This window comes from Aplidium turbinatum, chromosome 1, assembly GCF_918807975.1.
Source record: "Aplidium turbinatum chromosome 1, kaAplTurb1.1, whole genome shotgun sequence".
In the NCBI taxonomy this organism is placed as follows: domain Eukaryota; kingdom Metazoa; phylum Chordata; class Ascidiacea; order Aplousobranchia; family Polyclinidae; genus Aplidium; species Aplidium turbinatum.
Window position 1 is genome coordinate 32,548,807 of NC_137472.1, and position 133,607 is coordinate 32,682,413.

General features: G+C 38.0%; 2 protein-coding genes across 2 annotated transcripts; both read right to left on the bottom strand.

The window, feature by feature from the left end:
- Window positions 1–19,574: 19,574 nt before the first annotated feature.
- Window positions 19,575–102,257, bottom strand: LOC145775112 (ryanodine receptor 2-like). Its single transcript, XM_082586321.1, has 114 exons — window positions 102,213–102,257; window positions 100,471–100,584; window positions 96,843–96,932; window positions 96,400–96,462; window positions 95,686–95,763; window positions 94,910–94,988; window positions 93,119–93,231; window positions 92,659–92,855; window positions 87,426–87,559; window positions 87,119–87,216; window positions 85,983–86,102; window positions 85,628–85,672; window positions 85,426–85,547; window positions 84,742–84,942; window positions 84,144–84,397; window positions 83,174–83,292; window positions 82,701–82,834; window positions 81,724–81,965; window positions 81,155–81,347; window positions 80,833–81,043; window positions 80,540–80,644; window positions 79,927–80,114; window positions 78,908–79,067; window positions 77,939–78,012; window positions 77,466–77,554; window positions 77,042–77,136; window positions 76,434–76,538; window positions 76,082–76,178; window positions 75,644–75,780; window positions 75,292–75,356; window positions 74,929–75,033; window positions 72,965–73,096; window positions 72,188–72,240; window positions 71,717–71,830; window positions 70,758–70,906; window positions 70,327–70,505; window positions 69,595–69,775; window positions 69,271–69,357; window positions 68,811–69,021; window positions 68,540–68,699; window positions 68,135–68,254; window positions 67,698–67,859; window positions 67,240–67,392; window positions 66,377–66,507; window positions 65,944–66,107; window positions 65,665–65,783; window positions 65,033–65,171; window positions 64,487–64,696; window positions 64,076–64,224; window positions 63,738–63,862; window positions 63,381–63,518; window positions 62,829–62,932; window positions 62,518–62,653; window positions 62,069–62,252; window positions 61,638–61,758; window positions 60,953–61,061; window positions 60,531–60,706; window positions 59,824–60,044; window positions 59,605–59,695; window positions 59,379–59,519; window positions 58,691–58,857; window positions 58,223–58,391; window positions 57,863–58,003; window positions 57,263–57,559; window positions 56,828–56,941; window positions 55,959–56,093; window positions 55,691–55,812; window positions 55,053–55,102; window positions 54,699–54,759; window positions 51,776–51,877; window positions 51,125–51,258; window positions 50,811–50,892; window positions 50,488–50,547; window positions 49,677–49,807; window positions 49,211–49,361; window positions 48,546–48,775; window positions 47,980–48,095; window positions 47,356–47,397; window positions 46,685–46,812; window positions 46,283–46,370; window positions 45,761–45,865; window positions 44,887–45,109; window positions 44,430–44,512; window positions 44,003–44,115; window positions 43,311–43,404; window positions 36,199–36,308; window positions 35,516–35,636; window positions 35,167–35,346; window positions 34,619–34,695; window positions 34,121–34,197; window positions 33,831–33,911; window positions 33,501–33,646; window positions 33,219–33,290; window positions 32,693–32,882; window positions 31,881–32,097; window positions 31,605–31,766; window positions 29,981–30,106; window positions 29,391–29,520; window positions 29,221–29,309; window positions 28,573–28,633; window positions 28,390–28,496; window positions 27,764–27,914; window positions 27,502–27,590; window positions 26,856–27,042; window positions 26,362–26,589; window positions 25,835–25,921; window positions 25,308–25,511; window positions 24,932–25,105; window positions 24,433–24,557; window positions 23,851–24,058; window positions 23,178–23,309; window positions 22,225–22,381; window positions 21,342–21,507; window positions 19,575–21,029 (listed from the first exon to the last, which is right to left on the bottom strand). Exons 1-114 carry the CDS (start codon window positions 102,255–102,257, stop codon window positions 20,879–20,881), a joined length of 15,174 nt encoding a protein of 5,057 aa, XP_082442447.1. The 3' UTR covers window positions 19,575–20,878.
- Window positions 102,258–109,634: 7,377 nt separating this feature from the next.
- Window positions 109,635–122,346, bottom strand: LOC145777942 (uncharacterized). The gene is made up of 8 exons (XM_082589309.1): window positions 122,172–122,346; window positions 121,021–121,212; window positions 119,238–119,414; window positions 118,727–118,810; window positions 116,942–117,082; window positions 115,993–116,171; window positions 110,573–111,278; window positions 109,635–110,139 (listed from the first exon to the last, which is right to left on the bottom strand). Exons 1-8 carry the CDS (start codon window positions 122,242–122,244, stop codon window positions 110,039–110,041), a joined length of 1,653 nt encoding a protein of 550 aa, XP_082445435.1. The 5' UTR covers window positions 122,245–122,346; the 3' UTR covers window positions 109,635–110,038.
- Window positions 122,347–133,607: the final 11,261 nt, after the last annotated feature.

The following is a 133,607-nucleotide window of genomic DNA, read 5'->3' on the forward strand; positions in this document are numbered from 1 at the left end:
GTTTGGTAAACTGTGTCCTTGGCTGGGTGATATGTTATTCTCGTAACCTCCTCAAAGAATGCTTTATGAATAAGATTGACTGTCATTTTGATAAAAATGGTTTTCCTATAGCGATGTACATAAACAAAACGACCATCAGTTCACTCAGCTATAGTGAGACTTTTGTGCAACTGAAGAAAATTTACACTTTGTTGAAGGTCTTTTATTCTTAATTTACAAATATATGAAATTTAGCTCGGAATGTTGTAGCTTCAATAAAGTGCAAAGTGATTTTTTTCCGTTGCCTTTACCCAGGCAGCAAAATTCGTCATATCCGTCGTGTAAAAATGACGGATTTTGCTGTCTGGATAGTTTGTCGTTGAGCAAACTAGTTTCGCATTTGTGCTGTTCTCTCAACTGATTTTAAACCAAGTCACCTTTTATAATGTTGTAATCAAGTCGTGCTCTTGTAAGCACGCATTGCTGTGTTTGAAAAAACACGGCAGCAACTACCTGTTGATTATCTTGGTTAAAATTTATTGAAGTCGACAAAGGATGAAGTTTAAAGTGTTTCCAAAATTATTACACCGGAATGCGATTGATTTATGAAGCGGGATTTTAGTGTTTGGATAGCCTTTGAAAATTCATTGATGTGTGTTTTGTTATATTTTGGAACTTTTAACCATGTTAACCTTGTCGTCTACTGGTGACTTGTTTAAACACTGGCTTTTGAAGTGGACGGTTCGAGTCGTCAACTGATAAACCGAAATCTATTGATATCTTGGCGTGTTAACGAATCACTGAACACTGTATGAAACTTGCGCCATATGCCAAAGGTCTTTGATCTTTTAATTTTAATTTGTGTTTGTGTAAGAGCATGGAACAAGTGCAAATCCGCATGCATACATAATATATCACCTAATTATAATTTCGTTACCACGTTTAGGCACTTTCTAAGTGTTTCCTTCAACCCAACAAGCAAATCAATCTATTTTTTGCATTGATCCTACGTATGTAGACCTTGAATTTCTAAGAACCGTCCACTCAAAGCTTGTGTTGTGGAAGTCAGTTGAACAGCACATTCTGTGACATTTCCAGCTTAACAAAGTGGCTTGTTTAGGTTTGATTTATCGTCATGCCACGAAATCAAACTTAAAATTAGTTTTTTTGTTTGTTGCTGGTACTGATGTTGGTTTGGCCATGGCCACCTGGAGATGCGGCCTGATTTGTCACATTTTGCAGATTTGATTGCAGCTTCTGCTAGTGCTTGACTGACATTTTTTGAGATGTTTTTACTTTTTGCGGTTTCCTTATGACTTAAATCTATTTTGTTGCCTTGGGAAAGCAGTAGCAAATGAGAAAAAGTAAGTTGAAAAACGCAAAATCAGACTGTTATTGAAAATTAACAATCTGACTAAAATCTTCGAAATCAAAATTTCTTTGTTTTTTAATATGTGAGAATGTTAGAACCTATTGTGTCATCTGGGGAAAAGAATAAAGAAAGCGTAAAAATCTAATTTTTAGAAAAATTTATTTAAACGTTCGCCCAAAGTTAGAAAAATCCTGGAAATTTCTGCAAAATGTGACAAATCAGGCCGTATCTTTAGGTGGCCATGGTTTGGCTTATGCGATGACATTTCACAATGTTTTGTATATTGCAAAATCAACATCACTTATCGAGCGAAACCGAAAAGAGCAATTATCTGGCTTGCAGTGTTTCACAAACTGTTTCATAATGAGTCTTATATTTAATAGGCTATATCACTTTTTAAGTATTTGCGTTTAGAGGCTAAATCAAAAAATTTTTATATCGCCTATAATATTTTGTAAAAATTTGATTGACTTTGATTCTCCAAACCACATACTTAAAATTATTAAACGGGGTTAAGTAATAAAATATAACCTCCTCAAAAGATTGCACATCCCTTTGGGGTTTGTAATTAACAGTTTGGGAAATAACTGCAGTCCAGAAAATTAACCTTTTCATGTTTGTAACTTTGCATTGCTTTTCACCAGTGGCTAGTTGTATCTCATCCAGCAAACCAATCATTTTGCATTGATTCAACGTCTGCAGACATTGAATCAACATTTCACATGTCTGATTTGCTGGCTGGGAAGTGAGGTAACCTGTCCATGCTTTCTCATGTAGTAAGGTCTATTTTTTTGACATTGATTCGTCCTTGCTAGTTGCGTTGTGATAAATTCTGCGTCAGAGTGTCATATCATGGCTGAAGTATTCGCGCAATCATCTTCAACAACAGTTGTTTTTGCTCTAGTCTTAAACAAAAGATTTCACATGACAGATAAGAGAATGTGTAATTGTCGAACCTTATGTGACGTAATATAATGATGATGAGTCACGGTATCAAATTTCAGCTTTTGTTGAATAACTTTTATAACAATAATTATTTCTTACGATAACTGAAGTTTTAACACCTATAAGCATTTTGCCATTTTCAGCAAAAAAGTCAGAGTTCAATCCAATCTTACAATCGTAGTACCTTCTTAGTTGGATTCTCAATGCAAACGAGGCTTCAAGACGCCATGGTTCCTATATCTCCCCTTTCTTGATTGCGCAATACTGCAGCCGTTTGTTTGATGTTGTTACGATTTTACATCTTCATCTCTGACCTATATTATCTTTTGTGTGAACCTGGTTACCTCCAACAGCTCGTGCGAAGACAACGACATATCCGCTTTGAAATTTGTGGTTTACCTTTCATCAAACGAACTTTGTATTGAACCGAAAAAGACAATGGTTTAGCATCAGTTGATCAGTTTCATGTGTTCATGCAAAATTTACATTACTGTAAAACCGCAAAGCATATAAAAGATTACGGAGAGTTGGGGGCTAAACATTTTTTGCGCAGTGGTTATAAAATTATTTTTGGTAAACAAACTTAAATGACTTAATTCAATGTTCGGTGCTGTTAGTATGAAAATGTTTGAAAATAGAACTTCTCAGTTTACAGCACAAACATTTGCTTCAAAAGTATATTCATTTTATGCGGCATCAGTGGGTCCAGCACTTCCATATTTCAAATTTTGCATGATGCTTAAGATACTGTCAATTTTATTACTTTTTTGTGAAATTGCAATTCAAAAAAAACCTTGACTTTCTGTTAAACGGTTGTCTTATTTGTTGTAATACAAAGTTCCTTTTGTCTATACAAGCACGCAAATAAACTCCAACAAGTCATTGCTGACAGTTACTCTTTCTATTAACTCGCCCTGTATAGGCTTGTTATAACGTTGACATTATATTTCGGAAAGATAATGCAACAGTTGCTAATGAAAGTGACACAAAAGTCACGTTACTAAATGTAGAAATTTGTTAATAAGTATCAAGACTATATAGAAAGTGAGAGTTGTCAGAATTCAGCTGGAGATATTTTCGTACTTGCGCGTTGATTATTTTGCTGCCTAAATAGATGTTTATGCTTTTGTGCTTGGGTGTGCTGTGCTTTTGCAACCTTTTTATCATGTGCTTTGCTTTTTTTCGATTGTAACCTTGGCACCAAAAGATGATGTTCACGTATTCTATTCCTTGTGTTCGTTTGCTTGACATTTCCAATGATATTTTTAATCAGTCATCGAACGCAATTGTTAGATATTGTTGAAATGTTGAGACTGCATCACTTGCGTTTAATATTGTGAGGAGACCTAACTGTTGAAGGCGCTTTGAGATGCAGCTTCTTTGCCATGAGGCGTAACAATGGTAACCTATAACACGGATCTGATCAGAGAAAACAGGAAATGTTTTGTTAAGTAAAATGTGAGAACATGACCGATTGACCGTGGGTAAATTTTGAAGGCGCTTTGAGATGCAGCTTCTTTGCCATGAGGCGTAACAATGGTAACCTATAACACGGATCTGATCAGAGAAAACAGGAAATGTTTTGTTAAGTAAAATGTGAGAACATGACCGATTGACCGTGGGTAAATTTCCATACATTGCAAATTTGATATATGGATACTTTAGCTAATTCTTTGAAATTGGTACCGCATTGTTTTGAACTTTGTCTCTGTGGTTTTGAGGAGCCAATATACTGTATATATTCGCTTGCAATGGTTTGTTATTTTCTTGTTCTTATTTACGAGTTTTACACACAAAAACATTAAGCAGCTTGAAGATTTAGGTCAGTTGCTGTCAAACAAGCAATTGGTATTTCGCTTTTCACAAAGTTTGTTACATTTCTTTTAGTGTAATTGTTAATATACAATTTACTACTTGTCGGCACAGCAGAAACAGAAAATGTGTGCGCAGTTCCGCTTGACTGCTTGTGATGCTTCTGGAACATTCGCAATGGAAAACTGAAAAAAAATTCTCTGCTGGTGATTCCCCAGGTGCTACTGTTGAACGATTTTTGCTTTTTAAACTTGAAAACTTTCTCAAAATTGCAGATTGTCGTTCAGGGATATCTAAACAAGGGGATACAAAGGCTTTTAATACGTCTGACAATAGAAGGGCTTCTGTTTATCGTAATTGACCTCTGTTTACCGTAAAATGATAATTGGCACTGGTAGTAGTTTAATAACTGTTGTTATGATAACCTGCATTGCGCTTTTAGCATCAGGTCTGGATACTCACTGCATGATCATGGTTACTTGTTAACTGTAGCGCACCCAGCATGAGGTTAAGGGGGATCAAGCCCCTTCTCCCCAAACCCGCCACAAAAAATGAAGTTTTTGTATGTTCCCCATTTACATTTATACCCTTTGCTTACAGGTTAGATTTAAATAAGACACAATACAACAGGGCTGAGCATTATAACAATATACTGTATTTTACATATTTACAAATCGTTTTAACAGTCAAACGTTTTCGGCTTAACTTAAGCCCTCATCAGGAATCTGAAAATAAGTAAAAAAAATGCAATAAATTTCAACTCCTTGAAGGTAAATTTACATTAGGAAAAGGCAACTACATAAATAACTACAGAAAAATTTGCACCACAGGGAACGTGATACATCACGTAAATGTTGAGAATGGACGCGCCTTTGCAAATAATTGCTTGTTTAAATTTGGGTTGTAACGTTTGATTAACAGTGCTTCCTGAATTTTGGTGTCAAACTGGGATTTTCCTTTGCGTAAAATTTTAAATGAGTTAGCAGAGAATTTTCGATCTGTACAAAAAGAACACTCCATGATATGGTCTTTGATAGCACTTTTCTTTAACTCCCTACAGTTCAGATGCTCGCATGGTCAAATGTCTGGTGGACATACCGATGTGGGCTACCGTACATCAATGCCGAATCACACGGACATGTAAAACTTTATACGACATTTGAGCAGAGAGACAGATGCGTCTGGGACATTACTTGAAAATAAGAACTAATTTTGAATGTTTTGTAAGTAGGAAAAATGTCCACATAAGCCTATTTACTGTTTACAATATTAGTGTTTTGTTTCAAACTGTTTTCGTGCTAGTTCACCTAGTTGTTGTTTTCGCACTTATTTGTGTTGGCTAACGGAAAGCTAATTATATTTTGTCATATATCACGAAAAAGTCGAGATCTATAGAAGATTGCGAGAGTTGGACGTAGGGGTGTGGATTCTGATGGCGCTATAGTAGCATGGGGTTCACTAGGCCAACTTTAAATCTGATTGAGAGAACGAATCCTGATGTATCGGCAACGGTGGGTTGTGGGCTATGAGCATAGCCGTACGAGGCAGGGAGGGCAGCTGCCCAGGGGTGCATTCCTAAAATCTTTTTTGGGGGGGCTCTAACACTTAGCTGTGTTGTTATTGACAAAGTATGTATAAGTAATCGGTGTAGGTTAGCCAACAATGTTTACCTTTTTTAAAAGGAAACACTGTTCAGTATGTTTTTACTTCTGAACATCATGTCGAAAAACAACCCATGCTAAAACATAGCTTGAAGTACAGAAAAAGATAGAAGCAACAAAACGTGAAAACGTGGTTGAATCCGATATAAAATTATAAGTTTGAAATTTGGCTTGGTTGCTACACTGCAATCTCCTTTGCTTTTTTTTACTGCGTAGGCGTACACTTGAAACTCGATTTGCATGAGCTAATTCCAATCTCTTAACTCAATTGTAAACTTATTTGTATGAGCCAATTCTAAGCACACTTGCAAAAACATTGACTGCAATAGGAAAGTAAGAAAATGCAATTCTTGAAATGAGCGCTTGTGGATGCAGATTTGCTATATAAGAACCAATAAGCTGCCAATGTGACAGTTACACTAAAATCTCATTTAGTTATTAACGAACAGTTTAAAAAACTCCAATTACAGCAAAAGCATATTCCAAGTTGGTGCAAACGAGATTACACAAAATAAATAGCCTGTCTGCCAGGTCTTTGGTTTTATGGGCTAAGTTAAAAGCACCACGACAGTCTTTGATTTTATAGCCAGCAAACAGTTTTTGCAGAGATCTGAGTTCATTCAATGTGGGCAGCTTAGAATGCTTAACTTGAATATCCACAGCCGACCGATGAGTCTGCAACCACTTCTGAGTTGCCGCAGTGCCATTCCATAAATGAGGAGGTGGTCCATTGATGCTGATGAACAACAATGCTGAAACAAGTGATATGGTCAGCCGTGATCGTAGCGGTGTGATGACCAAGTTCATTTGTGAAAATCCACGTTCGGCTTCAGCAGAACTTATAGCAATCGTGTTTAGTACTACGTTCTTGAGCAACTTTATCGTATCTGGTATATGACAAGGATTGTCAACATACAATCGAAAATCGGATATAGGAGTGATGACATGAAATCTCTCCTCTATTTTTCGTAATCTCTGCTCCCCTTCTTGCCATGGAACTTCGACTGCAGCAGGCCATAACTCTGGTACAATAATTTCCAAGCTCTTCACAGAATTTTCATTGTTGGTGTCCACCATCCTGCTTCCAATGTTGTCAACCAAAGCTTGAATAAACCGATTACGATCAAAAGAAGGGTAGTCTCTACGTCGAGCTTTGAACTGGTCCAATGTTGTGCCTTTAAAGGAGTAGTTTTTTGTACTTCCGGGACTCAAGCTAACAACTTCATCAAACGAATACTTTCCTTCTTGAATAGCTTTTTTTATTTGAAGTAGAGAATTAACAGTCCATTTGACATGACGATTAGCTACTACGAAGTTGATATTCCCAGTCTGGAGAGTTTCTAACAAAAGTGATAATTGGCGATTGCTATCAACTTATGTTCGTGTTTTTTTGCAGTTCTGTTGTGAGAAAGCTGTTAAAGTGTTACTTGTTCAGTCGAGAAGTTGTTGTTCAGCCAGAAAAGCTGAAAAATGGAAGCTTGAACGAGCCCCCCCTACATCAAGCTTTTTTGTATTTCGGGGGGCTGAGCCCCCCCAGGAATGCAACCCTGCAGCTGCCCCCCTGTTGTTTCAAAACGTCGCAAATTCGGGCAAAATCTTGCAACTATTAGGGCAAAAATTGCTATATGAAAAGCTTCAAAATTGCATGAATTAAGAAAAACTACAAATTAATATCTTTTACCTATCAAACTAAGTACGGTACAGCCTCTTATTTGCACAAGAAATATGCCGCAAAATTTTCATTTTGCTCGCCCGTATTGATGTATTGTATTGCACGGTGATCAAACTGCAGTACGAAATGCATTTAACCAACTGCATCATGCCAATTTGGGCAGCCATCAAAATATGTCTCTAATGCTTTTATGAATCTGCCCAAATCAAAACACAAAATTTGCTATCCTATAGCTAATTTTATTAATTTTCAAAAATGCATCGTGTTGATTTGGGCAGTTGAAAACATGACATTATCTGATTAGTCTGTTTATGCAACTGCCCAAATTAGCGTGAGGCAGTTTCCCCAAAGTGAACAAATTCATTAATTTTTTCCATTTAGCCTACATACCGTAACTGTATCTTTTAGATTTGGGCAACAAAAAATATGAAATTATCTGATCATAGTCTATTTATAAAACTGTCCAAATTGGCATGATGCAGTTGCCTCGGCATCAAAATTTACAAAGTCTTTAATTTTTTTCATAGGCCAAATATCCATAAATGCATCATCTTGATTTGGGCAACTACAAAATATGAATTTATATAAATCTGGTGAATAGGCTACTTTAATAAAACAATTCGGGTGGAGAGGTTACAGTACTTTTTCAACCATAAACGGACATAGCTAAGCAACACCACAACATTTAACGAAAAAATGTTATACTGTACTTGTTAAATGTAATGTTAATGTTGTGGTGTTGCTTAGCTTTGTTTGGTTACTTTAATAAAACTACCCAAATTAAAATGATGCAGTTGCGCCCCAAAATAAAAAATAAATATTTAGTTTGTATATGCAACTGTGTCATGTTAATTTCACCAACATTTAAAATGCTACTTGCTGAAGTATATAATTCTCCTAAATGTTACTCCTACCTACCATGCCAAAGTGCAGAAGCATCGAGCAATGCACAAACAAGGTATATTCAAAGATGAATTCAGTTCTTCTATCTTGATTACTTGGGTAAGAAATTCTAGCTAGCTGGTGATCTTGTTATGTTAGTTTTTCACTGTTATCATGCACCGCATACATTATATTTGGGCAATTTCTACAAAAGCGTGCAGATTTGGGCAAATTTACCTTCTGCCCCCCCCCCCAAAATGGTTTGGTCTCATACGGCTATGGCTATGAGTACCTTTAAATATTAATCAAAGGGATGGGTGTTGGCCTATTGTCGCAAATCACTCGGCGGACATTTCTGAATTAGCCCTCCCCCCTAATTTTTTTGTCTGGGTGCGCTACTGCTTGTCAATTCAACTACCCGTATAGTTGCTTTACATCTAGCCTACTGGAAAGGCTTTGTTAAGAAAAACAGCTTAGCCTACTGGTAACTTTGCAACTGTCTTTCCAAACAAGTAGGCTATTCTTTAAATATGCTTTATAGGCTATAAGTACCATTTAGTAACTGTCTTCTGTAGCTGACTGTACCAGCTGCACCACAAAACTTTCTGCAATTTTGAAAAGAACCGCATGTTTAACGAGCCACAATCTATCGCCCTGGTAGTGTCATGAGAATAAGGCAATCGCTGTGACTTGTGAGCCTTCGCATCCCCTTTAGATATCCATGTTGTCGTTGTACGATCATTTTTTTTACTTGCCTTGTAAGTTCAACAAGAAAATGTTATGCTTAATTTTGCAGGCTAATGCACTTCAAAATTACCCACTAGCCTACTAGCCTCATGCTTGAATAAGAACGTGTTACAACCAAGGATGCCAGCGACAAATTTCCAATAAACTTAGATTGTGTGCTAAAAAAAACCCAGATGAGGCAAAAAAAACCCAGGTCCAGAAAATATGTAGTAAAGCGGTTAAAAAAACCTGCGTGCGCTTTCAGCACCATTTTTAAATCATTACACAGAAGCCTCAGAAAGCTACAAATAGTAACACGTAGCCTATATATACCGTAATTATACAATATATATACATGCTTATGTTGGTATGGTAGTTAATATATATGTAATATACCGTAACTATATACAAAAACAAGAGCTTGGTAGGCCTATATGGGCTCACAGCAAAGATTTTGGTTCAAAATTACCTTTATGGTAAAGCGTCTAGCTAGCAAGGTTCAGTGCGTGTTTAACCAAAATTTCTAAAACTGACTAGACAAAACCAATAAGGTTAGTTTTGACTTTTGAACTAAACTTTTTGCTGTGTGAGTTGTAGACTGCGGCTGAGGAGAATCATCATGCCTGCTTACTGCTTGGTGTACAACTACGATAACTTGGTTCTTAGCAATAAACCCTGCTTAGCCTTTTTCATTTGAACATAATGTTGAAAAGAATAACTCAAATTCACAATAAGTAAATGTTCAGTAACACAAATAGTTGTACTACTCCAATTTTTAGTCATCCACATTTTCATAAAGTTGGATCATTTCTTTAGCATCCTGTACCTCACTGACTGCAGTAGCTGATGCAAAAAAACATTACCAGTAGGCTACCTTATCATTTTAGTGTTGCAGTGTGGACCATTTATCGAAGATCCCAGTGCCTTAATACCGTGCAAGCTCTGTACAAAGTTAAAAACCAAAAAAACCTAGATTTAACTAAATTTGAAATAAAAAAACTTAAAACCCAGATGTGGTCAAAAAAACCCAGATCTAGGTGGAAAAACCAAGGTCTGGCATCTCTGGTTACAACTAAGTGAAAAGCTATAGGCTTACCGTTTCTCTTAGTTATGTGAAATTTGAAACGGTAGCCACTTTAACAAGTCGAAATTCTGCCACTGAAATTGACTAGAATGCAACCGCCAACCAATCATAAGCTACAGTTTAAGTGACGTAAAAAATGGCGAAAAGAAGATCATAGAAAGCAAATTAAGTAATGGATTCTTTGTCAGCTGGTTGGCTTAGGGCAGGGGCGTGCAACTGTTTATCGCAATGGGCCACAACGTACAATTATAATGATGCTGAGGGCCAGTCTATCGAATAACACATGAATTTATATGAACAATTTATTTAATGGAAAAGTACACACAATCAAGTTACACATTGAGTTTCAGATATCTTGAAGCTCAGTTTTGTAACAAGCTCAACGTCTTTCTTGTCACCGTGAAATACCTCTTGCTGTTTGCTCAAAGACTTTTTCAACCGCTGCATTTTGTCAACCTGTAATTGACCCACAATGCTATCATATTAGCAGAGTGTTTTGCACAGTAGTGTCGCTTGATATTGTACTCTTTCATTACTGCTATAGTGTTTTGACAAATCAGGCAAACAACATCTTGATTGTGTTGAACAACGAAGTAATTTATACACCACTCATTGTTGAACTTCCGCCTTTCATAACCAACCTTCCTTTTCTTACTTGTAGACATTTTTACTATGCTAAGCTTTTTGTAGAATAAATATTAATATATTCACCACACTGCACCCATAAAGTAAGATTTATGTTACTGAATCATTGGTTCATTGCCAGAAGAACAAGGCGGTTTTCTACAACGCTTACTAATGACGCAACAATAATGCTAATGATGTAATAATGCTAAAAGTCAATAATGCTAATGATGACGTTACAAATAACAACATCCTCCGATCTAACAGTGAAAAGTATTTAAAAACAATGGGCTACTTAATGAAAAATGTGCGGGCCACGTAAATGGGTACCGCGGGCCGTGCTCTGGCCCGCGGGCCGTATGTTGCACGCCTCTGGCTTAGGGGTTAGGGTTAGGGCTAGAAAGTAGTCATTTCATTGACGCGTGTTCGATTCTCACCACTGCTATTGCTCTTTTTCTTCTGTAATTACCAAATAAAGTTCAAAACAATGTAATACTGGTTCATCTCACTTGAATCACCTAATGTTTGCAGATGACTTGTGTGTATTTAGTCCAAGTGCTAAAGGTACCCAAAAACTCATTGATGTGTGTGAATCCTATGCTTCTAGACATGACATTATTTTCAACTGTAACAAAACTGTTGGAGTGGTCCATCAATGTCGCAAATTTAAAGTTTTGACTTCTCCATGCATGCGGCTGTAGCCTACAATACACAAATTAAATTTGTTGGACAAGTGAAATATTTAGGTATAGCCTACTGATTGATGATACCATCAGTGATGACGCAGATATTAAAAGGCAAGTGCGATATCTTTATGTCGCTGCCAATCAGCTTAGGTCCAAGTTTGGAAATTGCTCTACCGAAGTTAAAAATGTAATGTACCAATCATATTGTATGCCAATGTATGGTTCGCAACTATGGCTAACTATAAAACTTCTACTTTAAATCGCATACGAGTTGCTTGCAACGACTCGTAGCCTACAGAATTATCCACAATTTGTCGAGATGCGACAGTGCTAGAGTGTATCAGGTACAGAACGACGTGTTAACATTTGATGCTCTATTAAGAAAAAATTGCTATGCATTTGTAGAACGTTGCAAAAGATCAATTAATCCACTTTTGCGCAATGTCATGTCTTCTGATTACTACTTTAATTCTACATTTTATATTCACTACAACAGTATTTTGTACGTTGTTTGATGTAGCCTGCTTGATGTTGTGTTAGTCTGATATTTTGTGTGATGACTGTTAAAAATTTGAATTCTATGGACTTTGAGTCTGATTGCAAATAAATAATAATTAACTCTCTGGATGAGTGCTAGAAGGGTCACAATTGGACGGTAGCCTCTTATAACACGTTCTGATTGGTTGACGGTTGCATTGTAGTCAATTTCAGTGGCAGAATTTGGACTTGTTAAAGTGGCTACCATTTGAAACGAAGTATTCTAAAAAAAGCATTCAGCTTGCAGAAAAGAAACGTTTGTTCAGTTTTTCTCCAAAATTCCCTTGTGCCAACTAGGCTACGGTTGCAATAGTTTCGAAGGCGTTTAGTTAAGCCCAAAGTGACTTGATCAGAATATGTGCAAACGAAAACAGTAGAGTTATGTTTTCAGCAAAACTGTAGCTGTGGGCAGCATGGTCTCATTTCAATAAGTCCACTTTAGAAGGTCTTATAAATCACAAGCGGCACCTAATGGATTATATAATTTACCTTTAACGAGTGGAAACTGCGGTTTGTCAGTCCGGCTGATTTGGCTTGGTTTAATGGCTCAAAGATTTTAAGTTACATATACAATCATACAAAACTGTCGAGATTAAGCTACCGAGAAGACTTCCTGACTTTAGTACGTAGATAAAAGTTTCTGCAATCAAATTAAAATCGGCAGGCACCACCAGATTGTGCAAAAACTAGGTCTGTTTGTTACAATTCTGGGAAGTCCAGACCAGTGGTTGTTGAACTCAATGCCTGGCAATAGGGTTATTCAACATTGAGGCACTGACCGGAGTGTTTGGTGGAGCGCAGTTGGCTTTGTGAGCAAATCGCGTCTGTGGCAAAACAACTTTAACTTTTTTGCATAACCAATTGTATGATCTAACGAACGCACAAATTCTAATCAGCTCGCCTATATGAGGCCTACAGTGGAAATAAGCCTTGAGTCTTTGCTTTATTACAAAATACAACGCATGCACACAAAAGCATTTAAGTAACTTATTGTAACCAAGCTGGAGTGCAAGGATTCTTTAAACGTCTAAGAAGTTGGTGAAATCATATTGAGTAGTTGAAACAGTTTCATATAAAGATGATCCCACACTTAATTTCCAGCGTTGGGCAGGAGCTATTCCAACCAAACACAATGATGTGCAGATACCTTAGTTCTACATTTATCTGACCTTGCAAACACACCGTAGATGCAGTTATTTTTCTGCGTTTTAAGCGAAGTGGAGATGATCTTACATTGCTGCATCACTTTAAAACGATACTTCTGAACTCTACTGGAATTGAGTTCATGATGATTTATAAATTTCTGTCGGTGAAATTAAACATTAAAAAAACATATTGACAATGTTGCATTTCATGGTGATAAAACTTCTATACTTTTATGAGGCTACATTTTTTGACGATGCATTTTATGGTGATATCAAGAGAAGTTGAACATCAACATCAGTCAGCGACAAGTTGGGTTTTGTAATACGAATTCACTCGCTTCGTGTCACTGATTATTATTCAACAGCAGTGTGGATTCTGTTGCAATACCAGCAGCTTCCTTCGAGCTTTTCTCTTCTAAGTCAAAACGATTTCGCTGTGGGTCGACAAACATGGATAGCATGAAGCAAATCAGTTGAAGAAAACTTTGGAAAACTAATGCTCCTAAAACCCCAAAACGTTTCAGCAGCAGACGAGCTACCCCTGCGATTACAATGGTCTGGCCAGTGTGAAAAAATCCCAACAAACTGGCTACAAACATAGCATCGGTTGGATGAGTGTGTTGGTGCAGCGAATCCAGAAATGTAAGCGCCCCTGCTCGGGAAAAAAGTCCAAACAGAGTCAGTAAGATGCATATTACAATAAGACTCCTTTTGTAATATGAGTTCACAAAAATTCCAGCAACACAAATGCACGAGAGAGCAGAGGCTACACGTGACTGTATTTTGTATTCTTTCAGATGATCTAGCAACCTTCCTGCTACAATATTTCCCACTGCAGTTCCAAATGCGAACAAGCCCATCAAGAAACTAACTGTAGTTTGAAATGTGATGCTATTCTCCGGTATAAAACTGACTAACTTTTGTACAACAGGGTATATTAAAGTCTCTTCTATCAATATTGTGTTATAAAGCAATCCAAACTGTATTCCAATAGAAAGGTGTGTGTAGCTTGTGAAGAAACGTTTTGTTTCTTTGATGAAATGCATAAAACTGCGCCTCTCTTCGCTGTGAATACTTTTTTTCCTTCTCATCATTTCAAAAAAAGATGCAGGATTTTTGGGAAACGAAGGAAGAATAAAATAAGCTGTGATCAAAATTATCAAAGAAAGACCGAAAAATGACAGATACGATATTTTAAAAAATTCTTCTTTACCATCCCACTGAGTAATTTTGAATCCTATCTCTGTGTCATTGAAAACTGTTCCATTCCACAAATCAGATGTGTTGGCTTGATACATTGCATTCTTCAAACAAATTGCAGGAAGTATATAGCCTAGAAAGCTGCCAACAGATACGCCGAGCATGTTTATTCCAATGCATGTCGCTATTTGAGATTCGGGATACCACAGTATAGCAGCAGCTGACGTAATCGTAAAAACTCCACTTTTTCCAATGCCACCAACTAAATGACCAGCATATATAATCGGAAGATAAGGAAGCTTTGAAAAGTAAACCAAGCTGGCGGAGTAATTCAAAAAATGATGCCACACTGTGGCAAGAAAAACTTTTCGAAAGTCGAAGTAATTTGTGAAAGTAAGCCCAGACAACAAAGGAGAACCGACAAGTTTACCAACTACGCTTGACGCAGTGACCCAACTGACGTCATCAGTGGTGATCTTGCTGCAATTATTGCTAGAGAAAGGAAGACAATCCACTTCACTAAATATAGTGGCATCAAACGAAGCCATGAAGTTCATTGCAAATGTGGTCAAAATCAAGATCCATCGCTTCAGTTTGTCAGATGTAGCTGTTTCTTCCAATGGTTTCATTGTTTTGTTTTTCTATTGGAATTTCACGAAACTCTAACTTGCGTTTATCTTTTGAAACAAAATTTGATAATGCCACTGAAAAATATAGAAACGATTAATTTTAAATTATTTAGTAGTGTTATATGACTTTTATTACACGTGGTTGCTTCTTGTTTCGAAGTCCGGCAGTTCTTGCCATTCTACGATAGAATTGCGCTGGTAGCCTATTCGTAAAGCTTTCAGAAGCAACGATCCCCATTAGCTCAAAAGTTACATCGATATCGTTACCAAATGCACGTTTTCTTTACCTGATAAAAAAAAGTCATTTTCGTGCCTGGTAAGACTTCATTGTACAACTGAACTGCGGACACAAACACTTGGCAATATGAATATGACAACCTCACTTGCCTCCTCTAAAATATTTTATGAAAATTTTGTCCCTCATTGAACAGGACTGGTGGCAAAGACCCACACTGGAGAAGTTTTGATCGATTTTTTTGTTTGTGTGGATTTGCCTATATGATATATTTTTTTATCACGGTAACTAATTTAGCCTAGCCTATGTTATATTTTGTTGATCGATGTGAGGAAAGGCCTATTTTTGTGACAGTAGGCTATGCTGCAAGCTTGATAATAATTCGTCTGCGGTGCAAAACAAAAGGATATGTAAAAGTAGTCTACGATTTTGTCGTTTAAACGTTAAAATTTAACGTAAATTGTATTCAAATAGAATCAAATAAAGAATTCAAATATCAAAATAGATTCTATTTAAATACAGGCTTAACTGAAGATGATCTAGCTTCTAGCTGATCGAAATCGATTTTTAGCTATATATGATTGAACTGATTCGTATGAAAATAAATTTCTTTGCACGTTAATAAGTTATAGCCTAATACTAGCTAATCTGCAAAAATAATTTATGAGGCTACATACTCTGTAAGGTTTCAACTCTTTGACCAAAGCTAGTTGCTTATTCGGCCAGTGTGAAACATCGAAAAAATAACTTAAACAATCTTTAAATAGCCTAATTAAAAGTACGCGCATCATATAAAAACACATCAAATAAAAACATTGCAAATTATAGTCAAGGAAGCGATGGAGGGATATGTTTTTGCAGGATATCCGAAATTGCGCTTGTGCAATAGGTCTACAGTATATAGCACGCGAGCACAGTAGATGGCCCACAACAAAAATAAACGCTGTAGTCTCAATAACCACGCATCAACTTTAGACAAATAATAAACAGAAACGCAGTGTCGTGAGCTCGATGAGTTTATTGTAAACAAAGTCTTTTATACTTGTTTGCTCTTAAAAACAATTAAGTAGCCTGTCTGGCTGTAGGCTACTGTAGAAGTACTTTAATATTTTATAGATAGGCTGTGGCGTATAACTCTACTTGATTGCTTCATGCAGAGTTGGTGATGTTTAATTTTTTTTTATCTGTGCAAAACAAGTCAAAAATATTTTCTGTTTATTAAAACTTTGTCTTCATGTCACGATACCACCACATTAAATAAAAGTCTAAATGCTTTCGGAAATATTTATTTTCAAAAGCGTTTAGGTGGAACGTAGGCTCTATTTTAAAATTTAAAGCGTCTCGAATAACATAGGCTATATACCCCTCATGCTCGGGCAAGTGTGACTGGGTGCCTTTAATAAAAGTTTGGACTTTACACACAAAGGATGCCTGTTTGTCTCCCATGATGGCGAGTGTTCCTTGAAAACCAACAAATAACGTAATATCTATTGCAAACTTCAGAAAATACACTAGCCTATAGTTCCCAAAATTGGAGTGGGGGTCACAGTTCCAAAACAAACAGTAGGTTATAAAAAAATTGAAAATGCTAAATATCAAATCAAAAAAGGCAAACAGTTCGGTAGGAAATCTGAGAGGCTTGACCACCAGTAAAATTTGACATATTCTGTTCCTTGTACCGTTCACTTTTGTGTATTTTGTGGCTCAACAGACTACACTGTGTTTTCGTTTAAGTCGTAGCCAACGATTCGCTGCATTTGATCAAATCAAAAACTGGACTTCTGCAAAAGTAAGTTGGAGTTACAATTTTTGATTTAACATTAAGTTTCAAATCATTTTTTTCATCAACACAAAAAGATTTCAATAATTTATTTTAGGACGAAATTTTGTGTGACTTAGCTTTGTATAGGCAAATGTATATTTTTTGGGTGAAATATTAAAAATCCGTTCTAGATGTCCTCACTATTTCTATAACAGGCTATGCAGACACATTTCCCCTTTTAGATAGCCTACCTATAGTATTATAACCAGAGATGTACGTATACGCCGCAAATTCTACGCCGTAGACTTTTGTTTACACTAACTCTTGCGGCCACATTTTTTTGGAGCAGTAGCGTAGCCAGGAATTTTGAAAGGGGGGGGTTTTGGCCACCCAACGGTGGGGGATCTGGGGGGCCTCCCCCAGAAAATTTTGAAAAATTACTTTGAATTTGGTGCATTCTGAGAGCATTTTCAACAAAAATGTGGGTACGAATATTCCTGTAAAATGGTGCTGTCTGGTAGCATAGCAAAAGGATAAGATCATGTTTTCTTCGGCATTTTTCGGAAAAAAAGCTAAGTCTCTGTGTTTTCTTGTTGCTAATTCCTGGCTGAGATGTTTGAATGTTTGGTATTGGCAAAACTCGCTCTTTTAATGCAATTTTGTTTAAAATTAGGCATTTTTTTTTTAGACTGAAAGCATCATTCTCAATATCGTGACGTCATACGCGTGCCAAAGGGGGGGGCTGTAACCCCCAAGACCCCCCCCCCTTGGCTACGCCACTGGGTTGACGCATACGGCGTATGGTTTTTCAAACGTTTGCGTTTACGCTGACGGCGTCAATATTTTTTGTATGCGCGTACATCACTGATTATAACTAGAAATGAGTTAATTTAATTGTGAACTTATTACTACTTAACTGCTCGACAACTTGTTTACGTCGAAATATCGCAGGCTATTATTTTTAAGATTTTAAGACATAGAAATTTCTAGCTTTTACCCTACACACACTCCTGAAAGCACGCATGTATGCAGTGCCGGTTAGATTAATCAACAGGCTATAAGTGAGAAATGTTTGCAAAAACAATGAAAATTTGTGTGTTTTTTTTGGAGGGGCGTGTAGGTGACCATATTGCCACTCTGGATCAGCGACGGCAGATTTTGAGTTTAATCAAAGAACATTGACCATTTGATCAAACTGGGAACAAAGGCAACTAACTTACCTTCTCGTCCCCGCACGTAGACCACCAACCTAGGAACTAGACATGATTCAACTGCCACTATAAAATCATTATTTGATAAGACTGGGTGGAAATGCTGGAATGTCTTCTGAGAAGTGCAAAGTAGAAGACAAACTTGAAGAAGCATCAGACAAGTAAAAAGAAGTTTCAAGGTTGTGATGTCACGATGCTTTCAACTTATTTACATTCTTGAGAATGTAAAAATACAAAGCATAGCCTACCTGGTTTGTTTTAAAGAATACTTCGGAGTGTAAAAAATTCAAGTAAAATAGCAGGCTAAATAGGCCTAAGTAAATTAAAACAGCAAACCTGGCCTAAACATCTTGGTGAAATTGCCATGCCAAAACCTAATGGTCAGGTCTCCATGGTGCTGATAATTTCACCATAGGCTTATTGCAAAACATTTCCTTGACTTAGTGCGCTGTTCCGTAACCTAGCCTACATTCCTTTAATCAACAGAGGGGTTATGTAAATGCAGAGGTGGGCATCCACTACTTTAAAAGTAGCGCGCTACCGGCCACCCAGGCTGAAGTAGCGCTCGCTGCCGTGGCGTCGAAATGACCTTAAAAACAAATGATATTCGTTCATACTTCCATTTCAATGTCGTTATAAAAAACACGTTCTTGGTCAAATTTACAGTTACTTATCTTTCAAAAACTCAAGCTTTTCAATATGGGAGTAGCTGATTCCTGTCCGCTTTGACTTCAGCACGTCTTTTTCAACAGAGAAAAGTCTCTCCACCGCAGCACTAGAAGGAATGGGGATGTTGTATTTTATAAAGAGACTTTATAAAGCGGCACTAGGAAAATTCAAGGACTTGCTTCTGTCTGAAAAAGGCCTCCACAATTGACTTTTCTTTCCGCACCGACGTTTCATGCGATGGCACCAACGCACCTAACAATTCATCATCGGAGATGTGACTGGTGTTGGTGTCACTCTTGCCGGTATCAACGCGGCTTGATGTCTCCTGCAGTAGTCCAATGATTTCTGCTTTGATTTTTTCACGCATCTTTTCCATAAAAAATCCCCAAAAATGAATCTTTTTTTTCACTTTAAATTGGCAAGTAGCGGGAGTGAGATTGAAAGAAATGTAGCGCCTTTTCGCTACCGCTACACAAAAAAATAGCGCGCTACTGCAGACGATACTCCAAGAAAAAATGTAGCGGCGCTACCTCTACCAAAAAAAGTCGCGGCGCTACAAAAGTAGCGCGCTACTACCCACCTCTGTATAAATGGTAGGGTTCTCAACAGCAACAGAATAATCCCCAAAACACGGGAATAAGAGGTAAACTAAATGTAAAACTGTAAAAAAAAATTGATTCAGCGTTGACATGACTGGTTCATGATTCTCTGGCTTATTTGAAACTGCACTCATGCAATTAATATTTTGTAACAATCCATGTTCAAAAGCAAAATGCGATCGCAAGAATACAACGATTCATTATCAAAAAGTAATTTTCCTAAACCATTTAGGCCTACTCCACCAATTGTTAGAGTGTTTTACAGCGAATATCTCATGATTAAGTCTTCTACAGAGTAGGCCACAGTAAACTAAATACATCAGTAAAGGCACTGTTTTTTCAATGGCATCTTTAAAATACATTTGTAAAGACAACAATTTGTAAATCAATCCTGTATGAAATTTACAGAACAAAACAGTTAAAGTTGCTCTATAAAGCATCGTATTTAAGCAGAAAACATTTATAGGGGAGACCGGGGATAGTTCGGACGTGGGGATACCTCGGATAAGGTAGTTGACGTCACAGTAGAGTATTGTTAAATCACGTTTACCAAAGCTTTGTGGCTCCATTACAAATCAAGATAAAGTTTGCAAGTATGTCTAGTTTTCTTAGAAAGTTGAGGCCGAAAAAGTAATTTTATCAGTGATATCAAGATTTCAAAATTGTACGTGTAAGGTCATAATTCCGTTGCAGTTAACCAAAACAAACTTTTTATTGATTTAGGTTGTAGTTAAAAAGCAATACTCAGATAAGCAAGTGATGATTTTGGCCAGCAGTCAATCAGGTAGCCATATTTTCTTCATTTACCTGTAGTCACGTGGTCGGGGATACTTCGGACACAACGGCTGAAGTATCCCCGTGGAAAAAATCAAACTTAAACAAAATCTTATTTTCAGATCTTTTGAATAATTTATTGGATTTTAAAGACATATTGGTTCGGACATATAAAAGAAAAACAAATATTCTGTATTAACTGTCAAATCAACTCAAAAGGTGTGCATAAAATTGCTGTCCGAGATGACCCCAGGCATGTCCGAAGTTACCCCGGTACTGGGGTAACTTCGGACATTTGAGGACAGTAGAAATTATGCTTTTTATAAGCATTTCCGGTTTGCTGAAACAAACGATACTCCTACCCTTTTTTGGCAAAGCTTTACGGTTTACAACAAAATAACAATTACGCACTTGCTGTGTAATTTAAAAAAAATATGGGCTGTTTTCAAAAAATCGTCCGAGCTATCCCCGGTCTCCCCTAAACTAATTCAGAATACTTTTTCATACACAATTGAATAATTTCAGTATAGTAGCCTGATTGCGTAGAGTATTTTAAATCTGTAACCTGTCGAGTTTACTGAAACAGATATCACCTAAAAGTGTCGCCTTGTCTCTCTCCACACGGCTTGAGTTACAAACAAACAACAACAAGACTCTACCAATCACCGACTATATCAGCTTGCCAGTTCATTCTCGTATTGTTTCCTGAAGCAATCCCCTGCTGGAAAAAACTCCCAACACCGTTCTTGATATTGCTGCCAAACATAAGTCTCTTGTCCCGTGTATTCGGTCTCATCCTTGTTGATGAGATGCATCAGGAAGAACCTATGGACGCATGTGGAATGTTTAGTTTAATTTCAGGTCTAGCAGCCAGCCGTGAGTCAAAGTATTCAAATAGAAAGTACCGTCCTACCAACAATATGAAACAAAATTTGAAATTAATTGGTGTTAATGTCAGCTAAGCTACACAAATACAAGCTTTTCTTGATGATGGCAGGAAACTGTTTCAGTACAAAATCCGTCCTTTTTACATTGATTCAACTATGCTGGGTCGTTTAATCAACGTATCTTAAACAACGAATTATTCAACGATGTTAAAGAGGTAAAAATAACGCATTTTACAAGCTGGCAACCCACATGTAGTTTGCAAGGTTGTGCTCTTCCATGGTGTGTGTTTCGAAACCGTGAGGAACTTGATCGAAATAATCAATGCCAATCGTGCAGATGAAGCACTTTGTGTCCATGTCCTCTTTCACCTGTTCTTGTTGATCACGAAGCTCTCCGAATGCATCGATGATCAAACCTATGATGGTAATGAAATGTCTGATGCTTTTTCAGACACTTCGTCAAAATTGTAGAGTCTAAGATTTTGTTTCACACAAACCTTTAATGTTGTTACTTTATTGAACAAAATTGTAATTTTGTTTTGTCAATTTGACCTGTAAATGTGTCATTTTCAAACAAAAATACAGTATATGCAAACATTTACAATTCCTCTAGTATCATCACACTAGCAAGGAATTGTGCTGATAAATACAATAAAAAATAAAAACACAGTAGCCCACTTATAAAACACCAAACACAATAGAACAAAATAGAGAAGTTCATAAGGGAGATTACAGTTGATCGATCTGACGAATAAGCTCGTGTAGTGTCATTGCTGGTGTAGAAATGTAATAAGCTGGTAAATAAGAAATAAGTAAATAAGCTGGTGATCGATAAGCTACTGCAGACAACTTTCAGTGCACACAAACGCTTAATCAAAATCTACAACAGCTGGCATAAGCCTCGCCTTATCTTTACCCGTAACAACGATTAAGCGAGGTTTCATCGATACAAGTATCCAAAATATAACGTAGCTCTTTTTAAGGACTGAATGGTTAACCCAGTGCGACAAATCTATAAACGTGAATGCATATCTATATTTCCGCCCAGTAATTACTTTGTGTCATCATTTGACGCAAAATATATGAAAGGATCCTTTGTTATACAAATTCCTACTAATGCAGTGGTATATTACCTTGAATAATTGCAAGCAAAATGACAACAACAAAGAAAAAGAAGGAGATGTCAAATGCGATGCGATAGAATTCGTAGTCGTCTCCAGAGGGATCGTCTAGTTCATCACCAATGCCTCCCCCGGCACGAACGCCGGCGTACAGGTGGAACTGGAAGCACTGAATAGAAAAAATTTCTCAACGCAGCCGCTCTACATTATTGTTAACATTAAAAAATGAGCTCCGAAAGGGAACAAACTCTTGAATTAAGGTTTGCGATGTTTTTGAAGAACAAAATTGCAGACAGATGTAGTTTCGACACTCTAAATCGCATTAGTGCAGTCGTCGTCGCGTATGAGCAGGCCTTTCCAGACTAGATTGGGGGGCATGAAAATAGTGCAGTGATACAGCAAATAGTAACTAAGCAGTAAGCACCGAACTCACTCAATAAAGGGGAATTCACTATACCAGGCCAATTGCAAAAGGCTGAAGCACAAAGGAAACACAGGCCTTATTGGGTGTGTTCGGTGCCTAGTCGCTATATCACTGCACTAAGTCAACTAGAAGATTTGTGACGTTTTGTCAAAACTAAATAAATTCACTTTGAATACAAAACTTCTTAAAAATTGAGAAATCTTCTTTGGAAACTCTGCTTATCACTGCTTCTTCTTCTGTTACCTTAGTAGCAACAACGAAAACACCAGCGGCATGGTCGAGTGGTAAGAGCCCTGGTAAGACAGGCGAAAGAACACTGGTTCAACACCGCTCAGAGCATGCGACAGTGTCTTTGGCAGAACACTTAAAAGCGTGTCTGGAGGACACGAAAATTGGCTTCGTTACCTTCCCGGACATCTAATCTAATTCTTCAATCACCGCCGTAAGCTGGATACAACAAAAAAGCAGATGCGATCTTCTAAAATCTAGTCTGCTCTCTTTTCAAGATGAGGCTTCACATTGGTTTTATAACTCTAATTACCGAAAACATATTGTGGCACTTCCAGTCGTCGTCGTCTCCTTCTCCTTTGTTGTAAAACTTCCTGAAGAAATTAAACGCGATCACGGTGTAGAGATAGACCACCACCGTCAGCAAGCCAATCGTGAGTAGCAGCTGCAAAGAAGAAAAAATTTTGCTTTTCAGGCCGAACCCAGTCAGCAAATCAGTGCTTTTATACATTGCTTCAATGTCTGCAGATGTTGAATCAGTGTCAAAACCACTGACTTGTCGGCCGGAGATAAAAGTGATTCTGAATGGTCGATGACGTGTTATGCTCTGAACAGTCGCAGAGTAGTGTCGAGCGCAAAGTCGTAGATTTACTTAGTTTGAACCTTTGCTCCTAACTGTGCTTCCAGCCAGTATATGTACAGTAGTACACTACACTGTATTCTGTTCATAGTCGACATTATAGATGCAATCTCATTCAAAGTTGGTTGATCACTTTTTCAAAGTTTTTAATTGCAGTACACCAAGTGGATAGGCTAGATTCGTTTTAAGCACGAGAATCAATAATTTAATAGAATGAAAAGCACGAACATATCATTGACATAGAAAGAAAACATAACAAGTCAAGTTCTTGTACGTATTCATTTTCTGGAAAACATTGAACATTGTCGTGTTTAGGTGACAATGCACAAAAAATTGACATGTGTACCTGCTTTCCATTGTGCGTCACAGAAGTGAGGATGGTTTTTAAACCTTTAGAACAAACTGCTATGTCCAGGAGATGAAGAGAAAAGAAGAATCTGTTGTACTGCCCCAAGACTGACATAAAGAAGTACCAAAGGAGGTATAAGAAAGACTGGTTGCTGAACATGACTCCCGTTTTCCACAGCATGTACTTCAAGTCAAAACTAGAACACCTGTGACAAACGCTTAAACTTTGAAAAATTGTATTTTGAGTATGTAGCCTAAGTCAGTGTATATTGTTTTTAAAAGCTCAACACACACAAAAGTCGGTTATCCATCTACAAACCATAAGGCTAATGTAACCAGCGGAAGTGGCAGGAAAAAATATTGTGAAAATATGTCTCAAAATGATATCCTGTTATACCAACTAAGAATTGATGTGAAATTGTTGTGTTACAGTATTACGAATAGCCTTTTCGCAGAAATTCTGGGACACATTTCTTCATCTGGGGTGGTAAAAGGATGGATCATGGGTCCCAGAGACCCAAGCGACGACTGCAAACAAATGATTTTTGGAAAAAGTGTTGGTTAGTATTTTGGTTTTTACATTTGAGTGAAGATGCTTTCTTCCTTTTTCTCTTCTTCAAATAGAAAGCTTGTACTCGATTTGTCGATTCCCAACAATTCCTGCATCTTCTCTTGCCCGAATTGAGAACCAAACTTGTCCACAACCTAAAACAATAATAATTATGATGTCACAGCACAAAACACTGGTAAAATCCAGTAAATACAAGTAGCGCCTCGATTGCAAGTTTGCATCACCGCTTTCAGGATGTCAGCAACTTTATATTTATGTGGTATATCACTAAAGTAAAACACAGCTTATTCAAAGCACACCAATAAGCACAGACGAACAATGCTGTTTGACGGTTATTGGATCAGAAATTCATTGATGTGTTTACTCGTTAAAGATCGTAATTTTCAAACATACATAGCATGAAAGAATTATTTAGCTTTAGTTCTTTGAATTTAGCGATATTTCCAGATGTCATGCAATGTAAGTCCCAGAGTTCTACAGTTTGTTAAGTTCTTAAAACAGAACAAACCTTTTTCTTTATAAACTTATCCCAGTAATTCGAAGGAAAAGATGGGCACGAAATGACGAGGCGATCCCATTGGCCGGCAAAGTCGTCGTCATTGGGCTCGTTGCTGACGTACAAACCATCAAATTCCAACTTTCGGGCGATTTCTTTTTCTCGTTTAAAGATCACCAGAGGTACCTGAATGAAAATAGCTTTCCTATAGCTTACCGAACTCGTTAGGAGAAAAGGCGCATATAAAAGAATTAAGCATCCAACATGTTGTGATAACTACAGTATTTTATGCTTGTCACATACATAGGCTGTAAAACATTTATCCTCCATCACCTTCTGATTAAAAAATGAGCGAATTGCAAGTTATGTTTAACGTTGTAGACATTACCTTTAATCTGTAGTAGGAAATCAGCATGGAGAGACTTAATATGCAATGAAGTATCGCCAGAGCCATGAGGATTAGTTCCAAGTATCCATCTGAGGTTTCCTTCAAAGAAATGAACTCAAGTTGCCCATCCACGTCATCAGTGGTGACTTCATCGCTCGAGCCAGTTGCATCATCAATTTTCAATTCAGAAGAAAGATAATTCCACTGAAAATGTAATTGTCGTAAGATTATTGAACACAACAGCAAAACGCGGAAAAAACACTGTTTTGTCAACAACAGTGGGTGACAAACGAAAAGATGCGTAATTTTACTTTTCATGGAGTGCAAGCATTTGACATTGTTTTGCATTAAACAAACTGAATAAGCCGCAACACAATAGGCTTTTTCACAAAAACATGACTTTAATTTTTGAAGAGGTTTAAGTTATTTCACAACACTTTCTGACGGTTGAGTGATGTGGTGGGCTACATTTCACTGCGGTAATTTCAGCAATAACATGATTGTTAATTAATTAAAGAAACACTTGCCTCATAGAAAAGCAGAATGATGTTGATAAGAAAAGTGACCCCAAGTGAGATGATTTTGAAACGGTAGAAATTCCTTGCGAACCATCCCTTTGAAACAGTAAACACAAATTTGTCGTTGTTTTACCTTGGAAATATCGAAGTAAGGAACACCATATGATCAAGCACGACTAACTTAAATATAGCAAGTGGAGAGTTTTGGGCTTCAATCGAACCTTCAACGTTGATTGATTAGCTTCCAGTTAAAAAGAAAGTGAAGGTTTGTTTGTTTCAAAATGCACATGACAATTCAAGGCGCAAGAGGAATCACGTTGAGAATAAAAAGAGATTTAGTCAATGATCAAAAAGACCAGGGTTCGATAACCCACGTGTCGATTATTTTTTTAGGGCACTGAAATACTGTTGAACAAAGTGATTCGTTTATGAACATTAAATGCCTTTCTAGCTGGATTTCGAACCTTATAGTATGAAAAACATATCACGAAATATCATAGAATCAGTTTCATGCTTTCTGAAGGTCACGCACTCACCATGATGCCGTTGTTCATGTTGCGCACTTTGTCAAGGAAGACAGCAAATTTGTCTTCGACCTTTACCTCGGTCGTGTATCGTTTTGGTCTGCCGCACAGGCGCATGCAATGTAACCATGGCGACGACATGTCAGCACCACATTCACCGGAGCTCATGTCAAAGGACATGCTTCGTATATTAGCCAGGGAGCTTGATGGAGTGATGCTTGGTGAACGGTCTGCAAGCGACTGAATAGAAAATACATAATTTAAAGCAATGAAAAATAAATGTTCTCGATATCTGCTTTAGATAAATAGAATCTTGAAAAAAGGTAAGAACTAGATGGGATTTTTTTTAAATAATAAATAAAAAGCAAAATGATTCCACTTCAAAAAAACCTTTTGATGATTCCTCAAACGGTAAAACATAGCCTACAGTTAAGGTTATTTGTAAAGTAGGTTAATGACTATATATTTGCTTTACAGTACTTCATGTAAAACTGCATTATTCTTACGGTTCCAGCCAAAGTGTGGCTTCGTTTTGTCGGGGGCTTCTTTTTTCCGGCAGGTGGCGCTGAATATCCAGTCTCGATATCCGAGGCGATCATACTGAAAGTGTTGGCGGCTTCTTCAACTGTGAAGTCACCAAATCCCGCGTCTTTCTTTTTCAGGGCAACAGCCTTGATCAAGTCTTTTCCCTTCCTGTAAAAGACATGAGCATGCAATTATTTCTTAATGTAACTGCTGATGATGATGTTTTAATTGGCTGCCCGAAATATTTTTATAGTAGGCCTATTTGACCGTATTGTGTGTGTGTACTGCAGGGATATGGTAAACTGTAAGATTATTAGTAATGCTTGTAAATTGAACATGACACAGGTTTTGCAAAAATGTGCAGCCAAGCAAAAGGAAGTGTTAATGAACTTGCACGTTACACTGACATGCTTTTTATTTGAAAATTTTCATTAGAAAATTTGCTTGGTTGCACGTTCGCATTTGTGGCCATTCTGACAAAAAAGTTCTAATATTCTGCGTGATGAAAATTTTAAATGGCATGGATTGCTGACATGTAAAATAAAAGGTTAAGAGTTGAATAAAGTTTTCACAATGAATTACAAACTTGGTTAATTTGAACGTGTCCAGTGAAAATAATTTCCTTACTTGATATCAACTCCAAACACGTTCGATATGAAGTCATCCGTATCACCTGAAACTGCGCCACCTCGTGCTCGACCTTTGACACTTTCTTGCTTCGTTGCCTAAAGGACAAAGGTTTAAAATTAAATTTATAGTACATATTCGACACAATAACCTCTTTTCACCATTTTGTATTGCATATTTGGGTGCAACCCGAGCACTGAAAAGTAGAGTAGTTTTGAGTTGTGGTAAGTATTAGCTTAAAAGTAGCCCAAAGAAGACAAGCGGAATGGCTTGCACTCACCGCTCCAGGCTCGATGGTGTCCTCCATAGAAGGATCCGGCATGGCTTCAAGTACTTGCACGAATGTTGTGTTCTTTGCAGCCAGCACAAGACGATTTGAAAAAAATAACCAAGACAATGCATTTCCAATGAGTCTGACAGGGAAAGAAATAAAACGATCAAATTTATAATTGAAGTATTTGTTTGTTGGCTACTATAGACGTGTGTCCTGTTCTGTTCATCACAGCCAGACTGGCCCCGTGTGGTAACCTCCATACGTACAATGATGTCACCAACACAAATTACAATTGATTTACTTAAAAATTGAATTTCTTTGCGGCTTTCATCTTTTGTCGGCATAATTATGTTTTGTTATTTACATGCAGCACAAATTAATGAACACTTCGAAACACATGAAGACGTCAGTTGCATTTGAGCTGCGAAAAGTTAAAGACGGCTAGGTAGGCCTATGCACTGAGTATGCATAACAAGTTCAGTCTTTAATAAAAACATATTAAATTTCACATAACCTGGCAATAGGCCAGAGTAGTAAAAACATGTTGGAATTCCACATATTTTACGAAATTTAAGTTATACTGTACAGGTCTAATTCAACCAACGAGGACTCACCTTGCAGAGGCAAGCGCGAGTTTGAATAAGTTTGACTGTATCGCAATAATGAACCAAAAGCAACTGACTATTAGCTCAAGCCATGACATTCCTCGCAGCTTCTTGCCCTGAAAATGGTGGCAAGATACGTTTCAATCAAGAAAACGGTATAATGTTAAAAATTTCAGTTGAAAAAGATTTTACCATTTTCGTGATGTTCTTGTATCGAAAATTCGAAAACAATTTTCCGACCACATCTTCATCACTGCAATAAAATCAAAAGTATGATTTAATGTTTCATTTCTCTTCAAAACCACTTATTCATATACCGGTGTCAAATCACAATTGGTTTGGAAGGCCAAGATCGTCAGCATCTGTGTCATAATCACCATCAGCATCTTTTTTTTATCTATCATGTTCCGTTATTGGAAGTACAATATGCCATTGAGGCATACCAGTCATTGATAGAGGAAAAACACCATTTTTTGTCATTGCAATACAATAGAAAATACAACATAAGTTAAAACGTTTCTCAGCAGCCGATTGTAGCAAGAATTGACAGCGATAGACAGCACCGTGTTTTGTCTTACCAACTGCCTGGGATGTGATCATTAACCATTCAAAACAGTGGTTTTCAACCAGGGGGTTGCGAGAAAATCCAGTGTATCGTTTTCAATTATTTTTTGCCAGAACATTAAAAACCGTGTTTTTTTTGCAATCCACCTGATGTTATTCTAATACTCTATTCTATTGTTTAAGCTTTCAGACGTTGCAAAGGCTTATAGGAAAGCATGCGATATTTCACCCAGGTCTTGCGCGTTGCTTGTGCGTTGCTGATTAAAAAAAACTCACTCTATTAACAATTCTTCAATCTCTTCTTCCCCAACTCCTCCCGAACTCGATCCAAATCCCGCTTCACTGATCTCAGCTGCAAGTTGCATCTATCGTAGAAAAACATGGCGGTAAAAGAGAGACGCATCACAAGAAGAAACACGGAACACATTGTGGATTCACAAGTTTACTTCAAAAATTGTGTCTTCACAGAAGTTAACAAACTCCTCCATTCTTCCTTTGTCTCCCTCCTCGTTGATGACATCGAAGAAGAATTGTCGTTTCGACTCTTGAACTTGCGGCTTTGTCCATTGCTCCAGACTGGAAGGAACATACCACCAATGCTCATCACAGCAATGTAAAGCACAACTTTAAATGAAGGAGGTTGTTTAACCACATTGTATCACTCCGAGTGAAAAGGAAAATATGGTTTTCGGCATCATGTTCAATATCGATATGGAAGTTTACATTGATCACCTTTTCCATTTACATCGTAACAATGTCTGGAATCTTGTATAAAAAAATCAAAAAAAATCAGAAGTCAGAAAAATGTCCAGATAAATTATTTTTTATAGCTATAAAAAAAAATTTCCCATAAACGTCATGGATGAAGCATAACACTGTCCTGTTGGTTGTGATTGTAATCATACTGAGGACTAGACTGAGTGACCGCCATTGCTCAAGGCAGAGCCCCTCGACTCTTGGAGTAGCGAAAAAGATAAAGGTTAATACAAAAAAGACAAACCAAACAAGTCAGCATTGGCGTAAATGTTTGGGTTACCTTGAAGGCCGAATATTGAAATAGACGCGCTCTATCCGCTTTGCCGCTCCGATGATTTCGATTCTCCCGAGATTCGGTTTAAAATATTCCAACATTGCTTCTGCCATCTCAAGGAACTGCTTTAACCTGACAAAAGTATACTCTCAAATATAATATTAACATTTCAAAGTCAAGAATGGCTGGGTGTTGGATATTCATATTATTGTAATAACGACTGAGATCGTGTGGCGGGGCTGTATTGTGTATTTTTTTTTGTCGTATCCAGGCTTGGTTGAAGATTCACCCGGTGGTTGAAGATTTAGATCAAGTGGACGGGAAGGCAAGGAAGCCAATCTTCGTGACCACCTTCAGGCATGCTTTTAAGTGTCCTGCCAAAAACACAGCCGCATGCTCTTGAGCGGTGTCGAACCGGCGCCCTTTCGATTGCCGTTCCAGGTCTCTCACCACTCGGCTATGCAGCCGACTATTGTGTATTAATAAGAGGTTAATTAAGAGCAACGAACTCACTACTCGTAAAACCGACAAACAAAAGATTCAACGTCTGCAGGCGTTGAATCATGGCTGCAATCAATGAAAAAATTTGGAATCAATAAAAAAATGGCTGATTCTGCTGTCTGGGTATAGATTCACTATCGCTTATCTGGTGCAATTGGTATAAAACATGGCGTTCGTCAGGGATGTATATTGTATATACCATCTCCATATCTCCTCAACCTGTATACTGAAATGATTTTTAGACTGGTTGACGGCATGAAGGATATCAGCGTAGGAGGTAAGTACGTATCCAACCTGCGGTATGCAGATGACATTGTCTTGTTGGCTGGATCAGCAGAAGCTCTCCAAAAATTTTTAGAAAAAGTAAACAATATTGGAAAGGAATATAACATAAAAATTAACGCAAAAAATGCGAAAACGATGATTATAACAAGAAAAGAAAATGCGCCAAGTTTAATATTACTATTGACGGAATGCTGGTCGAACAAGTCAAAAGCTTCACCTATCTGGGATACCCATTAACTGAAAATGACAGATGCGATACAGAAATATTGAGACGAGTAGAAATAGCAGGAAACAACTTTGTCAGAATGAAAAAGACATTAACAACACGCAAAATCGACACTCGAAAACGGATTATGAAATGCTATATCTGGACTATGTTACTTTGCAATGCAGAAACATGGACACTGTCATCACAAATGGTAAAACGACTAAAAGCATTTGAAATGTGGGTTTATAGAAGAATGCTTAAAATTTCATGGAAGGATAAAATCACAAACGAAGATGTACTATTTCGAATGCAAACCAACATGGAAATTCTATAAACAATAAAACAAGAAAACTGAAGTATTTTGGCCATATTATTCGCAATAATTCTATTCCACGACAACTACCTGAAGGAAAAATGAATGGAAAACGAAATAGAGATAGACCACCAAGAATTTGGACTAATGATATTGCAGACTGGTCAGGACTTGATAACAAAACTGCAAAAGAAAAACCTCACAACTGGGAAACTTGGCGCTTCATTGCCTCCAATCCTCGACGAGAAGAAGGAACATAATGATGATGATGAGCATAAATGCTTAAAATACTATCGTGCTTATAACGTTTTCGTTTGACTCACCTCTCGTCTTTTGGCATATGCTCGGCAAGGTTAGTCAGCAACACGGCCATGTTGAAACCGATGTCAGCTGCGGGTCCTTGGAATTGTTCAGTAAACTCTTTGTAATTCAACGAGTCACTGGCAGAGGACAACGCGCAGCTCACAAGAAACTCAATTTCCTCACTGAAAGTTAAATGGATCAAAATAACCTTTAACTGTGACCTCTGACTAGCATATTACGGTTGTTTTTTTATTACAGATTTGTATAAATTTAATAAAAATAACAAGGTAACTCACTTGGTATAAACTTTGGATGCTTCCATTGCTCGGATGAAATCTCTTCTCGACACTCTTCCTTTATTTTCCGGATCATATTCCGTAAACTTATCCGATGACGTGATCTCCTCCAGGCGAAGAAACATGTTGAAGAATCTTATGATCAGTCCGACATTGTGGGAAGACTCGATGAGAGTGTCGACCAGCTGTCTTCCAATCGTCCCATCAACAACGTTACCTAAACGTAACATGCTTATGAATCATTGTTGGAAAGGGTCATTTACTTTCTTACATTCCTTTGTCAACCGTGGAAGTAACAATTTCTATCAGCTTTATGCAGTATATGCAAATACAACACTAATACAGTAACGAACAATGCAAATGAGACCTAGCCCACTTGTAGCCTACTAGCATATAAATTTATAGGCTATTTCATGTCATATTTCAACAAAATAACCAGCTCCAATACGGTTTTTCGTAAGAAAACTATTTAAGCGGATGCTACAGATGAATGTATAAATAAATCTATGTAACAAACTGGTTTGAACAAGTAGTCGTATCCAGGCTTACGCCCAGTGTTTGACAATTTAGACCAAGTGGTGGGAAAGCAAAGTAACCCATCTTCAGTCCACCATTAAAAGCACGTCATTAAATTTCATAAGATAGACACCACTGCGTGCGCTGTCGATGTCCAACCGATGTCCATCCAAATATCGCGCAAGTGGCTCTCACCAGTCGGTCAAGCAGCTGACATTTAAACAAGTCATGGCGAGTTAATCACTGGTAGGGTGCAAACTAGTAGATGCGATAAATTAAAACCTATCTTTCTCTACCTTCTAACATGGAGAGTAGCATCACGACCATGTCTTGTTGAAGGTCAAGTAACTCATTGAGCAGCGACAGTTGTCTTCCGGAATCCTGAGACAGCTTCATTTGCATATTCGCAAACACATGAAGGAATCCAACAACAGCATCCCACAGTCTGCTGTGCGCCAACGCCTGTTGGTTTCCCTCGCATGGCCCCTTTGTTGACACATAAGATTAATTGGAACACGTAGAACCACGTAATAATAGGCTACTCAACACGAAAGAAAATGTGGAACTATAACTTATATTGATTTATGCCAACATAGTAAGTAAGAAAAAAACAAAACTGCAATAGAGAATAGAAAGAAATCGCAATGCATGAGATAGGCCTACACTCCAGCTTGATACAATACAACCCAGTAAAATAAGTTGCCATTTGAAACAATTAAAATGCAAATTTTGCGTAAATGCAAACCAGCAATTTTTGTTTTTGCAAATTACCAATTGTTTGCTCATTGTGGACAGTCTACAAACAATTTGCTTGCACTTTACCTGGATGTATTCAGTTAGCGAGTTGAAGACTTGCTTTGCAACTCCAATTGCTTTCGAGAAGTTGTCTTGGCCCTGATAAATGCTTACGTGTCAGATACAGCAGATTGAATGTGCAATAGTATCATTTCTTTTTAGGTAGCTACTGTGATAGTCTACGTATTCTCATTAGAAAAACAAGTTTCAGTTATGACTGAAGACTCTTTTTCTATATTGTAACAGTGTCACAGCATTCGTTTTAAATTTTGTTGATGCAATATGAAAAAACGTGATTCTAAAACTTACCGGCTTGTCAATGGTGTCTTTACCGGAGTAGTACCAGTAGAAATCGCTGATTGACTCTTGCAGGCGCAGCAAGTAATCGACAGTTGATACGATGATATTCACTGTTGTGTTGTTGCCAACTTGAGTTCTCAAATAGTTTTGAAAATCTGAATAGAAATAAACTTGAGCTAAGACAAAGTATAATTTTATATCTTTAAAAATTGAAAGTGGTTTAAAAAAAAACAACAGTAGCTTGTTACACCATTTTTAACTTCTCAAAGTGCAATCTGCGATGCTAAAACAGCTAATAAAGGTTTAAAATTTCCCAAAAACTCTAATGCTTTCACTTACCAGCGTTGTGGCCCTCGCACAGCAATTGCAGGAAACGAAATAAAGCGCACGTTAAATCAGCGTTATGCATCGTCTTTTCGCCTGAAAGAAACGTAAATATCTTACACAGCAGTTTGAAATTAAACAACAAAATTTGAACCATCTGTTAGCTTAGCCGATCAGTGAGACATAATCACATGGATATAACTGAAGAAACATTTGTCGACTAGAAAAAGCTTAATTTACCCATAAATCAGTTTAGTTTATGCTCATTTAAAAAAAGAAAATAAAAAGACTGTGTTTGTATATACCTGCTACTTCAGCGTCTGACAATGTACCAAGGGTCTCAGCTTTTATGTAGCGCTCGTAAGCGTTCAAATCCAAAACACTAAAGAACATCAATATACTTTGGAAACATGTTGAATAAAGATTCGCACCAGACAATGGCATATGTAGTGTGAATGATTAAAACAGAAAATTATTTCAATCACTAATCATGTATTTATTGATTAAATCAAATGTAGTTATTACTATCTGAAGCCTTTACAAATTGTTTCACCTAACGGATCATCAGAAGGTCTTATTCAAATAGAATCTATTTCTATTTGAATAAGACCTTCTGATGATCCGTTAGGTGAAACAATTTGTAAAGGCTTCAGATAGTAATAACTACATTTGATTTAATTCGCTCTGCTTTGCCTTTTTGCTTGGCATTGAGCACTTTTTGTAGTATTAATAGTTTTCATTGTTTTATTTATTGATTATGTGCAAATTAGGTGAAAAGTTAGCCTCGTACTTTAGATAAGTACCTGCATTTATCCATTAATCTCGACACACCAGTAAAAAAACGGACATCTTTCTTTGCTTGCAGATGTTCAAGCATTACCTGAAAGGTTCGAAAAGGTAACAAACCAGCTTCTGTATAATCAAACGAATCGGTAGAACCTTAAACGCACACTTCACATAATATAGATACAAACGGTTTGCACAACCGCGCTACTACCACAGCGAGTTCGCAGCATCCGGCTAAAACAGGTCATTTGTATCTACGTAGGCTATGAAAAGTAAGCAACAATCATGCTGCTAAAAGCGAAACTCAATCAATTGCTTAAATGTACAGTTCATCGTGTGACGACAAACATGGAATTTCATGAATCGGTTTACAGTACATCAGAGAAGAAGAATGTCAGCATTGTAAGTTAAACTATAGAGCTGATACAAAAGACAGGAAATACTAAAACAACGATGGATTTTCATCAAAAGGAAGGATCAAGTCAACCAACGAGCAGCTAAATTTTGAGTATGGAGCAGATTTTTTAACATAAGCTCATCATGGCCTGGCTATGTTTCTTCCAACCTTTTGCACCAGTTGGTTCCCACCAGTGAGGAGAGCGATACCAAGTTGCAACGTCATCATGACGGTGTCAGAAACTTCGCCATTACTTGCGCTGATCACATAAAGCACCATCTCAGCAGCACCCCGGGTTGCCAGCCGCTTCTGTTCGTACAATAGCCGCTGCTTTTCCTTTTCTTTTTCCTAAATAATATGAATACCTAAATCAACCAATCTTCACGTGCAAGGTTTTCATTGGTGATGAAGTGAGTTTGGTCGCAGACCCAATATTCTTCAAAATATCAACTTACTTCATTTACAACTCAAACAATAATGCTTATCCCTGGTGTATCATTGTCCACGTTTCCTATACCTCAAAAGACTTCCCTGCATCTCCATCCTGTTCTCCGTCATCCTCCTCATCATCTCCGGTGTGGCAACTGTTGGCCATCAGCTCCGAATATGACAAATACAGATCGTCATCTTTTAATTGGCTAAAGAAAAAAGATCTTCACGAATCTCAATAATACACGCAGCTAACAACTATAGTGCTGCAGCTAGCACGATGGTTTATCGTTTTGACCCAGATTAGAGAGAAAGGAATTAAAGAAGATAGCTGAATTAGTCAGGAAGTTGAAATAGATGTAGGCCTAAGCATAAATTACGGCTTGAGCATTTGATATTGCACGGGAGGTATAATGCAGTTTTAGGAAGCCAAATCACAAGCAAGCCAGAAAAAAATCTTCGCAATCTGGAAAAGGTGGGAAATTCATTTGAAGTAAAATTTCAGAAAAAAAATGTAAGACTTGTTAGGTTGTCCCCAATCAATGTATGCCAATTGTAAGTATTTTGAGATAATCAACAGTTACGAAAATGTTTTAGTTTAAAGATAGATTTAGCTTAGTTTCACAAAAATTTGACTTTTTAGGTTTTTCCAGGTTACACAAAAATACGCATTTGGAGCCACAGCATAGGCTATATCAGACAAGTAACCTACGCTAACTTTCCTTCATCTTGTTTGAAGAGTTAAAAAAATATACTGATGCATCAACCCACCCATCGGACGTCACAGCAGCCATGCTGAAAACTTGTACCAGCTGTTTCAGTGGGTCAGGTTTGACACAAGCCAAAGTCTTTTCAGTGTCACCGTTTTCGACTTGTTCCGGCTGGAAAATTACAAAGAGATTAAATAAAGCTTATCAATACTTACCGTCGATTTTTCTTTGACGACACACTTTAACAGTTTATACTTGTCTCAGGATTTGTAACATTTAAAGAGAAAAATGAATTAAAACTATCCTGACAGAGTTTAAAAATAACAAGTGATCTGTACAAGAACAGAAGTCTCAATAGGCAAGGCAAATGAAACCAGAATTGTTATTGGAAACTGAAATCTGCAAAGGCAGTATATGACATAAGCTAAAGTGATTAAACTCATGTCCTCATTCGAAATAACCTATTAAATAAATGAGGCTATTCAAATAGTGTCTACAGCTTGAAGAGCGCTGTACACTACTCTACCGTTCTCTAATTAAAAATACCGCTGTTTACAGAGGATACTAGACATACCAAAAATTTATTTTAAAAAACGACAAGATAACTACACAGTGTCTGGCATAATTTTCATGTTTTCTTGACATAAAGTGTTTTGAAATGATTCGCTTGAAAGTCATCCAGCAGACCAGCAGGCCCGAGCGTTGTTGTGGTTCGAACCAGCAGTCGTTCGATTGCCAGCTCAACAAGCAACAGGTTTCATTGGTTGGTAGTGCAATGACAAAGCACGTCTGTTACGTTTTACGATATAGTCAGGTTCGTTATGTAATTTCGTTCAAAATTTTTGGAGATTAGCAAACCTATACATTTTCGGAAAGCTTAGACCATGAGGAATCCGAAAAACGTTGATTACATTTGCAGAGATGTCCCCACGGCCACCATTTTGAATTTTTAAAATGGCCGCCGCAAAATATATATTTTGATATATCTCGGCTCCTAATAAACTTAGAAACTTTATCAAACATGCTAATTCCATATTTTAAGGGTGAAGAAATCCATTAGAAGCATACCTAGATACCAAGCGTTAACTACTTTGCAATTATCCGCCATATTGGTTTTCAAAATGGCCGCCGAAATTATATTTCGTTACATTACTACTTATATACAGTGTTACGCCGTATTTGTCCGTAATTAAGTATAAAAAATGAAAATAATGAAATGAAAAAGCATTTATTTGTATTTGTTGTCCGCGTACTGGAAAGGCACCACACATGGAACAATCACTGCAGTGCATCAGAAAGCAAATGTTCCAGGAGAACTAATCGCACCAAAGCTCGAACTTACTGCAGGTAAGAACTTATCAATCCTTCCATATCATGTGCACATTCAGCCATGTGCCAAGCCAAAACCAGAACTTGACAACAGAGCCAACACAACAGGTGTTTGAGGCCAACACAACAGGTGTTGCTCAGTCAAATGAACTGACCCAGTTAGGGTGGGTCACAGCATCTACTTTGTCCAGAGCAAGAGAAAATGATGAACAGACCAAGACCCCCGGATGGGCAGGATACAAGTCACTCATCTCATCTTGCCAACCACTCACTCACGTTGGTGCACTGCCTCTGCTACCTGAAGTTGCTCACGAGTGGCCTACTATGCTGACTGTGATTCTACAAGTATCCCAGCTGAAGACGTTAGTCGTTGGTCAGGGGTACCCAACTGTGATAGCCTTCGACATGGCCCTCTACGAAAAGGCAGTATAGTTGCTAGACGCACGGGTCGACCTGAAAAGAGAAATTGTTTCCAGACTGGGTGAGCTGCATGTTGTGATAGGCTGCACTAAGAGCTCTCGGAACTTCCATAGAGAACTCTGGGGTTGATGATGCCTGGATCGAAGCCGATGTGTATAGATCTGCGATCACAAGACAAATTCTCAAGTGTGCGCACTACAAGAAAACTCTTCGTGCACACATCCACACTTGCATAGATTTTTAAAACTGGCCTGGGATCAGTTTTTCACAGAGAAGCCACATCTGAAGATTATCTGCTCAAGATCAGCAGATAAGGTCCAGGAGGCATGTACAATGTACATCGTTATCTGATAACAGAAACATTACTCTTGAATCCATCTCGACTGCTCATGACCATCTGGAACAAATCCTCATAGATTAAGATGTGATGCAGCAATCGAAAGCATGGGAAACGGAAAAGTCCTCTAATGCGATGTTTAAGTCAATGATGAACTATGTTCACCGTCTGGAAACGATCTTATTCTTTGTCGATGCATCCCGAAATGCAGATCTCAATCTCCATTTGCAAGTTGGTGAGGAACTGAATAAGTCCTAGATCGGATAAAGTACAAGCGCATTTGGCCACGGTATATTGCAGATATGCATGACCTGAAGATCAACCACCCAAAGACTTGGTGAGAACTTCAAGAAGGCAATGTGTCTGTTAGCAAGGGTGAGATCCCATTTTTGTCCATTGGTGCAGATCGTGCATGAGAGCAGTTCAACAAGATGATGAAAGTCCGCTCTGGACTAATTGGCATTTCTAACAACACGAATGCCCTGCAATGGTTTTTCCTGGCTGCACCAAAAGTGTCGCGCCTCTGAGAAAAGTTCAAAGAGCAGTTTGGAGACACTTCTTCTAAAAAAAAGTCACCCTGAAGTACAACCAGCCATTGTCAGGAAAGAGCATGAAGCTGTTGACAAGATAAAAGCTACCGTACTGAGTCACGGAAATCCATTCGCAGTTGAAGGTGATGAGTTGTATAACTTCATCACACACGTATGTGTTCCACAAGAAAATGTCAAACAGATCCTGACCATCGATGAGCAGGGACAACAGCTCTACAAAGAGTATGCTGCAGAACGCATTAATGGTGATGTCAGCTTATGGGCACCAGTTAAGAAGCAGAACAGCCCCATGTAGAAGTCAAGAAACAAGTAGGAAACAGTTAAGGTTCGTGACCAGTCGGTCGATCTGAAAGAAACAAAAGATTCCTAAGGGCGCTTCATGGTCCTATCCAGATCAAGCCGGGACATTGACCAGAAGAACGCTATCAGTAACTATGAGTTCACCCTCACACCGAGAGCACTATTCGCTCCAGATGGATCAGTTCTACCATGCACTGATAAATCAAAGCTCATCCATTGCCTGCAGCATCTGGTTGAAACTGATGGAACAAAGCATGATGCGCATGAACCAGCATTGGGTGGACAGAGAGTTGACACTGCTAATGCAGAACTGTTACCATCGGCATCGCACATGAGTCAGAAAATTGCCATTGTCAATAGCATGGTGGTCGTCCAGAAGATGACAAAGAATACGGGGCCATCACGACAGTCAAAGATCTTAGCCAACACTTCAATGACAAGCTCATGACGTTGACAGCAGAGTTTGACGAGATTATTCTGGTGTTCGACACGTACAAGTCTGACTCTTTGAAACAGAAAACTAGAGCAAGACGACGAAAAGACAAAGATCCCGTCTAATACCAAATCATGGATGACACCAGAATCAAGCACATATACCACTGAGTAGGTTCCCGTCCCATGACCAAACGAAAGCAGATTTGACACAGTATCTCGCTGAAGAAGTAATCGGGTACAACAAGCATTCTTCAAAGCTGGTGATAACTTCAGCGTCAGGCCACACAAGAAGCAATCTTCAAACATCACGTTTGAAGTGCACAATCACGAAGAAGCTGACACCTTGATGATCTGCCTCGCAGCATCACAGCGGAGTCTTGGTGCGCAGTTAGTCTTCTTCAGTCTGGCCACAGACTTTCTTGTCCTTGCTGTTGCAAACTACGACCAACTCTGCAAACACTCGTCCATTTCCATGCTATCAGGCAGTGATGTACGCGCATACAAAAAATATTGACGCCGTCAGCGTAAACGCAAACGTTCGAACAAACATACGCCGTATGCGTCAACGCAACTTGTAAAAAAAGTTGGCGGCGTCAACGTCAGCGCATACACTAGCGTAAACTAATTTTGTTTGCTAGGTGCCAAACATTCACACGGTATAAACCACTCGAAACAAACAAGTTTTATTTTGAATTTCCACAAAGAAACAGAACCATCTGAAAGTGTTCATCTAACATTTTGCTGTGTTTTGGTTCCAATATGCCTTTGTCCATTGAAAAAAGTCTTTCAACTGCAGCGCTGGAAGGTATGGCGTGTTGTAGAGAAAAAAATAGGCTACATTAAAAAGTATGCGTTGACGCTATGCGCTAAAAAACCGCGAAAACTTTACGGCATAGCCTCAAGCGCAAACTATCCAAAAAAATGTGGCCGCAAGCGTTAGCGCAAACAAAAAGTCTACGTCGCAAGTATGAGGCGTAGAATTTGCGGCGTATACGTAGCCTACATCTCTGCTATCAGGTACACTGGTGATCGCACCAATATAGAGAGCTGTAGGACAAGAGAAGGCAAAAGCATTACCCGTAGGTATTCCATACTTTCAGTGGAGCTGATAATGTTGGCAGATTCTCAGGATTGGATAAAACCAAGTGATTCCAACAGTACGTGAAGGCAGGAATGGAAACAATCAGTGCACTAATACACTTACCTGAGGAGAGCACACTATCTCCGAATGTTAAAGAAATGCTGGCAGCTTTGTCTGCACGATGTACTGCCCGAAGGGTGTCCACATAAACAACAATCCAGAACTGAGATGGCACCTGTTTTGCAAGAACTTGGCGGAGAATCAAAACTTTCCTCCAACAATTGGTGCATTAGACTCTAATGCTCTAATCATTAGAGGAGCACGTTGAAAGCGTGCGAGTTCAGAGTCGTGTCTGGTGCCAAGCCACTGTCATGTGGCAACAGCTCCTTGATCCACTTCGGCATGGCTACCATCAGCATGAAAGTGGGATTTCACCTATCACCACAAAGATTCTACCTGCACCACAAGCCATTATTCAGCTAGACAGATGCCAATGCAAAACCAACTGCTCAACCCAGAGATGTTCGTGTCGAAGGAACAACTTGACCTGCACCGACTTGTGCCTGTGTGGGATAGACTGCGAAAATGACGTTGACTGTAATGCTGGAAATAAGACTCAGGACAGCAGCTGTTGCAAAATGTTTGTCCAAAATATGACAGTGGCGTGCAGGCTTGCTTCTAATGAATTTCTTAGTCAACATAACTTAGTACTAGCATGTTATTGTTGAATGAAGTCTATATCTCAACTAGTAAGTAGTAATGTAACGAAATATAATTGCGGCGGCCATTTTGAAAACCAATATGGCGGATAATTGCAAAGTGGTTAATGCTTGGTATCTAGGTATGCTTCCAATGGATTTCTTGACCCTTAAAATATGGAATTAGCATGTTTGATAAAGTTTCTAAGTTTATTAGAAGCCGAGTTATATCAAAATATATATTTTGCGGCGGCCATTTTGAAAGTTCAAAATGGCGGCCAAGCGGACATCTCTGCAAATGTAATCAACGTTTTTCGGATTCCTCATGGTCTAAGCTTTCCGAAAATGTATAGGTTTGCTAATCTCCAAAAAATTTAAACGAAACTCTTTTTTTTGACATAGTGAACCTGACTAATATTGTATGAATGCAGGATCAGCATGCAATGCAAATGCTGGTGTGGTGTCGGAAAACAGTCAAATATACAGCATATTGCCTTTACAAACACACACATGCGAAAACTTTGAGTGAAGCATGAACCTCACAACGAAGAGAATGCTTTAACAATGCGCAAACTGATTGCAAAAAGATATTGACATGCTATTACCAATCTAAACGCGTGCAAGAAGTTGGGCAGATTTCCAGTTAACAAAATCCGTCACATTTTTATTGATTTAACGTCTGCAGACGTTAAATCAATGTAAAAATGACGGATTTTGCTGTCTGGATAGTTGCAGTTGAGCATTGCTGATTGGAATCGGCCGAACATTTACAGGCGAAATAGCGAGAAGCCATATCGCAGCAGCCTAGCCTTGCAGAGACACTTATGCAATAAATGTGATATTTTGACGCTGTATCGCTTTATGCAGTGATCTTGTGCGAGCAAGCGTGACTTTGCGTACCTGCTGCGTCATGTGGTTCAGTATTTCTTCGGAATATGTTTTCTGATCTGGGGCTACCCAGTGTATACCATAGGCAACGGTAAACACTGAAATAGCTTTGTGTCTGAGTTCGACAAAATCGTTTCGTTTGTATGGTGAAGAGAAATATGAGCATGAATGAAAAAAAAAACATGAAAAAATTCTGCTCAACTGAATACACTGAAAAGTTAAGGTATGATATAATTCATACACATAGCTAATACGCAATCAAGTTAATTTGTATTAAAAGAAGAAGCAAACTATAGAAATAAATCGTTAGTTTGAATACATGGCTTGACGTGGAATCAAAATTGTGTAATATTTTAAAACTATAATTCCCCATAACCATAGTCTCTGTCTCAATCTTATTTATCTCTACAGTTTAAAGGTAATTTCTTTCATCCAAGAAGTTATATCACAATTTTCCTCGACTTACGTAACATGAAACAAGAAACTATTATGAATTTGTTTAAGTCCGCGTGCCACTTTTACTTTGTTTAGTAAACTGTGTTTGAAGGAAAGATTTCCCATATGCTGTTTGGTTAAAATATCCTACGGTATAGTTTTAAAAACTCAAACCGGATAGTCCACACGGAAAAGCATTGAACTTTAATTTTTAATTAAAAGAGAAACATATGCCACTACGTTTGTTTGTTTGTTTATTATCTTTATCCTGCATTGCGGGAAAGCGGACTTGAGCGCTATGCATCGATATACGCCTTTCGACGTACACCTGACCCACGCTGCAGCCGACGGCAATGTCTGTTTCCTGTTGTCTACTTTACTTATGACTTAAATTTGGTACTACCCATTACTCGAAATCGATCACTGGGTAGAGGCAGTTATCGTAAAGTTTCTTGCCCAGAGAAACAACAGCAAGTGCGGGTGGCTGGAGTCGAACATGCAGGCTCTCGACTGCGAGCCCAACGCGCTAACCACTCGGCCACTGCTGCCGACCTTGCCCTGACCATAGCACAGCATCAAAGAAAAAAAAACAATCAAAAACATCACAAACAAACATTGAACATATGTTCGTTTCAGAGCATTCACACAAAAGTTCAAACAAGAAACACCCAAAACGTCATGTTTCATTCTCATCTATACCGTGATCAATTGTATAAGTTGACAACGGTCCTGCTCCTCTGTTGAAAGCCACTTGTCCATGTAGTTAGTGAAAAAGGAATTTGATACACGGTGTCTGGTGCAATTAACTCAAATTGTTATTTCGAGTTGATAAAGGAAGAAATTATTTCAAATATTCCATGACACAGAAAAAAGTTCAAAGCAAAGGAATGTGCTCTCCACATCATCGCACTGTCGTTTATGTTTTTTTTTTTTCAACAAACACGGTAAAAAGGAGCTCTCGGGAATGAGCTTGAAAAGTTAAACTTATGATTGTTTCATATGCTGAGCTGAATTTTACATGTAATGCGTTAAAGATAAAGTACAAACTAAAGCAAAAGTATTTCTTTAGATTGGAGAGCTGTTGTTGGAAAATTAGTCCATCAGAATATGGGATTTAAAAAGAGATTCTCGCTTTCATGAAACAAATGCGATGTATCAAAATGGGCTTCATTGCAGAAATTGCTAAAACGAGGAATGCCGAAAGAAATTAATTTATCGGTTCAGAGCAGGAATTCTTGGCTATCATCGTCCCTTATCACTGAATGCAATTCATAAGAAACTAAGCTACAACCAAGGAGGTGACTTGAAAAGTGGTGTTTGCATGGTAATTTCAACGCTAATACTATTATCGTAAAATAACTGCAACCGCTTAACTGAGGCTTGCAACTTACATTGGGAGATTGTACAGCGGTACCATCCGGAAGCAAGACACGACAGCTCTCTTCCTCTGCTTCGACATCAGCTTCTTCCAAACTGCACGGCGAGACTTTGGTGGGTGTTCGATCTGGAGAATAAAATACAGTTTCAAAAAACGTTCTCTTAAAAGCAAAAGAAGGCGCGCAAACAATTTTCTGCGTCATTATACGAATCGTGTGAAATATTTTGCACAAACAAATAACGTGTGTTGATTTTGCAATCTGCTATTACTCGCTAGAGTAAAAGTAATGCAAAAGACAAGCAACATTGATCAAAAAAATACTGAAAATAAACGTGGCAAACTGTTAAAGAAACCTTAACTATATATTTCTAGTGATTATTTTTAAAGTGTCGTCCCTTAAACTTAAAGCGTAAGAAGAACAAAGGTTTAAACACACTCACCATGTGGAGGTGGTACTGAACACGTGAGATTTCCATCAACCAATCAGATCTCTTGTTTATATACTCCGAGGTCTCATCTTGAACTGGTGAGGGTGGTGATGTAAACGGTTTCACTGCGCCCTATATCCAAAAAGCATGAACAAAAGCTTTACTACAACCATAAGCACAAGGAGTGACGTAACTACAAGGAGTAACTACGCCTTTCACAAGTGCGGATTTTAAGCTGTTACTCAATTATTTATTCTACAGCGATGAATTTTTTCTCAACGTGATACATTTTTTCCTCAAAAATGTTACATAAAAAACTAAATTGACAAATGAAGGATATTTGAGCGAAACTCGTGCGGCAAAATTCTTTTAAATCTAAACCATTTTCATCTTCAATGGATAAATTTGGTCATGGAATTGATGACAGAATAAAGTATCTACCTGCTGAAGCACAATTTGTAAACCAAACGCACGTTTTTATTTTCATTTTGAAGAGAGACAAGCAGGAAATCTTTCACATCTTCTTCAGAATCGCGATGTATTAGTTTATTTTTTGCTTCTTGCAACAGCTTGTAGTCACCAACCATCCCCATGTTCAAGCCAACCGGTATGAGCCGCTTCAAACAGGCCACAATCAAGGATGACGTCAACGTGTAGCGGTCACCCCGTTTGCGAACCAGTCTTTGGTTTGACTGAAAAAAACAAACAAAGTTTTAAGGTTCTTTTTTATGAAACTTCAAAAAGCGAATAATTCGTGGTAAAACTGCCACCTCGATACCATGAACTTTTGTAGTTACTGTAAGGTGAAGATTTTTATGAGAACAGTTCACTGCCACCTGACTAATCAAACTGGTTTACAAGTTTAGTCAAGTAAAAAATTCTAGCCATTATCTCGCTTTTTTAGGTTTAAAATACCCTTTCTAAACATAAAGAATTTGTTGCGTGTGGATCACCACCGTAAGACTTGTTTGAAAGATATTTAAACATTGCGTTATATTTTTTGACAGTGTATTACCTCAATTGTTGTTTTGGAAGGTGCAATTTATAGCGGACACTAAATTTAAGAGCAGCTTTTTCGAATTAAATTAGCATTATTTTTTCCTACTACACTTAACAGTGCAAGTATTCGTACCAAGTCTACATATATATTATGAAACAGCAAATGCGTTAAAGCATCTTTTCTCTAGAAAATGTTTCTCTTTAAACCGTGAAGAAAGCAACAATGTTTCAGATGAATGTGACATAATCTGGATAATTGCAGCATACCCAGGCAAAAAATTCCGTCATTTTTACATTGGTTCAACGTCTGCAGACGTAGTAACGTTTGTTACGTCACAACTCACCAATATAGAAGCAGCGTTGGGCCTGGCGCTCTTGTCAGCGGTCAGCACGGCCATGTTGTTGATCTGATTTTGAACGACAAAGTTTTGTTCTTCTCGGCGAAAGTTCTAGAAAACAAACGACAGTCTCTGCTTGAAATTGCTTCAATGCAACATTTTCTAGAATTATAAATTAAAAAACAACTGGATAAGCTATAAAAAATCTGGTGGAAGACGGAAGGGGATGGATGGATTAAAGTAGAGAGAAGGGGTGATTGCTGAATAACGAAAACCGGCTACCCTCACTTGTGGGAAACAAAGGTTAGATAACAATTATTGTAATAGATAATTATCGTTATCTCAAATGACAAGAATGTAACTTCTAACCCAGCCAGTAAACTTGCTTTTCACTCATCTTTTCAACGTTCATAGACGTTAAAAATATGTAATATGGGAACCCATTGGTAGCTGCAGTATTATTTTCGTTCATCATGAAAGGAAAGTACGAAGATGCTCCACTGACACCACATTCCTCTAGCAACTTACCAACGACTTTGCCCAAATAATGAAGATATCTGCAACATCTCGGAAGAGCTCAATGGCAAATTTGTTCCTCTCTTTTATCCACTGCGATCTGTTCGGAAAGCAAAACAAAGATTCGGTGTTTGCCTTACAATTGAACAACAACGATCTTTCACATTTTGCGAGTGTTTTGTTATAAAAACATTCTAAGAAAGTTTAACCACAGCCTTAAAATCTACGAGTTAAAACTGTTACGGTCGCTGAAATTTGTGTGCGGTCACTAAAGCCATTTACAATTTTACACCCCAGAAGGCGACAAACTTAAAGCTTGTACAAAATGGAGAAATAAAATCATCAAACACATCTTTTTTTATACGCACACACATGAAAAGACTTTTTGACACATAGCTGATTACCAGAACCTACTTTGCGATGTCGATGTATCGAACAAGCAACGGGTAGTAGGCGTACACGTCACGTGACAGAACAGCGTAGTCTTCAAGCAGCAGCAATTCGAGATCGGATTCGTCGTTAGCTCTTTGTTCGTACTTGACCTAGACCAGTTGTTGCATGGTGATTAGAACAGCTTTTTTACCACCACACCGACAAGTCAACAAAACGTTTGCGAGCACAATGTTTTTTGACGTTGGAGCAATGTCTTTAGACAGCGACGTTTTGATACAATCTTTGATGATAAATTTTGGTATTGTTTTAAATACAAAGAGCTTTTAAGATATACTAAAATAAAAGCAGGGTAAGCAAATCCATCAAAAATGATTACGCTGGTAGTGAAAGAATTATATTTAATAAACAACCACCAACCATGCTACTGATGACGACAGGTGAAGATGAAACGAACAGTAGCGAAGCAAAAAGGCATGAATGGAACTTCTAATAACCCTAAAACTATACAGTGCTTTTCACAGTGTAGTACATCGTTAAAATGCAACATTTACTGTAGAGCGTTTTTTTTAAATAAATTTAAAACAACCCACTTGGATCTAGAAATATTTTTTAAAAACACAAAAGTTGTTCTTTGTACGTTGAAGCGATGTAACAAAACAATTTTAATTGGGTAAGTATTAAGGAGTACTTACGATATTAGCCAAATCAGCGGCGGTGCCTTTCCGACCTGCCAACTACAGAAAAGCAACAAATTATGATGCTACTACTTTTAGGCAATTTTGCTGTTGTTTTAAAGTTAAATAATATTGTATCAGGTTATGCTGACAGAAGCATTGATACCATCATTTTCCACAAACCGTTTCAATTGCAGAATAACCTATACAATTATGAATTGATGCAATAGGTACACTTATAATAACATGTGAAATATTTAGAAAAATGCATCACAACCTAGCTTAATTAAACGTTTTCGAGAAAAATTACAATTCACAGTTTGAGATGCAATTTTTAAATTCGTTGTTTGTCAGTGTCCAAGATCTCTCATATTTAACAGTGAAATAATTTTCCTCGCTGCTGAGTTCACAAGCATCAACACCAACGACATAGACTAACAGGATAAATTAGAACAGGCGCAACAATGCGGAATTTTTTGAAGCGTGAAACCTTTCACCTAAAACCTGAGTCATGACAACCGATTCACCATAGCAAACTTGAAACGAAATATCTTTATCTACTTTAGACAAGGTTTCCTAAACAAACTGTAGATTTTGTGTGATGCGCAAGCGCAATATTGATTCACTATCTTTGGCATTCACCTGTTCTTCCAAATCACGTGACTGGCGAAGTTTCTTGAGCGTTTTTCTGAGAATAGGCAGAAAATAAAGAGAAAGAAGATCTGGGTCGCCTCGAATCATGATTGGCTGGGAATAAACTGAAAGATATCAAAAGTATGTGTCAAATGAAAAGAGGGTAATGCCACCTGCATTATGATGAAGTTGTTGTCGGGGTTACAATTCTTGTAAGAAAAGTATAGTGTAAAGTTTTGTGCGGGAGCAGTATTAAATTGAATTAGTATCAGTAGGTAATAAGTTTAAAGTTCGATTGATAGAAATTATTCATTCTCAGACCAAGAAAATCTCCACATGCAACTTAATTGTGGGAGTTAGGCATCACTACACACGTTTTAAAAAGCCTTGAGCAACTATCGCAGGCCCCGCTGAAGAATTGAAGGCTTGTAGGCGACTATGCAGTAGTATTGGCTGTGAACTATTCAATGAACGGTGCTGCTGGGAAGCTGTCCTTGAAAGGTGACACTCAACGATTTGAAATGAGTGCAGTGGTCATATGGAACAAAAGAAAGGACAACTGGTAGAACAACCACCTGCAATCCTTTTCATCCAATCAGCTGACTCTGTACCAAGGTTATTGTGGATCAACATCAGGACATCTTTGAGCACGCTATTGAGCGTCTCATTGGACACGGATGTGCAGAACCCCCCTCCTGCTCCTCCGCTCTGATTCCCTTGATTGTTATTGACCTGGTCGAGAGTGGTCGTCTTTTCCGTTAGTTTGGCACCATCCGGACCTTGCTCGAGCCACAATGGTAGATAGCTGAAAACAATGTTGCTCGTTTTAAGTTTCTCTCAAATGAACAAAACTTCTCATTTTTGTATCGCTTCAACGTTTGCCGATGCTGAAGCAAAGTGAATACGACAACGCTTGTCGTTTGGGTAGCTCGCGTGCCTTCTGGCCGTATCTAGACAAAATTAAGGTAGAAAATTAGAAATTAGGAGCCCAATGCGTTTTACTTTTGCTAGCTAAAATGATTTCAATAATCACAAACGAAGTGTTGCAATTTACCAGAGGAATTATAAGCCTTCATGGCCAAGAAACTTAACTATGACCAACAAACTGTAGAACACTTAATCTTCTGTTGTGACATCACAATAGCAGTATCACAACAGCTAGGCCTGCAGTATTTAGTGTTTGGTTTCTGACTTGTTGACGGGACATTACAAGTAGAAATAAAACAAAAACAAATTTCACCTGCAGATCATGGGCAGAATGATGTCAATCATTTCAGGCGCATCTTCGTACTTGGCACCAGATTCAGCCAACCTTTCTATGTCAGCTAGCAGGGTATTGAGAGTAGGCAAGAGAGGGGTAAGCTGCTCAAGTCTGGCGGGTAAGCCGAGCACTGAATGAAAGGAAGATACGTAAGGACACACAGAAAAAGAAACCCACAAGCAGGTTTTGTACAAATAGAATATTGGCGATTGCCAAAAAGAGATCTCAAATCTACATAAGAATGAAGATTATTATGAATCAAAATTAGCGTTTATTATATCATATACCAGTACATTGGGATTTTACTTTTTACTTCGTCAGGTTAAAATCGACATCTACTGTAACCCCGGCTGATCAGAGACTATGCGTAGCCTGGGCGATATTTCAACGTTAAACACCGATCAATGGTATATAAAACAATTTTTGAACTTTTTCACCACTTCACCTTTTCTATCCTTGATGCTGAGAATGTTGTAAATCGAATAAGCGTTAAACTTGTTCAATCTCGGCTCTAAAAATGAAACAGGAAAAGCGCCGGCAAAGGCTGCCAGACATTCACCAACTTGACCACGGTGCCTGAACAATGCAAAACGATCAATATTTTTTTTTTTACTTTAGCCTGTTTCTCCTCGGATGCCATCAAAAGAAATGTAGAAATGCATTCAAATCTACTGTAGTCTTCAGTAAAATATTTTTTCTGAAGGCAGTAGTTTGCAAGACACACATAGGCCTACATTCGCATGTTGTCTTGACAAATTCAACGAGACATAGAATACCGAATAATGGCTTGAAATATTTTAAATTTGTTTTCACACCATTCTGAACTGATTGCTACAATTTTTTTTCATGCACATTCACTAAATATTTAATGATAGGACCTTAACCCGTCAAGTGCGTAATTAATTTTTCGCAATTCGAGTTACTGTACGTATTTAATTTAGCGACTCCCATTATTGGACTATTGTTTTCTCACGTAATCGCATTATCACTGCATTATTTCAGTCAGACTGCAATTGCCATTGGAAACAATGTTCCTCGATTTCTTCATAGCGCCTTTCAGACAAAGGAAATAGAGAAAAGCGAAATTAAAAGTGCCATAAATAGCTGGATCACGCAAACGCCAATAGTTGTCTGTCTCGGACGACAATTGTTGTTATACGCACTTAACAGGTTAACACACGCAACATCAACGTAACATTTGTTAGTCACAGCAAAGTCTGCAGGCGTTAATGTTGATTTTATAAACTGGAACCTACTCTTCGAATATCTTTTCAATGACATGAATAGAGGTTCTGCGTCGGCCGTTCTGAGTCATGCTGCCCATATGAACCATGTTCGGGTGTGAAGAATGAATGAAAAATAAACCATGAATGAATGATGACGAAGCACAAGAAGGCAATCACAATCATATGAACACAAATTAAACAAAATGAGGAAATCAGTTTGACTAAATGTAAAACAGTCAAAGATCAAACGGTTAAAAAATACTGATAAATCAAGCTCAAAATAAACCCAACGTAGCTTAGATGCTCCTGATTCTTTTGGATCAAACTAAAACTGACTAACCCAACACACTCACCTTTGGATGAAAGCTCCTTTGCCTGTACCGAGACTGTACAACCCATTGAGTACTTTGTAGCAAGCTACTTGTATCTCGTCAACTGCGTGAAATACACTTTAGATATCAAGAAGCTATACCCAGCGCAGACACAATGAATAATTACAACCGAAAGCGTTCCGAAACTTCAAAAGCCAAACTTACATTTATGTAGAAATGTCTATAACTAAAGTTAACTAGTAACTACATTTTCTAGACTTCTAGAGGTTTTACTAAAACAGCAGATCGTCTGGAGCGTATTCCACAGTAAAGCAAATTCTTTCAATGTCACTCACGCAGCAAATCTTGTCCAAATCGATGTCGTCCAAGATGACGAAACAAGGTTGTCAGGACAGGAAGCAAACAATGAGTGACGTAATTAGTGCTTTGTGTCCCAAGCATTATCTTTCGGAGCTGGCTGGACTGACCGCTGCAAATAACATTTCACAGTATCTCGTGGGCACAGAAAAAAAGCGTCTTGACTTTCGAAGTCTTGTTATTTTTGTGTATGTTAAACAACCGCACAAAGAATAAGCAGTCAACGAACCACAAGTGAGCTATAGCAGCAGCCAATTTTGTAGCGATGTTGACACTGGCCTAGTAGCCTAAATGGATTCTTAATCAGGGGTGGGCTGCGAGATCTGTTCGCAAAGGGTACGTGGGTGCTGAATCATTATGGTAAATTATAAAATGATGAGAGCAACAAAGTTTGCTTACCGGACTTTCAACCAACATTCTGAATTGTAGGTGACTATTACTGTTCAGCCATTCTTGGTGAGTGTGCGAGAACTGGTTGGTGATTTTCGAGTTGGTACCAACAGGAAAATAGGTTAAGAACCACTGGCCTAACAGCATTATCGTGTGGGTGTAACGTTCGTTTAGATTTTATCGCTCGTCTAGCCTACCTGCACGTGCTCTGTTGAGTTTCTAACTGCCAACATGCTCACCTTCGAATATGATCCAACATCTTCCTCAGGTCTTCTGCGGCGTTGTTGAAAAAAGTAATTAGGGATTGTCTCACGTGGTCTGGACAGGACTTGGTTACAGTTCTACATAGAGATGTAAAAAAACGTTTTTTTTTTGTTTTTAAAAAAACGAGCTCGTTTTTTTTGTTTTTTATAGTTTTTTTTGTTTTTTATTCGTTTTTTTTTTGTTTTTTTTACCTATTTTTTTATTAAATGTCACAATATGCAGCAATTAGGGTAAACTCATTGCAATAGCGTCTCTTTCAACAAAAAAATAGTCTCATAACTCGTATAACATCTTTCAAATGAGACAATATGTCTCTCAAGTCTCAACACACGAGCCATAAAGGTTTCTCATCGTCTCAAATAGTAACACAGTGTCCTATGGTTGGCACATCTCAAGTATTGTCTGTAATTTGGTTCAGCCAGTTGTTAAATGCAGTACCACACTCGTGTACAGTTTCGAAGCCACCTGGGATTTTGGTTAATGGGCATGTTACGTTAGGACCAGGTGGTCAGGGTCCTGTTTCTCTACTTCACAAAGGCACTTTTCACCAGCACACCATACCATTACCAGTACAACGTCAAGAGATTGTTCCAGTTGATGTGCATTTGGTGCAAACGTGATGAAAATCACACAAGCGGTTCTCGAGTTACAAGTGAAATAACCTCAGCCACTAAGTGGCTTTATAGATAAGGAGCAATAGAAAAACGGCCATATCTCAAGAACCGCTCAACATATTTACATAAGTTTTAGCTCTACCCCCATGTTTTATGGGGTGGGCTATCTGTTTATGAATATTAAAACAAGTTTTGGCTACTACTTTTTGAGCTAAAAAGAAATTAACCTCTTGTCGTTACGCACCAATAAAACCATGGTGCGTAAATTAAAAAAAAAAAAATTGGGTAGAAGAAAGATTGATGACAAGTTTGGCAAAAGCAGTGTAGTGCTAAAGTAGTCCCAACTTTTAGCCCAAATCACATTTAAATGTAGTGAAAGATGAAACGTTTTGATGTTTTTTTATTTTCCCTGAAGAGATTCAATAATCCTTTGTGACGTCATAGTCATGTTTGTTTTCCCTTAATCACACCATTGTGCTGTCATAGACATGTTTAAAAGAAGTATGGTTATTGGTTGCACTTAATCCATCCAATTTGAACTAGTTTGCAGAACTTTGAGACTTTAGCACTTTTTTTGTTTTTGCCTAACTTTTCGTCAATCTTTCCTCTGCCCAATAAAAAAAATTAAAGTTTGCATCATGGTTTTATTGGTGCGTAACGACAAGAGGTCAATTTCTTTTTATCTCAAAATACAGTAGGCCTAGTTCTCAAATAAAATAAGTTTTCATCTTTGATGTTTGTTTTGTATCTTTATCCTGCATTGTGGGAATATGGGTAAAACTTTATTCTTGTCAGGAAAAGCATTATAAAGCATTTATTCACTATGTGAACACTGAGCACTGAGCAGTGCTGAAAAACTCCACTTTAAAGGAAAAATTTCTTCATTCAAGGTTGGTAGAATGGTAGTTACTAGCAATAGTCAACATGGGTGGTGGGCATTTGAAAGGAACATTAACCTAAACCTTTTCTGACAAATGCACTAACTTTTGACAGCTAAAAATATCAGTGATAAGGTCTCTTGCATTATAGGTCCCAAATAATCTGCAAGAAGCATCAATGACGAAGTGTCCAATCCAAGATCTTACAACACACGAAAAGAATACTTCTGTTTCAACATTTATAAAGCATATACATCGTTGGCAAGCTATCAGTTACAAAACATGTTTAAACAAGCTATTGGCAATAGCTTGCATTAGTAAATTACCACGTCCACAAACAAGGTAAATGTGTGTACTGAATACTGCCACCTTGTTTTGTCAAAATTTCGTCAACCCATTGAGTGTGTACAAGAATAACCAGTACCACAGTATACTAACATCATAGGCTAACTTCCATAAAAGGAAAAAGAAATTAACTCATCTACATTATGTCATGTATCAAATTTCATTAATTCAATGTTTGTCAGGTCTACTGCCACAAACATGCCAGAGAATGAAGAAGAAAGCGAAACAACATAGGTCCTCATAGGACTATGCAAGAACATATGCTGCCAAACACAAACACTTAGGAATTTCAGCACACCAATAAAACTATTTTTAGTAATTTAATGTTTTTCAAGAGCACTATAATGAAACTAAGCTGTAAATTGCAAAAAAATTGCAACTTTTTCAGAAAAATATGAAAAAAAACAAAAAAAACAAAAAACGAGTGTTTTTTTGGCTCAAGTTTTTTTTGAAAAAAAACACGTTTTTTTTAAAAAAAAAAACGGTTCGTTTTTTTTGCATTTACATCTCTAGTTCTACATCAGTTCAACATAAAAAAAATAAAAATTAAGAAATGGAATGCATAGTTCATTCGGTTAGCCAAGAAAGGAAATGAGCAATAACGATGGCAGACTACATGGAAGCAAGCTAACCACCCTTTTTTGACATCTCGTTTTTCAGAATTCGGTTGTGAAAATGTTAGATTGGGCCATTTAACAAAGATAGCAAACCAATTCATTTTTATGCATGCTCCAATAGTCTAGTCTAGTGTTCTGTGATTCAAACTATAGTCACACAATGTACGAAGTTAGGTAGCGTGATTAATTTGGGTCCCCAGGTAGGCTACTGGAGCATGCACAATACCTGGTTTGGCGAGCCTCAAATACACAAAGTTTTACGCTATGTTGTAAGTATGTGAAGTTATAAGCAACATGTAATGTTTTCTGCTATTCTAAGTTATATTGAAAAGAATGTGGAGCTATGCTGAAATATACTTGATTTATTGATTAAACATTTGAAAATTCAAATCATGAAATTGTCTACTAAGATTTGAAGAGATGAAAAGAAGAGAAGCGACTCACGATGCGTCGATACATTCAGCAAGGACTTGCAAGCAATTGATTCCAACAACGGCGTCGACACCTGCAATCAAAGAGAGTCGGTAGTGCGTAGAATCTTCATCATTGATTCGGTGCTTTAATCAGAAAGAAGTAGGCTAACACTTACAACAATCGATAGGCCTACACTTGCGCAGTAACAAATAAAAGATTGCAGTGTTTTCTTCAAACGTGATTTTTTGGCTTCTTACGAGTAAAGTGACCAAGTTATTATACAGAGTATACTTTTGTTGATTCATTTAAATTGAAGAAAATCATCAAATTTTCGTTTGATTGTTTGCGGCAAACGACTGCGATGTAATAAAGTAATAAACTTACCAAAAAGAGTAGTTCTTTGTCGTAAAAGCAAAGCCATCTTACAGAACAACCTGAGAAACAGTTGCAGGTTTAAAAGAGACGTGAAGCATCAACTTGTAAAACTTAAACTAAAGACGTCCCAGATTGATGACAATGTGCCGTACGTCCTTTTTTTGAAGGCACAACCAGTCCCATTAACTTCACAGCAATTCTGCAGCATTTTTAGGGTCCAAAACTAAGTTAACATTTAGATATTCAAGATTGAAGTATTTGAGTTTTTTTTTATTACCAGTATGTGACCATATTTTTCAAACAATATGTATCAGAAGAATAAATGAACTAGGCCTACTGTAAAAATAAATTTCGAAAAGAAATGGACACAAAGCAGGATAGGTTTCTTCCACGATACGAGCGTAAATTTTCCAAAATGTGCGATGGCCGTTCAATGTTTTTAAAATCTCCTCTGGTATCTTTTGCAAGTTTCGAAAACTAAGTTAATAAACACAACAGAAAATGAACATTAAATATGTTAAAAACTTCTAAATATTTACAACGATATTGCGTAAAAAAACAAAACAGATTACTAGTAGGCATACATGTAAAAAAAAATTTTAACTGTTCTGTACAAATTGCTTTACAAGAATAAAATTCACACTAACGTAGTCACAGCTTCTTTTTCCTTATTTGAAGCGGTTGCCATCCCCTCGTTTAAGCTACCTGCTACAGTGACGTAATAAATTTCTTGGGTCTTGAAATATGACTCGATGAAGGGCAATGCGACCTTTAAAAGAAACAAGTAAAAAAATTAAAAAAATTGAAACTGCAAATTTCAAAATAAACTGTTGTTCCTGGATGATCCACGAATAAGGGAATTAGGTAATCTGTTCATTTAAAGACAATAAAAGATAAAATGCAACGAATGTCTACCTTAGAAAAAAATTTAGCCTCTTCTGACGACAGAAGGTCGTTGCTGAAAGGGGTGGTACCAGGGGCATGGCCTTCTTCTTTCGCTTGCTTAGCTGACTCTATAGCTTGCGACAATGCGTTCACGTATGTATTTGCCTGAAAAACAACAAAGTGAACTTGTCAGTTTACAAACAACTAAGCTCAAAACGTATTTTAGAAAGAAAATGAGTCACAATATTTTCAGCAAACAGTAAGTAATTATTAATGCTAAAAGTATATTTTGGCTGCAAGACAAAGAATCTAAGACTATTGACTTAAATAATTAACAGAGAAAGAATTTTCTGGCAACGCTTCCATTTCTGAAATGACATCGAAGCAATGCAGATTGTAAAAAAATTACTAAAATTTGTTTAGTAGGCAAATAAAATTTCCAACTAGAAACCAGCCGTAGCCTACACTGGGATATGAGCCGGAAGGAGATTAGAACATTAATGATACCTCAATTTACCATGAAGAACGTCTGAGTTTTAATAAAATTGTAAATTCATATTTAGTTTCCAGTTAAGCTTTTAAATTATGATCCATTATTTAAAAACACGTAAGAAGTTTTTCATGGGGTTGAAGATTATTATATCTTAGGCAGCTTTCTATCTGTTAATATCTAAGTAAGAAGGTCGATGAAATTCTTGTGGCAGAATCAGCGCGTTACCCCCGAAGCCAGTTGATCGCCGAAGCCTGTTTTCTATTGTTATTCTTGCTACACTGCAACTATCAGGTTGTCTGCCCATATTGGACCCACGCATATCTCATCACATTTGCTTGTCGGGTTATGGAAAAGTTACAGGTTACAAAGTTAAAAAACATCTCATTCCGAGCGAACAAGGTCGAACCTGATTGACAGAGTTGAGCAAGCGGACTAATATCATAGAGGAGAATCTCTTGTCAACTGATGACTTCATCTCGTTTTCCTCGTGCTCTTCTTTCGTCAAAACGTAATTGTTCAACTAAATAAGATAAAATTATCAATATATGGTAAGCTAACTGTCTACAGTCACCACACGAGTTAGTGATATCAGATTGGGGCATACTGGAAATTCTTCCATGACGTCGACGTTATGTAAAGTTGTAGAAGTACAGGTAAAAAATCTTGGAACGTCTAAATATTTTATTGATAGATTGATACACATTTATGTATTCGTAAAATTTTAGTTTAAAAAGTTGACATGACTAGTAAAAAGCAACAGAGTAGGCGACCCAAAGTTTCAGAAACGTTTTTGATAAAGCGAGTAAAAACGTTACATACGCAACAGCTTCTGTAAATTTACTTGAAAGAACTTGAGCATGTCGTATGCTTTTCCTCTGTGTTTCTCCTTCTCCTTGGCTGTGAGACGATCGTACGGTACAAACATCGGGTTCTGCCACATGTTCGCCACCGCTTGCAAGGCCGCCGGTCCCGTGGCGGTTGAAGCTTTGGCTTCGATCTCGGCCATTTTCTTTTTTGCCCAAACCAGGTGAAAGTTTTCTGCGAGCATCTCGGCGGTGGTCGCCATCTCTCTGCTGAGGCTAACACCGGAAAGGTCGTACGGGCGAGGCGTGTAGCCGTGAGGTGAATCGGCTAGTGTCTATTACAAAACAAATGTGAAGATAAACAAAGCTACTTGGTAAGAGAAATGAAGTGGATTAAGCCGCGTTGCGACCGTGCTAAATTTTAAACTGATTCCTATTTTCGGTTGCAAGCACATTATAACGTTCGCGTTTTGTCGCTTTTACCTTTGTCTAGACCTCTGTCGTGTTTGGCATGTATTATTTTTGTTGCAATGATGGCCAGAAACAGAATAAACTGAACTAATAGCAGTAGTTAATGCAAGAATCAACATTTTTAAAGCAATTGAATTTCGCTCTGCACTGCTACTTTTTGTGCTTACCAGATTGCTTTGAGACTGATATCTAGTTTTAGCAGATTGGTTCAAGGCATCCAGAGTGTCTTTGGTTTTCTTTACGGTCCAACCCCATGCGATTAAAGCTTTCAGACCTTCTCGAACAGTGGGACGATAAACATCCCTTTCCTGCGCGATAAAAGCAGGTAAAAGTAAAGTCTGTCTGCAAGAAGTGAAATATTAGCCAAGTTTCAATTCTGGTTTAGAAGATTTTTTTAAACAATGTGACACATTATTCGAGTTTCTTTTTTGTACACTCCGTTCTCAAACACGAATAGAACAGAATTTATTGGTACATTGCTTGTGAATAGGCTACATGAAAAATATGAAGTCAGACTGTTATCTTACTTTTTCGTTTAGTATCCTAAACGGTTTTAACATTGGATGTTGTTTAGCCTGTTCAGAGTAAGCTTGGCCATAAGCCCAACCAGAAGAAAACTTTTCCAACGCCCAAGCATCGTGCCACTGCTCAGAGTATTTGTTGACGAATATTTCTGACTTGTCAGGAAGAAGGAGCCTAAAAACAACATCAAGACAATTGTTCATTGAAACAATCGGCAGCATTGACAAAACTAGAAAAAGTTTTCGAAACTAAATCCTGCTGCTTAACATAATGCAATGATGAGTGGTATAACCAGCTTCTGAATAAAAGCACTGTAGGAAAAAAAATTAGAACTGTTGAGGTCTGTAAATCATTTAAGAACATATTCATCAGTAGCCTATCTGTTGTAGCGTCCCTTTCCTTAAAAGTTCCGCCCCATGCCCCCCCGCTTCCGGTGCCCCTGCTACCAATGATTAAAAAAATGTCCTATTTACCCTTTGGTATCAACTGGGTTTGGAATAAACTTTCCATCCGGGTCAATAGAAGGTTGCTGCTTTTGTAGTCGATCCAAGACCGGCGACAATGCATAGTCCGCCGGGAGAGCGTTGCCAATTGCGCACAAGCAAGGAAGTGCTTTCGAGAATAAATCAGCATCGTAGCTCTAAAAATACTCAGTTTTTTATATAGATAAGACGGTGTTAGTTTCCAAAAGAAACTAATTACATGGACAAACTCATTTTTGTCGTGATCATAGTTGGAAAAAAGTTGCCATTTTTACATCGTTTCGACGTCGCTACAGTGAAGGTCAAAACATGCTTTTATGAAACGGTTGATCAGTTTCTATTTTGCAGTAATTTTTCTAAATTCTTTCCTTGTTCACGGTTGCAGTAATTGTAAGATGTTTTTGAGATAATTTGCTGATATTGGCACGTTTATATTTGTTGGGATAGTAATCTTAGGGGCTATATACAGTTCCATGTTCGTTGTCAAGTTAGTTGGGTAAGGAATAACCTGGAAGTATCTTGCTTATACACACAACGGTAAAAGTCGGCCTGGGATCGAACACCAAACCTTTCGATTAAGAGTCTCATGCGATACCAGAGAACCATGTTTGCTGCTCTTTGACAAAACATTAACTTGTTGTTGAACTACGCAGAACCATGAGTGCTGCAAGCCACTCACTTTTCTTGATAAGGAATCGAAAATTCCCCAGAACAACACCATAGTGAGATGCTTTTCTTCGTCGGTTGCCCTTCCAAATTCTATGCATCCTTCTTGTAGGTAATAGTACTTCCAGCATCTGGTGTAGTGCTGAGTAAGTAACTAAACAAGTCGAAAAAAGTGTTTATTTTTTACGTCAATACAAAAGCATCATGACACAATCACATGCCATCTGGTTACAACTTACTTTGATGGGGATGAAAGTTTCCTCGGACAAAGCTGGGACGTCGAAGGTCAATCTTCTGAGAAGGCTTTGCATCAGAGATGGCCGTAGAACGCTGCAGATGAAAAAATGTTAAAAAAACAAACAGCGACATGATCCACATCACAGTTTAGACGAGAATTAACTTCAACGCAAAAGATGAAATTCCGAAACACATTGAAATAAACAACCATGCTTCATTACCTGGCCACGGCAACAAGGCAGTTACTGATCATCTCTTTCTGCGCTTTGGTGAGAGCTTTGGCGCGCGACATGCGGTATATCGTATGCAAGAGCTGGTCTAACAGCGACACCCTGTGTTGGCAACTCTCCAAGAGTTCAACGTGTTTCACCACTAGAGGCAGCACGCTGTGGCACATGTAGCGGTTGAGAGCGAGTGCCATGTCTGTGTTGCTAAGTGCAGGCTGAAACATAAATTAAAGTCATGACAATAAAGATGTTAGAAGAGTAATCAAATATTTTGTTGCTAAAGCAAACTGGCTACCGGTATTTGCAAACTGAACTCTTTTGCTAGGCTCATGGAAAGGCAACAACAGAAGTTATTATCATAGACTTTGAATGGCTAAAAAAATTGACACCACCAATTGAACCATACAGGTTATACATTAAATGTCATCAAATATATTACTTTTTTTTAACTAATTTATGAATTGGGGCTCCACAAAGCAAGTGAAGTACGAGTTTTTGAACGTTTTACAAAAAGGCACCACAAAGCATCAACCAAATCACCTTTGCAAAGATTCATAAATCTGAATAATAATACAACGTCGAAAGTGTCCCACCACCTTCGCTATCCAATTTCGGTAAAAAAAACTCTGTTTGTTAATTTTCCAATCATACCATTGGCTAATCTAACATCTAAGTTTTATTTTGAAAACAAAATTCCATACTGTGTCAAGCTCGGCGGCCGCCTTCATGTCAGGTAGAAATCCTACTTCAAGTATTCGCAGAAACAATTGAGGGGAATCGATTCCGTACACTCGTTCAAGGAATAAGATCATGGCAGATTTGTGATCCGGAATAAAACAAGCGGATAAATCCGGCTCCCGGACAATCGTTGATCCGTCTGTAATTTTTAATCCACAAGTTAAAACACACCTTTTAAAATTAAATTTTTGTTTTTATGAGTAAGCTGGTTGAAAACAAAGGAAACTTACTGGGAATAACACGACAAAAAATTCAAAATAACCGCATCTTTGTTGTATCAAAGCAGTCATAACTGCGTGCGCAATTAACAGGGATTACTTTGTAAACCGAAAATAAAATCCATGATTTAGCACCTTTTGGTACGACAACATACTGATTTATGTACCTCGTCCAAAATGAGGCAAGTCGAACGACAAGCTAATCACTCCAATGAGATCTTCAAGTGGGACCAGACTTCTAAGAATGCTTCGGATACGAATGGCCTCGCTTTTTCCCTGATTACGTAAATAGGTTTGATATCAATTTGAATATTATCAGAACAAGCAGAACTTTAAAAAACCTGATTTTCAACACCAGATGAAAACTTCTTACTAACAAACTGCTATTGTGACTGCTAGTCTACTACTGTATCTAGAGTTCGAATCACAAAGGCTCCATAGAAAGCAAAAATGTAAAATTCTTTAGCAAGTAGGTTTGAATTGAAAATAAATCTTAGCAAAGAAAGAGCACATGTAGCTGCATGAAATGTTCAACCTAAATTAGTACACAAAACTTTATTTTCAAAGACATGACGAAACAACGATAAACTCTGTTTTTCATTTGGTTTTGCGTTTGTGACATAACATAGTAAACTCTCCATCTCAGCTCTACCGTGAATTGGGAAAGAGAAACTTTTATATCGGCTGTGTGCGTTTACGTTTGGCATTGAACACATCATACTCGCTATCATTCAGTTTTCGTAAACTTTGTGCCTATCGCGCGGAAGTAGCTACTCGAAACCTACTGTAACTCTGACTTTGTTTACTTAGAATCTTATACTTTTATTTTGTTTGGAAATCAAGCAAAGATACCTGGAGGATGAGATTCTGTTCCGGAGCGCAACGTCCGAGCAAATCGATCAGAGCAGAATAGAATGCAAGGATCACGAATCCCATGTGGATGTCTTCCTCTTCATCGGAGTCGTCAAGGAAACTAATAAACACAAATGTTTCTGTTTACTTATGTCCCAACTGTATAACGTTCTACCGCAGTCAGACGTTGAATCAATGTAAAAATGACGGATTTTGCTGTTTGGGAACACTATCACCATGATAATACAAACTACAGCCATAATTTTCCAAATGAAAAACTTTTCATAACTTCAAACAAAACCACCACTAACAAGGTCGAAAAACAGCTACTTATCAGGCGTTAAATTGTTTCAGCAAAAGCTTGGAAAGGTTATGTTTCCCAATCAACTTTTAGGCTTTAAAATTATTGTTATCTACTGCTTTGAACTAACCGGTTGTGAAAAGCAGCAGCCGCATCAGGGCCGTCCCTTGATGGATCCCTGCAGATCTCCAGGGCCTCGTTGATGGCAGCTAAGAGTCCTTCCCCGCCTTCACCGCGTAAACTTGGCCCCAAACATTCGGGTCTACGTATGAGCAAACGAACCACGAGATTGGCATTCTCCTCAACACTCTCGCCTGTATTGAGGGAGGAGAAATATTTGTTTTATAAAAATATTGTATAAAGAAAGTAAAAAGATTCTTTCAAAAGTGGTAAAGCTGGTTGCTAATCAGCTGGTTGTTAATCGGATATCGGGATCAGATACTATACCTTAAATGACAATACACAGTTTCGCTAAAGCAGTATAAAAACAACATAGTCGATTTGCCTTAATCAACAAGGTCTAACCCAGCGAAGATACCCGTTAGGTTACGTCAGCTATGCTTAAATGTCATTCTTTACCGTTGACAAATACGGCGTTCTTGAGGAAGTCCAAATAACGTTCCCCTTCGAGAGGGTTCCATCCGATGTCAGGATACCCGAGCCTCAGCAAAGTGATGCAACTTTGCAACCCGCAACCAGCTAAATTTTCCACCAACTACAAACAAAATCAGATTTTTTCGAAAACGAATCAATAAACCGCAACCATTAAATGATAAGCAACAAGAAATATGACCAAAAAAGAATATGTGTCATCTCAGGCTTCTTGTCAAAGAAGCCGGGAAACCATGAGAACTACAACCTATTATACTAAAACTTGATAATCAAGTTACTTTTTCCAAATCACTTTCTTGCAGAGCCAGCGCGAGTTCGTTGTTATCCATCACCGATGCGGCGGCTACGTCGAGAGGAGTCGAACCACGCATTGATGGTGTTGCTGCGAGGAAGAAATCGTCAACCTTGTGTGACAATGTTGTAGTAAACTAGTGAAAAATCCATAACGAACCTCTGGGTTTTGATAGAAAAGCATAAGTTGTGGCATTAGACCGGTTCATACCGGTTCCGGAAAACTTAGTCTTGATACTATCAGAGATAAGCAAGCAGGTTGTCAGAGCAGATTAGGCAGATGCTTCAAGGGAAGAAAATATTTCTAAACATAATCTAATAATACTGAACTCGTTTAGGGAAAGCTTGGAATATGTCTTTAGACAGGCTAATTCTGCTGCTGGAGTGAAATCAATTCAAAGGAATAATGATGATTTTATTACTGTAAAATCGAAAGTGGCTTACCCCTTTAATTATATTGCACTAAAGTAAATTTTTGGTGACAAAATTACTTTCGTTCTTTTACACATTTCAGTTGATGAGTTGAACAAATATCTCACCTAGTCCTACGGATCCGTGTTCAAGTAGGAACTGCAAGTGTTCAAACAGCGCTCCTTGATTCATTCGGCTGATGCGGCAGAAGTAACAAAGAAAACGGCAACAAGCGGCCACCATGCGTGGGAACTGTACCTGTGGACCTGTTTGGAAAGTAGCATTTCAAACTGCTGGTAAATATAGGGTTAAAAATAAATTTTCTTGGTTGATTGTTGTTGAACAAAAGTGTCTTTCTTTAGCGAAAAAAATGCATTACTTGGAAATCATCACAATTGCCAGTTACGAAACCAAATTTTGCTACGATTTAAAACGTTGATTAAAATGTTGAAAAAGTGGGCTAAATGCAGCATGCAAAGTTTTACCATTGTTGTCTTCATCATCTTCTTCACCCAAAACACTGACCATGACCTCCATCACAGTTTCGTGCATGCAAAGGATCCGCATCAAGTTCGGGTGTTGGTAAAACACCTTGTTGTTCATTATTTTGCTGGAAAAAGGAAAAAAACTGTCAAAATTTCCAAGTGATAAACAAAGCGTTCATTTTTAAGCAAGTCATAGTAAACCGATCAATTTGGTCGCATCAAAAACCGCTGTACGAAGAAAAACACAAAAGGCTTTGAAGGCATGGCGTGATTCTTCATTAAGAGAAGTTTCAATTGTAGTATATTGATTGACGCAATGCAGTTTACTCTCAACTTACTTCAACTCTTTGATGATTAAAGACTCCTCTTCTTTTCCAAGTTTAACCGAGAGGAGAGATCGAAGCCGGGATAGAGCATCCAGCAATCCCATGGTATCCACCTCTGACTTTTCACTGATGCAGTACGACTTGACCAAAGCTTGATGCAGCTGAAGAAAGACTTCAAAAGTAAATCTAATCAATAATACTAATCTAACAATTAAACCATCAAAATTGTTGAAGCGTTTATTACTATAATTTCACGCTAGCCGTACAATGAGATCAATGAAAAGATCAATCAAACTTAAAAAAAGTTTCTCAGTCCAATGATTAAAATTCTTGCAATGCAAATGATCAAATTAAATGTATGAAAGTCGTAGTTGTCAGAACTTCCTCAACTAATTGTATGATAACCCTGATGCAAAATCATACTTCGCCGATTCCGTTATAGGATCTATAAAGAAGATGAAATATCTCCCGCACAAGATCAGGATCCCAGATGTTGCTCTCTTGCGCCCAATCCACCATCGTATTTCTGACGAGTTCCATGAAGAAGAGGCGACGAGGGGTAATGGAAGAGCAACTATCTTCTACATTTTTGGTCTTCTTTTTTCTGATCACTTTCCCAACTAAGGACGACAGCTTTTTCGTCCATGATATCTGAAGATGCAGTGGCAATAAGTTTGGCTTTTTTGCGATGACGTAAGCATCGGGTTTCGTCATGAACACAAATGACGTAACAAGCCGACGAAAACAAGTTTTCCATTAGTTATTCAGGTTGCTGACTGAACAGCTGCATTTGACCTTGAATGATTATAGTCGTAGCTTACGAATCAAACGGAAGTGTTTACAGTTACACAATGAACTTTACCAACACTTGTTTTGTAAGTACATTTGCTGATGTAAGCCACAGTTATTTTTCTAACTACTTTTAAAAATGATTCAATTAAATTACTATCAAGGAACACTGAGCCCTACTTCAGAAGTAGCATTGTTTCGTTTTTCTTCTTCAATATTTTCTCCACAGTGACGCAACATGTCCAGGTGAAAATTCCATAATATATCACGGATTTCATCCGGTAGAGGACACTCTTTATCTTCCTCTTCTGATTTGAAGCTAAAACAATAAATGAATACCACATCATAATACGTATAACTTACGTACCTCGTTATCAGCGGCTTGGGTGATAAAATGACACGTTGTGACGTTTGATAAAATGACGTTTCACATATTGAAACAAGTGATTATGTTATTGCAATAACATGAACTGGAAAATGCTGATAACAATATTATTCCACACATGATGGCTTGTCAACATAGTTAACTTATATATCACACAGTACAAAGAACAAATAGAAGATGTAGAAAAAATGTCCTGTTTCATTTATAAACTACAAATGCTAAATTATAAAACAAGAAGTTCAGTACAAGTTATTACCGTACAAAACAATTCGTTTGAGTAAAGAAACAAAGAATATAACGGTTGAATTAAAGATTCGTCTTCGTGAATATTTTCAAAAATCAAACCACAGCTTCTATGATTTTCGGTTCAGATTATCAGAATTTTGTACAAACCGAAACAATTTAAAGAAGAAACCTTCAAACCCACCTAAGAAGCAATCCCATCTGGTCACTAGGTGGCGATCGAAACTCCTTGGTCATCTTAGCGGTCATCGCTGCTGACATATCAAAAGCCTCCATGACGTTTTGGTAGCGGTGCCTTTGATCCTGAATGATGTTAAAGCAATGTCGCCAAATTGCTTGTTACAAAAAAAATAAAAAACTAGATTTATAACAGTTTTATTAAGAAATTGCAAATTACGTTTCATTATTGTCTCGTGTTTTTAATGGATACATTTAGCAAGGACATACAGTATTTTCACGTTACCTGTTGCATTTTTGTAACAATTAGGCCTGAGAATGATGCAAGTGCTTCCACGCGGTGACGTAGTTCAAAATCGACAAGTTGTTGAAGCAGCTTGCAGATTTCCAACTTGACCGATTCTACCAGTTTCACTTTCAGCAAGCCGCACCCCATCCCCTGAACCAGTTCTGTTGTAGAGAAATAAAACAACTGTTAGCTTACTTGTCATAGCTGACAAAAGTAAAATTGTCAATCAGTAGGCAACGTATTAAGAGTTTGATTTCAATTTTTAGTAAATTTAGAAAAAGCGTAAGATCACTGAACACTTTGGATACAAAAAATGCTAGGAAAGAATATGAGATTACACAATACATACAGTGAGTTATCTTTTGAAGAAATAATTTTTAGCATAAAAACATATTTTTTTATTTTCTAGGCACAATCTACTGTAGTTTACCTTTTTTTCCTGGTAGATCGTTTACGTAACTGCCAAAGAACGCGGGGTCGAACATTATCAAAAGACGCTTGATGTCGCTGTCGGCAAACGCTCCCATGATCAACAGCGTAATGGTCAAACGAAGGAGAGGGCTGTAAAGATCAAAAAAAAAACAATTTCAAAAAAAGAAACAAGAAAAGGTGTAGGTTTCCTGCATTGCAGGTTCGTTAAAAGCCGAAAAAAGTCATCTGTACAACTGTTTCGCAAGCAAGAATGCAAAGGATTTGTTTGTTGTTGTAAGTATGCATATGACCATCAAATCAATCGCTTTGTAATTGTAAGACAAAATCAATGACAGTAACACACTGATACAATTTGAAATACGTAGTTAATAGCGACAAGCTGTAAAGTAGCCTATCTTTTAAGGTCTTCAAGTCAAGCAAATCTGATTAAAGGAGAAAAAAAACAAAAAAAAACATTGATATTGGCTGTATTTGAAAGCGTTTAATAAGGGACAGAGTCCGCCCCGATAGCTCAAGCTTCAAGATCACGCGGCGCTGATTCGACTCTCGGGGTGTGCACTTGAGTAGCGCACGTTAAGGACTGCTCTCCATTCAGCGACATCTAATGGATGGAATAATTCCCGGGCAACAAGACTTCAACAATCGGAAACTTCACCCTGTCAATCTGGGTGACTGGGCCTGCGTCAGTGGTTCAAAGCCTCTACAAGTATGCGAAACTGCCAGGACTAAGCTCTCAGGGAAGCTTTCCCAATCCGAGGATAAAGATTCAATCAATCAGAGTAAAATCTATATAGTTGTTAATGCGCTACTTTATTGTATAGTACACTTAGTCTGAGAGCAAGTGTGTGAAATAAAGCTTACACCAATATGTGTTCTTGGTAGGTTCCCATTACGTCTTTGTAATTGAACGTGCAAGACTTGACTGCGTCTTCCAGCTGGCCGATCACGTGATGCCTCAGTTCATCCAATGGAAACTCGGGAACCTCCACGGTTCGCGTTTGAACCAACATGGGACTACACAAAGTAAAACATCACAAGCGAATTAACAAGAACTAAGTCTATTGTACAGTAAATCCAAAGTAAAAGCATTGATAAAGGATTTCGATAAGTCCACCGAAGGCTGAATGTGTTTTATAATGCAAGTTGGTTATTTGTTTGTGATCCACCTGACAGTTTGAGCTAAAATATTTACTGAACTTTTTCATTTGATATTTTATTTGGAGCGGCAAAGCGATGAGATTCAACTGCTGAATAATTTCAACACATATGACAGTAAACAGAACGAATCTATCAACACGTTTCTGCGTGTGGCGACTCACTGAGATATAAAATCGATAGAAGACCAATGCATGTTAGGACGAAGTGAGGAGGTTTTCCCAACTCCTGGCAGCATCGGCTCTTTTGTTTCATTGCTCGCAAACAACCGGATGGACTTTGAGTGTTCGTTCAAAGGAAATATATACTCGTTCAGTGTATTTCGCCTGCAAAGATCGTAATGTTCTCAATTGAAAAATATGAGATGGGTATTATCAAACAAAATGAGAGCCAAAATTTTTAACCAAAACCTGTAGTCAGATCAATGCAGTAATTAATTGACAGTGTTATACGTTAGCCTAATTATGCGAATAGGTAAACCAAAGGGTTAAAGGTTTTTCGTAAAGAAAAACCATACACATAACCACGTAGGTGTATTGTTCGAGAAAAGCACGATTACATGTAAAGTCATCAAGAGTAAAAGTTAAACGTATCCACAAACCGCGCATGCGCGTGAGGTGCAAGATGCATCTCGATCAGCAAATCATTGAACACAGCTCGGAGAGATCCAACAAATGCTGAGTTTTTCACAACGTACATGAACTGCCTTTGATCCACATAGCTGAAAAGAATGATCGGAGGAAAGTTAGCTGACATTCAGAAGAGCATATACACAATAAACCAAAACTGGTTTTTTTCATTCAAAAAGTCCTGCATAGTCAAGTACGGTTTTAAAGAAAAATGCATTTTTCGTACGGGTCGACGTCCGCTGAGAAAAATTGGCTGTGTCTTAACAACGCTATTGATGACACTTTTGAATGTCTGGGTACGAATATTGCCTTTCTTGTTTTAATGTCCAGTGTCCACTCTAACTTTTCAACTAATCTCTAACTCTAACTAATCAAACCTGCAAAGAACATGCGCGACTCTGTAGTTTCCCAAAGCACACATGGAAGCGTACAACTTTAAAGTTTGTTCGTGAAACTTCAGCATTTCCGGATTTTCGCTGAGCTCGAGCAAATCCATGGAACGATTTTCCTCAGGGACATACAAGACAGCCATGTTTTCTGCATTGAATACAGTTAAACTGATATTTTTATGAAAAAAAGTTGTCAAATTAAAACTACCTTAACCGATTGTGCATAGACTTTGATCATCAGCAAATTCAATCAACATACGGGCTTCTTGGAACTTGGTATTTCGTTTCATCTCAGTCGTCCATCCCCTTGACCGGTTCATATCCCTGCGGCACTCCGGATTGACCAACCGACTAGGCATCCGAGTCCAGGTGACACGGGACATCGCTTGGACGACCAGACGAGGAGGACATTGAGGAATGACGTTTTTTTGCTCACACTGGAAGATGGCTGCGGAAAGTGGCATGTACTTCTGCACGAACAAGAATATTGAAGTCAAAGTGATTGGTGCTTGGGCAACCTTTTAGTCTTGTAAACACTTGGTTACAAAGTAGTGGTTGAAACGCGTTCTGGAAATTAGAAAATCTTTCAACTACAACTTTTGATGAAAAAAAAGCAAACAAAATGCAAATTACAAGAGAATATCGTTGATTTTTCGTTGCAAAACTTCCAAGTAGGGCTAGAGGTAAATTTAAATATATTAAGATTCGCTGTATCTCACCTTCGATCTCCCGAGCTCGTATTGAAACATGTAGCGAGAAGAAGGAAGAGCAAACACAGCTGGATACAACTTTTCACCCGGTTCAACCTGCAGGAATAGGCTATAGCGTTCATTTGCAGCAGCAGCAACGAGCGTGTGAGTTGAATGGAGGTTGAAAAACTTTTTACATTAATACGCTTTATAACAAGAGACCAAAAGACATAACGTTGAAAAGCTTTGTAGACTACAGTGAGTTGTAATGTAGTCAAAACATGACTAGTTTTTAAAACAAACACAGCCTTTTGAAAGAACAAAGATTGTCGAACGACGTTGCGTAATCATTACCTGGTAGTACGTGTTAACGTCTTTTCCATTCGCGCTGAACGTCAATAACCCCGTTGCTATGTCAACGACGCATGTGACGAACACGCCAGGTGACGTTTGAGGTGGAAACTGGGCGGGAGATTGAGGTGCTTGTTGATGTAACTCGCCACACCAAAGCACAAAGCAATTGGATCTTTTGATACTGAGTTAACATAAATAATAGGTTTTCTACTACAGTTAACGATATAATTTATGTATTTTCATTGCACCTGCCATTGCAACAATATTAGTTGTGGCAGAAAAAGTTTCGACACCATAAAACCGTCGTTAAGACATCAACGCACAAGAAAAGATGTTTTAGTCATTTGTTTTAGGTTTTACTTTTTAATTCAAGAAACAAAAACACCAAAAACGAATTAAAGAATTCAAATTAAAGCTACAGCCCGAGCATAGGCTATACGTTCACAGGGTTAAACTCAGCATGACGTTTTATTCTGGGTTGAGTTGGCGTATGAACAGAAATGGTAAAGAATTGTTAAAAGCCAAAATATTTTTACAAACGCTTGATTAGAAATCATTAAAAGCTTAAAGAATCCAGATCAGAAAATTTAACTTCAAAAAGCTGTTGTGCACACTACAAGCAAATATTGTCTTGAATAAAATTCGTACTCAATCGTAAATATATCAAAATCAGCTTTAAATTAATGCATGACTTATAAAACTTTACATTTTCAAAATGCCATTCGTTTTCACCTGTCCTGCACCTTTCCCTTGTCGTCAGCTAGCGTGATGATGCTCGAACAAATATGATCAGGACGAAAATTTTCTTGATTCCAATGAAAATCCGACTTGACCCAACCAACGTAGACGCCACCTGGCTCTTGGTCAGGGAATATCCGGACAGTGAAGGAATATTGCGTTGACTGCAGCAGCTGAAATTAAGGAATGCAACAAAATTCGATAAAAAACATTTTGCTTGCAATATTTCAAACAATGCGCATGTTGAATGAGTTGCGTTCATTTTCTACAGTAAGTAAAACTTTTCTGCTTGACAGCAAAAAGGAGTCCCTGCAGACCGCTGGTCGACGTCTGATGGTGTGGGATCAAGACCAGGCTTTTTTGAAGAAAATTGGAGTGAGAGTTATATAAGTGAAGAACTAAAGTACATGCAGATCAATAAAAACCTGGTCAATGTCGTTCTTGTAAAGTACGTCGGAGTATTGCTCCGGAAGGACTTCCTCGGCGAGCCGTGCTTTCCCCACCGTGTTGTTGGGTGGTGGGGAGGACACGGGCTGCTTTGACTTACTAAACAATGATTTTCCACCTTTTAGTACTGTGAAAAATAAAATGTGAATGCTGACATGAAGATGTAGATGAAAAAGCTTTGGATACAATGTTGGCTAGAAATATATGGTGGAGTTACTTTTGTAAATGTGCTGTTTTCGGCACAAGAATATAAGGAAAAAGTCCACTACATAATGTTATCGATCATTACAGCGCACTTGCATAGGCAGTAGGCACCGGAGTTTGTAAACGAAGAAATTGCAAGATCAAGAAAAGCCGCTGATTCGACTCTCGGGGGTATTGGTTAAAGCTAGATGTCGCCGTGCAAGTCGTTTGCTGTGCAAGACAAGGCCTAAGGCGTTTGGCTTCCAGTCCAGATGCTATTATGGCGACGTCCACGGTTAAAGCAATGCTGTTCAAAAAAAGCTCTCCTTTAAGCGCTGACTGGTGTGTGGAATAATTTACAGACGACACTTCAACAAACGGTAACTACACTTTGTCAATCTCGGTTAATGGCTCTGCCTCAGTGGTTCAAAGCCTCAAACGCATACAAAAACTTCCGCAACTAACTTTCCAAAGAGGTTTTTTTAGTCGGGCATATAGACTCCCACAATCAATCAAAGATATACAACTGATTCCACATGTTACATCGTGATGCACACTAATTTAGATATGTTCCTCCTGATTAAAGAAGAACTTTAGGAGAGAAGTGATTTTGCTATGACGTAAGAAGCTGATAGAGAGTGCAGTACTGGTGTTGGTGAGACGAAAAACTGCAGCTTCGAACTTCGAGCAACCTTTTACTCGTTAACTAGATACTGTACATTGTAAAATAGAACAAAGAAAACACATCTCCCACCAGGAATGTGATAATGATGATGATGACTCTGTGGTCGTTGCTGTTCGTTTTTCTCGATGGTTGCCGTGCCTCCTCTAGCGGTCTTCAACAAGACTTCAAAGTCTCCATCCATATCTTCAAACAAAATCAGATGTCAAAGGTATTGTGCGATGAATGGTTGAGTGAAACGAGTATTCACAGGGAGTGTGGTTGTTACTATGGTTGTTCAACCGTTTACATACCAAATTTGCGGTTTTATCTTCTGCTGTCGTTCAGGCCTTGCTCCCGAGCAATCGATGCGACGTGTTGCAAAGTTTACAAATGTTTTTATAGAATCGGCTATTCCCATTAGGAGGGACAAAACCTAATTTCGTTGGTGACAACGAGGGCAGTGAAAGATTATTACTTAGCTCAACGCAGACAAACATTCTACTGATACAAGGGAAGTCTATAAAAAAATCGCAAAAAAATATGTTCCTTGAGATATCTCACCTTCGTCCACAACCGACTCTGTTTCCGGAAAAAGATTGATGACATTTCCAGAGCTACTCCATAGAAGAAAGCAAGAAACGAAAGAAAGTAAAGAAGGGAAGATTTAAAAGAATGAAAATTTTTTAGATTTAGTAGAAACTAAAAACGTTGTAGATTACAACCAAACACCAGGTGATATAACTATATGATACATTTGTGCACTAGTCTTCAAACCCAAAAAGATAAAGTTTCTTAGCAACGGGAAGTAGAAATAGCATGAGCAATCAAAACATACGCTTTATCTCGTTGACTGAACATTAATATTTTAGTCTATAAGCAACCTGCAATTGCATGCATTTGGAGGCGGATTGCACCGTGCTGCCACAAACTCAAGCATTTAAATTATATGGAAACAATTGGTTAAATACAAAACAGATTAGCAAAGTTTGGAATTTAGAAATGAAAGCGGCCTCACTTCTATCAAACCAGATCGCTTTCAAAGAAAACAAATGTTTTCATCTCTTTTAGGTGATAAAAGCTCACATAGTTCGAAGTGCAACTTATCTCTAAAAGCACCCGCCTCTTACTCAGGCGATTGGTCACCTGTCAGGACCACAAAAGCGGCCCAACCGAAAAGATTTCAAAGTTTTTATAGTTTATTCTGACACTGCATAGATAGATACATTTATGACAAAGCTGAATAATTTTATGCTATAAATTATTTTTATTTTAGTTTTGTAGCCTCTGCGCATGCGCAATGTTCTGGCACAATGGCACATAATCACTTTTGAAGCATACCTCTTTGTGAACACGGAATGCATTGCCACAGGCATATTCAACCTTGTGTAGAGCCATGATGTCGATCGTTCTCGAGACCGTGAACTGTCGATCCACTTGTGCAAGATCTTCAACCGCGGTGGACGGTGGTTGCTAGCGATGTAGACAGGTATTCATAATGGTTGCATCATTGCATGCGCACACGGACTCGATAAGTTCTTTTTTGTTTTTATTTTTTTAATAAAACAAAAAACACAAAAGTGACATAAAACAAAAATACACACAATGTTCAGGCCTCGAAATTCCGGCGGTCATGGCGGACATGACCTCCGGAATGACCTCGAATGTCTGCCGAAGCCGACTCATTGGTCGGTCATAAATGACCGCCGCAAAATTCTTGACAAAAATAGAGCTAATGCGGCAAAAATATATTTTAAATTTGAATTGTTACAATTGTTTGTTTAACGCGAACAAATACGGAGCTAAAACAATAATAGTACAGGCAATTGCTTTAAAGATCACATTAGAGTGGCGTGGTTAACGAGCTAATGGCAAAAGTAGCCATTTTTACATCATTTCAACGCCTTGCAATGTTGCCTTGAAATAAAGTTGTCTGAACTTTTCGGCAGGATATGTATTCTAATTTTAACAATGAGGATTATTGCGTTACATTGATCGTTTGTTAAAAAGAAACGTCACAAAGAAGCAAGTCTCAGCTGGGTTCCGCACGTGCTCAGGAGAATGTGGCGACCTTATTCACGCTGATACTGATAGAAATAGAATTTCTGCACAGAAGGGAGGGTGTTAGACTAACACTATTGTGTTAATTAGGTAACACTAACACTATTGAGGGCTAACACTATTGAGTCACTAATGCGCATTTGTCTGGACGGTGCTGAGCTGGAGATTTACGACCCCGCGCCGGCAGTAATCGCTTGGCACAACGATTCTATTACGCAAAAACCACGGAATAAGTGATCGTAGTTGCTTTTGTAATGAGAAAATTTGGATTGTTGTTTTTAATTGTGTTTACTGCGTCATTACACGACTGTCATTAACGCACTGATTTATTTGCAAGCAATCTGTTCCAGTATAGCCTACTTCAGGGTCGGTTAATTAAGCCATCAACCATTGCAGAGTTATTCTGTTGTAGAAAATCTTCTACAAACACGACTGCACAATACTGTAGTGTAATTTTGTGCAAAATCTACGTATGCAAAAAATATGTCCGGTTGAGATATTAAATGTCCGCTGAAAGGGCCAGTCCGGTAGGACATGCTTGACCGCCGAAAAAAAGTACAAATTTCGAGGCCTGATGTTTAAGTTTTGTTTTTGATAAGGATAAAACGAAAACGAAACAACCCTACACGGTCTACTAGAGCAAGGCAGTTACCACCCTAAAACTAATAACGATTAGAGTCATGAAACTATTCAACAATTTAACCAAATCGGTTAAAACCAAAAAGAAATGAAAATATATACAACTCCAACACTAATAAACAGATATACAACGTACAATTAGTGATCTAAGAACCTGTGACTTGTTAATCGTGATTTTTCAACCTACATTCTACATTGTAGACGGTCATTACTTTTCAGCCATTCTTGAAATGGGAGCAAGAACTGGTCGGTGGTTTAAAAGCGATGCCAACAAGGAAAAAATAAGTCAAAAACCACTGACTTAACAATCGTGATTAAATAATGATGCTGAAAGGCACCATTTCATCATACCTATCGCATTTTAAGTATAAACTTGTCATTTGTGAGCAGTTTTTTGTAGTCACGTATCATTTTGACGTAAATACAACCAACCTTGTACGTCATTTTTGTTGATGTTATTACTCAAGCATTTCACGACAGTCCGATATTTTTCGTCTCTTGAGCTATTCTTAGTCTCTTTTTACGGTTAAACAGCAAGCTGAGGTCAAACACAAAATATGTAAAAACGCTTAAAATTGAACAACGTCTGGAAAAAATGTCCTTACCTCGCTGGTATCCTTACCACCTCCACATCTTCGTGTTCTTCATCAACGGTCACAAAACTTGGAAGATTTTTAGTAAACCACATGGCAATAGGATATCTCATGCCACTGCGGAAGATATAACACAGATGAGTCACTCAGTTCCGTTTAAAACAAAAAGCTTCACTAAATATCAAACCAAACCCTTGAATTTTAACGAATATCTACTGAAATAGTAGTATTGCAATACTTTGTTGAACGGACCTTCACCGATAAAACATTTCGCGTGCTACATGACACCGACATAAAAACAATACTAGTAAAGTAATAGAATTCAATGACAGAGTTTAACAAAACTATGAAATAAGACACATAATGTTTTCTTACATTGCAAAAGGCTGAAATCCTTCTTGGAGTCCCATGACCGAATAAAATTTCAGTGTTTGAGCATCCTGAAAGAAACAATACACACGACGTCAAAATCTGTTGTTTTGGTTGAATAAAGGGTTAGCCTGTACTTTTAAAATTATTCAAACATCGAATAGCTATTTATTGCTGAAATAAATTAGTAAGTTTAAACACATGACACCATATTAAAGTAAAAAAAACTTTAAAATTGTAAACAAGAATATGGTCTCGTAAGTAGCTGCATTACAAAAATTTCCATGAAACATTAAAATACGGATTCAAAATCGTACAATAATACCAATGGGGAACTGAAATGCCAAATGATTCTCACCCTCCCAAAGTTGAGCACCCCTCTTTGATCCGCGATGAGACTAACAGCAGGCACGAGCGATATGTTGGGAGGGAGGTTGGAAAACGCACATTCCTGTCCAGTTCTGTCCAGCAAGAGTTCGCCGTTCAGTGTGAATGCTGATGATGTACATACATGTATCACAATAGAAATACTCCTTTACAATATTAGTAAACTTCAGCATAAAAGTAACATTTCAAGTAACATAAAGTTTAAAAAAGAGACGGCAATATTTGTTTGATAAATGTTCAAAGGAAGCACTCAATACGCTATATATCACAACTACTGTAGTATGAAAATATGATTGAATAAGTGAAGATCCCAAACGGGTAAGATTCTGAACTAGATTCTCTTCTTAAATGAATCCATCCATGCCCTTACGCATACTCGTTACATAAAATCTATCCAAATCATTCCAACCTATTGATCTTTCATTGAAGTCAAGTAAGCATCCAACTACATCACCGACTTTCCATCGTTGACCGAATGTCTCTGATCCGTTGTGCCACTTTAGTGCCTGGACAAGCGAATCTCAAGTAATTGGTTACCCTCAAAAGCGGAAAATAATGTACTCACCAGAAACTGCTGCATCGTACGTGTTAAGGTTTTATTTTTGTTTGCAAAGAAACTATAGAAAATAGCTGCAACTAAATGCAGCTTCCTCAAAAGATACAATCAATATTGAACTAGAATTTCTAATAAAAGTGAATTATAAAGCACAAGACATCTCTTCTGCACACAAGTACGTTACATTATTAAAACGTTAACTTACGTTTACTCCATCGAAAACGTAAGCTTTTTCATCAGCGCCAAGATCCACCAACGCAGAGCAGTTAGGAGTCACCCAGCCTACTCTCATACCATCAGTGCCATCAACCTGGTAGAATAGGACCAAGATAAAACAAGAGGTGTATTTGCGTATTATGCGTGTTCTTGGATTTCACCAGTTTCCTCTACGAGACACAATCAGACATTTTTCCATCAATTAACATCATCATAGGATCTTGTTCAGGTGGTGTCTACTCTGGGTGATTTTGCGAACATTGTTTCCACTCGTCTTTGTTGCTTTTGCTTTCGGCTCAGATGTATTCAATTTTCAGCCATCCTTGATACCTTCAATCCATTTTATACTTGGTCTTTCCTTTTTCTAAATTTCCATTTGTTTTCCTCAGCATCATAGTCTATCCTTTCTCATACCCTAAGTCTCTCACTACCCTCATAATAAGATAGGCTAGGTAACTAATTCGATCTCTTACAGAGCACAGCTCGGAAGAACTGTGACAGTTTACAGAAAATCGCCAATTATGGAGACTTTTTATTCACGTTATTTTGCACCCAACTGGTGTAAAATAAATTATTATTGGCTAACTAACGACTCACCGTAAATTCAAAGTACCACTTGTCAGTATTGACGGCATGAACTCTCTCAGCACGGAAGACCCGCATACGATTGTACTGCACCTGGTGTTTCTTACCTGTCAACAAATATTCTAAAAAGCAAGACGAAGGAACAGAATTTTAACTTAGAAAAAAACATATTAGGCCTAAACAGAATAACCAAGAAAATTAAAAATTGCAAGATGCTTTTTGAATATTTTGATTACGGTTTGTGCTGTGAGCCGAGAGATATTTCTGTTGATGTCAATTGATCTGCATAATTCAATGAAATTATTTGTTAGTACTGTATTACTGTCGAGGGTATTTGATAAAGTATAACTTACGAATATCGACAAATAAGTATAGTTTTATGCAATAATCTCGACCAAAAAGTCAGCAATAGAAGTTACAGTACAAACGCGCCTACTTTTATCGACTTCCTTCAAACGGTCATCTGGAGGCTCGATCATGTATCCATGTCCTATCAAGGTGCGCACAAGCTCACGAATTGAGTTCCTGAGGTTCAATAGTTTTAATGTTGATTACTTGAAGTTTTAATGTTGATTACTTGAAGTTTTAATGTTGATTACTTGAAGTTTTAATGTTGATTACTTGAAAAAAAAATTTTTAAATGGCTATTCCAAGAGTAACATCATCAAGAAATTGTTTTGCGTGAACAGAATCTTTGCAAGCCAAAGAGTGATGTCCCGACAACAAAATCGGTCGTTTTTACATTGATTTCACGTCTGCAGACGTGAAATCAATAAAAAAATTGCAATTTTCGTTGGCATATGATGAGCAAACGATGTAAATAACAACTTTGCAAACAAACAGCGTCATTTTACATACAAATGGCGTCTACACGAATAAAAGTCCGTAACAATTCATTTTCATAACAACCTGTTGCTTTGCTTGGCCAAGTTGTCGAGATGAGCAAATGGTACCAATCTTGGGTTGCGTTTCTTTGAGACATCCTGCATAATCAAAACATGCATTATTTTTGTAATGAAACACAAAAGAAACATTCTGAACGACAAACAAATAAAGAAGCAAACTGTTTAAGCTTTTTGGTCTATTGGAATAAATACAGTGGAGCCCTACAACCAGAAGCAGCATTTATCAGGCAGTACTTTGTTGGATTTCCAAGCTACCTTTCCCGCAAGTGAAAAATAATAACTAAAAAGTAAATTGTACCGGAAAAATGAAGATGAAAACAGCTTGAAATTGGAAACGTTTGACAAAGCGTAAAGTTGAGTGCTTACATTTCGAGTTGTGCGTTTATTTCAATTGCTCCAGCTTATGCATCATCACTTTACACACTTGTCAAGAACAATGTTGTTAATTCTGAACAACTTATTACATTTACGTAAACGCATTCAATAAAGCACAAATGTTGGCATTGTCCAATAGGGTGGCTTATTTTTGAACTTTTTTTTTTAATTCTGTCGGGGTAGTGGGGAAATGGTGCCAATGAGTGAGAAAACAATTATGACAAAATTTGAGATTCGCAACAAATTGTCTTCAGCCTCTTCATGGGGCCCAAAAATCGAAAAATGGGGTCAAAAACGCAATTTTTTTCAAAAATATTTTTAGTTTGGGTAGATACAATATTGTTTAGATATATCTAAAAAACTAAAAACGAAACGTTTAGATATATCTAAAAAACTTCAAAAACGAGCCACCCTATTGTCCAATTGACTTAACATCTGCATACGTTGTATTACGGTTCATGGGTGGAAAGGTATTCACTGTAGTTCAAGTGTTGTTTGTCCAAGCTAAATTGAAAACTATTCTATTTTCATTGATTTAACGCCCGCAGACGTTGAATCAACGTAAAAAGGATGATGATGTACTCGCAGGTCGCCTCACCAAGTTGATGCCATAGCTCCATCCTTGCTTCACACGCTCTCTCGCCCACACATTGTGAGCGTTGTCAGCCAATTTCTCTACTAGATCTTCCATTTGCTGAGTCAGCCTGATGTGTGAGAGATCCAACGGCGATGGCTTGTATCCGCTTGCCATCATGTAGCTGGAATTTGTTTTAAAACAAAAAAAATTGTTGAAAAAAAAAAGCTAGATTGAGGTGTCAATTTTGCACTAGCCCGTTACTTAACACAAAATGGTTATGATTTTCAACTCCACAGAAAATGCAGTAGTTTACTATGCTTTGCTTGTGTTAGGCTTTCTATAGAACTTAATAACTCTTAACATGCAATCACTTTATTTTTTGAGAATTAAAAAGCAATCACACATAACATGCAATCACATTAGTTTTTGAGAATTAAAAAGCTAATAAAAATGAAAGAAACTGTTTCCAGAGAATTTAATTTGAAGCAACTTCTCAATAATCAGTCGACTGCGTGGTTTAATGGTGAAAACATTGTGAAGCGCCGCGAGAACAGTCACCAGTTCCACACCGCTCCAGAGCATGCGACTGTGTCTCGGCAAAGACACTTAATGACTTGCCAAAACAATGGGAGCAATTGACACGATGACTATGTATGTCCCTTCCCAGATAGCAAATCAATCGTGTTGTACATTGACTGTACGTGTTGTACTGTACGTGACTGTACGTGTTGTACACTGTTCAGTCGTGTTGTACATTGTACGTGTACAATGTAAAATACGACTGACTGGCTGTCTGGGTTCGCTGCTTCCTGTTGTCTGTTGCGTTGCAACTGTCATCGCTGTGTACTGTATGTTGTCACAAAGGGCGGATATAAATAAAGCATAATTATTATGAAGCAAAAAAAGTAGTTTGCCTATTACTTGCGTACTGCATTGTGGGATAGTTTAGCGTAACTATGGGATAGTTTAGCTAATATAGTTTAGCTTAATTTATCCAGTACGACTTAACTAGGTCTACTCTAAACTAAAACACATTTTACTTTTGAGGGAGCTTCAATTTCCTTAATTTGTATTCAGCGTCTTCATCCGCTATCCCCACGTGATAACCGAGTGCTATTATAGTCCTCAATGTTTCGTGGGACATCGTGAGATTGAAGCTCCTCTCTTGCTCCGGGAGCCGAGCAAACTCCACCAGACAAGGATTCTGCTTCTTTGCATCATCGCGAACCTTAGAGCAAGGTTTTGTTTTTATTTTTAGGCATTTAAACTAGAGGCCTGGCTCATGATTGCAACGTTGCACATCGAGATTTCAGATAGGCTGAAGCAGCATGGTTCTTTTTAGTTTCTATTCGTTCCCTATTCCCATAATCTTAAGACACAGTATTTACTGTATGTGAAAGCTATGTAACCGTCACATTTATTTATAGTTTGCCAGTTTACCAGATTGGAATTACAAACATGAAACGCATCTAGATAAACAACGTAGGCTATTTTTGATGCAAATATAAAGTGTCAAATAATTACCGTTCATTAAGCGTTCAAGCATTCAAGGGGAGCCACAAATATGACCAATGTTTTCTTTTGAGATTGAATTTTTATTTTAAACAAGGATTCTAGATACTTGTTTATTGGTTAAGATATAAATACTCTTACAGTTCCATAGCTCCAGCCTCCTTTGATGCGAGTCATCGCCCATAATTCGTGAATACTCTCTGCCAATTTCGGTACCACACCTTGCAGGTAATGCGACAATACGACCTGAAAACCAAAGTATTCCGTTTGTGATGGCCAGTTTTCTCTTCGTTTGATAAATTACATTTGCAATCAAAGGTACCGCATGCTATAAATTGCAGAGTCAAAACAGCAGTAAAGATGCTAGACATTGATTGGGTTACAAAGTTAGACCTATACCAAATGATGTTCAAAATTTCAACTCAAAAGCTTACATTTTGAGTGTTAACTGCTTCTGGTACAAACACAGTTTGTTGCAAAGAAGATCGTGGACCCATCAAGTAACCACGCGCCAATTGACCGTAAGTCTTGCAAGGACTGAGAAAGAGGCGACGGCCGGGAAGAAGCGCTTCGTAGGCAGGCGCATACCCAACTGGCGGAAGATAGCGAAACTCTCCGTGTATTCCACCGAACAAAAACCGAACCCTAATGAATGCAGTAAACTTAAAACAGAACTGACTTAACAAAAAACAATTCGTGTCAGATTTGTATAATAATGTTACCCGGCAATTGACAAAGTAAGATACAACATCATACTTGACACCAGCTGAAAAGCTGACCACGGGAAAGAAAAGACCATCCAAGTTGAAGTGTTCAAACATTCCTTGCACTGGCTGACCGTTGATGCGAAACGATATGCTTGGAGCGTTCAAGTCCATGCAGCAACTCACGATATCCTTTGCAGCAAGCATATGACGTCCGTTCGACCCTACTGAGCATGCGCGATGACCTTTGAACGACAGTGTAAAAGCATCCTTGTCAGGTTCAATCGCTACAATTATTAATCTTCTTTCCATCAATGCTAAACCGTCTTGATTATGATCAAGTTCAAATGAGCATCACAGAAGAGATGTGCGACGTATATAGGCTACAGAAAATGAATCGTAAGCTACTGAATCTTGACAGGGAGGACACGCTGATTTCTCAGCACGTTTTGACGCAAAGCTCATATTTAATATCATTTCTACCACATCAGCATCACAACATATAATACTGCACAAGCAAAGCGTTCACCATTATAAAACGAGATGTTTTTCGTTGCTTAATTCAACGAGGTTCAGTTTTATCTAAGTCAAAAACAACAGGCTTAAAGAAAAACCACCCACCATTCCACAAATGTAATCCATCAAATCCAAACGAGTACACATCATCACCAACGCCGTTCTCGCCGTGATTGTCGCCTCCAACCGGATATGGTGAAAACCCGACAGTGTTCGCCCAACCGACTCTCAGGTGGGGGGTGCGAGAGTTTGAATCTTTTTCGACACTTTCAACGATCAACTCATAGTACCACTTTTTATACTGAGCGCAGGCGGCACTTACTCCCATGTACATGCTAGGCTGCACGCTGGAAAGGAAAAAAAGTTAAAGTTTAAGAGCCACAATATTTGCTGTCCAAGTTACTTGCATTTGTTGGTAAAAAAAGGTTCTTTGAAAACTTTGGAGTTGGTCATAACTGTGGTTCCTTAGCTCAATGATCCAGTAGGCTAATGGTCATCGAGATTGACCGTTTATTGTTCGCTTGTAGTTAAGTATAGCTGCTGGTATAGAATAAATCAATTAAATTTTTTGCATCAAAGAACCATTTTGAACAAAGAGCTCTTCAACAGCATGTGTGAAATTTCAGTCAATTTCATTTGACGTCGCTGTTTTCTGGCAAGTAAAAATTTTCTTCATGATGCTCGTTTCCAAACGAAGTTAAATATTGCCCCATTTGAAGTTAAATTTAAAGCAACACATCAAATGGACTGTTGACCGTTCGTTAGACTCCAGCTTAAAATATTCTGCGTGTGAGTGAATTTATCGCAAGAAGTTGTTGGTCATGTGAAACTCAGAGCAGGCAAGTAAAAAATATAACAATCCCAGTTTAATGTTATTACCATATAAAGGCATTGGAGAAAATAGTATGTTTCAGGTGCCAAATGCGGTATAAAATGCCCAAAGATTACCAGAAAGCAGAGTAACAACTGAAAAAAAACGTTTGATTAATTGTTAACAACAACTTACTGATTATTAACACATAAAATAACACAAAACAGATTTCATTGCCATAGAACGTTCAATCAGCAGTTCTCATATTTACTTTGAAATGTACTCGACAATGCTCGTCTGCAGCAGTATATCTCGTCCGGGAAGCAAGGTCTCGCATATGAGGTTCTGATTGGTTCGCACCCCAACACCATTGCACACACACAAAGAACATAAAACTTCCAGGACCTAAACAATTGAAATATGTTTTTATTTGAGTAATTCTTAATAATTCAGGTTTGATTTATTGTATACCAATAAGTGCAAAATGGTGGACCAAAAGCGGTCGAATTTGTTTAGGGGTTACTTTTGTCATTGTTTGAATGCTGCTGTCCAACGGTTACCACCAAGATGGTCACGATTCAACCCGATTACTTACTGGTCTTGTAATGTTTACATATAGTTAAAGCAGACGAAACATTTTGATTTAAAAAGGAAGCCGTTAGCCTATCTACGTCTTTCAGTAAACACCTTTCAGTGCTATGTAAAGGGATTTTTTTAATTTTTTCAATAAACCAGTAATCCAACCTTGGAATTCCTTCCATGTTTTTCCAAAAGAGTCACAATAGATTGGATATGTTCTGGCTTCATCATGTTCAGTGCTTCATGGCTGTCTTCAAGAACAGCTCCAAGAACTTCAAGAATTCCTTCATAATAAATAAAAAAAATTACAGTACGTCTGGCCAGGGCCGCTGAGAGGATAATTTGGGTCCGGTACCAATGAGAACCCCGAGCCTCAAATCAGACACTTCTAAGGCAAGCGCACTACATCTAAAGAATACTCGGTGTCTTTTTCAAGTTTTCGGGCCCCTTTGGAAAGAATACGGGCCCTTAAAAATCATTCCGGGTATAAAGTACCCCCTGTACCCTCATGTCAACGCTGCTGCGTCTGGTAACTCTAACAGTGATCTTTCCCTGAGCGATGCTCACTGGAACTGACTGCTTGAAATAGATCACCAAAAACAAGAAAGAAAAAAAAAAGATTCTCGAAGAAAAATTTGTTCTCGAGAGAATGTTTAGCTCAAATCCTTAGTTGGTTTGTATGCCACCTGCAATTTACAAATTCGCATGCGGTAAATGGTTAACATTCCTGGATTAGCAAGTGAAATGTTGGCAGATAAGAATTTGGCTGAGTTGAATTTTGGGTGTCGTTGTTGACAAATATTCACATAATGAAAGAAATGAATAAAATTTTGAAAAATATATCGTACAGGTTAGCACCTACGAGTTTGGTCGTACACGTTTCTTTCTAAGATCCAGTATCTTTATTGTAGACCATTTTCCGTGAAAGTAGAAAATATTCAGAAGTGTTTTTTATGGCCTTCGGTATTTGAAATGAAAGTAAAGCTCTGCGGTGTAACTTAGCTTGTTGTGTTCGTGGTGCATCAAATAAAACTGTTTACTAAATTTCTATCCACAATTCTATTTTACCAACCAATGCTTCCAAAGAGTTTGGTATTGCTTAAAGTTCACTAAACTCTCTTACAAAGTTCCTCACCTAAGGTGGCTTGCTGCCCATCCAACTGACCGACCAGCCATTCCAAGTGTCTCGCAAACTTTGCGCAATTTGATCGATTCTCACGAACAGTGGCGGCAAGTAAAACATACAAAGAATTCAGCAGAGGTTCCCAGGACGATTCGGTGTCAATCCCATAGACAGACGCAAAGTTACCAGCATCGCCATACGAGCTTAGTTTATCAATGCACTGAAGAATCAAGGCTATGGCACCTTCTTCTTGAAAGAGATCTTGCCTGTGACAACAAACACGTGTTATAGGTTAAGTGAAAACAAAAAACAATAGACCTACTATAAGACTGTTAGACCTAGCGAAACAGAATTTATTGGTAAAAATGCAAATACTTGCGTTTTAATTTTTGCAATACTTCGTAGGTTACAAAACACTAGCGTGTTTAGAAGTTTTCTGCTGACAATTGTTTTATTAGGCATACAAAATCAGATCATTTAACGGCATTGTTTTATGGTACAGAATCATAAAGCATTTTTTTTAAATATGCAACTAAACAATTCACAGTCACGACTTTGTCAATTTCATAGCAAAATTGCAGACGAGTTGCATCTTTGCATCGTTCCTTACCTGTTCTTTAGTTGCTGTGCTCTGTTCTGCTTCTCCTCGTGTTCGTCGGTTGAAGGATCATCGCTGCGTTCTCCTTGTTCGGTGGAATCTTCACTTTTTTTAAAGTATTCGATCAAGTCTTCCACGCATTGCTGCACTTCCTCAATGTTTGGAACGTTAGGCCGACGCCCCATCTTCTTGCTTTGGTTTGAGTTGATGGCGCTGAAGATGACACAATGATATTGTTCATTTCGTCATGCGAAGCATGTAGGATATACAAAGATACTGTAGATGGATAAAAATAGATGCTGACAAACTTGTACAGGATGTAAAGCATCGAAAGTCTCTTTAATTGATTCCCAGAAAAAAACTACAGTACATTTCAATCAATGCAGCCGAGTAAATGGATACGCAACATCTTGTGAAATTCACAGCATCTTGCGCCATAAAATTAATTTCCCAGGAGTGACAATAAATTTCAACAATTGTTCTGTAAAAAAGTGAATAAATAAGTTTTACTAAACCTAAAACTTTTACTGTATAAAACTTTTCTTAAATCTTTTATCATTTTCACTTGATACTAAAACCAACCCAGATAACAAAATCCGTCATATAACGTCCGTAGGATTTAAACCAATGTTAACAAGACGGATTTTGTTGGCTAAGAAAGAAGTTAAAACATAAAAACTGCAAAGCTATTCTTACGCTATAAAGTTGCAGAAAATTTGACCAGTTCTTCTAATCACAATAGCGGTCCTGGATTCGACATACTGGGCACGTGACACAGTGAGTCCGTCATCCATGTGACCTTCAGAATGTAAGATGGCCTGCAATAGATCGAGCACGTCATGGGAAAGCACTGGGTTATTATTCCGCTGAAAAGCTAGACCAACCTTCAATAACATACCTTTCGTTCTTTAGGGCCAATGCGTCCGGCTTTAGTGTCAACATTCTACATGGAAAATAAATAAATTCAAAAATACGTAAGCTAATGTGCTGTGTGTTGCTAGCTAACTATGTTATCACTATATTGACCTCATAATTTTTTTTTAATTTTCTGTTTTCCAAGCGTGCTTATTATTGTTTTGTCTTATGTCAAAATATCCCATTCACATTGTCAAAAACAGCTTTTCCTTACAAAGACCTTGTGCAAATTACATTATACCAGTTCTTCGAGACATAATGCAAACAACTAAATACACAACCGGTACTTCACTAGAAAGATTAAAGGCCTTGAGTTGACACCAATCTAATATTCTTACCAAGTAAGTAACCCAGAGTCCACTGGAAACGTGTTGCAAATAACACAAGGAATCTCCGTATTTAATTTCTGAACTGCTCATCCCTTCAACTTCCTGCTCGAGTATTGAATCAACTTTGTCCTAAACAAGACCAAGTTGAAAATTGTTCATTTGATGTACATTAACGCTACTATTTCAAATGTAAATTCAACGTAAATCTCATAATAATTTATTCATTAAATAAAAACAATCAGGTTTGGTTAAACGAAAAAAATGTAGAACTTTCGCCGCCACAAAGGATGGCTTCATCAGTACTCTTATTCAAATAGAAATATTCCTTTAAGAAATGTATGATCTGCATTCTGCAATTCTCCTAACATCGAGAAGCCATATCGGAGGTTAAAAGACTTCAGAAGCACTTTATTGCTTATGACTTAATTTAGTTAATTATGATTGATTTCAAATATCCTCACATCGGCTAATGATATTTCAGTTGCTACAAAGCATCACTTTGGCATGGTGCAAACAATAGTACCAGCAAAGTTTCTTCCATCACCCAAATATATTGCACAGGCTATCTTTTGCTTTTGAACGGATGTACCACTTTTCTATGTTAAACGTCATGTTAGAGAGAAGTGCAGTAAGCTCATATTCGTTAATTGCTAGATGTTCCATATATTTCATATTATTAACATCGTCAAATGAGCACTTACGATAAAAAGTAACTGTATTACCATTATACGCATTTCAGTGCCGAAAATTGAGAAATTCCAAAATATTGATTAAACTTGCACATGCGTTTATCATTCATTAGCCAGATTACTTACGACAAAAAAAAAATCAATAAATATAATTTACCCATAATAATACGAGGTGCTTGGTTAAAATGTCAAACAAAATGCAGTTGGGCGACATGCAGAAGAAGCGTAGCTCAAATGGTGAGACAAGGTAAAGATCATGGCGATCTTTAATGATCTAATAATCTGATCAAATGAAGTACCTCCAATCTAGTATATAGCCTACTGTAGACCGCTATGTTAATAATTAATCTGACTTTGCAGAAGCATTTGAGTTATAGCATTATAATTATTTCAGTACTTTCACATAATAAAGTTGTATATATCCTAAATAATTAAAACTTGATCACAATCAATCACCTTAGAAGGTTGCCAACAAAAGGCAGACGATGCGTAAGTGGCTGCATCTATTCCCATCAGCACCAAACTTCTGTCATCCAACATACAGAGGTAAAGCCCTGCAAAGAAACAGAGCAGTCAGTCGGTTTGAATGTTGTTATTGGCACAAAACCATTCTTGACAAGTTAATCGAGTACGAACTTACATCGCACGAACTCTTGCTCATGGTAATTATATGGTACCTGTAGTAATATGACGTAAGCGACGTAAGTAATATGACGTAAGCGAACTTACATCGCAAGAACTCTTGCTCATGGTACTTATATACCTGTAGTAATATGACGTAAGCGGAAGGGGTATCCCCAGGTCACGTGAGCGCCGAACCACTTGATGTGAAGCAACTCCAACCTCCACAGTGACTTGGCATAATTCCCGGCTGCTCCAGATTCATATATGATGGAGCTGCAAATCAAATTAAAAATGTTACCTCTGACAAAGCAGTAATTCACTCAAAGCAAAAACGATGTAAATTTTATGTTTTCTGGCACGTTTGTAGTTCAAATGCTTTAGCTTTGGCTATAACAATCACCATGGCCCCCTCTAGTGTCTGGCCTGATTTGTCACATTTTTCTTTGAAACATTAACAGTCTGAGTTGCTGGCAAAATGTGGCAGGATACTCGAAAAGATAGCGATTGCTAAAAAAAAGTTAAAAGCAGTTGATTGATAAAAAGTTCATGTGTTATTGTTATTTTAACTAGAGTTAACTAAACATGATTTATTTGCCACTCCCACATACTCAACTGGCTATTTGGTGAGACTTTTGATCAATGCAACCCAGCCAAGTCCAGCAGTTCAAACCACCGGTGATGGGTCTGTTTTCTTTTTGAAGCTGCTTAGTTGATAGTTAAAACTGAAAAGTACCTGGGCAGTTCAACAGGCATAGGTATACCAGAATAGGTTAGGCATTCACCAATTTAATCTTTGGGTATGTTTAACAGATACCGTAATACCTTGCAGCTGTTAGAGTGCCTTGTCTAGTGTCTACTGCTTGAGCTAACATAGCTCAATGATATGTCAAACAAGTATGACTGTTTTATTTTGACTATGCAAAAACTATACCTTTTAAGTTTTTCCAAGCTTTAAAGTATGCCTAATTGCCTAACTGACAGGTGCTGATTTCATCATGAAAAAACTCATCATTCATCATTGCAGTCATTTTGTGGTTGCTATTATGGCATGGTTTATTCAAAATGACAGTCTCTCAGTAGGTTTTATTAGCCATGCTTTTGTGAAAGTGATCAGAATTGAAAGAATTAAATCAAGCCCCCAGATCTTTTTATGCCCACATTTTTTAAGTGGCTGCATGACAAGTGTTTAACACTGCACTGTAATAATAAAAAATCAAGAACTTTAGTTTTGCTCCAAGTACGGCATATTTAGACACTGGATCTTTTCAAGTTATCGCAAGTCAAATACTTTGTAATATGCATGAAAAATTGTAGTAACTTGACTGTATGTGGATTAAGTTTTTGCAGTGTGCTACACTTTATAAAAAAAAAATGGAGTGGGCAATTTAACGTAGGCTACAGTATTTTCTCAAAATTGGGCAGAATTTCATGTCTGGCAACCCTTGTATGGGAATGATAGCCACAGTCATTTTTATTTAGCCTTTTTGTAAACTGAACTGCTGTAAATTTTAATGTGCTGGTTATGGAGTTGTGTGACACTGAAAATGGTTCAATACCCGAAATCGCGATATACTGGTACAACATGGTAACTTAGACTTGGACTATGGTAATTTAGACTTAGACTAAATCTACTGGAAATAAATAGGATTGAAGGAGTTAGAAATGCTTTTAAATCTACAATGGGTCAAAGACTGCTCAATCAAGTTAATCTTAACATAATATTAACATTGAAACAAATCTAACAAAATCATTAATGTTTTTACAAGCTAAAACACTTTTGAGGCAACAATAGCCAACAAAGTACCACTGTGTTATATTTACCATAAACAGCTTTTTGACATTTAGGAGCTGTGTTTTTAAAAACAAAAATACATGATGGATATGTTAAAAAAGTGAGTCTACTAGAAAAAACTTTTTTAAATGCCATTGCTTTTTTAATTAAACTCGTTTGTGAACATCCTGTAAAGCAACAAGTTTATTTTTTGCTGGTAAGTGTTAGGCTGAAACATCGTCTCAAAAGTGGGGTACTTTTAAAACTCCTCGTTATACCAAGGTGCTTAGCGAAAACTTTTATCTAGTTTTATTCGTAGTTCATAGCAATCACCATTTAGATGCAGAATTTTTGCTGTTACAGTTAATCAGGGCCATTACAAACATTTTTGAAAGTTATAATTTTGTATTTAAATGATTGTGTCCTTTCGTGGAAAGTTCATTCATCAAAAAAAGAACAGAAAAATAGAAGGGAAAGTTCAGTTGTGTAATGTTGAACAAAGGAATGAAGTTGCTTTCAAGCATATTCATGGTGATGGACCACTTTCTGGTGGTAGAAAGGCATTCCAATTTCTTAATAAAATATCAGTGGTTTGAAAATGACTCAGCATTTGACCAGGTTTTACTTCATTAATAAAGAAGCTTTGCCATATAAAAACAAGAAGCAAAAACACAAAGAGTTCAAGAACAACTTCAAAACAAGACAAAGTTGAAAGAATTAATACTTACTACAAAAGTATTTAAGTGACAAGTATGAACATAAAAGTAATTAGAAAGTTTTTGTCTACCACCTGTTCACCTCTCTCGTTATCTGTTGATGGAGTTAGAGTGACTGGTGGAGCTGGTATTGTTGGCATGTACATTGTACAGATTTCAGTAGACCTTGGTGTTAAACCTCAGTGCCATGGTGAGTATGTAGCTTACTGCATTAGGAGTGTTCTACTTTTGTTATAAAAATGCTGTAAGACTAAGAAGTGCTCTTCGTGATGAACAATGATGCATTGTATCCAAACCCTTCTACAAGATAGGAACGTGATATATACCTTTGTTGGTTTTTGTACCTTTGCGTTGTAGATATGTTCAAAACAATGTGTTAAAAAATTGGTATTAATTAATCAGCTGGGTACCACAACTGAGAGTATTAATCCATCTTATGATTTTTGTATGTTACTTTTTTCTAGTCATTTCTTCAATGTATCTTGGACATGCACCTAATTATTGCATGTATTCTGAAATTGTACATGCTGTGAAAAGCAACAAAGACAACAGTAGTTATTGTGATAGCCCATACACATTTGCCAACATGACATTCAACAATTTTCAAGGATTTTGTTTTTCATAACTAGAGTCTTTTTATGTATGACTGATAATCAGTTTGGCTTCAACTTCTGTAAGTGTATTTTTTTAAATCAATAGGTTAACTATCTTGCATTTTGCTAAACCCATTGCCTACACTTATTTACTGTACTATATGTTTAGACTGTTCAAATGAATTTGACTAAGTAAAGTTTTCAAAGCTTGTTCAATGATCCGATTTGTTCAATTCTTGTATTTTTATGCAAAATAATGTATGATTGTAAAGTAGGGATACCATAATTCTCATACCTTTGGTGTATGTGATGGTGTGAAGCAAGGTCGAGTATTAATCTTGAAATTTTACGTAGGCTATGAAATATAATATCAGGGGTGCAGCCAGCACAAAATTTCAGGGGTGGCAAATAAGTATTTTTTCATATGTGAGTGAGCCTGGAGTGGCAACGAGTTTCATCGAAGGTGGAGCACTCACTGGGGTCCTCCTCCAGAAAAATATTTTAAAATATATCTTAAAATTGCCATTGTTTCAGCCAAAATCGATAGTAAAACTTTGTCAAATGATCCTGTAATAGAGTGTGAAATGTTACTTTAAAATATTTCGAGGGGAGGCAATTGCTCTCTTTGTTCGCCCCCTGACTACACCCCTGATAAACATTTATCATTACAATTTCATGGTCTTTCTTTTGGCTGCTGCATTGGCAATTATTTTTGTAGTCATGTTGTGTGTATGCTACAGAAAGACGTATGTTATTTTGCACCAAGTATTCAGGATGTTTTCTAAAGTTTGTCATTTCTGCAGGCAAACGTATTTAAAACGGTTATTATTTTATGTATGTTATTTCTTCCACACACCGTACTTGTTGTGAGGACCTATGTGATAAATAATAGTTTGCACTAATTATGCAGAAAAAGTAAACTTGTGAAAGAGAAATTCAGGTCGTACGTATATTTATTTGTGCATTGCCAATTGAAACTTTGAGGGGACCCGGAGTTTGGCTTGGTACCGGGCCCAATTATGCACTCAATGGCCCTGCCAAGACGTATTTTTTTATAATGTGCATTGAGTAAAGATCAGAAACAATCTACTGAATTGTAGAAAATGTTTATTTTCTCCGTTTACGTTAATGTTGATGGTTTGGAGAAAACTACTTCTGATAAAGGTTTCATTTCGTATTGCAGTTGGCATTTATGAAGATTAATAAAGTATCAATCAACTCAAAGAAAGCTCACGATATCGTGCAAAGCTTTAAATACTTATTACTAATAAAGGAAATGTTTGTTACCCTCTTACAATATTTTCTGAAAGAACTTTAGTTGTAGAAACTGCAATGTTTAAGACAATTTGAGTCAGCCTGTTAATAAAATCCTTCAAAATGTGACAAATCTGGCCTTATCTGCAGTGGGCCATGCAATCACCTTCTTATTTCAGCTGCAGGTACCGATGTCATTACCGGTACACATGCCCCAATGAAATAAGAATGCCATAAACAAACCAGGTGGGGATGGTTGAATGTTAAAGGTGTAAGTTAAATAGCGCAATACAAAAACAAACCTAGATTGAGATTCAAACCAATGGAATTGACATTTTATTTTCAAATTGAAAGAAAATTTGCACGGTCAACTTCATAAGTCACTACAATGTCCGCCCCGATAGCTCAGTTGGTTAGCGCGTGACTCCGTAAAGGAGCTTCAAGATCACGCGGCGCTGGTTCGACTCTCGGGGTGTGCGCTTGAGCAGCGCATTCTAAGGACTGCTACTCCATTTAGCGGAACTTAATAGATGGAATAATTCCCCGGCAACAAGACTTCAACAATCGGAAACTTCACTCTGTCAATCTCGGTAACTGGCCCTGCGTCAAGAGCCTCGACAAGCTATGCTACAAAGTATGCGAAACTACCAGGAATAACCTACCAAGGCTTTGTCAGTCCGAGGATAAAGATTCAAAACCAACCAACGTTAGTGATTCAAGGCCTCTAAAAAACAATGTATTGCAGCTAAAACTCAACTTTAAAAGAAATTTTTGCGGGAATAGCTAAAGTCATCAGCTGCAAATTTTTTCAAGGTTTTTATAGTAATTATCTTCTGAAAATTTAATTTACTTTTAAAATTTGTGCTTTAACAATATTATATATTAAAGTAATCGAAAACTTATCTGGCAACACTGAAAATCCATTTAGCAAAGTAGGCTGCTGGTTCAAAGCTATTCTAAAGACCTTTTTTCCGAAAACATATTCGAACACTGATAAATAAATCTTCTAAAGCAACGTCGTCCATATTGAAACAATACCGCATCATTTGTTGTTTGTCTTCTGTTTGAGGAGTAGTCAAGCAATCATCCATGTGACCGTGGAAGATGCGGAGTGTGTCTCCCCCTGTTACATAACCTTGCTTTTTTATTCCTCCACAAGCCACAGGTCCCACCATCCACATGGTTTGCTGGAAGGATGCCAAGACATTGACTTCATCATTATTGCTCGAGAGATGCTGCATAAGAAATACAAAACATGTGTGTCAGGTGCTTCTTCTGATAACGGGCCTACTGCCTATGCTAAGTGTAAACTAGTAAGCGTTCCATTTAACATTAATTCCTTGTAATGCATTGATGTCAAAATTTCTAAACTTCAGTTACATTTTAAGTATGTTACTAGGATTGCAGTGCCAAAAAGTCACTAAAACAATTTGTGCTGTGCGTCGAATCAATCAAGGAGTAATTATTGTATTTCTACTTGTCAAAAAACAAAACCTACAAGATATCTTTCAGTGGAGATGTTGATGAGAATCAAATCGTCTCCGACTCGAACTTTCTCTCCTTCAGATCTTTGCTTAGACGTCGGATGAACAGTCCACCAACAATCTTCGCCTGGAATATCAACACGGTTATATAATTATAATAGTTTTTTAGACACCTGTAGCATTGCAGGTCGAGTACTGACAATTCATTTCGAATTTAGGTAAAAACCCATAAGGAAAATATCCATACAGACATATTCATACCGAAATATCCCGATTAGAAAATATTCTTATTTTTCGAGAGAGGAGATATTTTCTGTATGGATATTTACCGATTACCATTCATTTCTTGCTGGTTTGGAAACAACAAATTATTCCATCGCTTTCAAAATCATGAATTTAGCAAAATTTGATCGACTTTACATCGCCGCAACATCTGTTTCCTCTTAAGGCGGAAAGTCTGGGGGGGAGGGTGACTAGTCCCGGAATGGCCCGTTTCGGTGAGTCCGATGCGGTGAGTCCGATTCGGTGAGTCCGATTCGGTGCGTCCGATTCGGTGAGTCCGATCCCTTAACGGAGGATTTTTCAATTTTTTTTTTTAAATTATCGGGTACCGTAGCCTAATCATCATTGCCGTTTTAGGGTTAGGGGTTTGGGGTTAGGATTAGGGGTTAGAGGTTAGAAACTCACCGAATCAGACTCACCGAATCGGACTCACCGAATAGTAGTAGACCCGACTAGTCCACACACCCGTAGGTCGACGTTGCCTGATGCGAGAGTGGGAGCTTCTGAAGGAAAGTCGACCCTTGTGTTCCATCAGAAAGGTTTGTGGTAACGAAGCAAAGCAAAATCCAGAAAACAGATTTAGCTGCTTCGTGCCACAGACCCGTCTTTACTCTGGTGGAGGTTCTTTTCTCTTGTCATGTTAAACTATAAACCAGCGCATACCAGCTTTCCCATCTTGTGGACTAGTTTTACCCGCAAATGTTTTTGAAATGTATTGTGCGATGCTGGAAGAAGTTTGGATGTGGAGAACACAAGACGTTATCATCAGGCAGCCGTGGCCGAGTGGTTAGCGCGTTGGGCTCGCAGTCGAGAGCCTGCATGTTCGACTCCAGCCACCCGCACTTGCTGTTGTTTCTCTGGGCAAGAAACTTAACGATAATTGCCTCTACCTAGTGATCGATTTCGAGTAATGGGTAGTACCAAATTTAAGTCATAAGTAGAGTAGACAACCGGAAACTGACATTGCCGTCGGCTGCAGCGTGGGTCAGGTGTATGTCGGTAGGCGTACACCGATGCATAGCGCTCAAGTCCGCTTTCCCGCAATGCAGGATAAAGATAAACAAACAAACAAACAAACAATGCAATAATAGAGTAGATAGAATTAACTGAACGGGAAACTTAAGCTTGCTTATTAAGCGTTGTATTGGAAGTGTCAGTTAATACTGCTACCAGACCTTCGAATTGTTGCAGTTTGGCAGTATGCAGCAATCTGTATCGCACAGATATCGCATGTTGTAGAGTAGTAAATGACAAGGAAAATTTAACGATAACTTTTGATAATAATGTAAAGTATGATAAAGTCTGGAGATAGGAAGTTTAGTTCAACACAGGCAAATTGAAAAAAAACTTTAAAATCATTGTACCATTCGGTATGCAACCACCGATAAGGAAACACAGTTATAATCACTGTAGCCTATGCCTTGTACAAGACATCAAATCGGCAGATGAAAACACAGTTATATGAAAACTTATACAAGAACACAATCTAGATCACGTTAAACATAGTAACATAATTATCTAACCTGAATCATCATCGCTAAGACCGACGTCAAATGCTAGCTTGTCCGAAGCAGAACTTGATGTCGTCATGCAGACAAGAAACTGATGAAAAAACATGTAGATATGAAACCAAATTCAGATGAATGAATATGTTGGTAAGGTTAATTATGCACTGTTGGCTAATTATATGGCAAACCACGTTTCCACACTGCAGTTCCATGACTGATTTCCATGAAATGTTTCATGAAGAACAAGTTAATTATTACAATTCTTTGCAGGCAATATTAGAGATGCATTGTTGATTTCACAGCTTTTATCTGCGCTTTATGAAAAAAGGTTGGTCGGAAAGTAGTTGGAAACAACTACTGCACAAAAATTATCAACAGTGTCACAAAAATCGAAATCCAATTTCTCTGGATTCCGTGAAAGCACCATAAGGCAAGAAGAACAAAATCAGAAACAAGCAATCCGTAACAGGCTTTAGATTAAGATAAGAGAAACTTGAAATAGAATTCAGTCATCACGTCAAGGTCAATTGAGACTCTCGTGTTGATTGAACGAGACCGCGTGACTGATAAAGATTCCCCTTAGGAATAGATTTCCCATTCACCGCACACTAAATCTTTTAGCTGTTTCCGCTACATGTTAGCTCCACCTTTTACCAGATTACATGCAAAAGTACTAAATAAAAGTGGATTTTAATACTCGTTTTTTCAGATTACGTGCATTGAACTTATATGATTCAAATTAAAAATTACTGACGACGGGTGTAAAAATAGTTGGGAAAATATAATCTCACCATTCCGCTGAGAGCATGCTGTAACTGAATGGCATTTCCGTATAGCAAAGTACGGCTGTGTGAAGCTCCACAATTCGTCTGCAAGTATCACATATTTTAAAACGATTTCAACGTAGGCTAGGCTATAGTCAATTGTCTGCATGTCATGGCGGCTTGTATTTCCCTAAGAACTGTTTGTCGTAGAAAGAAGATATGAAAAAGCAGGTGCAATAACATCAATACCAATACCACACAGGAGTTCGCCTGCTACTTTCCGTCTCCCCAATTTGCAAAGTACCGAAACAATGCGTGTCTGCGATGGGCGCAGAGTTGTGTAAAATGCACATTATGAGCCTATGCCTATTGCCTAGTTGCTTACCCGGACAGAAAATCAACCGTTTTTTACATTGATTCAAAGTCTGTAGACGTTAAATCAATGTAAAAACGGTTAATTTGCTGTTTGGGCTATTATACTAAGAAACACACTTGTCAATATAAAACACAACATCTTGAAATCTTTGAACAAAGATCAACTTGTATCTCAAAGGTATGCAAACAAACCAATGTAATAAAATACTGTGTATAGCTTATGCAAAGTGCACGCAAAGATAAAATCAACAACAAAAAATCATTTTCTTGCTCCATACTTGTATTTTTCTAACACAACTCAAAACTAATACACAATCGCCACTCGTGCGTAACGGCATTGTCAAACATGCGTCGGAAAACTCTTGCCTGTTCTTCTGAGGTTAAAGTAGCTACTTTAGCATCTGGATCGTCCTCCCAATCATCGTAACCCTATCGAGCGGTTTGAGACGAGATGAGGACTTTTAGTAAAAGCATGGTAAAGAATGTCCGTGACAGCGAATGCCACACGAGTGTCACTAACTATCAGAAACTGTATGTTGCAAGCACAGCCTATCTTAGGCGGTTCAATATCGCGAACTGTATTTGAAAAGAGTAGCAAGCACACACAGTACGACCAAACTTTTACTGTTTGCCAACTTTAAAACTTTTTGTGCAAGCACAAGATGTAAACTTAGTAACATCAGCTCATTTCCACTGTTACTGTGAAACCTGTTAAAATATGATTGTGTGACAGTGGTACGTTGCATCTATTTTTTTTGTATCATAGCATTAGCACCAAGCAAAACCACATGAGTTGGCCATATACATACCTCTTCATTTCCAAGTAGTTCTTGCAAAGCTCTGACTGAAAGTGCTTGATGCAAAACAAACACACAACGAGAAGTATCAGTCGCAACATCCTGTCAAAATTTTGAAAAATATTATCACATCCAAGCAGCTTTCTAGAAGTTAGACCTATTTCGGCTTACGAGTTTCAGCACAAAAATGCTTTAAAACTTCGTTTTTGCATAAAATTTGATGTTTTAGTTTCGTTTCTTGGGCTACAACCCCAGCATGTACGATGAGAATGTCAGAAAAGGACGATGGATGGTTGGTTTTGAACTTTTATCATTGGACTAATAAAGCCTGGAAACACCTTGATAGATTATTCCTGGTAACTTCGCATACTTCTAGAGCAGTGGTTCTCAAAGTGGAGTCCGCGGTCCAGGTCCGCGAAGCAATATTATAGGACCGCCAAGCACTTTCAAAAAAAAGCTGTGAGTTTTTCTTAAATGAAATTTTGATGTGATTACAATATCCAAGCCAGCAAACTTTATATTTCTATATTCTTGCAGCAGAATATCGCCTTTTTTTCTTTTCATTACGACAGATTGAGCTGTAGTCACTGGACAGTAGGGTGGGGTGAACCAAAAATTTTGCTTTGTCTCTTTGATATTTCTTGTGGAACAACATAAAACGACCAGAAACCGAATTTGAGGAAATTTTGACCTTGGGAACCTACCCACTTTTTGGGTTGAAAATTCTGCCTTTTTCGAAAAATATGCAAAACATATGCTTATGAAAATAGAACTTTAAAGACACTTTTTTTGGCTATGTTCAATATACTATTTTACATTGCACTAATAATGACTTGGACTAGCTTCTAATACAAGTTTTGTTTAGGTTTTGAGATTCGATTGCTTTAATTTTTTTTGCAAAAACATGCAATTTTTTTCAAAAATCGAATACCATTGCATTTTAAAATCAGTTTTGGGAATATAAAATGACAGCAATGCAAAATCAATTGGATTCAACAGTCACTAATTCAATTGTAACACAAATATACTAGCACTTGATTTTAGTGTTAACAGTATCTACAAATGTGCTTGGCTGTAGTGCGCTTTTGTATCTGCAGCAGGAATCAGATTCCTGGAAGCTATACCAGCACGGATGAATCCATGTCTTCTATCAAACCCACACACTTTGTACGATGCATCAGTCACCATTTTCACAATTCTTTCTACTGATTGGGAGTGGTTTGGATAGCTTTTCACTTCTATTTTGCTTTCACGATATGAGATGATGTAATCAGATGTAATTGTGGTTGTGAAGATAGGTTCATAACATAAATATACGGTGATGTCGAATAATGGTTGGCCTCATAATTTATCGTTGGAACAACAAACTTCCGAACGGATCTATCACCAATATTTGCCCCATTGCGAATTTTCAATATTGCCATGACTGCATTTTCTCGAACTTTTCTGGTGTCATCCGCAAGCATTGCCATTATCACATTTTCAGAGTGTGCTGCGGTCGTAGAAGTAACTGCACTCCGTGTTAGGGATGCAGAGTGCGAGCGCCTCTACCAATCTTTTGTTAGCTCTTCAGATGGTCAAACAACACCCTCAGCCGCCAAGGCTCTTCTGGAATGACTCGATGCAAAAAAAAAGAACGCTGGACAGAGACCATCCAATCTCTCGCACTCAAGCCGTACAGCGTAGAGCACACTCAATAACCTTACGGACGACCAAGACAATCACCCCGACAATGTCCCATTCCTGCTAATAAGATCGCATCGCAGGTAATAAAAAATGGGATATATAAGCCGTGTAACCATATCTCCGATCGGTTTGTTACCAAAGAAGTGACAAAGCTTTGGAAGATCAACACACCAGACTAGGAGAGCATTTCTAGCTCCTTCTCACGGAGCGAATTCAATGCTGCCCTCAAGCACCTAAAACTAGGTAAGGCCTCTGGTCCAGGTAGGATATGTCCAGAGCTTATCATGCACGCTGGTTATGTTCTAAAGTCCTGGTTATACAATTTCCTGTCGTCCTGCCTGTGCCGCCTCAAGATTCCTAAAGTATGGAGAAGATCTCTGGTCGTCACAATCCCTAAGCCATTAAGCCAAACAAACCACTAGACGATGCAAATCGCCCCATTTCCTTGCTCTGCATCCCTTTCAAGATCCTTGAGAGACTGATCTACGCCCGTGTCGAACCAATAATTGACCCACTGTTTCCCAAAGAACAAGTTGGTTTCCGACACCGGAAGTCAACTGTAGACCAAGTCACACTACTAACTTAAGATATTGAGAAGAGCTTCTCGGCAAAAAAGAAAGCGGGGGCTGTTTTATCCACCTAACAGCAGCCTATGACACTGTTTGGCACCGTGGCCTAGTCTACAAGCTGTCTTTACGCGTCCAGTGGACAGCCTCTGCTTGTTCATGATTGTAGAGTAAATTTGCCATTACTTTCCCAACCTACAAGATCTTCAAACGCATTGTTGTAGGAGAAGGAGGTGCAGAAAAGCGGCTGCTCCCCTGTTACACAAAATAGTCGCTAATTTAGGCAAATACATCCAGTTTATTGAGAAAATAGATGTAAAATGCATTGTCATCAAATTTGGACAATGTTGCATGTTGTATTGAAATCTGGGCAGAATGTTAAGAACAGAATGTTAAGCTTCGCTTCAGTATCTGCAGGAAATTGAAAGAATGTAGCGTTTTTAAAAGTATATTTGTAAAGACACGATTTGGACAAAGTTTTTTAGCACCTCTAAAATGTTTATTCTCCCACGCCTACGGCTATGTTTAAAGTAGGCTCGGCTGTTTCCTTAACCTGTTTGGAACTAATGTTGGCAATCCGCCACCGAAAGACAACTTAGCCTACTGCAATTAATAAACAGTTCATTGATTTGGTGAATGATGAGGGGTGCAAAACGTAGTTTCTGTGAGATGTGCTGCCGTGACGTTTGAGTTGAAATGTCGCAGTCTTAACCTGATATCGCGAATATGGCACTAAAACTGCTGATTCCATTTCCAACAACTTATGAATGTGAAACAGCATTTTTAACACTACTTGCTATCAAAACAAAACCTCGAATCAGGTTGAATGTGATGTATGATATAAAAGTGGCATTATGCAAAACGTAATCTAACATAGATTGACTGATAACAGCTAAGCAGCTGCCCCAATCTCATTGACGTGTGAATTTCTAATTGCTTGTAACAAACGAATGAGTAACCGTTTTTCTGAGAATTTGACTAATTTTTTGGTGGACCGCAAGTCATTAAAAAAATTGCAAGGGGACCGTTACACAAATTTTTTTTAAAAGTTTGAGAACCACTGTTCCAGAGGCTCTTGACGCAGAGCCGGATACCGAAATTGACAGAGTCAAGTTTCCGATAGTTGAAATACTGGGAAATTGTTTCATCCGTTAGATGCCGCTGAATGGAGAGCAGATCTGAAATGCGTTGTTCAAGCGCACACTCCAGGAGCTGAACCAGCGCCGCGTAATCTTGAGTCGGGCGCTTAACCACTGAGCTAACGGGGCGGACGATCAAGATCAATCGTAGCGGACAGTGATAATCCTCACCATAGCTTAGCGGAAACAGCGCTAAAAGAAAAGATCTACAATAATTGTGCTGTCAGTAATGAAAACATTTCAACTTACCCTGTTATCAGAGGTATGTTCCACGTAACACAGCCTGTTGCCGAAGCCTTCGGCGGCCAAGCAGACTTTGCATTGTTGCTGCGGTGTGATGCACTGCAGAAAAATCTCGTCATCCTGATTATAAAAATAAAAGGAGGAAATAGTACTCAGTATCAGAACAAAAAAACAAAAAAACAATGATCAACCTTCTTTAACCTTTACCTAATAAAATTGGTTTCTAAAAATTAACAACAAGATAATCTGAGTAGTAAGAAGTTTGTCTTCTTCTTGGGTTTTATTCCCATTTCAAGTCCGTCGTGTCCGGTGCAGATTGTCTTCCTCGGCTACAACACTATGTCAGCAACCTCTTCTTTCACTTATACTGTTTCAATGTCTTTTGCCACAGTCTCCCCATTGTCTTTTCCGCCTTTTTCGCTTTCGCTTTCCAACTTCTAATAGTTTCATTTCTCTTACGAAATTAACTTCATCTCTCCGTATGTTGTCAACCATCTAAAACGTGTCTCTCTCAGCTTATTGTTCATCTCTCCGACATGCAGTCGTTTTTTGATAATTTATCTTTACCCGTTCCCCCTTTGTCAACCTTAGAGACCATCGCAATATTTTCATTTCAGCCACTTACATTTTTCCTTCCAGTGTCTTACATCAAGGCTACTGTCTGCATCCCATATAGTGTTTCCAATTTCGGACGAAATTTCAAAACCCGGGTTGCGGGTATTTGAGTAACAAAAACCCGGAGAAACCCGGAGAAACCCGGGTTTTTGGGTTTTAAATACACTGCTTCGTCCGTCGGTCGTCAACCTTCCCCCCTTTCAAAATTCCTGGCTATGCCACTGTCACAACCCCTTTTAAATTTTACCATGAATACCGGAACAATGCATCAGCTGCACCTCGCTCTTCTCATCAATTGCTTGCGAAAGCGAAGTTGCGAAAGCGAAGAACAAGCTGCTCATGATCCTTTATGCATAAGAAGGCGGCGCACTTATGTTGTATATTTGGTTGCAATTGTAACTGAAGTTTATCTTGCATTTTGAAATACCTTCCGAATGCAAAACAATATCAACAAAATATGTTGGTGTTTAGGTTCGCTATGTGTCAGCTTTCTCTGACAGTCATCCACTTCTACCCTTAAACGTCAGATGTTAACCTGAGGCAACATACCACATTTCATTCATCAACAAGCTGTAGAAACGACAACATGTATTTTGTTATTATATTGTTGCATCCAAGTAACATTCCTAACTATCCACTAGATCACATAAATTGGAAATATTCTCTTTTTTTTTAGATTTATAAACAAAAATATTTTTCGTCAATGGCGTTTCAGCCAGCTGCTCAGCTTGGCCAGAAAGAAGCCATCGAAGAAGTAACTGTTTGCTATGGTTTTTCTTTACAGCAATTTTTTATATAATTTTTGAAGGGACTAAAATTGCAGAAATGAGGCATTAATGAGGCTTTGCGGTCAAGCGCTTCTTTCACTGTAGGCTGCATTAGCGATTTGGAACATTACGTAACCTATCTAGCACTTTTTTGAGCATAGGCTACAGCCGTACACGTAAAGAATAAAAAGACATATGAATAACGAAGCAAAGAACAAAAACGTGTACATGTTGTTCTGACACGCCATCACTGAACAGTGAAAACATAGCTAGCCTACAAAATTCGCCCTTTACACATTGATTTAACGTCCTTGGACATAGTAAGAAAGCGGATTTTGCTAGAAATAAGCACATGCTGCTGTTTACCGTTCGCAGGTAGTGAATTTCATCTTCTTCAGCTCCACCCGCCATCTTGTTAGTTGTTTATCCTTCTTGTTAGTTGTATGTCTTTTCAAAACTGGATGGAAATAATATCACAGAGTAGTCTTTACATTCTGTCTACATCAGCGCTACATTACTAAAACGACAGCCTGACAAACAACCTACAATACCTTGCGCAACAACGCCCTAGAAAACTGCCTGTAAGGAAAATTGCTGGAACAGACAAAACACTCAATATCATCTTGATAGATTCTAACAGCAATTGATTGTAGTGATATAAAGCAATGTTCCAATTTCTCGCTCAGACAACGATAGATGACAGGCTAAGTCATGGAGCTTTTGTACAAGTTTCCGCCTTGGTAGAAATAACATGACGTCATAGACAGGAATCGACCAAGACACTTTAGTTGAAGTGTGTGAAGGTAAAATAAGGTTGGTCAATTCCTGTCTATGACGTCATGGTACTTTTTTTTTACCAGGGCGAAGACTTGTAGGCCACACCAGCTCCGAAATCATTTAACCTTGTACGGCTTGGGATAAAGTGGCGCACGGTGCCAAGTTAATCAATCAGACGCAGTCGTTGGAGCCTGTAGCATAAGCGTTTAATCTTTGCCAATAAATTCACAAAATCGTTTGACTTTAAGCCGCTTGCTGCTTCTTGACTTGTTTGCATCGCATGTTCCAGCAATGTATTGATCCATGGTGAACCTGACTAAATACTGTGTGGCTTGATCCCTCGTTTGTTTCTTATCAGTTTTGGCATAAAATACAGACTATGGGCTTATTGGGAAAATTTATGAAATTTTAACTGAACATCATCACGAAACCCAGATAAAGTATTTTTGTGCTATCCGGGGTTATGGATCGATTTGCATTTTACAACTTTAGTCATTTACAACCTTATTTATACAGGAAATAATATTTTCCAGCGATTCAAGTGTCTCCTGGATCTGCTGCTGAGCAAGGATACTAATCTGCATAACTACCCATACAATAATGTCAATAAAGCGTCAAATTTAACCAATTCGCACTTTCGGTATGTCTCATGATGACGTCCTTTTCTACGTCATGAACACTTCTGTTGAGCACGAATTACATTTTTTAATATCTGCTTGAACGTTTAGTTTTTCATCTACTAATTTATAATAGAAAATAGCTCCTTGGTTTGATTTCAGATCAATTCATACGAAACTGTCTAGCAAATGAATTCTTTCCACTGATCCACTCCACTGTAATCTGATGTTTAATCAATGTTAAAAAAGAGTGAGATTTTGTAGTAAAAACAACACATGGTCAGTGGGTCCTTTTCATAGCCAGCTTAGCCCCTGCACCAACCTTTATTTATGCCACTGTTAGGACTGTTAGGAGCAATTTCAAATAAGCTTCTCTTTGCAACATTAAACTATTTCAAAAAAAAAAAAACTGTTTGCTCATGTAATAACATGACGTCTTGCCAGACGTCTTGTTTGCCAGACGTCTTGTTTGTCGGCAGCAGTGGCCGAGTGGTTAGCGCGTTGGGCTCGCAGTCGAGAGCCTGCATGTTCGACTCCAGCCACCCGCACTTGCTGTTGTTTCTTTGGGCAAGAAACTTTACGATAATTGCCTCTACCCAGTGATCGATTTCGAGTAATGGGTAGTACCAAATTTAAGTCATAAATAGAGTAGACAACCGGAAACAGACATTGCAGTCGGCTGCAGCGTGGGTCAGGTGTACGTCGGAAGGCGTACACCGATGCATAGCGCTCAAGTCCGCTTTCCCGCAATGCAGGATAAAGATAATCAAACAAAAACAAAAAAAAAAAAAAAAAAAATGTGACCGGAAAAGTACCCTTCGGTGAATAAAGCTACCTTTTACATCACTACCTTTTTACTCACCGGCAAATGATTTACGCTTCCAACTATTTAGGTTTGAAAATTTTTACTATGCAGACTGCTGTGTACATCAGCTATTGTTGTTTTTGCAAACTGCTCGCTATTTCAGTAAAATAGTGCAGTGACTGTATTTTAACAGTACAACAGCTTTCTTACTCGAACTGAACACTTGCTTGCTTCTAAGATTCAGCTCTTGCCAGCCTCATCGCTTGATTGTCCGTCGGTTACGCTGACTTGAAAAGAAGGCTTGAGGTTGTCAGGATGTCTATTTTCTTTTCTTGTAGTCAAGCCAGACGATTGAAATACGTCTGTTTAAAATGCGTCATAATGACGATTTAAAAGCAATTACATCAAACATATGATAGAGGTTGGAAATCGACATTTAGTGAGACATCAACAATACCATGTCAAAAAGATTAGCCTGGCAGTCAATATACATGTGAATAATATGTTTACCTAAGAACTTTGATCATTTCTCGTTTTTAACCGTAAAGTTACAACTGACACAGTGACATTAAGAATGCGTTATTAAACATCTTTCATCCATTGAACGTTAATTTACTCTTGAACAGTGTGGTCTAACTATGGATCTGAGAGTCAAAGAATGCACCGTGAAAAACTATTTGACCCGTAAATGCAATTTGTGTGGGATAAATTTTATTATACCGTATTTCTTAATTTTACAGAAGTAAAACCATAGAGAAAATATTCAGTTTAAAAATCTTAAAAGTTTAATTTTTAAACTCCTGACTAACGTTTAGTACATATGGTATTCAATCAAGATTGATCGAAATATCAATGCGCAAAGATTGATGTTTAACTTTGGAGTTTGTGCCCCAATTGCTCACGTTATGCGTCAAAACTAAAGATTTTTTGCCAAACAATGTCAACAGTAGACGCGTAATGGCCGTGTATTTCACCCCTGGTACAATCTTTTATCCAGCTAGCAAATCAACCACTTTCACTTTGATTCAGCACTTGCAGACGTTGAATCAATGTCACAATACCTTATTTGCTGGATAAGTAGTGCCACGGCCAGTGAAGGTGGAAAGTCGCAACATGTCAAAGCACGATCTGAAAGAGAGATAACTCTGACGAAAATCAGCCATTCCAAAGTCACGTGATGGCACAGCTGTTGCCATCAATCAACGTCATAAATCGAATTTGAAACTTTGGAGCATCATTTCAGCGTTATCCAACATTAAGTTGAGAAAACATGCACACACAATATGCAGTTAGAGCTCTAAATACGAGAAAGCTTTTGGTCAATTTGCCAGACGTCTTGTTATCACCTTACTCAGCTAATTTGTTCTGTTCTGTTGTACGAACAACGTTCATTACATCAAATTTAATCTTTAAATCCAAAGAACAGTTTTTAAATAAACATGCACCAAGAAAATAGACCAACAAAAGTTTTCGAGCTTTAAGCTTGAAAAGTCATGCCAGTGACGTAGCTAGAAAAAAAATTGGAAAGACAAAAAACTGTTGAGGCAAACACTTTAATACAGTATTTGAAATGCCAGCGACTTGGCTAAAAAGAAAATTTTAGGGTAGGAAAAAAAACTGTAGAAGGGGCAAACATTTTAACATAGTATTTAAAATAAAAAGTTTGTTTAACAATATAGCTACTGCATGCAGCCAAACATTCATGAAATCCCATTTAACGTACCTTTTTTTGAGGGTGGGAAAAATTGCTCCCTAAACCCTTAGTCAAACCGTTATCGGTCTGTGATTTTACATCGGTCACCCGAAGACAGTAAAGGTGGTCGTTTTAGTATTGATTGCAGACGTTGAATCAATGAGATTTAAACTTTTTTATTTTGATGAAATTAAACACTGCAGGTAGCCTTCCGAGTAAGCGACCGCTAAAGTAATTATGTATCCTACTTTTGAAATATTTATGCTGCTAAGTACCGGTGCCAAGTTACAGTAGTTACTTTCAAAGCACCGATGCATAACGCAGTGGTTTCAAACTTTTTTTAAAAAATTGTTAAATGGTCCCCTTGCAATTTTTTTAATGACTCACGGCCCACCATAAAATCAGGCACATTCGCACAAAAAATGGTAAATAGCCTAATCATTTATTTGTTACATGCAATTAGAAATTCACTCGTCAATGAGATGGGGCAACTGCTTGGGTGTTATCAGTTCTTCTATGTTAGGTTGTGTTTCACACAACGCGACCTTTACATCATGCATAACATCTAACTAACGTGTTTCGAGCTTTTGCTTTGATAGCAAGTAAGTCTAATGTTGAAAATGCTGTTTCGCATTGGAAAGGTGTTGAAAATGGAATCAGCAGTTTTAGTGCCATCTTTGCGAGAAAATAGGTTTTGCATCTCTATCTTTCACCAAATTAAATTTCATGAGATTATTCTAATCGTAACCAACATTTAGTCCTCTGCTGAAACGAAAGTAGGCCGATGACAGGTCACTACATTTGTCATTGTGCTGATGATTAGTGCTACAAGATGGTCGATAAAGCTTGACGAACATTCAAGCCCGGATTTAGGGGGGGCAGAGGGGGCAGTTGCCCCGGGCCCCCCGACTTTTGAAGGGCCCCCCTATGTGGAAAAAATGTGATTTTGTGTTATTTTTTTCCTTTTGGCCTTTAAAGTTTCTGCAAAATGCTGTGCAGTACTGGACTGATGCTACTGTAAACGTAGAGACGGTTTTTCGCGCTGTAGGCGCAAAAAAATTTTTTGCACGGGGCCCCCCGATCTAAAAGTGCCCCGGGCCCCCCATCGGCTAAATCCGGCCCTGCGAACATTAGCGTACCGGTACTTGTTTTTTTTTTTGTTAAAAATTTGTTAGTTAATGCAAATAAGAAATTTAAATCGTGGAGTAGGCCTACGAAGACGTTTTTCATTTGAATTACGTTAAGATTACATTTTATCAGAGGTGGGTAGTAGCGAGCTACTTTTTTGGTAAAAGTAGCGGTAGCGGCGCTATTTTTTAGTTGGAGTAGCGGCTGCAGTAGCGGCGCTATTTTTCCAAAGTAACGGTAGCGGGAGAGGCGCTACTTTTTTTCAGTCGCACTCCCACTACTTTTTAATTTAAAATGAAAAAATACTCGTTTTTTAGGCAACATTGGCGTGGTCAAGCAGCTGTACAATCGGTTTGGTTGCAAAGTTTCCGTCGTTGCGTCGACTGTTGCGGGAGATCATGCCAGGTTGATACCGAGAAGAGTGACACCAACACCAGTCACGAGTCACGACTCCGATTCTCCGAAGATGAATTTTTTGGTGTGTTGGCGCCATCCCGTGAAACGTCGGTGCAGAAGGAGGCACCAATTGTGAACGCCTTTTTTCGGACAGAAGCAAGTTCTTGAGCTTTTTGAATACCGAGTTAAAACGTCTGTTCATTAAATACAACACCCCCATTCCTTCCAGTGCTGCCGTGGAGATACTTTTCTTTGTTGGAAAAGATGTTCTTAAGCCAAAGCGGGCAGGACCTAGTGACTCATATTGAAATGCTCGTGTTTTTGAAAGATGCGTAACAATAAATTTCCCTTAGAATGTGTTTTCTATAACGACGTTAAAATGACAGTGTAAACGAATGATAACATTCGTTTTCAAGGTCATTTTTGCGTCACTAGGGACTTGAAGAGTGTTTCCTAGTGACATTTTAGATAAAAGTAGCGGTAGCGCGCGCTACTTTTGTCCGATTAGCGGTAGCGCGCTATTTTTGTAAATTGATAGCGGCAGCGCGCTATTTTGGTCTAAGTAGCAGTAGCGGGTGCTCACCTCTGCATTTTCTAGAAAAAAAAACAATTAAAAATGCTCTTTGCAGTGCTTTGCTTTTACTTTGAGACAGAAAAAAGTGGGTTAAAGATGATAAAAAATCTCTACCGTTCCTGCGATTAATGAATATTATTTATTTATCAAAACAAAATTTTGAAATAGGTTGTGTCTTGTTTGAAACACCCTTGAATAAAAGCAGTCAGTTTAACTTAAAATAAACAGATTTTACGCAATCCCACACAATTTTTTCTTGACGCTTTCCACCTTGTAGCCTACGATTCCCATGCATTGGCATTTCATAGTTGTTTTCAGCGAATAACGAAACCAAATTGCTGAGATCTCGAAATCAAAAAAGATAAAAAAAAGAATTTTCCGTTAAAATGAAACAAAACTTTGTTTGAAAAATATTTTAACGTAACGTTAAAGTTGCTTATACTCGGACCTGAAACATGTCCTATCAAACGGTGGAAACTGTTGCCTACTAAAAAATAGGCTAGCCCCCAGCAAAAACAGTCCGGTTATTCAAGCTGGTGGTGAGCCTGGGTCCACAATAGCCTACAGTTTTGCTTCAAGCAGCTGTACTAAACTTATAAACAACAAAAGCAAGCTAAAAATTTAGATGCCAGCTATACTCAATTTTTCACTTCTTTTGTTTCGTCGCAGATAATTTCTTGGCTATAATTGCTGTATCACAACACAAACACGTGTTTACAAATTCTGATTAACATTAAAACTAAGAAAAATAGAGGATTCAGAACAGCAAAAAAAATCTTGTTTGAACAGACACTGCGCGAAAAAAATAGTTGGAATCGTGGCAACACTCTGAACTACTGTACAAAATAAATATATTTTTATCTACAATTTACTGAGGTGAAGGCTAACTACTGATAGTAGAAACCCTCAATCTCAATTCTTGCGGCCCTCCTAAATAAAATTGAATTTATCTCCCTCATAGTTTACACCAAGTTTTTAATTCATAGATTAGCTAGTAGCCTATCTGATCTTTTTCTTACAAACTGGATTTTGTGAAATATTACTTTCATTAACCAAAGAATCAGCAAGTTATAGTCAATGTATCGAACCAACATCGTCTGCAAGGTGGTAGGCTAACCATCGGATCCGTGAAGTTCATCCTTCCGGACCGACTCAATGCCACAAACAAAACAAATGTAATCATTTCACATATATGTATACCGTAATACCGTACATCGAGTTATCACCGAACAAATATAATAGACTTGGAGAAACCTTACAACGCAAAAGGTGACATATTTTAGGTACCGTATTCAATTTTTCGCTGGAAGTTTGTACTTTTAATTGACACTGATTTTTATTTCCCTTCAGCAGCTATAGCCTCATTGCTGCCCGTGATACCACATACTTAAACCTTTTCAAGTCACATTTTTTGCATGTCCACATCCATATGTGGCAACTTGAAATACGAGAGTTCACAGTGATCTTAATTTTGTCTTTTTGCTAATTAACCTGTTTCTACATCGTTGCAAGTGATGTCACAACTGTCGTAGCTATTGCAATCCGTCTAACAGTCGAAGGACATCCTTCGTTTGCAAAGAGGTTCCTAGAGTCTGCAATCTAAAGTTAACACTTTTGCAACATTTAAGCTACTTTTCACAAAGCTATACCTTTGTGTTGACGTGTCTCCACCGCGACACCACTGAGCAACGTGGTAGTGGCAATTCACAATCTCTAAACTTCTACTTTTGGAGCAAGCCAATGCGTGCGGTCAACAATACAAGAAAAACGCTTTTTGTTTCAAAAATATATTATTTGCCACACGAATGTAACATGCAGGAAAATAAGTTATTTTTTTTTGTACTGCAAAAAATGCGTGGGAATTTACGTGTTGAAAATAGCAAAATAGTCTGCAAAATGAGAATATGTTTTTGTAACCAAACAGAGAATGCGTTAATTCAGAAAATGACGAAAAATCAATAGCTGATTTTGAATTCACAAAAGATTGAACGATTGTAGTGAAAAAGTGCAATGATACAGTTTATGGAAAAAAGCGAAAAGCGGTTGGTAGAGATCAAAATCTTTCCAATAAAACTTTAAAAACAAAAGCTCGCAGATGCCTCAATTAAACGGAACAAGAGTGAGTTTGGAATAATTCCAAGATCGGACAAGCAGGAAAAACTAGAAAATTCACACAATTATCTTCGAAACACAACAGTGGTGTCACACGGAAGTTGATCCAGTGTGAAGTGTAGCATTTTCACACTGATTCGTGTGCTCCGTGCCGGATTCTGCATAGACCACATCTGTCGTGATTAATTGATCTGTAAATAAAAGAAAGTTCATAAAAGCTGCTAATCCATGTTTCCATATTTTTTTCAAATAATTCTCAGAGGCAAATTTTCTTTTTTTCAGATTTAAAATACTTACCACGATGATAAAAAAATGATTCTAACTTTTTTTACGGTTTTGATTTACAAATTGTAGACTTTGGTTAAATATTACGGTAAGCTACAATTTTATATATTGCGATAAGAAATCTTTTGCGACGCTTTATTATTGGAATTGCATGTAATAATTTCCAGTAGGTGACCTTGGAGAAGCTTCTCAAATCGGAATCACCTTTATTTAAAGGGTCGACAAACTGTGATTGAAAAGTGCAAAGCTTCATTGCATTCTAAGACTAAATACTGCTATCAAAATCTACATAAATATCTTGCTATTAAAGTAATATTGCTTTTAAGAATAAAAACTTACTACACGTCAATGTTGAGGTGATATCTTGAGTTAACGCGTCGTCGCTTGGAAGGGTATGTTCGGTGGGTTGGTTGTCTCCAGCTGAACTGTCAACATCTATGCCAGGCAGGGTGTCCGCTACTTGCGCAGTTGCGTTGTCTGGAACTGAGACATCCGCGTCTGTCTCAGGGTCACGCTGAGGGAACAATGCTGCACAACCGAGAGATGCGGAAACGACTTCGTCCGAATTGGGACTGTCTGATGACGTAGCTTGCTGAAGACTTTGGCCGTCCGAAACTTCAGGAACGGGAACAAAATTGTCTTCAAACCCGGTCATGACGTCACAATGGATTTGATCAATAGCCGGATTTTCGCGTAAAAACTCGGTTATTGTCACGCCGTCGCTCAGGCAGCCGTCTTGGTCTTGAGATCCCGCAATTGTGTTGTGTCCAGAATCATTTCTGAACTCAAGGTCGGCTTGGGAATTGACATTTGAACGGGCGCCATTACGTGTGAGGTCATCGACTGTAATGTTACTTTCCGGGGGCCTGGTAATGTTGTCAGTTTGAAGGGATGCAGCCTGCTCAGAAGACGATAGCGCATTGAGACGGGGGGCGGAGGGACCTTGGATCTGGTTGTAGAAGTCGAAGCATGAATATTCAGGGCATGACGTCACCTCTTCGTATGTTGGAAGAACAATACGTTGCCCATTAACGATCAATTCATTCTGAAAAGCAAGTTTAATAACTCGATGGAAAAAACAAATGATTGATTTGATAAATGTGCAAATGCTTACATTAGGACAAGGACTTTTTAGATTTAAAAGCTTAACATTCCAGCCAGCAAGCCGGTACCTTTTCACATTGATTGGTTTAAAGGTTTGCAGACGTTGAACCAATCAATGTGGAAATAAAACTCATTTTTCGGCTAGGATGAGCAGTGTGAAAAACCAGGAAAGTTCTACTTTTTGTTTGTTGGAAAGTAAAAGTTGAATTAACTTATTTTTCACTAAGCCTGCTTGGCGGACATAAAACTTCGGACATGACAAAATCCTCCCGCCTCCACAGCCCTGTTTAGGAAGGGCTGTTGCAAGATTTGACGTTGGTCACATGACAAATTTCAAATAAACGCAAGATTTCTTGGTATAGTGGTTTCTAGGGTTGAAATATCCGGATATCGGTTAACCAAGGTATTTTTACCTATCTGATATCCGGATAGTTTTATGTCGGTTAACCGTGTAATAAAAAAGTAAAACTATTACTGTGCGTTGAGTGTTTTACGCCTCTTTTGCAAGTTTGAAATCCTGCATGATCATGATGATCCCAGATTTCTGATGGATGATAAACTTGACACGTTTGGTGAATTCGGAAAAAGAAGCAAGGTATACGCTCTCGCAGCAACCCTATTGCAAAGGTTACTTGGAGAGGTTGCAAGAGATCCTGAACCTAGAGTAGAAGATGAAAGCAACTTGGTAATTGGTATCAACTACTTCTGCAAGGGTAGAAAGAAGGCCTACATCTTTGGGTACTACGACAGTTTATCGAACGACAGTTTATCGAACGACAGTTAATCGAACGACAGTTTATCGAAACGACAGTTTATCGAACGACAATTCATCGAACGACAGTTTATCGAAACGACAGTTTATCGAAACGACAGTTTATCGAACGACAGTTTATCGAACGACAATTTATCGAAAGACACAGGGCCGTAGCCAGACCGCAGAGCAAGGGGGCCAACTTTTTTTAAGGGGGGCCGAAAAAATTTAAATGGGCAAAATCATTATAAATGTAGCTGTTGCTCTTGAATGTTTGGATTTTGCCAGGGGGGCGAATTTGTTTTTAGGGGGGGCGAGGCCTCCCTGCTGGCTAGGGGCCTGGAACGACAGTTAATCGAAAACCTAACCCCTAACCTAACCCTAACCCCCAACCACTAACCACTAACCACTAACCCCTAACCGTAACCCTACCCCTAACCCTTAGCCCCCAACCCCTAACTCCTAACCTTAACCCTACCCCTTAACCCCCAACCCTTACCCTTAACCCTTAAACTCCAACTCCCAACCACTAACCCCTAATTCTAACCCTAACCCTTAACCTCTAGCCCCTAGCTCCTAACTCCTAGCCTCTAGCCCCTTCGATGAATTGTCGTTCGATGAACTGTCGTTTCGATAAACTGTCGTTCGATGAACTGTCGTTTCGATGAACTGTCGTTTCGATAAACTGTCGTTTCGATAAACTGTCGTTTCGATGAATTGTCGTTCGATAAACTGTCTTTCGATAAACTGTCGTTCGATGAACTGTCGTTCGATAAATTGTCTTTCGATAAACTGTCGGGTCACGACATCTTTGAAGGAACAACTAGAGCAAGCCATCATGTCAGCATCTGTTGCTGCTACTGCAACTCCAATACCATAGAACTTAGCAGAAGGACAATCCGAAAAGAGTGTGAACATTGTGAAGTCTATGAAGCAGCAGCGAAACGGCCGGCCAATCTTCAAACTCTTTATGAAGCGCTGCTTACCATTCAGCCTACTTCTGTAGAAGCAGAAAGAGCATTCAGTGCATGCGGCTTTTTGCTACAAAGCTCCAGTCTCGTCTAAACGATTCAACTATTGATGTGTTGTGCTTTTCGAAATGCATTACAGAAAAAATAAGCATTCGATAGTTTTCGTTTTATTGTGTAAAAATGAAACAGAGTTGAACCATTAACTTGTAACTGAGTTGCTTGTAAGATAACATGTGTATTTTAGTGGTTAAAAGACTAGATATGCTGCGACAGGGTAGCTTTCAATGTTCCTACCAATATCCGGTTAACCGGATAATAAAATTGCCAAATATCCGTATATATCCGTTTTCCGAATATCAAGCTTTTACAACTATCCGTTCAACCCTAGTGGTTTCGTTTCAAACACAAAAACATCCTTCCAAATCCGAACGCTTGTGAAGGTGACAGTTGAATCAAACATGGACTAATCTTGCTAAATTGCACAAAAATGAGTTCGTTGTTTTGGGCGGTCATTTAACAATATGTGGTCAGGATTGCAACAGGTTCTATGGTCGGATTGACACTGCTCAAAGGTTACACTTACAGCAATGGCCTGTTTGCATTTGTGAAGCATTATTGCAAACAAGACAGCCTCATAAAGCTTGACACTCAAACACTTAATGAAATTAAACTATTTGTTCTGATTTATTGTTGTAAACACGTCAACATTTCAATAGCGTCAGCTGCAGGTGGCCAAGGCCAGTTCATTTTAACAAACCTCAAGCGAGAATTAATGAAGTTTTACAGCGGTTGTTAAATTCTTGTGTTGTGTTCGGTTGTGTTACAATCGTATGCAAGCGAATGAAAAGAAATTACAGATTGATGATGACCGTTCAAAAACAGAAAATTGAACTCCATCATCAACCACGTAACCAAAGTTGTCATCGTTACATCCTTTTGACGTCGCATGATGTTAAACCGAGTTAAAATGATAACACTGTGGGTGAATTTGTTAAAACGTGATTTCTTGGAAGCAATTCCATCCGCAAACGTTGAATCAATTAAAAAAAGGTCTGGTTTTTAGCTTGGGTGAGTTGGGTGACAGTAATAGATATGGGGAAACCAATGAGTAACAAAGCGAGCAGACAACCTGATTTTTTGATTTGCGACTTCCACATTTGGTATGTTTTACCAGACAAACGAAATGTCGATTTGTTCGTTGGGGCAAGCACTTGAATTACGAATGTAACAATTTTCAATTTTTCTTAAATTGCACCGGTGTGTAATATAACTAGGAGAATTTAGTCGTCGTCGTTGTGTGAGCGTCTGGGGCCGAGGGTCTATCCTTTTACCACCCCAGATTCACGATGTTCCCGGACTACACTGGAAGGCTACTAGAGAGCAGCCAGTCTTTGGTTTCATCATCCATGACACGCAGACCTTCCACTCCGTTAGGTGGCTTGAAGATGGAGCAGTCATTGATGATGTGCTCTGCGGTCTGTTCCTCGGCACCACATTCACAGGAGAAGGAAGAAGCCATTCCCCATTGGTGCATGGTTGAGCGGAAAAGCCCGACGCCCGTACGGAGACGGTTAAGGCGCACCCATGCCTGTCTTGGTAGTGTTAGACCGATGGGGCGTGTGTCGGCGTCGGGGATGAACGAATAGAGTCTGGTGGCGGTTGACTTCCATTCAGAACTCCATTTATGGTCCGCCCAAGCAGCCGCAGAGATGTCTTGTACATCAGCTTCGTTGATAAGAAGTTGAGCGGCTGGCACGAATGGGTGTCTTGATTTCAGTCGACGGGGGTGCTCGTTTGGGAGAGCAAAGATCTTGTGGTGGAGAAGGTGGTTAGGCTCCAGTGCCCGTCGACCGAGGGACAGAGTGGCTTCTTCGCGACGAAGCTCAGCGGGTTGGATGCCAGCGAGAATGGGGAGGTTGTCCAGTGGTGTGGGACGCAGGCATCCGGTCACTGTGCGCAGGGCGCTGTTTATGGCAGTGTCGATGTTATGGCAGTGAGCACTGCGGCACCAAACAGGTGCACAGTACTCTGCTGAAGAGTAGACAAGGGCTAAGGCTGCTATACGCAAAGTGTCAGCCTTTGTCAGCTATACGCAAAGTGTCAGAATTTAGTTACAGACTGCTATTTATTAAAAGTTCCTGCCATTAATTTTCGTTGGTTTCAACATAGCCTGAAGCTGACAAAAAGAAAGTTTTCTTGATGGCTTTTCGTTAATGGTGGGTAAACTTTAAGTACCGGTACGGTACCAAATGCAAGACTGCAAATTTAACCATTTAAAGTTACCACACGGAATCTATGCAGACCGCAAACACGCTCCAACGATGTTACAACAATGGATGCTATGCGTTAACCATAACGAATACTTGCCATGCGATAAGGCTGCTTGAAACAAATGAAACAAATACTTTTCTGTTCAAAATAAAGAAAAATTTTATTCCTTAAAAGCGATTCCAAACGGAATTTTTGACAATGAAACGTTAGTCGAAATGAAACAAATAAATTTTGCACTAAAAGAAATATTTTGAAAATTCCATAGCCACACAATGCAACCGACTTACACAATGCATCATATGGTGCTTTGTAGTTCACTTGTCTGGCAGTGCTCACAATTAGTTTTAATGAACAACCAAACTGTTCGTTTTTAATAAACAGCTTACAAGCCTTATTGGCCATTTGTAAACAGTCCATAGCGTCATACGTCAGTTAATTTAAACTTTACGAGACACGAGACTTGTCGGAATGGTATCCTGACTTTTAATGTTACACTGCGTTTTTAGTAATAAAAGTAGCATTCATATGGATTAATATTGTCGGCAAATAGAAAAGAACGAAGCACAAAGAATGACCCGGTCAGCAAAGCAGCCCTTTTTGTCCGCAGACGTTGAATCAATGATAAGGACTGATTTGCTGACTGGGTGAGAACCAACGGTTACCTCATCCTCTCTTAGGTCTCTCCACCTCCTCTTGATGTCACGGAGGCGAGGCTTACAGAAGGCAAGCACCATCACAATGACCAGGAGACCAAGGATCCCTGCCGCTACCCCGATCATTGTGTGGATCATCCCGATGGACAAGAGAGGAGGATCTGTGTGAGGGGATACAGGTTCCTCATCTGTGGATGAGTCAAAAAAGCTTGGGACATAGGATGACCTTGTTGGACTTTGTTTGTGAAAAATGGAAACCTCCCGTTGCCAAATATCGTGATGAGGCCTGGGTTGGTGTTTTAAGGGTCTGTATGACTGGGGGATTGCAAGAATTAAGAGTTCTATAAAAGCTTCGCTTCAACAAATGAATGATAATACAGCGTTTTATTAAGGTGATGCATTTCTTTTTCTTGCGGATTGCAGAAACGTCGTGCGAGAAAAATAAAGATTTATTACAATTTGAGTCTGTCACATACTCACATCCAACAAAAACAAAAGATGCTATTAAAATAATACTGTAATATATAGGTAACAAACGCAAGAAAAGTTTAATTGATTTAAACTGAAGTGGTTCGTCTATAAGCTAATTTCTTTTTTAAATGTTGATACAATTGGAATTTGATTATAGAAGAATTTTGGTTTCATCTTTTCCATTCAATAAAAACAAAACTTTTAATTCTTCACAAATCCTTAGCAACGTCTCGTGACGTTGAAATGACAACTATTTCTACTTAAAAGGATATCTCCCAGGCCAGCTGCAAGTCAATTTTACATTGCCCAAACGTCACCTAAAATCGAAAGGAAAATTTCTGGTAACTATACGTCACCTTCCAAACCATCCAATAACGTGTGAGGACGTGAGGATTATCAATTTTCACAGAAAATTTATAAAACCACAAAGCTTTGCAGTTAACAATGGCATAACCCACAAAACTAGACCTGTTAATTTCGAGCATACCTGGTTCACAAGTTGGCAACCGGGAATCTAACCACATGCCATCGTCACCGCACGTCCACTCCGGCGTGCCAACCAACTTGTAGCCAAGATTGCATTCGAACTGAACGTGGTCGGTCGGTGGACAGCAGTTGGAAGAAGAATCTACGCAATAACACACGTCAAAATAATGGACAACGGCCTTCCGCAGCAAAGACTCCTTCTAAAGAAGTCTATGCTTTCACATGAAATTTTCGATAGACAATAATCTGCTCTTAAAATGCTGACTATGTTTCTTCATTTGAAAGCGGTATTACGTATCTCCCAACGACTCATGGGCGGGTAAGGTTTCGTTACCAATCTATGTTCTCCATCAAACACGACCGATCAAATATGCTCATTGATAACTTAACATTAACATACATTTTTAAACTGAAGCGACACATATAAAAAAAATTAAATATCTCGCTTCTAGCTAATAAAACATAAAGTCATGACTCATGAGTCTTTTGTTGGACTTTATTCAATTTTAACAACTCATATCTCTGCAACACCTGGTTACTGGTCATGAAGAGTTTTACTGTGGACCTTGACGTAACTTTATAACATTGCACATTGCAACTGAAAACAAAAGCGTGCATGCGTTTGACATACAGTTGCTATCGTATTCTTCAATTTGTTGACTAGAAACTACTGTTCAGTAGTTTCTAGTCTTTACATCGACGTCATCCACAATGTGAAGGTCATAGTTACAATAACAACATGCGCATTGCGCAATTGCGCATGCATTTGCGTTCGTTGTTGTTTTCCTGGTGGGGACCTTAGCGCTATTTTGAGTAGTGCAAGCCTGGTAAAAAGCATTATTCATAGATGTCAGTAACCTCTTAAACAAAGCTTAATTTGCGTTGTACTGAAGAGTTGAAGACTAGCCAACATAACACCAATATTGTCAGGTAATGGCTTTCCTGTTGGTGTAACGCTGAAGAGATAAGTGAAAAAATAGCCGTTCCCTGGTTGAGTCTCGTTGTTGCTAGGTCTGTGTGGTCAGACAAACATTATGTGACTCAAATGTTTTTGATAGACCGTTTTCAACTCTGGGTTCATTCAAAGGCACTTAAATTCTTATACTAAAAATACCGTACCTCACAAAAGTGTCTGACAAAGTTTTGCGAGATAAATTTGTCATGTGAGTTCATTTAAATCAGAGTCGCACAAACAGAAAGTGGCCGCTCTTGTGAGTTGTACTTTTTCAAAAGATTTCATTGATTGCTAAACTGCTGCCAATCCAGCAAAGTAAAATTGCCAACACATTCTCTGGGAATGTTGTTATGAATAAAACATGTGAAAAAATACAGCAAAAAATCCGGTTAGCCTACTGTACTCACAAAATGACTTAAGCCAAATCAATTAAATATTAATCTATTACTTTGTGGCAGAAACTCGAGTAATATTTACAATTGGTTCTGCAATCGTTTCCACAACATTCAGTTTACAACTTTTATTTGCCAACCAAACAATAACTTCACCATGCAGAGGTTTGTGATAAAGGGAGGAAAAGCAAATTCTAACTAAAATGAGCCCACAGTATATATTTTAATACAAACAATGTAAGATACAAACCAAAGGCTTACTTTTTGCATTTAGCAAGCAGACTCACTTTCTGACAAAACGTCGTCCTCATAGACGAACATACCCTGAGTCTGATCATTTTTAAGTAACCATTGGTTTTAACTTTAGAAAATAAACGACGACAATGATATCTATAAAATTTCGTTCACCAATCCCAAGAACACAATTTTAACTACCAACCTTCGCTATCACAACAGAAGATCACACCATTTTCAATGCTTGGAGGCCAAGTACAGTATGGATGGTCAACGGTGGGAAGAGGATCTGTAAAAAGAGTGGCGATTCACATTGTTTTGTGATATCATAAACTATTCAGAGAAATACGCTGTTGTGCATATGAACACAAAGCATACTGTCAACTTCATTGCGAAATATAATTAAAACAAATACATCATAATACAAAAAATGAGCAGCATAACGAAATGGGGAGGCTTGAACTAAATCATTATTGTCACCTGTGAGTTTAAACTTATGATTCAGGAAAGAAATGATTTGAATCTTTGTATTTGTTATCCAGCCAGTGTTCATGCTAAAACAATGCGTGGAAGCTAAAGACAACCCAATAACAGTCAAAAACCCGATGAAATTAAGTGGAAGGTCTACAACAATCCGTCAAGATGAATCATGGAAACTTGTCAAAGCAATTATTAGACCGAGCCTGAGTTGGTGCGAACTTCAAAATATAACTCACCTGGTTCGCATCGAGGTGGATTTCCAGTCCATGTTCTATCAGACAAGCACGTTCGAGTGGTCCCACCAATCAACACCCTATCATCACGACAACTGTAACTTACCACAGAACCAACTGGATACTGGTCCAATAAAGGAACATGATAACTGTACGGAACATGTTCCAGACCGTCACATACTGCAAAAAAGAGTCATATGTAATTACTGACACAAGGTTTATTTCTACTAATATAATTCTTACAAGGTGATATGCTTTCATGCACAACCATAAGAACTACACATATCATGCACAATAGGATAAGTTCTTGCTAAGTCTTGGGTATTCTATTCGTGTATTCCTTGGTTGTTGCTAAATTACTTTTTCCATTGATTATACTGCGATTTTGCATTTATCAAATGCTGGCATTTGCACTACCATCTAACACCCTAGTGTAATTTCTTAAGAATCGATTTTGCTGATAGTAATAGCATCTTCAGCTAGCACATGTAAAAAAGAAAATTTGAAAAGAACGTTAAAACGAACAAATAAAGCAAACTCCGATATTATCAACACGCATAAAAACCGCCTAACTCGACACCTGAAGGGGAATAAAAAAAAAGCCATCGAGTTAAGCATCACGTGAATTTTCCACCAAGTAAGACAAACCCTGTGTAGTTTTGCTTATTAGTAGACTATCCATCTGCGGAAAATAGAACGAGTTTGGTATGAGAATAAGTTGCAAAGTCCGTACTATAAAAAGAACAGGCAACGCAAAACATCGCGTCTGGAAAGTGGAAAATGATTGCGTGAATTTTCATTCAAGAGCGGATTATTTCTTGTTACTGAAGAGAACAGAGCTCTGTTTGGATAAGAACGACGCCAGACATGTGAGAAGCGCAGTTTAATCGAGGTCAATGGCCAAAAGCTGTTTTTTTTTACAAGCAAATTGAAACTTACAATTTTGCACAGCTTGAAACAGGAAAAGTTGAAATAAAGAGTCAAACAAACTTTGAAGCGTGGTACTTGGAAGCCGCAATTCAATTAAGTGCAAGACATTCAGTTTGACATCGAAATCGTCGACTTTCACGAAATTTATTTTTGTGGGAACCATGAAAAAGGTGTCGAATTAGAGGGAACGTCGAGATACCCGATGTCGAATCAGCCGGGTTGGCTATGTATGAAACCAATGACGTTTTGCCGGGAGCAGGAAAAACACTTTGACTTACTTGGAATACTGTTATACTCAAATTCGTAAGATTTCAAGCGCTGGCTCTAATGTACGTTTATTTTAATTCATAGGTTCTTTTTTTACACTACTGCACCACAATAAAAACCATAATTGTTTTTCTTGTAGTATAAAATATTCTCTTAAAATAAGTCCATGGTGTGATATTCAAACACAGTTACTATATTGGACACCAAGATCCAGACAGTAAATCAAATGTTGTTTACATTGATTCTGCTGACGTCTGCAGATGTTAAATCAATATAATAAAAGGTTGATTTGCTGTCTAGAGAATGTCTTAGATTGCCACCAATTAAAGTCACTCATTAGTGACTAATTAATAGGCTTTTTAGCAGAAAAATGTATTATATTCTTCGTTTGTGTTAAACTTGTGGTTGTTTCAATTAAAAACGCATTGAAACGTCATTGAGGTGTGGTAGCTAATTTTTAAAGATGATAATTGTATCTTCAGCAAAAGCAAAACACTGACTTCTGACATAGATATCATGTACACAACATTTATGTTGATGTATTGTATAATTAGTAGAGTGTGCATTTTATTGCGATTAAACGTCTTACTTTTTTGGCATTCAGGATGTTCAATAGGTATCCATATATTGGTTTTACAAATTTGCAATGATATTGGGGGTACCAACATATACGTATCATCACAAGAGTAGCGAAGAACAGCGCCATTCATATATTTAGGAAGAAACTCGGAAGGTTTCCGAGAGCCATTGCTGGGAATGTATTTAGGATCAGTGCAGTACTCTGTGAAATAAAATCAGATTCTTAAAGCCTGGTAATGAGAAATAACCTTACACTACTTAATCTTATATGACAGACTGATTATCCCATTGTAAGTGGCCAACTATGTGTGATATTTTAGGTGGACATAATTAGAAATTAGACTATGTTTTAAATTGCGATTTTCATTATAAATCCTTATTGAGTACCGTAACTAAATTAGAATCTACAACTAGCCAGGAGCTATTACAATCAAGTTAATGGAGGTTCCATCCAATATCATGGTCATATATAATATTATTTATGGGTAACAATAAGTCAATCTCTTCTCTTGTATACACAACAAAGTTGTAAGTAATCATAACCCAACAGGAAATATTTTGCAAAAATAGACATTTTATAAATGTGATTATAATAATACGGTGAACTTGATAACATTAAATCTAATGTTTTAACAGACAACAAGCTAAGACATTTCCTACTGATATTGATTTAATTCCGCCTGAACATTGAATCCTAACACAATAGGCTATAATATAAGTTATAAACCTCTTAACACCTGAATGCCAATGATAGCCTATTACTTATTTTATTAAATATGTTAAAATTTAAAAGAATTTTTTCTGCTAAAATCATCCCATTTTTAATGTAAATTTGCCTGTTTATAAGATAAATCTTTCAACCATTCCATCATATTGTTGTAGTATTTGTAAAAACATGCTGAAAACATTGCTTGTTGCAATCAGCGCAATGAATGTCTGACTCTCCCGAAGTCCCGAAGCTACATTCTTGTGCTGACTGCAACGTGTTTATTGTTCAGTTTAATCAGTTCGACATCTGCACAAGTAGAGAGTACACTTGTAGTTCTTTTCCCTCAGTTAACTTCACAAATAAAAAGTATGAAGCCCATTTCATTTATCATTTCTATGCCACCTAACAGAAAAATTAAAGACAATATAAAATTAAGTATTAATTCACCATACCTTGTGTTGATATCATAAGCAGTTTTGTTGACAAGAGAAATATAAGTTTTGTATAGCAATCAAGTAAATCCATATCCAAATAAGCTTGTGCAACACCAAATGATGTCAGATTGTAATACACTGATCCATGATAAACTCAAACAATTTGGTAATACTTTATGCCCTCACCAGAACAATTATTACTGTATGATATATATAATATGGAGCTAGTATACAAGTGCCCCCCCCCCCCCTTGGTAACTCATGACAAAGACAGGACTCGACCAAACATATAGGGTGAAACTACTTTACCTTTTCTTTACTGTTCACACACTTCAATCCACATGTTTTGGTCAATTCCTCTTTGTCATGAGTTATAAGGGGGACTTGTATACCAGCTCCATTCTTAACCTTGTAGAGCTTGCACCCACCTAGGGGGGCATGCTCCCCTAGTTAAGAACCACGTTGTAAGGTCCATGTGTGTATTCAAGACCATCAGCATTATTGCATCCACTTCACAAATTTGTAAATATTATGCATTTAAACATATTTTGACAAAAAAAATCAAACAGTTTATTTATCAATAGTGTTATCCTGGGTTTGTTTTCACTGAGACTTTTCGGTCATTTGTCCGAAATGACTTGAAAACATTCGGTCATTTTTTATTTATTTCGGTCATTTTTGGTCATACAGTATAATAGTCAATTGACTACATATTTTTTCGGACATTTTGCTAAAAAATCAGTCAATGACCGATAAACGACCGAAAAAAAAACCAGGTGTTATCACAACTTGTGTAAGGTTTATCTTTTTACGCTAACTATGTGACTTGTTTTTTTTTGGTTTTTAAATTAGATTTTTAGAAAAACTCTGTTTTTTGTAAAAAAAAATTTAATTTGGCATCCTGACTTTCAAGCTGCATAAAGATAAATATATATGTCAATGAAAAGTGCTTTAATTAGGGTCCGCATGCTGTTGCTGTCATCGCATTATTTACTGCATGTTTTTGAAGCCGGATTGCACAGAATTATTCCGCCAGAATAATAGTGGTATTTGGACGCATTTTGAAGTTAAACAGCAATCCCAAACTGCGCTATTGTAATTTTAATACACACAACAATACCACCAAATTATTACACCCTTAAGAATATGAAAATATCTTTCTAATAAAAAAAGGAGTTTCAACTGTTTAAGTTAAAAAATACAATTCTCAGAAGTCCTTGAAAAAAATGGTTGCAAATACGCATATGGACTGAGAGAGAGGTTTTTTTATTTGTCCTTTCAACACGAGAAAAATCGAGTAGTTACGCAATAGAACACATATATATATAACGGAGAAAGGACTGCCAGCACCAAACAACCTTGCAATTTTCTAGTTGAGGTTCTGACTGTAATTAAGTAACAGCAATAGTATCAATTCACTAAAAATTATAATCACTATGGGTAGCACATACAAAGGTTCACAAATTGCAGTACCGTACATATAAACTTTAATATTACGGTACATCAAACAGTTATTACTATCTAAACCCTTGACAGCCTGTTTCACCTAAACGGATCATCAGAAGGTTCTTATTCAAATAGAATCTATTTGCAAATAGAATCTAATCTATTTGGTCTGCGACTCGGTTTCAGAAAACCAGCAATAAGTGAACTCACCTAAAGTGACCCATGGTCTAACTCTAAGAAAGTGACGACTAATGCCTGACAACCTGATTATGATATTAGCACAGTGTATAAGTCTCAACCACAGCACTCAATCTTTCACTTAAAAGCATTGTTTCAAACTCATTTTTAAATCAAAATTAACCATGGCGATAGTAAAAGGATAAATCCTCGGCAGTAGAAGCTCACAAGATAACATCAAACCATGTCAGACAAAGCAGATATTTTGAAAACTTGTTATGGATAAAAATACAACATATTAAAAAAAAACCTCAAAAAAAAACGCGACCGCTAAACCGAAAAATAAAACGCCTGCCAAACTCAAAAGAAACCCAGTTTAACAGGAAATTCGGCAACCTGGCTACTCTATGTGCTCAATGTGCATTTGTGCTGCATTGATGTGTTCATATTTTCTGTTTAATACTGCCAGGTGCCACAAAAGGATTTTTCTACAAATGCACTATTAATTTGCTAGATCTTTTTAACGAAAAGTTAGGAATATGTTTATCTGCTGACTTCAAATTAATTCTGTAAAAAAATATTTTCACATGCAGTTACAGATAATTTTTCGCAATTTCTGAGTGATCTGTGAAAAATAATTATCCTTAGCAGTCTTCAAATTGAAGGCAGAGTGTCCAAATCTGGTAACACTTTTTTGAGCGCTTGAGAAAATTGCCAGCCGGAGATGAATGGTGATCTGATCCACCTTTCTCCAGATCCTGATACAGTCGTGAATCGTGATCCGATAAGTGCAAGATCTGATCCATGGTTTAGAAAATCCCATCGTCCAAAATGAATTTTTATCACTAACTTCACATGTGGAAACAAGAACGTTCAGGAGCGTTGGTGGGTCTAGGTGGTACTTTTGGACCCGGGCCTGGAATATTTAAGGGGCCCGAATTTAAAGATTCCCCGCGACTTCAAACATTATCAAGATATTAATATAATCAGATCTAAAGGAATTGCCATCAGAGGTTAAAACAGCCACTTCAACCGTCAGATGGTAAAGTACCGGGCCCCCTTCCGGGTACCGGGCCCACTTCAGCTCTCTGGTGGTAAAATAGCCACTTCAGCCACCAAACAGTAAATTAAAAATTTAGTTTAGTATAGTGATTTACCTAACTACGAATATTTAGTAAAATATAACCCGAAACACGAATTTCAAAATAAACAACTAATATGTTTGTTTAAACTCAAAAACTGAAATGGCACAGGTAAGATTGCTATCTCTATTTCTGGACTAAAAATTAAACCAAAACCGCTTTTCAGATTGCAGCAATCAGCAAATGTTTGACCTAGGCCCAAAAACCTTTCCCAAATCAAATTTAAAACTTTCTGACCGTTTGCACTAACTTTGCTGTAAATTCTCTTCTGGTGAGCCTAGAATGACCAGTGAAACATCAATGGAATCGGGAAGTAGGCCTAGTACTCTAGCACCATGAGACAAATAAAAGTTTAAAAAAGCAACCTCTAAATAGAGATAGTAAGCTATAAGTTCCGCGGTTCGGGAAATTTTAAAATTGCGCAAAAATTATTAAACAACCATGCTTTTGGCATATCGGGTTTGATCTATTCCTCTTAATTTTTTACTTTGAACTGCATGTGTCATCCTCATTTTTAACAGCAAGCTTTATATTTATGGGGGCCCGATAAAAGGGGCCCGATAAAAGAGGCCCGAAAATAAATTGGTACCGGGCCGGAGAAAGCCTGTCACCGTAATACCGTAGGTTCAATTTGTTATGACAGTGAAAAATAATACTGGCTACGGTAGCCTACGGTAGGCTATGCCAAACAAAGCTGAGGTCTAAAGAAATTAAGGTAGAAACGACCAAACACGAGCGTTAAATAACGTGTCTGAGATCGATAATAATCAGCAATTTGGCATGGTCGCATACTGGCATAGGCCTACTGAAATCATGGCGGCATATGTCTACTGAAATCTTAATAGTAAGGTTTTTAAGTTTTTTTGATGGTCTCAAGGATTTTTAATTTTCGGTGAGTTCAGGTCAAATGTGATAGATGGTTGTGTTCGGATTGATAATCCTGATGACAGCAAACCCACTACTAAGCAAAACTTTACTTCGATAAAGCAGAGGTAGGCTACGAGAGATAATGATATCTCTCTCAACTAATTTATTGTCTTGAGTTTAAATAATTGATAGAAAATGAATGAACCGAAGAATGTAATGCAAAGAAGTCAGAAGATAGCCTACTTCTGATACCTGTCAAAAGATACTTCATTTTCTTGACCGAAAAATGTATGATTGATTGATTTGATCTTTATCCTTAGACGAGGATAGTTTCTATCAAAGCTTTCTGCCAGTTTTGTATACTTGTAGACTGTAGAGGCTTTGACTGACCCACTGACGCAGCTTTGACCCTCTGTCATCGAGATGGAAAGAGTGACATTTCCGATTGTTGTTGTCGGGAAACTATTCCATCCACTAGGTGCCGCGGAATGCAGAGTAGTCCTGAAATGCGTTGCACAAGTGCAGTGGTGCCGAAGTTAGTTGAAGATTGGGGTGGATAAATCAACATTTTATTAAATTTTAGACAATTTGGAACATTGGGGAGATGCATATTTTTATACACAATTTTAGCGGTAGGCCTACCAGTAATTAAACAATCACCGGACCTCGGTAAATTAGCTTCTATAATACAGTAGAATTCGCCTATAACGGCACCTCTAGGGGATTTGCAAAAACTGACGTTATAGCAGTGGCGTACCGTGACCACTTTGACAGGGTGTTCAGTGACGGCAAAGCAACAGCGGGGGGTCTGGGGGGGCCTCCCCCAGAAAATTTTTAAATTTAACATTGAATTTGGTGCGTACTGAGAGCATTTTCAGCACAAATTCTGAACATGAACAGAATTGACAAAACTAATGTTGTCGGAATGGAGAAGAATACAAAATAGATATGTATTTGACAGCGCCTATTGAATGAGACTTAATATCAAACATTAAGTTGCATTTCTAAAGTCACATACTTCAGTTCAGTTGCAACACCTTGAGAAATGTACAAGCGAATTAAAAACAAACAGGTGAAAGTTAAAATAAAAAACAATAGCAAAGCAACTCGATAACACTGGTCAACAAAAAAAACATTTTTTTTTGCATAGGCTTTGAGAACTGGTTTAAGGTAACTTTGGGGTGCTGAATCCGAATCTGACCTCAGATTTATCCCATCACGTCAGGTTTGTGAGATATGATAACAGCAAATTGCTACTTTTGTCAAAAGTGGAAGATTTGGCGTTGCGTTTACCACCAACATATGCAGTGCTATAACGAAAGGTTAGTGTTAGACAGGCCAAAACAGCTTAAATAAGGTTATCGAACAAGCATTGCCATAAGCCTGTTTAAATCTTTGTGATTTCATGCAAAACATTGACGGGGGTGGGGTCAGTTATACTTTTAGCCTCCCTTTTGGCTTGTTACTACTGGATGGTTAATAATGTTGCTTAGAAAACAAATTGGTATCAAAATTATAGTTGGTGGGTGTATGTCAGCTACTTATGTACTACATGACCTGGATTTCTGGATATAGCACAATGTGTATGTGCAATAAACGCAACGTCAAATCTTCCACTTTTAACAAAAGTAACAATTTGCTGTTATCATATCTCACAAACCTGACGTGACAGGAAAAACTGAGGTCAGATTCGGCACCCCAAAGTTACCCTAAATCCATTAAAAAACTCCAAGCAAGAAAAGTTGTGTTGACCAGTGTAATAAACAAGAAAGTCGATTGCTATGTTGGTCGGCTGTACTTTTATCCGCCGTACTACTTAGTAAAAACGAAAATGTTTAACACCTCGACTACAGAAGGAAAATTCATCTATAGCATATTCGATTCTTCTTGTTTGTGCAATAAATTTTTGAATTACATCGTCGTAGAAAGCTTGCTTTTGCTTCAGTTCTAGCAAAAGTTCCTTCTCTATTGAAAGCAAGCTGAGCGAGCTCAGTCTTTCTTGTCCTTGTGTGGAACGCAAGCAGGTATGTATTCTCTTTAGAGCTGAGAAGCTTCGTTCTGCCGATGCTGTAGTGCTGGGAATACTAAGTACGAGCTGCGTTAAGTTAAACAATTCGTTGAAGCCAGAACTTAAAGAGTTTTGATGAACATACTCATACATGTTTTGAACAGTTTATTTATTCAAAAACATTTTATCTTATCTTGTTTCCAACTCTGATCACCTCAAACCATAGCTCAAACTCTAATCCAACAAGCTAAAACTTGCTATTGCCTGGGATTCCCCCAATGACGCGCCAAGGTGTGCAAATCAGCGAGTGCACACCCTAGCTGAACTAAAACCATTGCTGTTTTCGCTGCCTTGTGACGTCATTTTTCTTAATTGTTTATTTTAAATAGCACTCGCCAAGGTGTTAGTGCACACCCAGCTTAAAGGTAATGACCGAAAAAAATTAAAGGCAATGACCTCAAACGTTGGAGTATTAAAATTAGAAGGGGACGAGTTTTGCAATTGAAAAGAAAGCAATCAGCATGCAGCAAGATGTTAGAATATCAGAAAAGTAAAAAACATCGATAACCGATGGAAATTTTCTTTTTTTTTGGATTTCTTGGGGTGTGCACTGCAGTGCACACCTTGAACACCCTGAATATACGCCACTGCGTTATAGCCGAATTGACGTTATAGACGAACTACCGCAAACTATTCCACAACTGTCTTTTGATTAAAGAAAGAGGTGTATAATCCAATCAGGGTTACTGTGTAGCCTACCGGTACCACCAAACTGACAAAAGGCACGCAGAAAATACAGTAAACAAAGAAATTGTTTAAAAAAATAACCTACAGCGAAAGGTACAGGAAATTTGCGCAATAGGCTACAGCTCGTTGCATACAGTAGTAGAGAAGTTCATTGTTTATTAGCGAAAAACGCATTGATCTTGAGCTGTTTCGGTTTTGACACGGATTTGACACACCTGTAGGCTAGAGTGTAGAGCTGCTTTTTACACGCAATAGTTTTTCAAGCGGGAAAAAAAAAGTTAATTAGTTTATACCAGAGGTGGGCAAACTACGGCCCGCGGGCCGCATGCGGCCCGTGACAACTTTCTGTGCGGCCCGCGAAAGCCTGAAGCAAATATATGATAAAAATAATCCTAAAATTGCTTGAAAATTTTAATTACAACAATGACTTAATTAAACTTTTTCTTTGTAATTTCATCTTGATAAAAATAAACTAGCCTATAGGCAAGTTTTTTTGTCGCATTGTAGCCTAGTAGTTTTTTTCCCCAGCCACATTGCGATCTTGCATGAATGTATGGCTATTATTAGTGTCAAAGCAGCCATTGCTAAACAGCCGGTTACGTCACAATCGAAGTTTCTGACTTCGGCCTGTCGCATCATGAGACTTTCTTTTTCGTTTCAGTTTTTCTGATTATGTTAATTCGCTCACAGATGAATTCTGTTTAATTCGCTCAAAGTGCGTCTGGCAAAGTGTTATCTTGATGTGGGTTGTATTCAAATAAATAATTGAGACAAACATTTTGATATCTTTAATGTAATACATGTACCGTATATAAAATCTCCGTTTCTTTCGTCACTTTAAAAAAAATAAAAGCTTGTGTTTTGACTATTTTAGATTTGATGCTTTGGCTTATAACCTTAATTATACTATACTGCGGCCCTCGAACAAATTCAGATTCTGAATGCGGCTCTCAAGATAAAAAGTTTGCCCACCCTTGGTTTATACAGTACTGCACGTACAACTGTTGCTTTGAGTTGTTTAAAGGTCAGCTGTAGAGCTGCTTTTTACACGTGATAGTTTCTCACGCGGGAAAAAGGTTAATTCAGTTAAAGTCCCTGCTGAGAACGACGTAGCAAAATAAATGGAAGACATTTTGCAAGCAGCAGCGCTAATTGGATTAAAAGACTGACCGTTCGTGGTGAAGGTGATGGCTTAAAGTGACGTTATAAACGAACAAAATACGTCTGGGGACTAATAAAGGGTGCTGTTACACGCGAATTGACGTTATAGGCGATGCTGTTGTAGCCGAACTACAATGTATGTAAAAGATAGGAATTCTGCCTGGACCGAGCGAAATGTGACGTTATAGGCGAATTGACGTTATAAACGAAGCCGTTATAGGCGAATTCTACTGTAGCATATACAGATAAAAAATCATGGAGATAAAAGTGCTACCAGTGCTTTTGTGAATGACTGCTGCAAGATTAAGACACAAGCAAAGAAAAATTGGTACTTCCACAGGGATTCGAACCTGACCTTCCAATGAATACTTAGTTTTTCCAAAAAACAGAAGTTGTAGGCTACTTCTCTTCTTGTCCTCTCCTAAACTAGAATCCAGTACGGGTCTTAGGATATTTCGGGCCCTGTGCGAAATATGCTTTGCGGGCCCCAATGACAATGATCCAATCAAAACCGTACATATAAGCGAAGCATAGGCCTACTCTAATCCGATCTACTGTTCAATGCCAGTGAGAAAAACATTTTCTAACGTAGAATTTGCGCCAAAATTCTACACCAATCGAATCTCGAATCAGATCATCATTTCGAATACCGCTAGTGATAATTAGCATGCCAAACGAATGACCTAATCAAAAATCATGCGAATTTATACTGATACAGGCCCTGAATAGCACTTGTTTGCAGTGTCGTAGCCAAAGGGGGGTTGGGGGTTTCAACCCCCTTTTGACACGCGTGTAACGTCACGATATTGAAAATGATGCTTTCAGTCTCTATGTCTCCAAAACAGGGGTCACCAACCTTTTTTGCATGCGGGCCACTTTAGCACTAAGGAGAGTTGTGGCGGGCCGCACTAATAAAATTTTAGGTTGGTTGACTCTTATGCTAGAAAAGAACGCATTTCGTACCCAGTATGCAGCGTTACATGTTAATATTCATCTTAGAATACCGCAGCAACAAAATTAGTTGAACAACGCTACTGCCAGGCCAAGCTCCTTTAACAACACAATACCTAGTAAACGAGGCCACTTGTTTTGCGCACTTATAGCGAGGTAAGCGGTTTCATCAGAATATTCATCGCCAAGCAAGAGTGGTGTCGTCACTTCGCTTCACAACAGATATCTTGCAATTAACAGTTTCAGTAAACAAGGAAATGTTTGACACATCGCAATACAAGCAACAATAGTGACCTGCAAACATATCAGTGAAAATAGGCTCCAATAACAGGGAGAAAGAAACCAGGCACCATGAAACAAACTCTTGTGGAAATCACCGAAAAAAAAACGTTTCTATCGTAACTTATGAACAGTACTCCTTCTAAAAAAGCAATAAATTGGTTTTTTATCCTTTTTGTGAGAATCTCTATAAACGTCTTTCTTTGATTATTAGACAACTGTCACTTGCGGTGCTTATCAGCATGGCAAGAATTGTTGATTAACAACATTTTGCAGTACTAAGCTAAATATTTTCGTATTACAACCAAAAAAGCCTTTAAATTTTTTTTAAAATATAATATTTTGCCAATTTTTTGTAAATTGAGTTTGCATACCGACCTGTTTTGCCAACAAGAACTTGTATAAAGGGAACACTACTCATGAAACACAATAACGGTGAAATGCACAATAGTGTTTACAGACAATTTCGAAAATCGAAAGTAGGCATTTTAATCAATCACTGGGACAGTGTGGTTGGACATCGCATTGGTATAACTTTAAACGACCTCCACCTGGAACTACAATCTAATTGGTCGGTCGGTGGAATCGTTATGCAAAGCAAAAATATGCTAAGTCCCGGAAAGTATTTTTTGCCTTCATGCTCTTTAACTCATCAAGAAAAGTATTTTTGGTTATACTTGTACGCTGATACCTTCCGCGGGCCGCACATAACAGCGTGGCGGGCCGCATGCGGCCCGCCAGTTGGTGACCCCTGCTCTAAAACAAAGTTTGCCTAATTTTAAACGGAACTGCATTAAAAGAGCGAGTTTTGCCAATACCAAACATTCCAATATCTCAGTCAGGAATTAGCAACAAGAAAACATAGAGACTTAGCTTTATTTCCGAAAAATGCCGAAGAAAACATAATCTTATCCTTTTGCAATAGGCTACCACCGGACAGCACCATTTTACAGGAATATTCGTACCCACATTTTTGTTGAAAATGCTCTCAGAATGCACCAAATTCAAAGTAATGTTTCAAAATTTTCTGGGAGAGGCCCCCCATGCAGAAGTTTAAAACAGTTATTTACAACAGCTGTGGATGGAAACTAATCTCTGGAATGTAGTCTATGTTAAAAACGATTGTCCAAAAGAATGCCACGAGCGAAAGTCCAAAGCAAAAAATTCAAAAAATAAATTAAAATTCGATGTTCAATCAGTCATGTCATGTAAAAAGTAGAATATGGAATAATCGTGAATAATTTTACACGCTTTTTTAAACGTTTGGTCTGCTGCAAAAACTCTTGGTTCTGATCTTGCTTTTTCGCGAGCTTCAAAATCCAGTCGTGATTCGGTCTATGCAAGCGATTACACTTAGCCTACTGCAAAGGTTTTGTTAAAAAAAAACACCATCCTGGTAACCATACGCGCCGACTTCCGGGGGGGCCGGGGGGCGGCGCCCCCCGTAAATTTATGGTTGAGGGGCAACAAAAATGGTGATTACAAGTGGTGTTTTAAAGATAAAACACTTCGCGAAGGAGATTTAGATCATTTAAACGGACTTAAAGAATATGCCGGAAAGCAAGAAAAGCCTACGTTGCTCTTGTCCGCAAAACAGCAGCTGATCGCATGACTTTCTCATACGGTATGGAAATTTCAAAGTAGATGGTAGAGTAACTTACGCTGCTGGAATAGTCACGTAACTATTCGATCACGGCAATATTCAGTAAACCAGCTAAATTAGATGCGCTATTTTCAACGAGGTCTTCCCGCTGTGAGACAATGATGATTCTACAGAACGCATTGTTTTCTTCGCAATGTGTGAGAATTAAATCGAAAACCGATAAAAGAAACTTAGGTGTTTAATGGTCTATGTCGCAGATATTGCCTGCATTAACGATGTCTCTTACCGCTATTATCACCTAGCCAACCTGACATCATTGTTTTATGCGGCCGCTAAGGTTTGACATCGACTTTAACGATCATGGAATGTTACGTAATAATAAGAACGATTATATCCTACGCGCAAAAATAAAAAAATGATCTCTTAAAACAGCTCTTTCTGTTTTGTCTCGTGAGCTTTGCATATTGCTCAACAAGTGCATAAAGTTTAGAATTGACAAGAAATCATTGAAATTGAAAATTAAGTTTGAATCACTGCAAATAAACGTACGGTATTCAAAACTTTTACTTAGGCCGACGCGATTTCACACTCCGTAATCTACGTCGGCAATGATTTTTAGTGCGTTCATTTTGAAAACTGCCGAGCTGGAGACAACAGCATGTCCCGTGTTTGTTGAACTTGCCTTTTTGAGGTGAAAATCACTTGCGAACATTTCGACCTTTACTCGAGTATATAGCCTACTGTATTTAATAAAAGACTATAAAGACTTTCGATAAAAAACAAAAGAGAAAACACTTCGCCGTTGTCAACGCTTTGAAAGTAAGTAATTAGCGAAACGAGGTTAATAAAACTGATAGCGGGTTTTCACTCTGCTTGAGATCATGATTTTTTGCGTTTTATTTCGATAACTTCACTGTCTTGATCGTTGTTATTCACTCGCACGAAACGGAAACGAATCGTCTTGTTTTCCAACTGTTCCATTTACGAGCTAACAATATCAAAATTTTTACGACTAGGCGTAGCCTACTGCATGCGTAAAACTAATCGTTTCAAGCAGCGGTTCTAATGAATTC

What these genes read in the sequence shown, in the direction of transcription:
- LOC145775112 (XM_082586321.1), bottom strand. Translation starts at nt 102,257, where the DNA reads ATGGCGGGTGGAGCTGAAGAAGATGAAATTCACTACCTGCGAACG. An exon ending in ATGTTGGATCATATTCGAAG is followed by an intron (nt 51,259 to 51,775) that starts GTGAGCATGTTG and finishes TGTTATTTGCAG; the next exon opens with CGGTCAGTCCAGCCAGCTCC. An exon ending in AACTTATACAATTGATCACG is followed by an intron (nt 36,309 to 43,310) that starts GTATAGATGAGA and finishes GTAATTTTCCAG; the next exon opens with CCGGAACAAGTCGAAAACGG.
- LOC145777942 (XM_082589309.1), bottom strand. Translation starts at nt 122,244, where the DNA reads ATGGATTTACTTGATTGCTATACAAAACTTATATTTCTCTTGTCAACA. An exon ending in GTTGCCAACTTGTGAACCAG is followed by an intron (nt 116,172 to 116,941) that starts GTATGCTCGAAA and finishes ACTCATCCACAG; the next exon opens with ATGAGGAACCTGTATCCCCT. An exon ending in CACCTCAACATTGACGTGTA is followed by an intron (nt 110,140 to 110,572) that starts GTAAGTTTTTAT and finishes TTTTATTTACAG; the next exon opens with ATCAATTAATCACGACAGAT.